We start from the raw sequence: 144,179 nt of genomic DNA, 5'->3' as shown, positions 1-144,179 counted from the left end.
GAATCTGTTCGGTCTTTTTAATGTCCTAAATAAAAATTTAGGACTTTAATTAGTTAATTAGGCCTAAAAGTTTAATAATATAAATATTTTGATATTTTTTATTTTTACCAATACTTATAATTTTATAATTCAAATTTTATAATTTATTTACTAGTAATTTTAAAAAATAAAAATTAAATTAAAAATTAAAATGGGGAAATGGGTAGGGGATGGGATTCCACCTCATCCTCGTCCCCTCCCCGAATAAGAAATTGGGTAAAAAAATTTCTCCGTCCCTTCCCCGAATAAAAAATTGGGTATGAAATTATCCCCATACCCTCCCCGAATGGAAAAAATCCCTGAAGGTACCCATCCCCGTGGGAATTTTTGCCATCCCTAGGCCCTCTTCCATCGAAGATGCTAACACACTACTACCAGCGCACTCCGCTAGTTGACTTGGCCACACTTGAGCCTCTACCATTATGACTCGGCCAAATCTAGTCTTTGTCATCCATGATGCTAACACACTACTGTCAACCCACTTCACTAGTTGACTTGATCACACCAAGGACTTCGGCATGGGATCTCACCCTATGATCCCTCATCAAATTCAGTGGACTTAACCCTAGCCCCTTTTTTATGACTTTTGCCACAGACAGAGCCTCCGCTATCTATGATGTTAGCACACCGCTAACTGGTTGATACGGTGCTACATAACTACTAGTATATGGTGGCAACCCACTTCACTAGTTGACTTGGTCATACTCGATCCTCCATTATTATGACTTGGACACACTTGGTCTCCACCATTAAGGATGGAAAAATTACCTATAGACTTGTACAAAACCCCCTTGTTATGGGTGATTTTGAGGGTTTTGGATGGGTTTCGTATTTCAAACTTAAACTTGTTGTTGTTTGTGGATAGATTTGGTATTGAAAAAAAATTCGGTTGATACTTATGTAGGTATTTGTCAAGCCACATTTTTAATTTTAATTATTTATGTTTTTAATTTTAATTATAAAAATTATATTAAAAAATTTTAATCATAAATATATGTAAGCTAAAATTCTTAATTCCTAAACCTAACTTATCTCAGTTACACACACACACACACATAGACACACACAAAGTAAGCTTTTGATAAGTAGAAATTTTATAATCTTCAAGTTTAATATATCTAATATTTTATTTTAATTTGATTTATTTGTTTGTTTTGCTTTAATGACTTGAACCTAATGATTGCTTACTAAAGTTAGGTTTTTATTTGTTTAATTTATTGTTAACACCAGCTATACAAAATTTACTTGTTAATATTGTTGACATTACTTATATATTGATTAAAAAATTGAGTACGACATTGATATTAGTGGTGATGATTTGCTTACAACAAAAATAATTTTGTGTTAGATTAAACATACTTTGTGTAATTGTTTCAGTGTTGAAATTTTAATTTCTTATTTGCACCAATAAAATCTAGAATTGAGTATTATATGCGAGTTTTTAGGTTATTATTATAAATTTATAGTTCAACTTATATAATTTAACTTTTTATGTATTATTAAAAGTATTTTTTTAATATTTTTGATTTTAAATAAGAAAACCCACAAAAAATCTGTTACGATTGCAGGTGTTTTTTTTTTAATAAAAACCCATGACAAGTTGTGGGTGGATTTAATAAATTTATTTATTTTGATGGTGTAGGCTTAGTAATAACAAACCTGCAGGGGTGGTAACTATTGCTATCCTTATTTGCCATTTACAATGTTAACACACTACTGCCAGCCCACTCCACTAGTTAACTTAATCACATTCGAGCCTCCGCCATCCACGAAGTTAGTACACCACTGATTGATTGATACGTGCTACATAACTAGTAATTGATATAGTGCTAGGGATGGCAATTTGCAGGGCTTGGGCCGGGTTTTTCGAAGCCTAGGCCCAAGCCCACATCATTCAAACAAAGTTCAGGCCCTTCAAAAGCCTATCCAATTGGCCGGGCTCGGGCGTTTTAAATTAATTATAAAAAAAATTTTAATTTAAGAAAAAATATTTAAATTAAAAATAATCATCTAATATTAGGGGTGTTCGCGGATCAGATTTTATGGATTGGATATCAATCCATATCCGATCCATGATTTTGCGGATTATAATTTTTCAATCTAATCCAATCCACGGATTGATAAAATTCAATCCAAATCCAATCCATACATCTGCGGATTGGATGCGGATTTGACTCAATCCATATCCAATCCATACGTCTGCGGATCTGATGCAGATTTGACTCAATCCATATGCAATCCACCATTTTGCGCATTAGTTTTCGAATTAAAATTTTTTAGATCTCTCCAACTAATGAAATAAAAAAATCTAACATAAAAATAATTTTGCTACCAATTAAATTTAAAATTTAATAAAATTTAAATAAATAAATTAATTGTTTAAATAAAACTAAAATAATACATTTAAAGTTTCAAAATATAACACATCGAGACTAATTATTCAAATAAAGCTACAATAATACGTTTAAAGTTTCAAAATATAACACATCAAGCTTAATTGTTCAAATAAAATTACAATAATACGTTAATATAACACCGAAATTAATTGTTCAAATAAAGCTACAATTAATTGAAATGACGAAGTTTCGGAAACCAAACACAGTCTGATCATTCACCAGGACTGCTACGCCTGTCGAAAAGTGGTGATTACAGAGCCATCCACGATGGGAATCAAGAGAAGTCGTACGGGTGGCGATCTTAAAGGTTGTAATAGTGAAATTGTTCAGCTGGAACCAGTGAATGTGAAGTGGTTCGATGGACTTGGAAAAGAAAATAGCTTGCTCTCGCCGGAATCGCGCAGCCGATGTCCTTTAAATCCGTGTCGAAAGTGTATCCAACCAGTATTGAGTGTTACTAGTGTGTGTGACAGTGAGGAAGCTTAGGATTTTTTGTTTGCAAATTGTTGGTGACTTGACGTTATATTACTTTGCTTTTGCTAGTGCGTGTGATTTTGCTTTTATTTTGTTTTACAATTTTTACAAGTTATATTTGTATATTTGATTATTTAATTATTTTTCATTTTATATTAGTATTGGGTAATAGCTAAGATATGCTATAGTGCTTAGTAACTATGTAATATCACATTTATAATTTTTTTAATTAAATTTATAATAATTTTAAAATTATATATATATATATATATATATATAAATTTCTGTAATTAATTTAAAGTTTTTAATTTTCATAAAACCTGCTATATTCCTCTAAGGCAAAGAGACCGGATCTCTGTCCTTAGTTGTATCTTCTTTTCTCCCTCTATTCAATCAGAATATTATTTCTGGGATTCAGATCTAGTATTATCTATGAGCCTTTGTGTTGTTTTGAATAAAGAAACCTTTTAAAATTATTTTGATATATCGGCCGGAAAACAGAACGTGCGAGATATTGATCTGTTCTAAGTCAGATCTGGTCTCAAAGGCAGATTAAGTTCTACATCGATCTGGTAACAACGCCAAGTACTGATTTAATTCTCATTAATTAAAAATTTGAAAATTGGCGGGAAAAGTTTTTGGTTTGTGGAGTTGGTCGTTCCACTGCTTTGGACTTAGGACTTTAAAAATGGTTGCCGTGGAATAGGCAGGCTCAGAATGAGATTCACTGAGGAAGAAATGTTTGAATTTTATAGACTCAGTGAATTCTAATATGTCTTGATAGAAAGACTGGGGTTTTGACAAATCCCATGGTTTGAAAAATCAGCCTTTCGGAAAAATCTTTGAAATTGCTTGAAATGGATCAGAGTGATAAAATCCATCTTCCATAGATAAAACCATTGCTTATCCTTTTCCTATTGGGATTATCAACAAGCCTGGTTTAACATCTTTTTTATTCAAAACCCAAAAAAGACCCATTCTTGGTTATTTTTCTTCAATTCAAAAATAATCGTCCAAAGTTTTCCAAACTGGTTTCAACAATGGTGGAACTATTTTGGGCCAAGCCCAGATATTCTTACCCCCAACGCCATGCATTGTTTAAATCTTTTTAAAGCACACTATGTCCCTTCTGAGTCTGAGAAAAGATTCCCTCCTTTTCTCTGTTTCTGTACAAACTTCTTTCTTCCTTGGGTTTGGATGTGGAACTTTAATTACCACACTCAAGATGCCCAGCGTATTTTACAGAGAACCTTTAAAGTTAAATGGTGGTCTAAGTTTGATGAGCAATCCAAACTTTCGGAAGCCATAGTCCAAGCTTGGCTTTCCTCAAAAGGCCTCATTGCACCAAGCATTCAAGATGTCAAAGCCCAAAACACTTTCCTCGCCTAAAGATCTAAGGCCCAATCTCTTTTGGCCAGTGCAAAGACTGAAGAGGAATATTTTAAAGTCATGCAACAGCTCCTTGCCTCGAGATAAGAACCATCAGTTGCGAGTTCTGGTTCAAGCTCTTCTGGTGAAGCTGAGCCGTTCATTTCCCTTGGAGATGAAAACGAAGATGACTAATTCAGAATATTTTCTCCATTAAAGCATTCTTAAAGCCTTTTGTAATCTTTAGCACTTTGTAATTATTTGAAAAAAAAAAGAGTAAAATCTATATTTTGCAATTTTAGCTATTTTGCAGTTTTAGCTGTAATTATTGTTGCCTTCTCCCTGTAAAAATTGTAATTTTCAGTTTTTCATTGTAATAATTTCTTTGTAAATCGACAAAGTCCTAACCATCACAAGAATATCTTTTGAAAACGTCTTTCGAGACACAAGTGTGGCCGCACATGTGCTATGTTTTCAAAAGATATAACTTTTACCTCGTGAAGCATCTTCAAAAGCAGACAACGCTGTCACCACTTTCTTCGCCTGTGAAGATACAACGAAAGCCATCAAAGCTAAAGTCATAAAGAAGACCCCTTTCACATGATGCTGTCCCCCACATGTCAAAAAGGACCTGCTCCACCAATCAAGCATGTGAATCAATAGTATCATATCGACCAAATTATCTATTTAAGAGGTCTAAAGGAAGGAAGAAGGCAGAGGTTGATTTGGCACAAGCTCTCGAAGACCAAAAAGACTCTCTCAAAAAGAAATTTTCTTTCTTTCTTCTTCTTGTAAAATTTTCTGGGAATCTTAAGACATCAAGGAAATTTTCATGTCTTAAATCTATATTCCCATTTATTTCCTTCTGTAATAAAGATTCGGGGATACAAGCAACTTAACTTGTAAGTTTTAAATTTCCATTTGTAATTTCAATTTAAAATCCAGTTGTATGTTTAAATTTCTGTAATTAATTTAAAGTTTTTAATTTTCATAAAACCTGCTACATTCCTCTAAGGCAAAGAGACCGGATCTCTGTCCTTAGTTGTATCTTCTTTTCTTCAATCAGAATATTATTTCTTGGATCCAGATCTAGTATTATCTATGAGCCTTTGTGTTGTTTTGAATAAAGAAACTTTTTAAAATTATTTTGGTATATCGGCTGGAAAACAGAATGTGCGAGATATTGATTTGTTCTAAGTCAGATATGGTCTTAAAGGCAGATTAAGTTCTGCATCGATCTGGTAACAACGCCACGTACTGATTTAATTCTCATTAATTAAAAATTTGATAAATCCTACTTAATTTACATACATCCTTCGGTCCTATTTCCTACTGGTATCAGAGCCACGGAGAGGATAGTGTAATATAGGATAGAGACTTTGTGTTTAAAGACTTGTGTTTTAGTTGAACATTGTTTGTGTGGTGAGTGTTTACCTCTAGGTGCCTAGGTAGCATTTGGTCGTAAGTCCCAATTTGGTTGAAGGGCAGTAAAACCAATTCTTAGCCTTGGATTGTAGCCATACAGACAAGACTAAAACTAGGATAATAGGTCTTAATCCATGGATTCTCTACTCTATAGAGCATCGTCCTTTTCTAGCTCTTCTTCTGGAAGAACTAGCGATTCAAACAATGTTGTGAATTCATAAGAATTTGTAATTGAAGATTTTAATAAAGCAATTGATAATTGGGAATTACCAAAGATCTCTAAGGAAATGATTTACAAAACAAAAAAGCTTGATTTTTTAAAGAATGATTATGTTATAAAAACTGAAGAACGAGACATAACCCTTTCAAAGCCATTTGAAACTATTCATTTATTTTCAGAACACTCTTTAAAGAAATTGAAAGATAAGAATTTTAATTATGTTCACATCGGCTTAATACAAGTTGGTATAAAACCTTTAACAAAAGAAGGCCTTAATACTTCTATTCTTGCTGTCCTAAGAGATGGACGATTAATCTCTTTTGATGATTCTTTACTAAGTAGTATAGAATCAAGTCTTTGTAAAGGTCCTATCTCATTTAGCTGTTACCCGAACATAACAATTTCTTTAAAAGATAAAAACATCCTAAAAAGCATGATTTTGCAAATCAAGACCCATAATTATCACATGATTGAGGGATCTGTTCCAATTGCCTTAATTTATAAAATTTCTTATAAAGCTATGATTTCTGCGTTCAGTACGCAACACAAATTTCAGTCAAAAAGAGATGAAACTCTTCTCTTGCAGACTGACCTGTCTAAAGCCAACACAGTAATCCCAAAACCAATCCAATGGAAGGACATCAATCTTCCAGACGAATGGATTCTGGAAGGAGCCACTGAACCAGTGATTCCAAAACAACTTGAGCCTAATACAGAGTTACAGAATGTGACTCAGTATTCTGATGGTAAAGTCAAACTATCCTTTAGGAGATCTATATCATCTAGATTCTCTGATAAAGATTCATGCTCAAGCATCCCTTCATTAGAAAGGAAATTCTAAAAAATCCCTTCTGTTATAAATCTCCCTTTCCAACCAGTAAAAAGTCAGCCTAGGTTTTCTACATAAGATATACCTAGTTCCTCTATACATTCTGTTGACTATACTACTAGTGTTCCACATCCCATCTACACTAGCCGTCAACATGAACAAAGCCAGGAAGAGAATGAACCTTCTCCTCCTACTTCTCTTACATTCTCCGCTGTCACGGAAAATGTAATCAATATTATTGAAAAAGATTTTGAATTGGATAAAGCTCTTCTTCATAATGATTTTTATTCAGACACTAATAAAGAAAAAAGACTTTGATTTTTCAAACATTTCTTAAACCAAAGAAAAGAAATTCAGGAAACTTATTATGAGTTTGTAAATTCACATCAAGTTCATATATTATTTTTTGATTGGTTTGAAATATATGCCTCGGATAATAAAATTACTTATGCTTTTAAAGAATCAAACCCCATCACTATTAGGAAAAAGGCTCCTGAATGGAATCTTACTGATAGTGACATAACCATAGAATCTGAACATCCACCTCTTAGAAGTCTCATTATTGATCACGGAGAACCTCATGTTCAGATTAAAGCTTCACCTTATAAAATCCATAAATCTAAAGACCCGGAAACAGATTTAGATAGCATTATTCAACAGAATAACTTCTGTAATGCCAATCTAAACACAATAGGAAAACAGTTGACTAGTATAGAAAACCAATTCCAAAAGTCAACCATAATTGTTTCTCATGTTACATCAAAATCGGATTCTGACAAAAAGCTTAAAGAGCCTATTTTTAAACCTTTTTAGGTTTAGAAAACTAGTCAAAAACTTATTCAAGAGTCAAAATCAGATTTTGATAAAGCCATTAGAGAACAACTAGATAGAATAGAAGCTTCTTCTTCCTCTTCTAGTAAAATCCAAATAGCCCCAGATAGTGCCCAATCTAGCAAAATTGGTGTACTAGAACAAGACAATGTTTCTATAGCCTCTTCAGATATAGAAGCATTTAAAGAAGAACCTGTTTTTAAAGCTAATAAAATCCATTGGGAATTAGCCCTACTTACTATCAAATCTCCACCTGACTTGGCCATAGACAACAGACCTAGTGCATTAAACCAATCACGATTTAATGCATCCTCTGTCTATGAGTGGAATATTGATGGTATGTCAGAATATAATATTCTAGGATTGTTGCAACAAATGACCATGGCAGCCAATGCATATAAAACCCAGTCAGGAACTTCTGACAAAGCCATTACAGAAATTCTCATTGCTGGTTTTACTGGTCAACTTAAAGGTTGATGGGATCATCTTCTCACAAAACAGTAACAATTAGATATCCTTAATGCCATTCAAACAGATGAGGATGGGACACCCATTCTTGATGAATTCAATAGCCCTATTCATGATGCAGTTGCTACCCTGATTCTGACCATATCCCTTCATTTCATAGGTGATCCTTCACACTTTAGAGATAAAAATGCTGAGTTACTACACAACCTAAAATGTAGGAAGCTTAGTGAATTCCAAAGCTATAAAACCACCTTATTAACCAGACTCTTCCTTAGAGATGATGCAAATCATATAACTTGGAAGGAAAAATTCCTTGCAGGTTTACCTACTCTATTAGGGGAAAAGGTTAGGAATTCTATTAAAGCCCTTTATGATAACCGTATTCCATATGATGAGCTCACCTACGGTGAACTTGTCAGTTTTATTAACAAAGAAGGATTAAAGATTTGCCAAGATTTGAACCTTCAGAAATGTCTAAAATGGGAACTTAAAAAGTCTAAACACGAATTAGGCAGTTTCTACAAACAATTCAATTATGATCCCTTTAAAGCCTCCACTTCTAAAGATTGTAATGGTAAATGTTCTTCAAAACCTTACAAGAAACATTACAATTCTAAAGGCCACAGGAAACCCTTCCATAACTTTAGAGAACCTTTCCATAAGAAACCTTCGAAACCTTATAGGAAACCTCATTTCTCTAAAAAGAAAACCTCTGAAGACACGGCAAAAACCCCCTTTAACTACAAAAAAAACCACATGTTATAAGTGTGGAAAGAAAGGCCACAGACCGTTATAAAAACCCCTTTGATATGAAGTCTGGATTTTTGCAAATTCAAATTCATCCCAAAGATCGTTATAAAACTGCTTTTATTGTTCTTTTTGGACAGTATGAATGGACTGTCATGCCATTCGGATTAAAGAATGCACCTTTAGAATTCCAAAGAATTATGAATGATATTTATAATCATTTTTCTGAATTTTGCATTGTCTATAATGATGATGTGTTGATTTTTTCCCAAACAATCGATCAACATTTCGAACATCTAAAGACTTTCTACCTTGCCACTAGGAAGGCTGGTTTAGCCATTTTTAATTCTAAAGTTTCTTTGTTTCAAACAAAGATTAGATTTCTAGGACATTACATTTCCAAAGGAACTATTACACCTATTGAGCGATCTCTTGTCTTCACTGACAAATTTCCTGATAAAATCCTTGACAAAACCCAATTGCAAAGATTTTTAGGCAGTTTAAATTATGTTCTTGATTTTTGTCCTAACATTAACAGAATGTCAAGACCGTTACATGACAGATTAAAAAAGAACCCTGTTGCATGGACTGATGAACACACTAAAGCTGTTAAACTAATAAAGAATTCTGTTAAAAATATTCCATGTTTGTTCCTCGCAAATCCTGCATTACCCAAAATTGTTGAAATAGATGCATCAGACTTAGGTGGCATTTGTTTTTTTATCTGAAATCTGAATAGACCTGAATTAGTTTGAATTCTGAATAGATCTGAATGTCTGAATCTGAATAATATGTTTGTTTTTTCGTCTGAATCTCGGAAAATAAGTATTAAGTTGTTTGTTTTTTTTCAACTTAAAAAGCTGAAAATATGTACTTTTACATTTGTATCCTTATTAAATTTGAATGTCAAATAAATAATATATTAAATACCACAATATTTTAACATTTATAAGTAAAACTATATTCGAGTGAATACATAATTATTTTGAAATTTTAATATATAAAATATTATAAATTTCAAATTTTATCGTATATAATATAAGAAAGAAAAAACATGGATATTTTTATGTGGGCTAAATATCTATGTGTGAGTTTTGGGATAGACATAAAAAATAAATTATAAAGCAGGGATATTTTTGACATTAGCAAGTAATGAACTTAATTCAGATTTCTCCATTAAGTAAAAAGCAAAAAAAATTAGCTTATTTTATTAAGTCAAAATTATCTAAAAACTCTCATTAAGTTATAAAAACAAACACCTCTAATTAACTTAATTAATTAAGTTAAGTCACTTTAAGTCATTAAGTTAAAAAACAAACGCCACCTTAGGATATGGAGGAATATTAAAACAAAAAGAGAATAATAAAGAACAAATAGTACAGTATATCTCTGCTCATTGGAATGAATGTCAAAGAAATTACTCTACTATTAAAAAGGAAATTCTTTCTATCGTATTATGCATTTCTAAATTCCAAAGCGATTTGTTAAACCAAAAATTTTTGCTTAGAATTGATTGCAAAGCTGCAAAACATGTTTTGGAAAAGGATGTTCAAAATATTGCTTCAAAACAGATTTTTGCAAGATGACAAGCCATTTTGAGCATTTTTTATTTTGATATTGAGTTTATTAAAGGTGATACAAATTCTATCCCTAATTTTCTAACCAGGGAATTTCTCCAAAATAGATAATGCCGCCTAAAATACGAGATAAGGGGAAGGGCGTTCTTAAAGAGCCTGAACCTCAAACTATCTCCAAAGCCTTGCCTGCAACCCCTCCTAAAGAAAAATTACTTTCCTCAGCCATGCCAATCAAATCCTGGATTGACATAGTTGAAGAACAAGAACATCAAGAAGCCCAATCTAAAGCCATTGCCTCCCAAGAACAGGTAAATGAATGGATGAAATCCATCTCTAAATCCCCTGAGCTTATGCTCACCTTACAAAGTTTTTCTCAATGTAAAGCTCTTTCTCAATTTCAAGAAGCCCAATCTAAAGCCATTTCATACAGGCTCTGATACCAATAGGAAATAGGACCGAAGGATGTATGTAAATTAAGTAGGATTTATCAAATTTTTAATTAATGAGAATTAAATCAGTACGTGGCGTTGTTACCAGATCGATGCAGAACTTAATATGCCTTTGAGACCATATCTGACTTAGAACATATCAATATCTCGCACGTTCTGTTTTTCAGCCGATATACCAAAATAATTTTAAAAGGTTTCTTTATTCAAAACAACACAAAGGCTCATAGATAATACTAGATCTGGATCCCAGAAATAGTATTCTGATTGAATAGAGGGAGAAAAGAAGATACAACTAAGGACAAAGATCCGGCCTCTTTGCCTTAGAGGAATGTAGCAGGTTTTATGAAAATTAAAATCTTTAAATTAATTACAGAAATTTAAGCATACAACTGGATTTTAAATTGAAATTACAAATGGAAATTTAAAACTTTCAAGTTAAGTTGCTTGTATCCCCGAGTCTTTATTACAGAAGGAAATAAATAGGAATATAGATTTAAGGCAGGAAAATTTCCTTGATGTCTTAAGATTCCCAGAAAATTTTACAAGAGAAGAAAGAAATAAAATTTCTTTTTGAGAGAGTCTTTTTGGTCTTCGAGAGCTTGTGCCAAATCAACCTCTGCCTTCTTCTTTCCTTTAGACCTCTTAAATAGATAATTTGGCCGACATGATACTATTGATTCACATGCTTGATTGGTGGAGCAGGTCCTTTTTGACATGTGGGGGACAGCATCATGTGAAAGGGGTCTTCTTTATGACTTTAGCTTTGATGGCTTTCGTTGTATCTTCACATGCGAAGAAAGTGGTGACAGCGTTGTCTGCTTTTGAAGATGCTTCACGAGGTAAAAGTTATATCTTTTAAAAACATAGCACATGTGCGGCCACACTTGTGTCTCGAAAGACGTTTTCAAAAGATATTCTTGTGATGGTTAGGACTTTGTCGATTTACAAAGAAATTATTACAATGAAAAACTGAAAATTACAATTTTTACAAGGAGAAGGCAACAATAATTACAGCTAAAACTGCAAAATAGCTAAAATTGTAAAATATAGATTTTACTTTTTTTTTCAAATAATTACAAAGTGCTAAAGATTACAAAAGGCTTTAAGAATGCTTTAATGGAGAAAATATTCCGAAGCAGTCATCTTCGTTTTCATCTCCAAGGGAAATGAACGGCTCAGCTTCACCAGAAGAACTTGAACCAGAACTCGCAACTGATGGTTTTGATCTCGAGGCAAGGAGCTGTTGCATGACTTTAAAATATTCCTCTTCAGTCTTTGCACTTGCCAAAAGAGATTGGGCCTTAGATCTTTGGTCGAGGAAAGTGTTTTGGGCTTTGACATCTTGAATGCTTGGTGCAAGGAGGCCTTTTGAGGAGGCCTTTTGAGGAAAGCCAAGCTTGGACTGTGGCTTCCGAAAGTTTGGATTGCTCATCAAACTTAGACCACCATTTGACTTTAAAGGTTCTCTGTAAAATAAGCTGGGCATCTTGAGTGTGGTAATTAAAGTTCCACATCCAAACCCAAGGAAGAAAGAAGTTTGTACAAAAACAGAGAAAATAAGGAAATCTTTTCTCAGACTCAAAAGGGACATAGTGGGCTTTAAAAAGATTTAAACAATGGATGGCGTTGGGGGTAAGAATATCTGGGCTTGGCCCAAAATAGTTCCACCATTGTTGAAACCAGTTTGGAAAACTTTGGACGGTTATTTTTTAATTGAAGAAAAATAACCAAGAATGGGTCTTTTTTGGGTTTTGAATAAAAAAGGTGTTAAACCAGGCTTGTTGATAATCCCAATAGGAAAATGATAAGCAATGGTTTAAGCTTCTTTGAAAATTGGCGAGAAAATTTTTTGGTTTGTGGAGTTGGTCGTTCCACTCCTTTGGACTTAGGACTTTAAGAATGGTTGCCGTGGAATAGGCAGGCTCAAAATGAGATTCACTGAGGAAGAAATGTTTAAATTTCACAGACTCGGTGAATTCTAATATGTCTTGATAGAAAGACTAGGGTTTTGATAAATCTCATGGTTTGAAAAACCAGTCTTTCGGGAAAATCTTTGAAATTGCTTGAAATGGATCAGAGTGATAAAATTCATCTTCCATAAATAAAACATTTTGAAAATGGGTTTTATTAATCCAATCCGAAAATTTTTTAGAAAGCTTTGATTGAGAAACAATAATTTGGGAAGATGAGCTTTCTCCAGAAATAACTTTAGAAGAAGAAGATTTTGAAATTTCTTTAGAAACAATTTTTTCCTTTGTAGGAAATTGAGAAAGAGCTTTACTTTGAGAAAAACTTTGTAAGGCGAGCATAAGCTCAGGGGATTTAGAGATGGATTTCATCCATTCATTTACCTGTTCTTGGGAGGCAATGGCTTTAGATTGGGCTTCTTAATGTTATTGTTCTTCAACTATGTCAATCCAGGATTTGATTGGCATGGCTGAGGAAAGTAATTTTTCTTTAGGAGGGGTTGCAGGCAAGGCTTTGGAGATAGTTTGAGGTTCAGGCTCTTTAAGAACGCCCTTCCCCTTATCTCGTATTTTAGGCGGCATTATCAATTTTGGAGAAATTCCCTGGTTAGAAAATTAGGGATAGAATTTGTATCACCTTTAATAAACTCAATATCAAAATAAAAAACGCTCAAAATGGCTTGTCATCTTGCAAAAATCTGTTTTGAAGCAATATTTTGAACATCCTTTTCCAAAACATGTTTTGCAGCTTTGCAATCAATTCTAAGCAAAAATTTTTGGTTTAACAAATCGCTTTGGAATTTAGAAATGCATAATACGATAGAAAGAATTTCCTTTTTAATAGTAGAGTAATTTCTTTGACATTCATTCCAATGAGCAGAGATATACTGTACTATTTGTTCTTTATTATTCTCTTTTTGTTTTAATATTCCTCCATATCCTAAGTCTGATGCATCTGTTTCAACAATTTTGGGTAATGCAGGATTTGCGAGGAACAAACATGGAATATTTTTAACAGAATTCTTTATTAGTTTAATAGCTTTAGTGCGTTCATTAGTCCATGCAACAGGGTTCTTTTTTAATCTGTCATGTAAAGGTCTTGACACTCTGTTAATGTTAGGACAAAAATCAAGAACATAATTTAAACTGTCTAGAAATCTTTGCAATTGGGTTTTGTCAAGGATTTTATCAGGAAATTTGTCAGGAAAGACAAGAGATCGCTCAATAGGTGTAATAGTTCCTTTGGAAATGTAATGTCCTAGAAATCTAATCTTTGTTTGAAACAAAGAAACTTTAGAATTAGAAATGGCTAAACCAGCCTTCCTAGTGGCAAGGTAGAAAGTCTTTAGATGTTCGAAATGTTGATCGATCGTTTGGGAAAAAATCAACACATCATCAATATAGACAATGCAAAATTCAGAAAAAGGATTATAAATATCATTCATAATTCTTTGGAATTCTGAAGGTGCATTCTTTAATCCGAATGGCATGACAGTCCATTCATACTGTCCAAAAAGAACAATAAAAGTAGTTTTATAACGGTCTTTGGGATGAATTTGAATTTGCCAAAATCCAGACTTCATATCAAATTTTGAAAAAATGAATGTAGAATGTAATTTCTGGAGCAAATCCTTTTTATTAGGTATAGGATACCTAATCCATTTTAATGCTTTATTTAAGGGTTTATAATTTATTACAAGTCTAGGTGTTCCTCTTTCTATTTCAGAGTTTTTGTTAACATAGAAAGCGGCGCAAGACCAGGGAGACCTATATTTTACAATGAGTCCTTTTGATTCTAAGTCTTTTATCTCATTTCTGCAATGTTGTTCCAATTCCATGTTCATCTGGATTGGACGGGCTTTGGTAGGTATTTGTTTTTCATCAAAAGAGTTCTCATAAGGTAAATTAACTAAATGTTGTTTTCTGTTCCAAAATGCAGATAGTAAATATGCACATATTTCTTTTTCAATGAGGTCTTTAAAATCAGAGATTTTTCTTTTTACAAATTCATTTTGTAATTGGTTTTCAATTCTTTGTAAACTCAAATCCTTTTTTAAACAAATCAAGTCATTTTGTTTAGATTTGAGAAGGGCATTGATTTGGTTCTGGTAAACAGAACAGGCTTTAACAATATTTAAATTTCTTGTTTTCGATTTTTTAATAAAAGGGAAAACAAGTTTTTTGGTTTTTACTTTAAAATAGATACTATCATAATTGACAGTATAAGGAGTGATAAGATTAATTAAAGGAGTTTCTAATATAACAGTATGATGAATATCATTTGTTAGAATAAAGGAAGTCCTAAATTCAAAACCATTATTATGCACTGAGGCATCAACTTTAGATTTGACTTTCAATTTTGAATTATTGGCGGCTGAGAGTCTTTCATTTGTTTTTTCATGAAATCTTTTAGGGACAATATCTTTTTTAATGAAGTTTAAATCGGCACCGGTATCAAAAAGGGCAATTGTGTCAATCTCAAAGTCTTTAGAAAGAATTTTGCAGTGTGGCCTTTCTTTCCACACTTATAACATGTGGTTTTTTTGTAGTTAAAAGGGTTTTTGACGTGTCTTTAGAGGTTTTCTTTTTAGAGAAATGAGGTTAGAAGTTCCTGACTGGGTTTTATATGCATTGGCTGCCATGGTCATTTGTTGCAACAATCCTAGAATATTGTATTCTGACATACCATCAATATTCCACTCATAGACAGAGGATGCATTAAATCGTGAATGGTTTAATGCACTAGGTCTGTTGTCTATGGCCAAGTCAGGTGGAGATTTGATAGTAGGTAGGGCTAATTCCCAATGAATTTTATTGGCTTTAGAAACAGGTTCTTCTTTAAATGCTTCTATGTCTGAAGAGGCTATAGAAACATTGTCTTGTTCTAGTCCACCAATTTTGCTAGATTGGGCACTATCTGGGGCTATTTGGATTTTACTAGAAGAGGAAGAAGAAGCTTATATTCTATCTAGTTGTTCTCTAATGGCTTTAGTAAAATCTGATTTTGACTCTTGAACAAGTTTTTGACTAGTTTTCGAAACCTAGAAAGGTTTGAAAATAGGCTCTTTAAGCTTTTTGTCAGAATCCGATTTTGATGTAACAGGAGAAACAATTATGGTTGACTTTTGGAATTGGTTTTCTATCCTAGTCAACTGTTTTCCTATTGTGTTTAGATTGGCATTACAGAAGTTATTCTGTTGAATAATGCTATCTAAATCTGTTTCCGGGTCTTTAGATTTATAGATTTTATAAGGTGAAGTTTTAATCTGAACAAGAGGTTCTCTGTGATCAATAATGAGACTTCTAAGAGGTGGATGTTCAGATTCTATGGTTCTGTCACTATCAATAAGATTCCATTCAGGAACCTTTTTCCTAATATTGATGGGGTTTGATTCTTTAAAAGGATAAGTAATTTTATTATCCGAGGCATATATTTCAAACCAATCAAAAAACAATATATGAACTTGATGTGAATTTACAAACTTATAGTAAGTTTCCTGAATTTCTTTTCTTTGGTTTAAGAAATGTTTGAAAAACCCAAGTCTTTTTTCTTTATTAGTGTCTGAATAAAAATCATTATGAAGAAGAGCTTTATCCAATTCAAAATCATTTTCAATAACATTGATTACATTTTCCGTGACAGCGGAGAATGTAAGAGAAGTATGAGGAGAAGGTTCATTCTCTTCCTGGCTTTGTTCATGTTGACGGCTAGTGTAGATGGGATGTGGAACACTAGTAGTATAGTCAACAGAATATATAGAGGAACTAGGTATATCTGATGTAGAAAACCTAGGCTGACTTTTTACTGGTTGGAAAGGGAGATTTATAACAGAAGGGATTTTTGAGAATTTCCTTTCTAATGAAGGGATCCTTGAGAATGAATCTTTATCAGAGAATCTAGATGATATAGATCTCCTAAAGGATGGTTTGACTTTACCATCAGAATACTGAGTCACATTCTGTAACTCTGTATTAGGCTCAAGTTGTTTTGGAATCACTGGTTCAGTGGCTCCTTCCAGAATCCATTCATCTGGAAGATTGACGTCCTTCCATTGGATTAGTTTTAGGATTACGGTGTTGGCTTTAGACAGGTCAGTCTGCAAGAGAAGAGTTTCATCTCTTTTTGACTGAAATTTGTGTTGCGTACTGAACGCAGAAATCATAGCTTTATAAGAAATTTTATAAATTAAGGCAATTGGAACAGATCCCTCAATCATGTGATAATTATGGGTCTTGATTTGCAAAATCATGCTTTTTAGGATGTTTTTGTCTTTTAAAGAAATTGTTATGTTCGGGTAACAGCTAAATGAGATAGGACCTTTACAAAGACTTGATTCTATACTACTTAGTAAAGAATCATCAAAAGAGATGAATCGTCCATCTCTTAGGACAGAAAGAATAGAAGTATTAAAGCCTTCTTTTGTTAAAGGTTTTATACCAACTTGTATTAAGCCGATGTGAACATAATTAAAATTCTTATCTTTTAATTTCTTTAAAGAGTGTTCTGAAAATAAATGAATAGTTTCAAATGGCTTTGAAAGGGTTATGTCTCGTTTTTCAGTTTTTATAACATAATCATTCTTTAAAAAATCAAGCTTTTTTGTTTTGTAAATCATTTCTTTAGGATCTTTGGTAATTCCCAATTATCAATTGCTTTATTAAAATCTTCAATTACAAATTCTTCTGAATTCACAACATTCTTTGAATCGCTAGTTCTTCCAGAAGAAGAGCTAGAAAATGACGATGCTCTACAGAGTAGAGAATCCATGGATTAAGACCTATTATCCTAGTTTTAGTCTTGTCGGTATGGCTACAATCCAAGGCTAAGAATTGGTTTTACTGCCCTTCAACCAAATTGGGACTTACGACCAAATACTACCTAGGCACCCGAGGTAAACACTCACCACACAAACAATGTTCAACTAAAACACAAGTCTTTAAACACAAAGTCTCTATCCTATATTACACTATCCTCTCCGTGGCTCTGATACCAGTAGGAAATAGGACCGAAGGATGTATGTAAATTAAGTAGGATTTATCAAATTTTTAATTAATGAGAATTAAATCAGTACGTGGCGTTGTTACCAGATCGATGCAGAACTTAATCTGTCTTTGAGACCAGATCTGACTTAGAATAGATCAATATCTCGCACGTTCTGTTTTCCAGCCGATATACCAAAATAATTTTAAAAATTTTCTTTATTCAAAACAACACAAAGGCTCATAGATAATACTAGGATCCTAGAAATAATATTCTGATTTAATAAAGGGAGAAAAGAAGATACAACTAAGGACAGAGATTCGGTCTCTTTGCCTTAAAGAAATGTTATATATATATATATATATATATATATATATATATATATTTTTTTTTTTTTTTTTTTTTGCGGATTCATGGATTTATGCGGATTTACAGAAGTAAATCCATATCCAATCCATCGACTGCGGATTTTTAAATTTTCAATCCATATCCAATCCGCCAATCCACGAATCGAATTTATACGGATCGGATTGGATACTGAACACCCCTATCTAATATATAATAGAATAATAGTCCAAATAATAGAATAATAATCCAATACATAAAATATTAGTAATACAACCTAATAAAATAACAAATACTAGTATAAAAAATTAAACTAATTTATTTTTTTGAATTTTTTCTTTTTTATTTAAATTAATTTTATTTTTTTATTCATAAATTTAAAAGGCCTGGGCCAAGTCCAGACTTTTTTGCTAAGCCCTTGTCCAGACCCAATATATGTGAACTTTACAATTTTTAGGCTCATATCCCAGCCCACCCATTGCTGAGCCTGGGCTGTGCTTGATCGGGCCTGAGCCGACCCATGCTTTTTTGCCACTCCTATATAGTGCTAGCCTACTTCACCAGTTGACTTGGTCACATCAAAGCCTCCATCACTACAACTTGGCCACACCCAGCCTCTAACGCCATTATGGCTTAGCCACACCTTGCTTCCGCCATTACGACTTGGCCATACCCGGCCTTTGCCGTTCACGATGCTGGCGCACTACTGACTAATTGATATGTGATGGGCATAATATATTGATATATTTTCCCTCAAATCATATAATAGTTGGTCTCTTTTATTTTTATTTTTATTTTTATTTTTAACAAGTTTATTTATTTTATTGAACAGGAAAATTAACTGGGGATTTGCGATTAAATGAGCATAAAAGAATCAAAATTGGATAGATTGAAGCTATCGGAATTGTTGCAAATGGGCTTGGGCAAACGAAATCTTATTTGGACCTTTTTAATGCTTTCCCGTGTAAAAGCATAAAGCAATAAGGAATATTATCTATGGGCATTATATTAGGCATGCGAATATCCATATGGGCTGCATGTGAAAGCCCATTGCAAGGTTTTTATTTCCTTGATTTGCAGGAGACGCTGGCTATAATCAAAATAATAAAAGAATTTGATTTGATTTGGGAAGTCGGTGGCCTAAGCCAAGTCTTCGGCTTTTGCACAGAAAGAGGGGTAGCAGCGCCCAAGAGGAATTGAAGCGGAGCAGCAGCGACGGCTTGGAGAAAGAGCCATCCGCTCGGATTGATTTCCCCTGACGGTATTTTCTATTCTTTTATCCGCAGTTTAATTATGTGTAACTAAATTTTCTATATTAGAATTATGGATAAAGACCTGTTTAATAAAATAAATTGACTTTTTATTCAATTAATTCCCTATATGTGTGTTTTGATATTTATGATTCTTGTTTCAGATGTTTAGTTGAATATTATTAAATTTTTTCACCAATTCTGTCATGCATTATTGATTATTAGAATTATTATTTGACTAAATCGATACTTGAATCCATAAAGCTTATAAGTAATTATCTTTGATTATGTGTCTTTTATTAAATTGTTTATATAGAGTTGATTTTGATTTTTTGCTACTGCATAATGTTTACATGATATGCTTAGATATCATGCTATTAAGTAAAAAAAAAAAAAAACTTACATAAGATTATTTCTAATTGGGCTTAATTGTTAAATTTATAAGTAGAGATAAATTGATTTCAAGTTGTTACTTCAACTTGAGAATTGATTGGAAATTAGATAATTGCTAAGTTAAATTGTAGTGGATTTTAAAACCCTAGTAGCTTCAATCTCTTGAATTATTTTGTTAGTCTATTTGCCTTTAATTTAATAGCATCTTTATTTTTAATTTTTTCAAACAAATATTCTCTTTTCTAAGTAGGGTAGAGTTATAGTTTAGTTAGATTAAATTTTGTTTTCTTAAATATTAACAACCCTTATGAGTTCGACCTCGTTATTCCTAATTTATACTCTAATAGACTCATTCACTTGCAAGCATATTAAAATTAGCACAATAATAAAATGCTATATAACTACTTGTTAGTAGGATGCCATCCATGATGCTAGCTTCCGCTGATTGGTTGATATGGTGTTAGCCCACCAATTTAATATGTGATCCTTCACCCATCCTTGAATTTCTCTAAACTTCATCATACTTAATTATGGAGTTTTGAATTAAAGATTGCCACATTCCTCTACAAATAAATTGTTCTCCCAGAATTAATATTAAACAATTTAAATTCATCCTGCATTGTGCTAAGGGCGGTTGCTAGCCCCAATAAAGCCAGCCATTCTTACAAGGAAAATGCTATTTTTCCCGGGTCAAATCCCGGGTCAAACCCCGAATTATTTCAAAACGGCGTCGTTTTGGCTTCTTTTTTTTTGCCCTTGGTTGCATGAAACGTGGTCGTTTCATCTAGTAAAGAGAAAACAAACTAAAGCATTTTCCTAAGGCAGAGAAACGAAGACACTATGCAGAGAAACAACTACGAAGACGCTGTGCAGAGAAACAACTCTTCCTCTTCGATTTTTCAGTCACCAGTGTTGAAGCTCTTCCTCTTCCTTTTCTCATTGTTGCGGTTTTTCTCATTTTAACTTCTTGCAGATGCAAGTTCTTGAATTTTGCAAAGAATACAAGATGTCGGCAATGCAAAGAGAACCCACCAAAGCGACAACTCAATCCGGGGGAATGGGAATGTAAATCGTGAGTATTTTTTCACGTCTAATGTTTATAACTTTCTAAAAATCAATATGTAGAGAGTTTCTCAGTCAAAAATGTGTTACAACGAAAAGTTTATTATTTTTTATAGGTGCAACTTCATCAATTTCAGAAGAAACATGGTATGTTTGAAATGTAATCATAAACGACCAAAGGCATTGAACCCTTCTTACACATCTGCTCAGCCAGAACAGAGACATAGAGGCAATTTTAATCACAGTAGATTGAAGCTTATGGCCAAAAAAGGAGCAAACTATTGTGAACCTGTGGGGCTGGATAGACAGAGTAAAAACAGAGACGCAGATATGTGGAGATTTGCGGAGGAAGGGAGTGAGGACGATAATTATCAATTAACTTCATGGGATGAAGTTCCTGAATCCAATTATTTTCCCAGTTCAAGAGATGAGGGTGATACGTCTCAGAGTTTTCTAGAAAAAGAACAATAGTTAAACTCACGATATAAAAAAGGAACTAAGAATACGGTGACGATAAGAGATTATGTTGACTTATTTAAATCTACCGCTGATGAAGAAACGAACCGGTGATTTGGGCAGAGATATAAAATCGAAAACCGATAAAAGAACAAGAATCTGTGCCCAAGATTTTTTATTATTTCTAAAGCTGTAGGTGGTTCCAGATTTGGCAGAAACTTCCAGATTTGGGTGGAAAAAGGAAGACGAGAAAACGAAGAGGGGAAGACGAAAACGAAGAAGACAAAACGAATGGCAAATTTCCCTGGTGAAACGAAAAGGAGAAAACAAAGAGGGGAAGATGAAAACGAAGAGGAGAAGACGAAAACGAAGAACGGAGAGGGGAAAACGAAGAGGAGAGCTTTTGCTAGGGTGAAACGGTAGCGTTTCAAATAGAAAAGAAAACGGCGTCGTTTTGCTTTAGTTTTCGGGGTTTGACCCGGGATTTGACCCGGGGCAAATAGCAGAACTCTTCTTACAATGACTTTTGATGCTAATGGAATAGGATTTTTTAAAAAAAAAGATTTTAAAAAAGTTGCAACTCTTTTAATATAACTATTTAATTTAGACTAACCTCAAATAAGTTCAAAATTGTGAGGAATAGAAGTTTCCAGATTACAGCTGCAGCTCAGCAGAAGATTTTGAGATTGCAGCTCAAATATAGTTAGTTATTAGCTTAGCCCGAGTTATTAGTAATTTCTTTTTGATGAAATTGAATGTTGACTAACGACGCAAGAAGTAAAAGTTGTCGGCTGTGCTTAATTTAGAATAATATATCTTTTTGTGTTGATGAACGCAATTCAAATCACCTTACCCTTTTACGATTGTCATTCGCATCCGATTCCAGCAACACTCTTTTTGCATTCATTTGCTCATTTCTACTGTTTCTTCGGGAAAGAGTTGTTGTTCATGATCATGAAAATGTTTTATTTTGATAAAGGGAAAATTGCACCTATACTCCCTATATTCAATGAAATGTATATGGATTTCGTCTTCCCCTCAGTTTTTTTCCCTCTCCTCTTTTCCTCCCCTCTTCTCTCTTTTTATTTCTTCAATCCAAACTTACTGTCACTTAAGTTTTTAAAAATGATCATACAGACACCCTTTTACCCTTTTACTCTATTAACTTAGAAAAATTGACTCTAAATTTTATAATATACAAAAATATAATATTAAAATGCCTGTGATGTGTGTGTGTGTGTATATATAATTTAATATGATTAATTTGAGATATGTTTTATTATTAATATTTGTAAAAGCAAGATTTATTTTAAATTTTTTAATAAATAAAAATATAATATTCAAATAAATACAAAAATATTTTTATTTTTTATTATTTTGAATATTATAAAAAATCTATATATTATTAATATGCCAATCAATTTTTTGTTAATAATAAAATTTATTTTACCCAAATATTTTTTACAAATATATTTATAATAGGTACAAGCGTAATACTATAAGTAAATATAATAATTTTTGTTTTGAAGATATTTCAATTATTAAAACACTTATTTTAATATCATAGGTATCTTAGAGAAAGATTTTATTATTAATGGTATATTTTCATTTATTAAAAGACATTAAAGTAAATTTTCTTAGTTATTATATTAAAAGAATATAATGGTTAAAAAGGATTATGTGTGACGATGTGAGCATTTATGAAACCTTAGAGGTCTACTTATTCATTTAAGCAAAGCATGAGGGCTTAGGTATCCTTTTTCCTTCAGTAAACTATCAAAATTTAGCTATAATATTATGAGCAAATAGTACAATATCAATATATTTATGGGAGATTAGATAAAGAATATTATTACCACCCTTTTTGGTTAAAACTTTTTCTAACGGATGTGAAAAAGCTTAATAATAAAGGCAAACAAAGTTTTTTATTTGCGGCCAGCAACGAGTGCAAAGGAACATATGATCTGGACTGATTTGAGCCATTATGAGTCCTTTTGAATAATATTGTTTTGCTGCGCTTGGGAGGACTTAAACTTACTTTACAACTTCATTGAATGTTCATCAAAAGGAAAATAAATAAATAAATAATCGATCTTGCATAGATTATTTTTCTTTTCTTTTTTTTTTTCCCCTGATTAGTTGGGAGGATATTTTGGTAATGGTTTTGATGGCTTTCTTAGGAGATTAATTATTTAATTTCCTCTTCACTTTTATGCTTTTGCAGCTAATTGACGTTCGCTATATAATTAGCAATGAATTAAACTACTTAAAAGAGAAGCATATAGTAGTGTACACATCTTCCTCAGAGATCAGAATAAATAAATTATGGTGGTGTAAAACTTCTACACAATTTCCATCCATCTTTTTCCCAATCGATAATCACAATCGACCATGCAAAGATTGAAAAGAAGGAACTAGCTTGAAGAATCTAGTGAAAAAACTTGGAACAAAATAACATAATAGTTACAAATATAAGAACTCTACATCCTTATTTATATCAAGAGTTTATAATATTAAATTACAATCTTTGTAATAGAAACACTTTATTAAATGAAGGAGGAATAACTTAAAAGCATCGATCGATCGAGACTGCAATAATACAACAAAGATTAAAGAGGCGTTCATACAAAGATTCATAAAACTAAACATGGGTTTCCTGGGGGCTCCTGGAAACTTTCAAAAGTTCTTTCCATCGCGTCTGACTTTTTTGAGAAATGACGCGAACACAGTACGATTGAGTTATTGTGTTCTTCCAACATCACTGACCCGCTGAGGATTTTTTGTGTTGGTTCATCAGCCGTCTGCTTAAGAGAACTAGTACTACTCATGATTTGCTCTTATTCAGTATAATGAGTATTTGCTCCTGAGAAGGCTTGCTAGCTCAGTGTTAATGAGGCTAGCTATATATGCTACAAAATGACTCAAAAACTTAACAGAGAAGCAAAACCATATTCATGAATCTCTCATGAATCAGAATCAGAATAAACAAAGGAATTGCATTCCACCTTTCTCATGACAAAAATAATGCCGATAAAGGTAAATTTGAGAATCGAATAATTCAATAATCAATCAAGAATAATTCGATGATCAGAATAACGGCAGATGGACGCGAAAATCAGAAACAAAGTGGCAGCGGTTTTGTGGCTTTCGTGTGGTTGTTCTGGGCGGTGATTGACGTCGATGACGCTGATGTGTGGTCATCGATGTCTGATGAATGTGAGGGTGGGTTTTATTGTAACATATGTACTTTTATTTTCTAGTTAAGTGTATTATTTTTTTCTTCAACATAAAATTTTTAAAATCATTAGATTTATTACAAATTGTCACTGGTAAATTTTTGACTTGACACGATGAATAATGAATGTAGGTTGTCAAATTTGGCACGGGTGTTAATGGATTGTGTTTAGAATAGTTTAAATTTGACGCCATATGAAATCAAGTCAGCTCAAACGCTATCCAACAGCAGTACAGTCAGATTTTATTTCAACACAAAGGTTTGGCATTAGCTTAATTGTTAACAATAATGATAGTTATAATAATAATAATTTTTTCCTCTTTTTTTTTATTATTATTTTATCTCTCTTCCTTTGTTCTCTCCTCTTCTTCTCTTTTTTTTTTTCTTTCTCTCTCCTGCAATTTCTTTTCAATTTCATCTTCTTAATCAACATCATCATCATCACAAATATCTTCTTCTTTCTCCTGTCAATTTCGTTTCTTCTTCTTCTTCATCAACATTAAAATTCAGTTTCATCTTCATCATCGTCATCACAATTACATCATCTTCATCATCATCACCACAGTTACATCATCAATTCATACTTTTCAATGGAAAGAGGGGTATTTTTGGAATATTAAAAAAATAATGGGGATGTCTTCTTCACGAGGGGAAATGGGATTCTGATTCCCAACTCTCTCCTGAAATCAGAAACTCAGTAATCACTTCATATTTTGTATGGAACCATATAAATTATTCTCATTCTTTTCTTTTTTAAAACGAAATTATCCCCATTCTTAATTTCAATTTAACAAATAAATAATTTTTTTATTATGATTCCGCTATTTCCATTCCGATTCCGAAAATGTAAACACACCATAAAAATAATATTATTCATTTTATCGGGCCCTGACTATTATAAAGCGGAACCTATCACTTGCGTTGGAACTACGGCCTGTAGGTTGAGCGTAGCTTCAAAAATTACCTTAAAAGAGGAAAATATCATTACACACAATCTCTCTCTCTCTCATAATTAAGTTCTTCTCGCGCCCTTTTTTTTTGGGGGGGCGTTTGCAAATATCTTGTAGAAAGATGAAAAATTCTTGTCCATTCTTAATTAATTTGGGATCATATTTCAGTTTAAGTACATGTATAGTCTCTATGTACTCAAAAGTACCTTAAAAATACTTACTATTAAATATATTACATTCATATTCTTATTCTTTTATTTGCTTTTAATGTAATACTCTTGCAATAATATTTTTGGGTATATTAATTGATATTAAAAAAAAGGTTAATTAACAAATTAACCATAAAAGTAAAATTCTTAAAAAACATTTTAATTCTTTTAAATTTTTAATCTTTATTCAATTTATCTTAAAAGATTAAAAGAAAAAAAAATCATTATACGGAATCTCTCTCTCATAATTATGTTCTCCTCTTTCATTTGCTTGGTGCCTTTTTTTTATTTTTTTTTTAAAGTTGGCAAATCACTTGAATATAAAATATATGAAAAGTTTTTGTGTATCCTTAAGTAATTAGGTCTTTATTTTTGGCGCTTAGGATTTGATTTATTAACGGTTTTTTCTGTTTTGAAAATTTTGCATGTTCTTATTAAGCCATGTCTATTTTCAATTTTTTTTCTTGATATAGCATTGCCTTAAAAACTAACAAAATATGTACATATTTTGTGTGTTTTTAGAAGAGAGCGATACTATAAATTGAAAATCGAAAGGGGAAGAAATTGGAGGGCAGTTTTGGAATCGTTGGGGTCTTATTGGGGTATCTTGAATATAGTGGTTTTATGAGGAATTTTTAGGGGTGTCAAAATCTCGAGTCCCCTTATGAACACTCAGGACACATACCTTTCAAATCTATTGGGCATAGACTAAGTTCAAGGCTAACACATAATCACGTACCCTTTAAAGGGGTCAATTGCTCAAAAGTGACTTCTCTGTGAAGCTAAGGATATTTCTTTGGCTAATTTGTACTTGAAGTTTGTAACTAGAACGACAGTAACCGCAGAATTTAAAGCTCTTTTAATTTAACTGATACTATAAGCATTGTTCTATAATTCTCCGAGAGAAATACAATACTGAATTCAATAAGCTACAACTGAGAGCTAAAATGCAGAATTTTATCTACTTATACGTTACAAGCTAGTAGCATGTGTAATATTTATAGTAGAAGTTAGTTACAATAATACAAATACTCTCTTACCTTGATTTTAGTTTCTCTGCTTTTCTCTGTATCCAAATACATCGTTATAAAGCTTCACAAAAATTAATCAAACCATTTAATATTTTATATCCTTCAAATTACATGCACCATTTCCGTTAGTGGTTGGTTCCTTTCTCTCCAACGTTCGAAGTTCTCCACAATTATTTATAGCAAGGTTGTAATGTCACAATCTTGGATCGAAACAGGACAAAAACACCTTATTAAACGAAAGTCGAACAAATTGAAAGCACATTTGTCAGACGAGGTTGTAATAAATATTTTCATTGAAAAATAAAGAATTTAGAGAGGCATTCATTCAAAGATTCATAAAATAAAAAAGTGAAATTACAAATCTATTTACTTGTAAAACTGAAATTTCAAGCTGCTCAAATAACACAGTTCTAGTAAAAGTAGAATAACAATTACAACTCAGAAACTTGTCTCCCGGGGGAGATTGGACGATAAATATTGATCACCACTCTTTTAGTTAAACTTTTTTAATAGATGTGAAAAAGTCTGATTTAAAATTTTTTATTTTTTTTAATTATTAACTCATGCATCATTCAAGTTAGAACTAATCGACGTAACAGGGTCCATGTATGTCTCTTTTCTACCTGCTCAGGATGGCCACATATGCCTGTGAACCGTAATAATTCATCCCCATTAGTAATAACAGTATTTATGTTATACTTGGAATATGAGAGGATCTTCATATCATTATCTTCATTCCATAAAAGAGCCAGACCACCTCCGAACCCATTCCTAGTTACTGAGAAAAGGTAAGAGAAGTGAAGTTTATATTTTATGACGTCTGAATGCTTCACTGTCAGCCTAGTCTCACTTAAAAATACTACATGAGGCTCATATTTGCGGAGAACTTCCTTAAGTGCTCGGACCGTTCGGGGGTTCCGCAGTCCCCGAAACGTTCCAACATATAATCTTCATTGTTCTCGACGAGGATGGAGGCCAGCACCCGCCATTTCCTGCTTAACTGAAGAGGGCTTAAATAACGAGTATGAGGAATGAACAATAAGAGTATTACTAGGCTCCTGCTCAATGCCGGTAGAAACATGATCTCTGGTTAATCGCTTCAGCTCGGGTTCCAAATCTATTGAATTGTCACTGACCCTTTGCCGTTTAAATTTGGAATTTGGACCGGATGAAGAGGTTGCCGTGAACCTAAAGTTTCGGGCCATACGCTTCCACCTCTTGCTGGGCTTGTCTCTTTAGATGGCTTAGTACTAGGCTCTTTAGTGAGGTGTTATGGGATGGATTGAGAAGCCTGTGATGTATTTTCATTTTGCTTCTCTAGTTGTAGGCTTGTTTGGTGAGAGCTCCACTGTTGGGTGTATAGATAAGAATTCGTGAGATGCATCTCGAGAATGTTCAGAGAGTGATGATGTTGTAATTAATGCGGCTGGATCTGCGGCTTGATTTTTCTATCGCGTGTCCATATCTCTAAAGTATTCTGCTAGCAGCACAGATGTTTTCTAATCTTCACGATTAGTTGCTGCTGACGTCATCCCTTCTACACTATTCGGTGAAGCGGTCGCCGTTATGCTCGTGTTCTGCACTGTAGCAGATGGCTTTTCCTACCTCTGGGCATCTCTTGGCTTCACTGATGAGTTAGGTAACTTAAGCAAATGGCTATACTTGAGATCTTGACCAGCTGGTGATCCACTAGTAGGAGGGATAGGACATTCTTGATAGAGATGTCTTATGTAGCCACACCTGAAGCAGAAATCAGGCAAGTGTTCATAGAATATTACAAACTGCGTAACTTTATTACATCCTCCCAATTTAGCTCTAATTCCTCGCTTCAGCGGTTTCGTTGCATCCATCAATATTCTAACTCGTATACAATTACCAAGGCATGTCCCAGTTGACCCTATGTCCACTTCTAAAACTTCCCCAATCCTCTTACCCAAAATTTCTTCGGTCTCTACGGTTATACAAACTATTGGAATGTTGTGAATTTGCACCCAAAAAGGGGCTATGCTAAAATTCAACTTTGAGAGCTCTCATGTCCCCTGAGGTTCTGTTAAGATTAAGAGAGCTCTGTCAAAAAGCCACGGCCCTTCAGTTAAGACTTGTTTCCTTTATGCTGGTGATTGAAACTGAAAAATAAAAGTATTGTTGCCAAGACTTTCCGTTTTCACCCCGTGAATGGTATGCTAAATTTGCTGAATGGTTGTTTTGAAACCTTCACAGCGAATGGACTTGTTGGTTAAAACTTTCCCTACCAGGCACTGTTTTAGTTTCTGTACTCCCGCATCTTTTGCACACCTCTCAATAGTAATCACCTCACCGTCCTCATTACAAAGAGAGAGTGCTTCACAGAACCGAGTTAATTCGTCAGAATCCATCTGAATGAAGTGAGTAATCAGAGAGCACTAAGCTGGAGAGACGAGGTTGAAAAGTGTGGATGGACAAAAAGAAGAACGAAAAGCACTCCTATTGAGTGATCAAAACACACCTGTAGTGTGAAGAAGCTCTTTGAATAAGAGATTAGTCCTACCGTATATTTAAATCTGTTGTTTTTGAACAGATGTATGGAAATCTGAGGGAGACAGCTATGTCTCGATTTAAAGTTTGAAAACAGATTAATGAAAGTCCTAAGGTTGAGCATTGATGATGACATTAACTTAACCTTTCTTGAGAAATCTCAAAGTCCATGAGCGTGGACCAGGGACGGCTTTAGAGATTTTAGGGCGTTAGACGAATTTTTTTTTTGTGGGTATTTTTTTATTTTGTAATATTAATACTCAAAGAAATATAAAAAAATTTAAAATTCATTCTATTTTTTATTCTTGAATTTTAATAATAATAAAAAAGATCCTAAAAGTTTCCAAAAGCAAACCTAAAAAAATAGGTAAGAAGATAGCTTTTACACTTTTGTTAGAACTATTACAAAAACAAACAAACAAATGAACATAAACAATTTTTTTCAAATAGAATATTTAAAATGGTAGCACATAGAATATTGAGATGATGAATTAATTATCATCTATAATATAGACTTTGTATTTCAAAAAACTATGTTTTTTAAATAAATCAATGAATGTGATAATTTTCTTTCTTTTAATAGAAAGAAGTAAAAAAAAATTATTTACTAGTTTTCAAATTATAAGATTTTTAATAAAAAATAAAATTAAAAGTAAAAGATTTTAATGTTAAATAATCAATTCTGTTAAGGAAACTAAAAAGGTAAAGAATTTATTTACTTTTTCCTCAGAAAGACTGACAATGAATGAATTAATAGTTAAAAAATATTTTTAATTATATCAATTTAGGAATAACGTTATCAAATATTGATTTTCTATTAAAAAATCTTAGTTGTGGGATACTTATTAATTATAAAGATATTTAATAGATTTTCCTACAATACGTGATTTAAAAAATCTTTATTAATTAAAAAATTATAAAGAAAATACTAAAATAAATAAGGCCTTTTCAAAATACTCAACCTTAGGTTATTGCTTTGTTCTTCTACATTTAAAGCCACCTGTAGTTCTTGGGAATCAAGTGAATAATTAGAAGTATTATTATTATTATTATCTTATTGTTGATATGATTGAGCATCTCTTATTTGATTAATTATTCTTGTTATTGCTCTCTAATTTCTTTATGAATGAAAAATGCAGTGCAAATGACTAGCTTTATTGGCCCTGGCGCCCGACATCGACTCTTCCACCACATACGAGACACCGTAGCTTTCACACATTTTACCGATCTCATCCTTAATCTCCTGTTTTCAGACAGATGTCTAGAAGTGCAAGGGAGACAGGTATGTCTTGATTTTTTTATCATTAATTGAACCTTACTTGAGTAATCTCAAAGTCCATGAGGGCGTACTCGGGAATCAAGGGAATAATTAGAAGTGTTATTTTTGGGTAATAATAGATATTTTAAATTTTATTTTAAAAGATATATTATTTATTAATAATTAATTATAAAATTTAAATTAATTAATTATATTATTCTTATCAATCAATTGATGAAAATCATATCATTTGAGATAATTTTTCTGTAATAAAAATTTTGAAATATATGGCAATCCTCATTATTTTTTATTTTATTGTTGCTATTATTGATTATTTCTTATTTGATTAATTGTTGTTAATATTGCTCCCCAATTTCTTTATGAATGAAAAAATCAGTGTGATGTGTGAATGACTTGCTTAATTGGCATTGGCACCTGACATGGAATCCTTCCACCACATGTGAGACACCATAGCTTTCACACATCTTACCTACCTTATCCTTAATCTCTTGTTTCTGAACAGATGTCTAGAAGTCTGAGAGAGACAGCTGGGTCTCGATTTAAAGTTTGAAAACGGATTAATGAAAATTCTAAGGTTGAATATTGAGAAATCTCAAAGTCCATGAGCGTGGTACTAGGGAAGCAGGTGAATAATTAGAAGTATTGTCTTTGTTTTTTTTTTTAATTTATTGTTGTTATTATTGATTGTTTCTCATTTGATTATTAGATTTTTTGTTATGTTATTATTAGTGTTAATTTTATTTCTTATAACTATTAATATTAGCACTCCTAATAATGGCCAACGGACCGCGTCAGCTCTCAAATTGAGATCTAATGGGGTCCATTGGCCAGCACAACATGGCCCTCTCACTTGATGGGTTGTGTTGTGCCGGCCCACACAAACCCACACGTGCTGTGCTCAAGTGGTGTCGTGCACCATACACTAAAAAAGTTCCACCAACATTTTTTTTCCCAAGCCCGCATGTTTGGCGTGATTTTTCAAGTCCGTGTATCTAGCATGTTTTTTTAGGCCCATCAACTAGGGGTGACAATATGGGTCAGGATTCGTTTATTCGATTCGATTCGATGCGAATTAAATGGGTTTGGGTTTGAAAAAATTGATTCATTTAATAAATGGGTGAATTCGATTCGATTAGCTAATTAAACGAATCGAATACAGGTTTAAAGATTTTGATTCGTTTATTCGTTTAGGATTCATTTAATAAACGGGTCATAAACAAATTGAATACATATCAATTCTTTAATATTCGTTTATTATTCGTTTAATTAAATTACTTTTGTATCCCTAAATTTATTTGAAAATGTTTTAAAATTTAGAGGTTAATATTGTAATTTTAAGCTAAAGCAAAGTCAAAGCAATTAAAGCAGCCGGCCCTAATCTTAATTCTTACATTTCACATCTCTTTACCTTCATCTCTTTCCCTTCATCTCTTAGCAATTCAGGGTTGATTTCACAGTTTATCAACGTCACTCAACCAGCAGCAGTCACCACCAAAGTAAGCTCCACTTCTTTTTCTCTTTTTTATTATTTTTGCATCCAAGTGCTAGCTTTTTCATTTCGAAAGATATGTTGTAAACTATGTATGCTTTTAGCTTTTTCCATCAAGACGAATTCAAAGAGTCCATTAGTGCCAGGCTGTTAGTTTTTTTTTTATTTTTTGCTCGTATTCTTCAATTATGTCATTGTTAAAAATTTTTTAAAATATATATATATATATATAATATTAGTGCAAGCTTTTTTATTTCTTGCTCATACTCTTCAATTATATCACTGTTAAAAAATTAAAAATTAATTAATTAATTTTAATATATATATATATGATCTTTTATTCTTCAATTAATTTGAATTATTTCGTTTATATATGTTAATAACATTTTATTTACTTTTTGGTGTAGGATTTTTGTTTCAAGGTGAAAAAGACAAATGAAGCGAATTAAAGAAATTACCTTACTTTATAATTTGAATTTGAATTATTGTTATTTGTATTATTAGGGATTTATAATTTGGTATTTGGATGACTGCATAATATGGTTTGAGTTATTTGTATTTTGTTCTGGAATGCTAAATTTGTGATTTTTTATATATTTTATTTTACTTAATTTTGTTTATTAATTATATTTTTCTAAATGAATTGTAACGAATCCTGATTCGATTCGATTCGGTTCGATTCGTTTATCAATTCTCTTAAACGAATTAAACGAATCGAACCGAATATTCGTTTAATAAACGAATCGAATCCGAATCCATAGAATTTTAATCCAATTCGTTTACGATTCAATTCGAATTCGATTCGTTTATTCGTTTTGCCACCCCTACCATCAACCCATGCACTTATAATAATAATAATAAGAAGAAGAAGAAGAAGATCTTAAAAGCCCAACACGACTGCTAAAATTGATTATTTTTCTTTTTCTTCTTAAAAAGTAAATGGGATTAAATTGATGTTTTAACCTTTTTAGATAGTGGATTAAAGACGATCTGTTAGTAAGAGACAAGTTGAAATTTTATCCTTTCTTAAATTTTATTTAGCGTTAAAAATGTCGGTAATTTGGAGAGTTAAGTGCAAAATAAAGTCAAAAAATAAATGAAAATATATTAAAATTTGAAGTTGAGGATCAGCCTCAGTTTTAAAGAAACCCAAAAATCTAAGACTTAAAATTACCCAGCACAGATATAGCATCGAGAACCTTATATGGCTTGGTCTTTTCTGAAGTATAAATTTAAACGGGAGCCTATGTAAAATTCCTAGCTAGAGCAAATCATGTAGACATCAAATTCAAAGTTGTTTTATGATTAATTAGTTAATGCTTCGTTGAACCTACTTTAAATATAAATCAAGGGGTCTAGATTACGTCAGTGAATTATCCTTTGGTGATTCACATCCTTGTCTTGCACTATTCTCGATTGTTCTTGCCCCAAACCTTCTAGAGGCTCTCGTTCATTTGCTGCAAATTTTCAATTTAGGCTTCCCCGTCAAAACCACTTCATCTGGGCATTCTGTCGAACACCTACGGACATACATATATCAAACACGATATTGTAACCGTTACTAAAGTTGTATATGATACAATAACATTGGCAACCCCAAATCTCAAATCGACATTTATAATTTTCTATCATTATTATTGAAACAGAGCCTGTCATTTATTTAAATAAGCAAGAACTGTAAAAAGATGTTTGTGCCGCAATTTTTTGGTTTGTATTGAGTAGGACCCCAGAAGCATGAAAAATGCAGCCAAAACGGAAATAAATGCACTTGTTCTGAAAGCCTTCTAAAGCATTTTTAGCGAGCAAAGGAAAATATTTTATTTATTGCAAAAGCATAAACAAATTGAAATATTAAATAGGCAATTTAAGAATTCATTGACAGGTGGTCGATTTCCTATTGGCAACTCAATTGCGGTTTGTGAATTCAATTTACACTCCTTTGGAGTGAGAATTTTTTCACACAGATTTTGCATAACACAGCCAGTCCCTACAACCGTATTTCAATTGCGCTTCGAATTAATACATGTCTCCAATACCACAATAACTACACCTGCTTTTATACTCAATGACTTGGCGCTTGTTGATAATAAGAAAGAACTGCAAACAGAGCTTGCAGCAACGTTAGGCTAAGAAGGACAACAGCACCAACAAAGGATATGATTGCCAATCCAGTGCTGAAATAATTGTGCCTCAACCAGGCCCTCAAGTTTTCAAGACGCCGCCTCAACACGGCCATCCACTGATTACGAGGCCTCCTGCAATGCAAAGCCATTTTGTGAAAAACGTCACCGTAATAGAACTGCTCATCACCGAATACAAGACCATCACCAAGCTTGTGCATTAAGGTCGCAATAACTTCATCATCTCCGAACGAACTATCAATTATTCCACGACGACGAAGTAATTCAGCATCCTTTGAAGAGTTGATGAGGCAGTGCAGGAATCGTACATAATCTATTACATGCTTCGGATTTGTGTCCTGGGACCAAATCTCATATGCAATGAGATTCTGAAAAATAGTTTCTGTAGCATCATCAATTTCCAAGTATGGGATCTCCATTACCCCATTTTTGAACTTAATATCCAACAAGGAATCTCTAAAGTTCTCACTCTCCCCGAACTGGATTCCAGCCTCTCGATACTCTGTGGCAGAACGAATGAAGCTCCAGTAACTATATTGTGTCCTATGTTTCCCATATGCTCCAATTCCTGCAGGTGACAGAAGCCAAATATCGTGTATCAAATGGACTAGATGTTTGATTTCATTTATGGGATAATCATTAACTCGATCAATAGCATCTCTTGGAAAGCCGTTTCCGGGTAATATGCCCTTGAAAAAACGCAGGATCATGACAAGAAAGCTTTCATTCCTTGGATCATTAGGCATCTCAGTCATGATAAACAACTTCCAAAGAACAAAAAATGGAAGTTGATTCTCAAGCAAAATCATATCTCGTGCTATGAGAAATAATATCCGACTCAGTTTAAAATTTGGGTCATCATCTTCTCTCAAGTGTCTTGGGTCATCATATCCCCTCAAGTGTCGAGAAAACTTGCGAATTAACTCAACAATAAAGCAGCCATCGAAAAGCATCATTGGCACAAACCCATCTCTATCTAAATTTATGGACCCTCCATAACAATTTCGAGCTCTTTCTTCCAATTCCCTCATGGCCATGACGTAGTCCGACAAAGGTATACTCGTACGCTCTAGAAGTTTTTTAAGATACCGCGTTTTGTGCTCTTCAAAGGCCAATAATTGTTCTTTGCCGTGATGATAAGGACCGATTGCTAGCATTTCTGGTTCATAAGCCTTTTCATTTAACTTTCGCAGTACATGAGGCACCTTGAAAATGTTGAACTGATCAGATGGCGTAGCAGTTAGACGACGAAGCTTTTCCCCGACAAGATCAAGCACGATGTCAGCTGGTTCACTTGCCATGTCTTGGTCTGCATTTAAGTCACAATCTCAAGCACTATAAAATTTCAACAATGTTGAAATCTGCATTTCCATAAATTATTGACATCCACAGAAAACACAAGTACTTAAATTTTCATAAAAGTTACCATGAATGTCAAGAATTATGTCTGAATTTCAAAAATTCAGATGTGTATTAGCTAACAACTAGTGATTGATAATAGTTTCAACATCTAAGAATTATAGTTACCGCACTACTTGTACAAGAAGAGGAAGTGGAACAAAATCAACAAAAATAACCAACTAATTGAATGACCGTAAACAACTTAAAAAATTGTTTCAATTTCAATTCTTGTTTCCTTAGTAATACCAAAATTCAATTAATGTTTCACCGCTATAAAATACATTATTTTAAACAATTTTGTGATAACTTACTTGTTTGAAGGCTGCCGTTCCTATTGCTTGATGAGATCGCAATCTTTCCAGTGCAATGATTCTTGCTTGACAAGATCCCAATCTTACCATTGCAAGGAATTCGATCCTCTGCTTTCTTTTGATAAAAGAAAGCAAAATGTTTACTAATAATACAAAGGAGACTGCATGTGGGTCCAGTCCCACAACTTTGGTCGAAATGTTTCTCATTCATTTTTTTTTTCTTTTAACACAAATAATGCAATAAATTTTGGGTAATGATATTCACATAGACAAGTTTGACAGAAATACTTTAAAACCAGTGCTAATTTACTCATAAATTTTACAGTGACGAGTATTTATTACTGAACTGAGTTTGTTTTGAGCATTGAATTAATAATTCTTAGATAAGAGAAATAAAAAATTAAAAATTAAAATAATTATAATAATTACTTCAGTATTTGATTGGATGTATATGTTAAGTTATTGGTGCAACTCTTAAGTAAAATGCAATATAACTTATCCACACCTTCTTAAGAGCTGATAAAATTACGTTGCCTGTTTATTGTGACTATTGATGCTTTTTCCTATTGTTTGTTGCAGAATGGTATTCTGCAAAATATTCGTAAAAAAAATATTCGTAAAAAAAATTATAACCATAATGTCTATAAAACAGGCTAAAATAAGATTTTCAATTTTTTTGGTTATCATATTATTTTTGAATACTCATATTAATCTATAGATGTTTATTTAAAATTTATTGAGATGAACATTCTATTATAGTACGACTCAAATTTTATATCTTGTACTAAGATATATCAATCCACTAATATTTAAAAGTTATATTTATTCTACCAATATTTATGAAAAAAATTAATTATTTGTCTCTATCAAAATAAGAGGGAAATAAAAGTCCCAACTTAAAGTTGGGACTTGAACCCACGCCCACAAGTTATTGCATTTTAAACTAATCATGTTATTTGATTTTATGGATTATTTAAAAATAAATAAAAAAATCCTATTTCAATTTCTTTTTTGTACAATATTCAGCCAAATGCTTCATTTTGATTATAATATAACTAACTTTTAATATTTTGTTTGGAGATAAAGAGCTTCACGTAATAATATATTTTGGTTGATTTAGATTTAAGATAAAACATTTTTTTTTCCATTTTCAGCATACGTATGGGATTGCATTAGTCTCTCGAGAGATCAATTCTTAATAATAAAGTAATATCATCATCAACAATCCGTCTTGGGATTTTCATTAATCCGTTTTCAAACTTTAGATTGAACAAAAATTTTACCCTCAGACTTCTAGAGATATTTGCAATAAAAAAAGTGAAAATTTTTTTGTAGGACAGTGTAATAATAGTGAATCCATCTACTTTGCAACAGTTGTACGGTACCCCAAATTTTGTCCTTTTTTTATTCAGCCAGTAGATCTAATGGTTAAAGTGGTCAAAGGTTGAAATGTGCTCAATTGGTTATTAACACTTAAGTGCTTACTGTTTATTATAAAATCATAAAAGTTAAAAGTTTCAAATATTCACTCATATAACTCTTGTTTTTTAAAATTTAATCCATTTAACCATAAAAATGATTGACAGTGTAAAGATTATGTCATATCACATAAAATTTTTTGAACACGTGAAAATTTGATAAATATAAATAATATTCTTTTTATATAAAATATATTTAATATATAATAAATAAATTAAATATATATTAAGATCGCATAATATAACACAGTATGTCAAACGCATCGTGAATTAATAGACCAGTAATTGAATTATTGAAGGAAATTTGTTTTAATTTCATCAAGGGATTGCGTCAGCATCACTGCTGAAACCGAGGTAGCATTCCCGTGTAATCATTAGCAGTTTACAATTCATGCTGTAAAAGGTAGAAGAAGAGAAAGTTGATGTCAAAGCGTTTAGAGATATTTTATCATTTATTTTTTTATATTTTTTATTATTTTTTTTTTTAAAGTTGCTGAGTGGGTAAAATTAAATTAATTTTTTTAACCTTTATCTACCTAAGCTGCTAATTAAATAGAATTATTTAAAAATCCACAATCATGCATTTTTCTGAGAAAATTGTTTAAATATTGAATTCACAACAATACTAATCATCTTCCGTACACACATTCTCGTCGTACAATTTTAATTAACGAAAATGGAATATCATATCACAAATCACACAATTTATATTGATATATGTTAGAAAATAGGATAATTCAAAAGGCAAAAGGCAATTCAACAACTATGTTAGGTAATACCATCACTGCTACTGATCACTAGAATAAATAAAAGCAATGTGTAACAAAAAAGTATACTTGAATTGATGGTAAAACTTACTTGTTAAAGAGCGGCTTTACTCGCTTTCTTAATCTTAAGTATATATCTTCTCTGCAATGCTAGCTAGCTTCTTAATGATTTTCTTATGGGATGAAAACTTCGGTAACCAATGGCCCTTACTTTTACGACTGTATAAATTGTCTTGTGACTGGTATGTGGTAATTGAATTACATAGTAAAATGGTTAATAATAAGATTTGTAAAATTACGGTAATAATTAAAAGATAAAAAGAAACCAAAACATAGCAATTGTGCTTCTATACAACTGTGTCTCAGCACATGCCTATCGCACCAAATACCCATACACACCATATTCGTGTGCTATGTCTAAGTGCCATGGGCCATCACACCAAAATAGGTAGACAAAAAAAAAAAAAAAAATCTTGGAACTGGCTCAATCAGAACAAAAATCATTCTATTCTCATGTGAGAATTGAAGAAATCATACTTTATGTTGTAGATTAGGAATCCTTATCCTATTTAGATTAGTTATCTTATTGTCTAAGATTTATTCTTCTTTTTCTAGTAGTTTAGGACTTTGTTTTTCTTTTCTTTGTGGTTTAGGATAATTACTAGTAGTATAAATAAGTCTTCACTTGTAGTCTTTGAAGCAAATTTGGGTTCAATAATATTTTCAGTTTTCAAAGATCTGTGTGAGTTTTTTAATTTAGTTAATCATCGGCATTTTGCAGAATCAATGAGTCTTAATTCCTATATTCACAGTATTATTACGAATCAATATGAATTTAAACTATTTGTTTATTCTGATTTTTTAAGAATCAATGACATATTAGAACATTAGACTCCCACTGCATTACTTTCATACAATACCTTATTTGAATTTTCCGTCGATAGACCAAAACAATGGTTCCTATGGTGCCTATCGCACCAAAACACATCCACACACAAAACACCACAAAATCATCATCATCATCATCATCATCATCATCTCGGTGGCTAGCCACCACCATCACCATTCTCATACCATATAACACAACAATAACACAACACACACCATACATACCATTTCAAACGCTCAAATAATGAAAAAAAAAAAATACTCTCACACACATTTCTTAAACACTTATGTGCAATAATTGACCTTAAACTATATTTACATATTTACCACAATTGTTCGTTCTTTTACTAATGCAAACCCAACATACTATTTTTTTCACTAATACAAATAGAATACACTATTTTTTCACCAATAATTTCTATAAAATTAGAGCAATTCAATTTCACATCAACAAAAAATTAGATTTTACTCGCCAAAACATGCTATCATTGTTAATTAGAGAAGCTACCGTCAAATGAAGTGCACAAGAAATAGAAAGCTGAAGCTGCCTTCGTCCCTGCCAACATGTCGTCACAGTACTGCTGACAATCTCAAGACTTTAGGATTTTGTTCGTTCATTGCGGGCTGAAGAGAGATGAGACTGAGTTTTCGATAAGGGTAAACGTGTTCAAGAAATCGTATTTCACTAGTTATGATAGAAAAAATTAGAGGGATCAATTTCAAAAATTTTCGGGCTCGTTATGTAAATTTCTCAAGATGTTAATGTTCACTAGAGTAAGAGAAATAATTAATGTTGAAATTAATAAGGATAAAATCATAACAGAAAAATGAAAGTCACGTGTTATGAAAAATTAAACTAGATTTTGTCTTAATAAACTAATGTGATCCTCGCCAAGTGGTTTTCGAACAAATTTATTTAATTTACCATTGGAGTTCAAATCTTGAAGACATAGGAGATTAAAAATTGATTTGAATTTTATCCAAAAATATTAAACTCAAATAAATCATCCTAAAATGTTCGACCTCTTTAACTTTTTTTTTTAATGCTAATTACAAAATAGCATAAAATGAGCAGCTCTAACTATTCTGACGCAGAGGCAATGAGATTTAGTGTAGGTGGCAAGGATACTCAAAAATCAAAAAGTCATGTAATCAACAAATGAAGCACACATCTGAATCTATATCTTTTTATATCATTTTATTCTATATTTAAAGGAACACAACATGCATAGGATCAATAAAATGTTACAAAAATTCAGATGTAAGTTTACCCAAATTTCAAAATCAGAGATAAAGTATCAATTAACATTGATCGCTAGCGCAAAGAATAAATATAAAGTAGTGAAACATGCTTGTTAAGGATCACCTTTATTGCTCTCTCACTGAGGTGATCAATCTATCTTCTTTAATTAATGAGACAATTTCTTTGTTGAATCTAGCTTCCAAATTTCTTTATCGAATGAGAAAATTTCGGTAATGGTTCATCCTTATATATATAATGGTTCATCCAAATTTCTTTATCGACTCACAGTAGGTTTTAAGCTAATGCGGCATCTGCACCTTACTTTTTTTTTGCCCTTTCGCGTTTCCAACTTTGCATTTGGTTTTGCTTTTACTTTGACTTTGACTTTTGCTTAACTTTAACTTTATTATTATTATTATTATTATTATTATAATAATAATAATAATAATAATAATAATATAATTTTTAATTTAATATAATATTATATAATTTTTTATTTTTACATTATAATTATTAATATAAATTAATAAATATGTAATTTATTATTCAATATTATTATATTATATTTTTATTTTTACATTATAATTTATTATAACTAATAATAAATATTTAAATATGAATAAATTTTAATAATATTAATTTAAAATTAATAATAGTATAAATAATAATATAAAATTACTTAATCTTAATTACTTTTTGCAGAAGAGGAATTATTGATTACTACTTAGACTGATTGAAAAAAAAAATTGCTTCTTCATTTTGTAAAAATTTCAATTTCTTTTTGATGAAATTGAATGTTGACTAACGACGCAAGAAGTAAAAGTTGTCGGCTGTGCTTAATTTAGAATAATATATCTTTTTGTGTTGATGAACGCAATTCAAATCACCTTTCCCTTTTACGATTGTCATTCGCATCCGATTCCAGCAACACTCTTTTTGCATTCATTCGCTTATTTCTACTTTTTCTTCGGGAAAGAGTTGTTGTTCATGATCATGAAAATGTTTTATCTTGATAAAGGGAAAATTGCACCTATACTCCCTATATTCAATGAAATGTATATGGATTTCGTCTTCCCCTCCTCAGTTTTTTTCCCTCTCCTCTTTTCCTCCCCTCTTCTCTCTTTTTATTTCTTCAATCCAAACTTACTGTCACTTAAGTTTTTAAAAATGATCATACAGACACCGTTTTACCCTTTTACTCTATTAACTTAGAAAAATTGACTCTAAATTTTATAATATACAAAAATATAATATTAAAATGCCTGTGATGTGTGTGTGTGTATATATATAATTTAATATGATTAATTTGAGTGTGACTTTTTGGAGATATAATAATTTATAAATAATATAATTTAATATGATTAATTTATAAATAATAATATAATTTAATATATTAATCAAATAATATGATTAATTTGATTAATATACAAAGATTCATAAAAATAAACATGGGTTTCCTGGGGCCTCCTGGAAACTTTCAAAAGTTCTTTCCATCTGGTCTGACTTTTTGGAGAAAGGGCGCGAACACGGTGCGATTATTGAGTTCTCATGTTTTTCCAAATCCACTGACTGAATGCGGATTTTTTGTGTTGGTTCATCAGCCTTCTGCTTAAGAGAAGGCTCTTTTTGACGACTAATACTACTCATGATTTGCTCTTACTCAGTATAATAAGTATTTGCTGCTGAGAAAGCTTGCTAGCTCAGTGTATGAGGCTAACTATATATGCTACAAAATGACTCAAAAACTTAATAGAGAAGCGAAACCATATTCATGAAACCTCTCATAAATCAGAATCAGAATAAACAAAGAAATTGCCTTCCATCTTTCTCATAACAAAATAATGTCGATAAAGGTAAATATGCGAATCGAATAATTCAATAATCAATCAAGAATAATTCGATGATCAGAATAACAACAGTTTGATGTGTGTTAAGTCTATTATTTATAGAGTTGGCATCTTATGGAAAATCTAATTACATTGGAAATTTATTTATTGCATATCTTTTAATATGTATTAATTTATTAATTCCATAATTTAGTGAGACTCAAATTTATTAGAAATATTTGTTTCCTAATTTAATTAGATATTTAATTTAGAAAGTCAATTAACGATGAGATTCTATAATTGGGGCATGAGATCTATTTAGAGCAAGAAGTTGATTCAAACAGGAAGTTCATTAAATGCTCTAGATATTTCTTGGGAGATAAGCAAGACAAGAAGATAAGATTTATTCCTATTCAGATTCATGAGAATTATAAGAGGAAAGAAACTCTTATTTGGAAAGAATCAAAGTCTTTTAAGACTTGCTATTTTGGCGAAACCCTAGTCCAAAATAAGGAGAGGTATTTCACAATTGAGGTATGCACAACACAAAGCATTAAGCAGACAAGCAAAACTAGGCCTCATCCCTAGTGAATTCGGATTTGGCGCATAATGTTGTGTTGATTTATTTATTTATCTTCTTTTCATCTCTGTAGAGAGTTTATGTGGATCTTGGATCACTAGACGTTGAAGAATTGAAGAATTTTTATTGATCACTTTGCGAAGTGCCTTGAGGATTGTGGATCAAGAGGGGTAGCAATTATTCAAGAGAAGCAAATTCAGTCTAAGGTTGAGCAAACTGTATAGTGATAAACTGTAAGTGAGATTTTTAGGTTTGATAAATTCATAGGTTGTAACATCTCAACTCAGTGAATTGCTTTTCATCTGGGTGTGGCCTCGTAGATGTAGGATTAATTAATCCGAACCACATAAAAATCTCCGTATCATTTATTTTCTGCATTTTATTGTGTTTTTTCAAAATTAATATTTTTTATGTGGATGAACAGTAACGCTGAACAATAACGGTGAACAATATTTTTGAAAATTAATTAAGTTGTTAATTTTTTATTTTTACTTACCTACATCTATTTGCGATAGATCTAAATTAATTTCAATTGGTATCAGAGCAGGACACTAACTATTTAGTGAAATTCTTGGAACTTAGATCTATTTTGTAGGTATGAGTTTGCAAATAGAGGGAGACTCTTTTGGCCCATCCACCTGTACTAGATGAGACGAATTATGCTTATTGGAAACATAGGATGGAAATTTATCTGACAACTATTGATGAAAGAGTTTAGCAATGCGTATTCACATGACACACCTATCAAAATTGATAAAGATAGTATAGAATCTCCCAAGCTAGTCAGGGAATGGACTAATGATGAACTTGATGCATTTGGATATAATACAAGAGGACTTAATGCCATTGTTAATGGAGTTGATGTGTTTCAACACCAACTAATTTCTACGTGCAAGACATCTAAAACTACTTGGGATATACTCCAAAGTACTTTTAAAGGCGACACTACGGCAAAACGTTCTAAACTTCAGAAACTTACATTTGATTTTGAAAACCTGAAAATGCATGAACATTACCATACATGAATTTAATTCAAGAATCCTTACTATGGTTAATGATTTTTTTGCTCTTGAAAAACCTATTTCTAAGGAAGAAATTTGTAGAAAAATCTTAAGATATGTCCATCCATATCATCCTAAAATTTTGGCCATTGAAGAATATGCTGATATGTCTGCTATGACTAGGGGTTCACTTATAGGAAAATTGATGGTCTATGAGACTAACTACTTGAATTTGAATCACAAGAAAGAAAAAGGTATTGCTTTTCAGTTTGAAACGGAGGCTTCCGTCACCAAATCAAGTGAGGATGATGATCCATATTTATACGTGGATAATTCACTTGCACTTATTGTAAAGAATTTCAAGAAGATGTTGAAAAAGAAGAATATTAACAAATAAAAGAAGACTTCTACATCAGTGCTTCCTACGGCTCAAAAATGTTCTTCTAACTCTAATTTTAAATTTTTTGATTTTAATAAACTTGAGGGTATTCGATGCAGAGAATGTGGAGGCATATGACACGTACAAGCACAATGTGCTAAGGCATATGACACATACAAGCACAATGTGCTAACACTCTTATGAAAAAGAAAGCAATGCAATCCACTTTGAGTGATGATGATTTTAATGATAGCATTGATGAAGAAGACCTCGTTGGAGAACTTGTTGTCCATAATGATGGCAGTAAACAGGAATCAAACATCAGAGATGCATCCACATCTGAAGCCTTGTACTTGGCTTCTTGCCAGGAAGACACTGATTTCTTTCTTGACACAATTGTGCAACATTTTAATAAGAATAATGATTCAGATAGCGACGTTAGTGACATTAATATAAATGATAAGAAAGCTTTTCATGAAAGCTACAAGATAATGTTCGTTAAATGGGAAGAAGTCTACAATGAGAATGTGAGCCTGATGAGTCAAGTATCCAATCTTTTGGATGATAAGGCAAAACTTGAAAGTGAGCTAATTCATTACAAGTCTTTACTTGCTGACAAAGATAATCAACTACTTGCAGTGACCACAGAATTAAAGAATACTAAAAAGTCACTCAAAATGATGAATTTTAGAACTCAAAAGTTAGATCATATTTTGTTAATTGGCAAGTATAGCTCAGATCATCATGGTCTTGGATATCAAGATAGTAAAGACTTAAATTCTGAAGGTATGTTTGTTAAAGCTTCTCAAGTTACAGCTTCTCCACCAATAATTAAAGTTCCATATTTTTAAAAAGGTAAAGCTATTGCACATTCTTCACCAATTCTTCAAGGTAAGAATAATATGTTTATTCCCACTTGTCATTTTTTTCATATGAAAGGACATATAAGACCTAATTACTTTAAGCTCATTAAATAAATGAAAAAGGCTATGTTCTTTAATTATTCTCATGGAAAACTTAGGATGACACCTAGACCTAAGGTTGAGATAAGGGAAAATAAACTTAGAACTACTTGGATGAGGAAGACTGATTATAAAGCTTACGTTTCCTTTATTTCCTTGAGAACTTGCACTATTGATTTTTGGTACTTCGATATTGGTTATTCTGGACACGATAAGTGATAGAAGTGTCTTGATCAATTATCAAAAACTTGATCGAGAAAATGTAACTTTTGTGGATAGTTTGAAAAGTTGAGTGCTTGGAAAAAGAACTTTGAATGTGGAAGGTTTTCCAAAACTTGACAATGTTTTGCATGTGGAGGATCTCAAAGCAAATTTACTCAGTATTAGTCAAATGTGATCAAAACTTGTTTGTCAACTTTGACAAAAACAAATGTCGCATTCTTCATGATGATGGAAATTACATTTTAGAAGGACTTCGTTCATCTGATCATTGTTATAAATTGACTAGCTCAATTATTTGTCATAAGACCATTCTTGATGACACAGAATTATGGCATCGAAAGTTAGGTCACTTGAACTATAGATTATTGACTAGAATTGTGAAAATAGGTGTTGTAAAAAGAGTTCTAATGCTTAATAAGAAACAACCTGGAATATGGTTCATGTCATTCTAGAAAACAACAAAGAGCGTCGCATAAAGCCATTCAGGATAGAGCAACATGAAAGGTGCTACAACTACTTCATATGGACCTTATGGGACCAATGCAAGTTGACAGTTTGGTTGAAGAAAGGTACGCATTTGTGTGTAGATGATTTTTATAGGTATACATGAGTTGACTTTATTAAAGAAAAATCAGATACATTTGATGTGTTCAGAAAACTATGTGAAAAGGTTAAAAATGAACAAAATTGCAATAATATTAGAATTAGAAGTAATCATGGAAGAGAAGTTTAAAACTGTTGTTTTGAAGAAGATGTAATTTACATAGACTTTCACATGAGTTTTCCTCACCCATTACTCTAGAACAAAATGGTGTTGTTGAAAGGAAAAATATGACCTTGCAGGAAATGGCACGAATGATGTTAAACTCAAAGAAACATTCAAAGAGATTATGGGCTGAAGCACTTAACATTGCTTACTACACCATTAATCGTGTTTATCTTCGTCCAAGAACTAAGAAAACTCGTTGTGAGTTATGGAAAGATAAAAAACCTGATCTAGATTACTTTCATATTTTTGGGAGTATGTGCTTTATATTGAATGATTGCGAACATCTTAGTAAATATGATTCAAAAAGTGATGAAGGTGTTTTTCTTGGTTACTCCAATAATATGAGAACTCAAAATATTGTTGAATCTGCAAATGTGGTTATTAATGATTATCAAGATTTTGCAGATTACTTAATTGAGGAAGAGATAACTAATCTTTTAGAAACACCAAATGTTGTTCCAACTACTCTTGAAGTTCGAGTTATTGAGGAAGGTAAATCTAGTGAACCTTCTTTAAAAGAAAAAGAACATGTTGAAGAAGACGCCTCTAAGGAAACACTAGAGAATGTGAAGGAGAAAGTTTCAAAACTCCAAGCAACCATTGACCTACAGGACCCAATTAGAAAGGAACTATCATCAAGAGTTAAGAAAAGTCACCCATTTGATCTTATTCTAGGTAATCTTGATGAACAAATGGTCACAAGGAAAAGGCATGCAAATCTAGTAAGATTTACTTGTTTTGTATCTTTAACTAAACCTAAGAATGTGAAGAAAGCGTTAGTTAATGAATTTTGGGTCAAAACTATACAAGAAGAATTAGAACAATTTGAGCGAACTGATGTATGAATGCTAGTACCTATACCAAGTCACACAAATGTTATAGGAACCAAATGGATTTTTAATAATAAAATTGATGAATTTGGTAACATAGTGAGAAATAAAGCTAGATTGGTTGCACAAGGCTACACACAAATTGAAGGTGTTGACTTTGATGAAACCTTTGTACCTATTGCTAGACTCGAATATGTTCGTTTTCTTTTTGCAGTTGCTTGTTTAATATGCTTTAAATTATTTCAAATGGATGTTAAGAGTGCCTTTTTGAATGATATCTTAAATGAAGAAACCTATGCTGAACAAATGGAGAATGAAATTTTTGTTAATCAAAGTAAGTATGCCAAGAGTTTAGTTAAGAGGTTTGGCTTACATTCTGCAAAACACATGAGAACCCTATGAGTACTAATACCAAGTTGACTATTGATGATAATGATTCTAGTGTTGATCCTAGTCTTTACAGCAGCATGATTGGTAGCTTACTTTATTTGGCTGCAAGTAGACCTGATATATGTTTCAGTGTTGGTGTATGTGCTAGGTACCAAGCAAATCCAAAGGAATTATACTTAACTGGTGTCAAACGAATCATTCGTTTTGTCAGTGGAACAGTTAATTATGGTATTTGGTACACTAATGACACTAATTCAATTCTTGTAGGATATAGTGATACAGATTAGGCTGGAAATACTGATGATAGAAAAAGCACTACTGGAGGATGTTTTTATCTTGGAAATAACTTAGTGTCGTGGCATAGTAAGAAACAAAATTCAATTTTTCTTTCCATGGTTGAAGCTGAATATATTGCAACTAGAAGTTGTTGCACCTAATTACTTTAGATGAAACAAATGCTTGCAAATTATGGTATGGTTCAGGATACTTTGACTGTGTTTTGTGATAACACGAGTGCTATCAATATTTCTAAAAATCTTGTTTAACACTCTAGGACTAAGAATATCGATATTCGTCATCGCTTCATTAGAGATTTAGTTGCGAGTAAGTTCATGTCCTTAGAATACATTGATACAGAAAAACAACTTGTATATATTTTCACAAAAGTTTTAGACTCCAAACGATTTGAAACTTTAAGGATAACTTTAGGTGTGTGTTCCATGTAAGTCAAAATGTTTATTTCTCATTTAGTTTTAAATCATGCATTTGTGCAATTAGATATAGGACTTACATTTATAATTTTAAGTTTAAATCATTGTTTTTGTGTTCTTTTTTTTTAAATGACAAGCAATTTTTCATGTTTCTAAAGATTTGAAAGTTTGAAAAAGTTTTAATTAGAGTTATTTAACCTTTCTTCAAAAGCACATGAATGACAATTCAATATTTACTTTGACTCAAGATTTTGATATTAACACTTGAGTTATGACTGTTTGCCTTAATTCTTATCTTGTCATAAGACCTCAAATATATACAGACACTATGGTAAAAAATAAATACCTATAACTCTTAAGAGTGAGGCTATCCTTGAGTAATCTGAGTCTGTGTATCACAAATATGACAGAGGACGAACTACCATGAGAAGAAGGCTACTTTAAGGGGTAGAGTGAAAGCTCTTGACCGCAGTTTTTTTAATTTAAAAAAAGGGGGCTTTGCTATTATTATAACAAAAAAAAGAAGTCTGTCAATTGAAATGGTCAAAAATTAGAAATCAAAATGATAAGATTAGTTTGACCAACTCTATATTTTATATTTAAGACTTTGACTGTGAAAATTGATGAATTTTTTGGAAAAAAGATTTAGATTGAGTTGTTTGCACACACACACACCCCCAAGCTTAAATTTCTCTAATCTTTACTTATTTGAGGAAATTAGAATCTTAATTTCATGAATTAATGCTTGTTGTGAAAAATTCCCAGACATTGTTTTTCTTGTTGTTGTTCAATTTCATTATTAATGCATTCTTTAAAAATAAAAAAATTTCATGATGCATGTGCATTCTCATGTTCTTACATGATGATATATTTTTAGATCTTAAGAGTCATATATTTTTTAAGTAAAACCCAAAATTTTATTTTCTAAGTCCATTGATAAGCTTTTACCAGTCACAACTGAGCACATTGCATTCTTTTGAGCATAACTTTGTCTACAGAACTCCAAATTCAGTTCTATAAAATCCTGTGAAAATCTGATTCAATAAGCTTTTCAATGGTATGTAGATAGAATTCTGGTTATATTTTATTCATTCTTAGTTGAATTTTGAAGTTCTCTACTCTGCACTATGTATCTGTTTCGTAAAATATCATGCATGGGATTTTGTTTTTGGTATTTTCCTTTATGTTTCTGGCTTGTTTGAGTTGGTTTATGTTTATTTATTAATCTGGAATGAAATCCATGATGGTTGGTGCATTAAATTGGAATAAAATCTTCTTTATTAATTCTTTCCTTATGGGAGGTGGAATTTCAAACCTTCCTTGAACAAGGCAAGTTCTTCTATATAAGGCAGCCCCTAGATCCTTGTTTTGCATTCAAATTTGTGGCTCCCTTCTTCTTTCTTTCGGTTGGTCCAGAATTTTTTATTCTTGTTGTTTAATTTTTCTTTTTTTTTAATATTCCTTTTCCATGGCTCCCACTCTTTCCAAGCTTAACAGAGGTAAGAGCTCTCATGTTCAACCTAATTCCAAGCGTTGTCACACTCTTATACTCTACCTTTATTCTAGATGTGGACGACCTCATGAGATTTATATGCTCGAGGATGATAAGGATTTTGGTCCCAAATTTAGACTAATACCTCTGTTGTGCAAATTTTATTGAACTCGCAAGTGCACGAATCTATTGTAGAATAGATTAATGGTGACGAGTGTCGATCCCACGAGGAGGTGAATTTTAATTGTGTGTAGAATTAATTTTGTATGAGGGTGGTAGGATTTGTGGTGAAAGTGACTTAGATTATCCTAAAATTGGAATTAAAATGACGAGAATAAATTGAAGAGAAATCTATTGAAATGACGTACTTGGGTATATGGATCCGTATCAACATGCACCATAGGCTGAATATTCCTTATTAGTGCCAATTAAATCATGAGGGTGGTTTCTACACCTCATGAACCACGCTCTAATCAATATGGTGCTAAGGGCTTATTGTGCCAAATAATAATAACCTTGTACTAGAGAGCCGGTGAAACCAGTGCGATATCTAGACAAGATTATTATTATTTGTCGACGAAAAGTCAAATCACCCATAAAAATTAGAGGGGAAAAGAAAATAAATTTACAAAATAAAGCCCATGACACATGTTGAGACTTCACCTTCAACCCAAGCTTGAAAGAAAATTAGCTACTCATAATTGAACTATGGGCAAAATGGGAATTTATTAAAATACATAGAAAATACAAGATAGAGAAGGGATTACAAAAAATGGAGTCCAAAAATGGATTCAGAGATATCAAATTAGGGGGGAGGCCCCCTTTTTATAGATACATTGAGTAAATCATGGCTATTGGATTAAAAATAGTTTGGACGCTCAGGATTGCGCCACGTCATCAGTCAACAGTACGTGGTTTGACCACGAGTTTTGAACAGTAACACGGTTTGACCCGGCTTGAACAGTAACGCGGTTTGGTTGAAAATAATCCTGTGTATATGCATGTACCGTACGCGTAATTTTTGGTCCACTAATGTGCTGCCACGTTACCATCAACAGTACATAAGAATTTCAGTCCAACAGAATCCTGACACCTCATCAGTCAATGCCACATCATCGATCCGTCTATGTGAATAGTATCGTGAACAGTAACGTAGACACTACCGTACATGTGAACAGTGGCATTTTTCCTTTTATACTCCTCATGAGGTTTTCGACATTCTTGAGTTCAAAAGTGATGTCTGTTTTGCGTCTGATCTCTCGTTCATTGTGAAATGACCATGATGCCCCTAAAATACATAAAATACTTAATTAAATAAAACACACATAATTAAATTACAAGAAGCTTAAATACATAAAAGTAAGTGTTGTTAGTAAGACTTGAAATGTAAAATGAATATTTTCTTCTTTATAATTATACATTTTCTAACACTCAACACACTACATTCCAATGCTGTTGATAGTCCATTAGGGCCTGGAGCCTTTGACAGATGCATTTGAAATATGATAGATTTGATTTCCTCTGGTGAAAACTCCTTATCTAACTCGAAATTCATCTCAGCTATAACTTTATGCTCAAGAGATTGAAGAGCCAGTTCCACGTTCTGCTGGGAAGGAGTACAAGATGTAAATAAGGTCGTAAAATAATTGGAGAACTCATTTTCTATGTCTAATATGTCTTCCCGCCACTGATTATTAGTGTCCAAGAGGCCATCGATAGTATTTCTTCTCTTCATGCTAGAAGCTTTGGCATGAAAATATCTAGCGTTGCGATCCCCTTCCCTAAGCCAAAGGGCTTTAGAGCGTTGCCTCCAGTATATTTCCTCATCCCTTAGGAAATCATCAATCTGCGTTTCCACAACTCGAATTCCATGATAATTCTGGTAAGGATCCGATTTTAAGCAAGTGAGCTTGGTGGTCAAAGCTTGCAATATACGCTTTCTATCCCTGAATTTCTTCCGACTCCACTCTTGTAGTTTGGCTTGCACAACATTGGCATTCTGTAGAAATATAGAGGCTGAATTACAATGGCCTTCACTATGGCTAGAAAGTCATTCGCACTGCACTATTTCGCGGCATTCATCATAATTATTCCAATAGTCTTCGAAAACAAACCTTCTTCCCCAATGACGTCTTTTTGTAGAGAGAGATGTGTTGCACTTCCAAAACTCTACTAGAATTGGAGAGTGATCAGAGCCTCAATGATCAATGTTTAGCACTGATATTGCTCTGTAAGTGTCCCGCCAAGAAGATAAGCCCACAAATCTATCAAGCCGTTCTTATACTAACCCATTTTCTCTTCTATTATCCCATGTGTAAGGGTATCCTGTGTATGCCAAATATGAGAGATCACACGCCCTAAGAGTTTCTTTGAACTCCCACATTGTGTCAGTGTACTGAATTGGACCGCTTTTTTTCGTTCATATGCAAGATTTGATTAAACTCCCTGCCACATATCTAGGGAGCTAAGGAGAGTTGGGCTAATCGACGTAACAGGGTCCATGTATGTCTCTTTTCTACCTGCTCAGGATGGCCACATATGCCTGTGAACCGTAATAATTTATCCCCATTAGTAATAACAGTATTTATGTTATACTTGGAATATGAGAGGATCTTCATATCATTATCTTCATTCCATAAAAGAGCCAGACCACCTCCGAACCCATTCCTAGTTACTGAGAAAAGGTAAGAGAAGTGAAGTTTATATTTTAGGACGTCTGAATGCTTCACTGTCAGCCTAGTCTCACTTAAAAATACTACATGAGGCTCATATTTGCGGAGAACTTCCTTAAGTGGTCGGACCGTTCGGGGGTTCCGCAGTCCCCGAACGTTCCAACATATAATCTTCATTGTTCTCGACGAGGATGGAGGCCAGCACCCGCCATTTCCTGCTTAACTGAAGAGGGCTTAAATAACGAGTATGAGGAATGAACAATAAGAGTATTACTAGGCTCCTGCTCAATGCCGGTAGAAACATGATCTCTGGTTAATCGCTTCAGCTCGGGTTCCAAATCTACTGAATTGTCACTGACCCTTTGCCGTTTAAATTTGGAATTTGGACCGGATGAAGAGGTTGCCGTGAACCTAAAGTTTCGGGCCATACGCTTCCACCTCTTGCTGGGCTTGTCTCTTTAGATGGCTTAGTACTAGGCTCTTTAGTGAGGTGTTACGGGCTGGATTGAGAAGCCTGTGATGTATTTTCATTTTGCTTCTCTAGTTGTAGGCTTGTTTGGTGAGAGCTCCAATGTTGGGTGTGTAGATAAGAATTCGTGAGATGCATCTCGAGAATGTTCAGAGAGTGATGATGTTGTAATTAATGCGGCTGGATCTGCGGCTTGATTTTTCTATCGCGTGTCCATATCTCTAAAGTATTCTGCTAGCAGCACAGATGTTTTCTGATCTTCATGATTAGTTGCTACTGACGTCATCCCTTCTACACTATTCGGTGAAGCGGTCGCCGTTATGCTCATGTTCTGCACTGTAGCAGATGGCTTTTCCTACCTCCGGGCATCTCTTGGCTTCACTGATGAGTTAGGTAACTTAAGCAAATGGCTATACTTGAGATCTTGACCAGCTGGTGATCCACTAGTAGGAGGGATAGGACATTCTTGATAGAGATGTCTTATGTAGCCACACCTGAAGCAGAAATCAGGCAAGTGTTCATAGAATATTACAAACTGCGTAACTTCATTACATCCTCCCAATTTAGCTCTAATTCCTCGCTTCAGCGGTTTCGTTGCATCCATCAATATTCTAACTCGTATACAATTACCAAGGCATGTCCCAGTTGACCCTATGTCCACTTCCAAAACTTCCCCAATCCTCTTACCCAAAATTTCTTCGGTCTCTACGGTCATACAAACTATTGGAATGTTGTGAATTTGCACCCAAAACGGGGCTATGCTAAAATTCAACTTTGAGAGCTCTCATGTCCCCTGAGGTTCTGTTAAGATTAAGAGAGCTCTGTCAAAAAGCCACGGCCCATCAGTTAAGACTTGTTTCCTTTATGCTGGTGATTGAAACTGAAAAATAAAAGTATTGTTGCCAAGACTTTCCGTTTTTACCCCGTGAATGGTATGCCAAATTTGCTGAATGGTTGTTTTGAAACCTTCACAGCGAATGGACTTGTTGGTTAAAACTTTCCCTACCAGGCACTGTTTTAGTTTCTGTACTCCCGCATCTTTTGCACGCCTCTCAATAGTAGTCACCTCACCGTCCTCATTACAAAGAGAGAGTGCTTCACATAACCGAGTTAATTCGTCAGAATCCATCTGAATGAAGTGAGTAATCAGAGAGCACTAAGCTGGAGAGACGAGGTTGAAAAGTGTGGATGGACAAAAAGAAGAACGAAAAGCACTCCTGTTGAGTGATCAAAACACACCTGTAGTGTGAAGAAGCTCTTTGAATAAGAGATTAGTCCTACCGTATATTTAAATCTGTTGTTTTTGAACAGATGTATGGAAATCTGAGGGAGATAGCTATGTCTCGATTTAAAGTTTGAAAACAGATTAATGAAAGTCCCAAGGTTGAGCATTGATGATGACATTAACTTAACCTTTCTTGAGAAATCTCAAAGTCCATGAGCGTGGACCAGGGACGGCTTTAGAGATTTTAGGGCGTTAGACGAATTTTTTTTTTGTGGGTATTTTTTTTATTTTGTAATATTAATACTCAAAGAAATATAAAAAAAATTTAAAATTCATTCTATTTTTTATTCTTAAATTTTAATAATAATAAAAAAGATCCTAAAAGTTTCCAAAAGCAAACCTAAAAAAATAGGTAAGAAGATAGCTTTTACACTTTTGTTAGAACTATTACAAAAACAAACAAACAAATGAACAGAAACAATTTTTTTCAAATAGAATATTTAAAATGGTAGCACATAGAATATTGAGATGATGAATTAATTATCATCTATAATATAGACTTTGTATTTCAAGAAACTATTTTTTTTAAATAAATCAATGAATGTGATAATTTTCTTTCTTTTAATAGAAAGAAGTAAAAAAAAATTATTTACTAGTTTTTAGATTATAAGATTTTTAATAAAAAATAAAATTAAAAGTAAAAGATTTTAATGTTAAATAATCAATTCTGTTAAGGAAACTAAAAAGGTAAAGAATTTATTTATTTTTTCCTCGGAAAGACTGACAATGAATGAATTAATAGTTAAAAAATATTTTTAATTATATCAATTTAGGAATAACGTTATCAAATATTGATTTTCTATTAAAAAATCTTAGTTGTGGGATACTTATTAATTATAAAGATATTTAATAGATTTTCCTACAATACGTGATTTAAAAAATCTTTATTAATTAAAAAATTATAAAGAAAATACTAAAATAAATAAGGCCTTTTCAAAATACTCAACCTTAGGTTATTGCTTTGTTCTTCTACATTTAAAGTCACCTGTAGTTCTTGGGAATCAAGTGAATAATTAGAAGTATTATTATTATTATCTTATTGTTGATATGATTGAGCATCTCTTATTTGATTAATTATTCTTGTTATTGCTCTCTAATTTCTTTATGAATGAAAAATGCAGTGCAAATGACTAGCTTTATTGGCCCTGGCGCCCGACATCGACTCTTCCACCACATACGAGACACCGTAGCTTTCACACATTTTACCGATCTTATCCTTAATCTCCTGTTTTCAGACAGATGTCTAGAAGTGCAAGGGAGACAGGTATGTCTTGATTTTTTTATCATTAATTGAACCTTACTTGAGTAATCTCAAAGTCCATGAGGGCGTACTCGGGAATCAAGGGAATAATTAGAAGTGTTATTTTTGGGTAATAATAGATATTTTAAATTTTATTTTAAAAGATATATTATTTATTAATAATTAATTATAAAATTTAAATTAATTAATTATATTATTCTTATCAATCAATTGATGAAAATCATATCATTTGAGATAATTTTTCTGTAATAAAAATTTTGAAATATATGGCAATCCTCATTATTTTTTATTTTATTGTTGCTATTATTGATTATTTCTTATTTGATTAATTGTTGTTAATATTGCTCCCCAATTTCTTTATGAATGAAAAAATCAGTGTGATGTGTGAATGACTTGCTTAATTGGCATTGGCACCTGACATGGAATCCTTCCACCACATGTGAGACACCATAGCTTTCACACATCTTACCTACCTTATCCTTAATCTCTTGTTTCTGAACAGATGTCTAGAAGTCTGAGAGAGACAGCTGGGTCTCGATTTAAAGTTTGAAAACGGATTAATGAAAATTCTAAGGTTGAATATTGAGAAATCTCAAAGTCCATGAGCGTGGTACTAGGGAAGCAGATGAATAATTAGAAGTATTGTCTTTGTTTTTTTTTTAATTTATTGTTGTTATTATTGATTGTTTCTCATTTGATTATTAGATTTTTTGTTATGTTATTATTAGTGTTAATTTTATTTCTTATAACTATTAATATTAGCACTCCTAATAATGGCCAACGGGCCGCGTTAGCTCTCAAATTGAGGTCTAATGGGGTCCATTGGCCAGCACAACATGGCCCTCTCACTTGATGGGTTGTGTTGTGCCGGCCCACACAAGTCCACACGTGCTGTGCTCAAGTGGTGTCGTGCGCCATACACTAAAAAAGTTCCACCAACATTTGTTTCCCAAGCCTGCATGTCTGGCGTGATTTTTCAAGTCCGCGTGTCTAGCATGTTTTTTTAGGCCCATCAACTAGGGGTGACAATATGGGTCAGGATTCGTTTATTTGATTCGATTCGATGCGAATTAAATGGGTTTGGGTTTGAAAAAATTGATTCATTTAATAAATTGGTGAATTCGATTCGATTCGCTAATTAAACGAATCGAATACAAGTTTAAAGATTTTGATTCGTTTATTCGTTTAGGATTCATTTAATAAACGGGTCATAAACAAATCGAATACAGATCAATTCTTTAATATTTGTTTATTATTCGTTTAATTAAATTACTTTTGTATCCCTAAATTTATTTGAAAACATTTTAAAATTTAGAGGTTAATATTGTAATTTTAAGCTAAAGCAAAGTCAAAGCAATTAAAGCAGCCGGCCCTAATCTTAATTCTTACATTTCACATCTCTTTACCTTCATCTCTTAGCAATTCAGGGTTGATTTCACAGTTTATCAACGTCACTCAACCAGCAGCAGTCACCACCAAAGTAAGCTCCACTTCTTTTTCGCTTTTTTATTATTTTTACATCCAAGTGCTAGCTTTTTCATTTCGAAAGATATGTTGTAAACTATGTATGCTTTTAGCTTTTTCCATCAAGACGAATTCAAAGAGTCCATTAGTGCCAGGCTGTTAGTTTTTTTTTATTTTTTGCTCGTATTCTTCAATTATGTCATTGTTAAAAGTTTTTAAAAATAAATATATATATGAGAAATGTTCCAGTCCGGAATTTTAAAGTGCGGGAAAGTTTTAAAACCGCATGGTTTTAAAGGTTTAAACTGTAAGCCTTTAAAGCCGTGCGGTTTTAAAGCTTTCCCGCACTTTAAAATCCCTGACCCGAAAACTACTATATATATATATATATATAATATTAGTGCAAGCTTTTTTATTTCTTGCTCATACTCTTCAATTATATCACTCTTAAAAAATTAAAATTAATTAATTAATTTTAATATATATATATATGATCTTTTATTCTTCAATTAATTTGAATTATTTCGTTTATATATGTTAATAACATTTTATTTACTTTTTGGTGTAGGATTTTTGTTTTCAAGGTGAAAAAGACAAATGAAGAGAATTAAAGAAATTACCTTACTTTATAATTTGAATTTGAATTATTGTTATTTGTATTATTAGGGATTTATAATTTGGTATTTGGATGACTGCATAATATGGTTTGAGTTATTTGTATTTTGTTCTGGAATGCTAAATTTGTGATTTTTTTATTTTTTATTTTACTTAATTTTTTTTATTAATTATATTTTTCTAAATGAATTGTAACGAATCCTGATTTGATTCGATTCGGTTCGATTCGTTTATCAATTCTCTTAAACGAATTTAACGAATCGAACTAAATATTCGTTTAATAAACGAATTGAATCCGAATCATGAAATTTCAATTTGTTTAATAAACGAATCGAATCCGAATCCATAGAATTTTAACCCAATTCGTTTACGATTCAATTCGAATTCGATTCGTTTATTCGTTTTGCCACCCCTACCATCAACCCATGCACTTATAATAATAATAAGAAGAAGATCTTAAAAGCCCAACACGGCTGCTAAAATTGATGATTTTTCTTTTTCTTCTCAAAAAGTAAATGGGATTAAATTGATGTTTTCACCTTTTTAGATAGTGGATTAAAGACGATCTGTAAGTAAGAGACAAGTTGAAATTTTATCCTTTCTTAAAATTTATTTAGCGGTAAAAATGTCGGTAATTTGGAGAGTTAAGTGCATAATAAAGTCAAAAAATAAATGAAAATATATTAAAATTTAAAGTTGAGGATCAGCCTAAATTTTAAAGAAACCCAAAAATCTAAGACTTAAAATTACACAGATATAGCATCGAGAACCTTATATGGCTTGGTCTTTTCTCAAGTATAAATTTAAACGGGAGCCTATGTAAAATTCCTAGCTAGAGCAAATCATGTAGACATCAAATTCAAAGTTGTTTTATGATTAATTAGTTAATGCTTCGTTGAACCTACTTTAAATGTCAATCAAGGGGTCTAGATTACGTCAGTGAATTATCATTTGGTGATTCACATCCTTGTCTTGCACTATTCTCGATTGTTCTTGCCCCAAACCTTCTAGAGGCTCTCGTATCAACCTCATTTGCAGCAAATTTTCAATTATGGCTTCCCCGTCAAAACCACTTCATCTGGGCATTCTGTCGAACACCTACGGACATACATGTATCAAACCCGTTATTTTAAATGTTACTAAAGTTGTGTATGATACAATAACATTGGCAACCCCAAATCTCAAATCGACATTTATAATTTTCTATCATTATTATTGAAACAGGGCCTGTCATTTATTTAAATAAGCAACAACTGTAAAAAGATGTTTGTGCCGCAATTTCTTGGTTTGTATTGAGTAGGACCCCAGAAGCATGAAAAATGCAGCCAAAACGGAAATAAATGCACTTGTTCTGAAAGCCTTCTAAAGCATTTTTAGCGAGCAAAGGAAAATATTTTATTTATTGCAAAAGCATAAACAAATTGAAATATTAAATAGGCAATTTAAGAATTCATTGACAGGTGGTCGATTTCCTATTGGCAACTCAATTGCGGTTTGTGAATTCAATTTACACTCCTTTGGAGTGAGAATTTTTTTACACAGATTTTGCATAACACAGCCAGTCCCTACAACCGTATTTCAATTGCGCTTCGAATTAATACATGTCTCCAATACCACAATCACTACACCTGCTTTCATACTCAATGACTTGGCGCTTGTTGATAATAAGAAAGAACTGCAAACAGAGCTTGCAGCAACGTTAGGCTAAGAAGGACAACAGCACCAACAAAGCATATGATTGCCAATCCAGTGCTGAAATAATTGTGCCTCAACCAGGCCCTCAAGTTTTCAAGACGCCGCCTCAACACGGCCATCCACTGATTACGAGGCCTCCTGCAATGCAAAGCCATTTTGTGAAAAACGTCACCGTAATAGAACTGCTCATCACCGAATACAAGACCATCACTAAGCTTGTGCATTAAGGTCGCAATAACTTCATCATCTCCGAAAGAACTATCAATTATTCCACGACGACGAAGTAATTCGGCATCCTTTGAAGAGTTGATGAGGCAGTGCAGGAATCGTACATAATCTATCCCATGCTTCGGATTTGTGTCCTGGGACCAAATCTCATATGCAATGAGATTCTGAAAAATAGTTTCTGTAGCGTCATCAATTTCCAAGTATGGGATCTCCATTACCCCATTTTTGAACTTAATATCGAACAAGGAATCTCTAAAGTTCTCACTCTCCCGGAACTGGACTCCAGCCTCTCGATACTCTGTGGCAGAACGAATGAAGCTCCAGTAACTATATTGTGTGCTATGTTTCCCATATGCTTCAATTCCTGCAGGTGATAGAAGCCAAATATCCTGTATCAAATGGGCTAGATGTTTGATTTCATTTATGGGATAATCATTAACTCGATCAATAGCATCTCTTGGAAAGCCGTTTCCGGGTAATATGCCATTGAAAAAACGCGGGATCATGACAAGAAAGCTTTCATTCCTTGGATCATTAGGCATCTCAGTCATGATAAACAACTTCCAAAGAACAAAAAATGGTAGTTGATTCTCAAGCAAAATCATATCTCGTGCTATGAGAAATAATATCCGACTCAGTTTAAAATTTGGGTCATCATCTTCTCTCAAGTGTCATGGGTCATCATATTCCCTCAAGTGTCGAGAAAACTTGCGAATAACCTGAACAATAAAGCAACCATCGAGAAGCATCATTTGCACAAACTCATCTCTGTTTAAACTTGTGGACCCTCCATAACACTTCCGAGCTCTTTCTTCCAATACCCTCATGGCCATGACATAGTCTGACAAAGGTATACGAGTACGCTCTAGAAGTTTTTTAAGATAGCGAGTTTTGTGCTCTTCAAAGGCCAATAATTGTTCTTTGCCGTGATGATAAGGACCGATCGCTAGCATTTCTGGTTCATAAGCCTTTTCATTTAACTTTCGCAGTACATGAGGCACCTTGAAAATGTTGAACTGATCAGATGGCGTAGCAGTTAGACGACGAAGCTTTTCCCCAACAAGATCAAGCACTATGTCAGCTGGTTCACTTGCCATGTCTTGGTCTGCATTTAAGTCACAATCTCAAGCACTATAAAATTTCATCAATGTTGAAATCTGCATTTCCATAAATTATTGACATCCACAGAAAACACAAGTACTTAAATTTTCATAAAAGTTACCATGAATGTCAAGAATTATGTCTGAATTTCAAAAATTCAGATGTGTGATAGCTAACAACTAGTGATTGATAATAGTTTCAACATCTAAGAATTATAGTTACCGCACTACTTGTACAAGAAGAGGAAGTGAAACAAAATCAACAAAAATAACCAACTAATTGAATGACCGTAAACAACTTAAAAAATTGTTTCAATTTCAATTCTTGTTTCCTTAGTAATACCAAAATTCAATTAATGTTTCACCGCTATAAAATACATTATTTTAAACAATTTTGTGATAACTTATTTGTTTGAAGGCTGCCGTTCCTATTGCTTGATGAGATCGCAATCTTTCCAGTGCAATGATTCTTGCTTGACAAGATCCCAATCTTACCATTGCAAGGAATTCGATCCTCTGCTTTCTTTTGATAAAAGAAAGCAAAATGTTTACTAATAATACAAAGGAGACTGCATGTGGGTCCAGTCCCACAACTTTGGTCGAAATGTTTCTCATTCATTTTTTTTTTTCTTTTAACACAAATAATGCAATAAATTTTGGGTAATGATATTCACATAGACAAGTTTGACAGAAATACTTTAAAACCAGTACTAATTTACTCATAAATTTTACAGTGACGAATATTTATTACTGAACTGAGTTTGTTCTGAGCATTGAATTAATAATTCTTAGATAAGAGAAATAAAAAATAAAAAATAAAAAATAAAAATAATTATAATAATTACTTCAGTATTTAATAAAATTCATCTCAAAATTTAAAATAATTGTTGTTTGATTGGATGTATATGTTAAGTTATTGGTGCAACTCTTTAAGTAAAATGTAATATAACTTATCCACACCTTCTTAAGAGCTGATAAATTTATGTTGACTGTTTATTGTGTTTGTAATTAGAGTAAACTAGCAGGAGCTAACTGTTTGAATATCGATGCTTTTTCCTTTTGTTTGTTGAAGAATGCCATTGTAATTTAATTATGCATTGTATTTTTTGTACATATCAAAATATTCATAAAAAAAAATTATATCTCAAAATTTAAAATAATTGTTGTTTGATTGGATGTATATGTTAAGTTATTGGTGCAACTCTTAAGTAAAATGTAATATAACTTATCCACACCTTCTTAAGAGCTGATAAAATTACGTTGACTGTTTATTGTGTTTGTAATTAGAGTAAACTAGCAGGAGCTAACTGTCTGAATATCGATGCTTTTTTCTATTGTTTGTTGCAGAATGGCATTCTGCAAAATATTCGTAAAAAAAATTATAACCATAATGTCTATAAAACAGGCTAAAATAAGATTTTCAATTTTTTTGGTTACCATATTATTTTTGAATACTCATATTAATCTATAGATGTTTATTTAAAATTTATTGAGATGAACATTCTATTATAGTACAACTCAAATTTTATATCTTGTACTAAGATATATCAATCCACTAATATTTAAAAGTTATATTTATTCTATCAATATTTATGAAAAAAATTAATTATTTGTCTCTATCAAAATAAGAGGGAAATAAAAGTCCCAACTTTAAGTTGGGACTTGAACCCTCGCCCTCAAGTTGTTGCATTTTAAACTAATCATGTTATTTGATTTTATGGATTATTTTTAAAAAATAAAAAAAAATCCTATTTCAATTTATTTTTTGTACAATATTCAGCCAAATGCTTCATTTTGATTATAATATAACTAACTTTTAATATTTTGTTTGGAGATAAAGAGCTTCACGTAATAATATATTTTGGTTGATTTAGATTTAAGATAAAACATTTTTTTTCCATTTTCAGCATACGTATGGGATTGCATTAGTCTCTCGAGAGATCAATTCTTAATAATAAAGTAATATCATCATCAACAATCCGTCTTGGGATTTTCATTAATCCGTTTTCAAACTTTAGATTGAACAAAAATTTTACCGTCAGATTTCTAGAGATATTTGCAACAAAAAAAGTGAAAAACTTTTTGTAGGACAGTGTAATAATAGTGGATCCATCTACTTTGCAACAATTGTACGGTACCCAAAATTTTGTCCTTTCTTTATTCAGCCAGTAGATCTAATGGTTAAAGTATTCAACGGTTGAAATGTGTTCAATTGGTTATTAACACTTAAGTGCTCACTGTTTATTATAAAATCATAAAAGTTGAAAGTTTTCAATATTCACTCATATAACTCTTGTATTTTTAAAATTTAATTCATTTGACCATAAAAATGATTGACAGTGTAAAGATAATGTCATATCACATAAATTTTTTTGAACACGTGAAAAATTGATAAATATAAATAATATATTTTTATATAATATATATTTAATATATAATAAATAAATTGAATATATATTAAGATTGCATAATACAGCACAGTATGTCAAACGCATCCTGAATTAATAGACCTGTAATTGAATTATTGAAGGAAATTTGTTTTAATTTCATCAAGGGATTGCGTCAGCATCACTGCTGAAACGGAGGTAGCATTCCCGTGTAATCATTAGCATTTTACAATTCATGCTGTAAAAGGTAGAAGAAGAGAAAGTTGATGTCAAAGTGTTTAGAGATATTTTATCATTTATTTTTTTATATTTTTTATTTGATTTTTAAAAAAAAAGTTGCTGAGTGGGTAAAATTAAATTAATTTTTTTAACCTTTATCTACCTAAGCTGCTAATTAAATAGAATTATTTAAAAATCCACAATCAGGCATTTCTCTCAAAAGATTGTTTAAATATTGAATCCACAACAATACTAATCATCAACTTCCATACACACGTTCTCGTCGTACAATTTTAATTATACGAAAATGGAATATCATATCACACATCACACATAATTTATATTGATATATGTTAGAAAATAGGATAATTCAAAAGGCAAAAGGCAATTCAACAACAATGTTAGATAATAGCATCACTATTACTGATCAGTAGAATGTATAAAAGCAATGTGTAACAACAAAAGTATACAAGAATTGATAGTAAAACTTATTTGTTAAAGATCGTCTTTACTCGCTTTCTTAATCTTAAGTATGTATCTTCTCTGCATGCTGCAATGCTAGCTAGCTTCTTAATGATTTTCTTATGGGATGAAAACTTCGGAAACCAATGGCCCTTACTTTTACGACTGTATAAATTGTCTTGTGACTGGTATGTGGTAATTGAATTATTGATTTTTTTTATATATAACTGAAGTTGACAGGGTCAAGCGAGGTTTATTGAAAAATAAAAGAGAAAAGAATTAGTTAAAACCTAAATTAAAGAAATTAAATCCCATTTTACCTAGGGCACTAAATAGGTTTTCCTTCTTAAAAGTCTTTTGTCTGACAATTATATTAATTTTTGTTTAACAAAATCGATGATGTCCTGAAAATGTAAACACAAAAATCACTTAAACAAACTACTTAAAAACCACTTAAATAAACTGTTCAAAGATAAATAATAAAAAATAAAAGCACATGACTGAATAGATATATCTGACACGTATAGGATCAGTAAATAATAAACAAAAATTACAAAATTCAGTTGTAAATTTACCCAAATTTCAAATCAAAGATGAAGTATCACTATTAATCACAAGAATGAGGGCAATTTTTTTAAGTATGAACTATGAGCTAGTTGTTGAATTTACTTGTTGAAGTTTGCCTGCCCTCCCTCGCTCACTTAATCTTATCTCCTTTGAAAGGATAGCTTCTAATTTCTTTATGAAATGAATATTTAAGCAACCAATGGCCGATACTTATATAGTTATACGACCAGTAGCGTAGCTGGCTGTACGTTTCACGTTGTAATTAATTGATCACTTATTAGCTGTACGCACGGCACCAACATAATTAAAGAAATTTCTTTGCTTTGCTGTAGCTCGTCACGTGACTGTTTGAAGTAGTAAAGTGAAACTTTGGTTTTTTTTTAAAAAAGGGGGCTGGCTAAGTTACAGATTCTGTAACTTACAGATCCTACTGTAGCCAACTCCTATTGTCTGCATTTGCACCGTTTTCTCTCTCCTCTGAACACGTGTGCTGCTTCCTATTGGGTGTGTACGTTACAGAATCTGTAACGTAGATTGGTCCATTTTAAAAGATAAGGAGCTGATAAGGTGTTGACAAAATAGTCAACAATATTTGTAATTATGTGAATAAATTGGAAGTTAACGCTTACGAGTCAATTTACCATCATTATTTCTGTCAACACGTTTGTCTGAATATCAACACCTTTTTTTTTTCCCTCCTATTGTTTGATTGTTTGTCATGTGCATGGCTCACATTTTAATTCAATTATGGGTTGTTATATTTGTACATCTCAAAATATTTGTTTCCAATTTTTTTTCCTTTTTGACATATTTTGTTAGTACTAATAACAGTCTATAGAGGTTTTCGATTTAAAAGCCGTTGAGACTAACTTAAATTAAATCAATTATAGTTCAACAGATTTATGATCTTATACTAAAATATATCCTCCTCTCTAATATCCACACTTGTGAGTAGTTTCAAAAAAATATATCCACATTTGTGGGTGAAATTATCTACCTCTATTCAAATAAGAGAGGAATAAGAGTCACATCATATAATTGATATCACTCAAACCTATGCCCTCAACTTGTTGCATTTAAACTAAATTTTTATCTGTATTTTTTATTAATAAGTGAAAGTTTATCTATAGCTTAAATAATAGTTTTAATTAAGACAAATATTTTCTTTAATTTATTGTTGATTATTATCTGATCACATTTATTCAAATTTAAGCCTACAATGCCCCTGCCAAGGCCCAACACTCCAAATTTGGATTGACTTTCAGAGGGCCTAGGCCTATTTCTCTTAAATATGAACTGAGGTTTGGGCTTGAAAAAACTATATTTGATGACTAGTTATGATATAATAAAGTAGAGGAACTAAGATCGAAAAGCTTAAAATGTCTTGGGCCCGTAATGTAAATTTCTCCTGATATTAATGTTCAGTAGAGTAAGAGCAATATATATGTTTATCCAGTCACTTCAAATCAGATCTAGATGAACTGAGGAAACATCACCACTACCGATCACTCGAATAAGAGCAATAAAACAAAGTATAGATGAACTGGTAGTAAAACAAACTTGTTAAGAAGCGCCCTTATTTCACTCTCTGAATCTTACATATATATCTTCATTGCAAACTCTGGAAACCAATGGCCCATACTAGTCTCGTGAGTGGTACTTAGTAATTGAATTATTCTATTTATTGTTTTAACGGAAGTTCGAAGTTGGCCTCGTCAAGCGAGATTTATTGAAAAATAAAGGGCAAAGAACTGGTTAAAACTTGAATTAAAGAAATTAAATCCCTTTTTACCTAAGACTCTAAGTAGGCTTTTCTGCCTACAAACCTATTATTTGACAATCATACCAAATTACCAACTTTTGTTTAATAGAATCAATGATGCCGAAGAAATGTAGACACAAAAATCACTTAAACAAATTGTTTGAAAAGTCAAATAATAAAAAATGAAAGCACATAACTGAATACATATATCTAAGGTACATGGGATCAGTAAATAATAAATAAATATTGCAAAATTCAGATGTAAATTCACCCAAATTTCAAATCAAAGATGAAGCATCACTATCGATCACTAGAATGAGAGCAATTTGTAAGAATGAACTATGAGCTAGTTGTAAAACTTACTTGTTGAAGGCGGCCGGCCTTTACTCGCTCACGGCTCACTTAATCTCATCTTCTTTGCAATGCTAGCTTTTTAATTTCCTCACGAAATGAAAATTTCAGCAACCAATGGCCAATACTTATATGACCAGTAGCGTAGCTGCATGTAGCCATGTACGTTTCACGTTGTAATCAATTGATTTATTAGCTGTACGTACGGCACCTACATGATTAAAGAAATTTATTGACTTTGCTGTAGCTCGTCACGTGACTGTCTGGAGTACTAAAGCGAAACTTTATTATTTTTAAAGTTTGGAAACATTACGAGCTGATAAAATGCTGACAAAATAGTCACAAGTTGGTGTCGGTTTACTGTATTTGTAATTATGTGAATAAACTGAAGTAAACCGGTACGAGTCAATTTATTATTATTTCTATCAACACGTTTGTCTGAATATGAGTACTTTTTTTTCTCTATTTTTGTCATGTGCGTGGCTCACATTTTAATTCAATTAACGGTTGTTATATTTGTACATCTCAAAATATTTGTTTCAAATTTTTTTTCTTTTTGGCATATTTTGTTTAGTACTAATAGTAGTCTATAGATGTTTCCAATTTAAAAGCTGTTGGGCTAACTTTGGTTAAATCTATTATAGTCCAACTTAGATTTATGATCTCATGTTAAAATATATCTTCCTCTCTAATATTTATATTTGTGGGTGAAATTATCTACCCCTATCCAATTAAGAGAGGAATAAAAGTCTCAACTTAAAATTGCTATCACTTGAATATATACGCTCAACTTGTTGCATTTAAACTAACGTATTTAATTTCTATTCTCCTTGATTTTATTGGATTAATAAGTGAAAGTTCATCTATAGCTTAAATAATGGTTTTAATTAATTTTTAATATTGGTTTTGCTGTTTATGTACGATGACAAAGAGACAGAGAAAGCCTCCATTTATATATATTTGAATTTTATTTGTTTGACAGTTAGTTCAATCCAAATGCTTCATTTTGATTAATAATATATTAACTTCCAATATTTTGTTTGGTTAAAACGAGCCTACACATAAAAATAAATTTGGTTGATTTACGTATTTTGGAGTTTTGTCCTCGCAAGAGAACTGCTCGTGGACTTTGAGATTTCTCAAGAAAGACTCGATTATTGATTTAATCGGATCATCAATATTCAATCTTGGGATTTCATTAGTCCGTCATCGAACATAGGTGTCTCCCTCAGACTTCTAGGGATCGAGGAAAGGGTATGTAAAATGTTTGGTAGCTATTCAATCTTGGGATTTTCATTAGTCCGTCATCGAACATAGGTGTCTCCCTCAGACTTCTCGGGATCGAGGAAAGGGTATGTAAAATGTTTGGTAGCTATATATGTTGTACAAGGGTCTAAGTAGCATTTGTGGCGGAAGGAGTTAGAGTACCACTACCAAAAAAAAATTTAATTTAATTTTTTTAAATATTTATTTATTTATGTAATAAGTAGAAGAATGAAAAGAATGAAAAAAAAAGGTCATATCTCATAAGACTATTTAAATAAAAATAAGTATATATTATTTTAATTAATTATTTTCTACAAAAGTAATAGTAATTACAACGCTTTTCTCTCCTCATAAATTATAAGATAAAAATAATATACTGCTAAATTAAAGGTTTCAAAAAATTTTCTAAATAAAATTCTTCAAATGAGATAATGTTTCTGTCTCTTCAACATTAAAGAGGGAAAATAATTATTTCCTTTGAAAAATCTCATTTGGAGAGTTTTTTTAAATTTTTTTAATTGATGTGGCATTTCAAATAAGTAATTAAATTTTATTTAAAGAGTTTTAGAATAATGCCCTTAGATCAAACTTGAAGTTAAAATCGATAGGCAATATCGGTCTTTACTCTTCTGATGTAAAACATGAAAATGCTGAGAACACTCGAGCTGTATGCCACTTAAGATTCACAAGAAAATGATCGTGATCCATGCATTATTTCAACTGATTTCTAATTTTCTAAATTTATGCCTTTGATGTAATTTTAATTTTTTTTAGGGATTAGGACTTTTATTCCCTCTTGTTTAGATGTTATTTTCTAATTTTTAATTATTTTCTAATTCTTTGAGTTTTTTCTAACTTCATTGAATTTAAAAAAAAAATGTAGTGTAGCCGAGTTGACTCGTTCATATACCAAAACTACAACTAAACCGTTATAATATTCATTAATAGATGGGGACTCATTTCCGTGCTTTACTTTCTGCTTCTCTAGCCGATCAATTAAAGAAAGCAAAATAGGGTATATAATTCAATACCGAAAAAGGAATTTAACATCTATAATATAAAAAAGTTGATGAGAGAAACAAATATGAAAGTTACAATAATGACCTAATTTATATTAGTGATATAGAGGAGATGATACTTGAACATGGCTTCACAATGTATGAAACTCTATTAGACCATTTACCTATATTCACAACTCACCAATATTATAAGCAAATACCCACCAAAATGTGCATGAACAAATTGAGAGAACTAGAACATTATATTCATCACCTTCATTCATTTTACTGCAAAGATTTAATGAGTTGGAGAATCATTTTGATGGAATAATTCCATGCTCTGCCTTCTTATTTGAGTAGTCCAAAGTCCAAGGTGCTTGACCGAAGGTGAATTGGGTCTCAAGACAACTACATCACAAACGAGTTTAGCTAATTACAGTTATAACCCTTTCAAGTCCGCAGCAAACCCTGTTCATGTAAAATTACAGTTATAGCTCTTATATTTAATTACACCCTGGTATGATTATAAGTGCATTTGGAATTGAGGTGTTGTATCTTTTAAACTACAGTTGCTATAAAAAAATTATAAATATAAAACAAAAGTTAATAATATGTAGTAAATATAAATTTTAAAAAATAATTTTGACAAAATTATTACATATATAATAGATTTTTCATTATACAAGTGAAAAATCATATCAATATAACTTTCAAGTTACAATAACTAGTGTTTACCAAACACTTTACTGTTGTAACTTTTAAGCTACAGCTATTCAACCTCAATCCCAAACGCACCATATATCATCGATCGCTTCCAATATTCGTTTTTCCAGTAAAGCTCCAGTATTTATTGATTTAAAATCAAACATAGTTGTTTTTTTTTTTTTTGGATGCCTTGTTATGTTAAAAAGCATCGGGTCCCAAATGTCAGATTTAAAACTAATAACAAACGAGAAGAAAGAAATATAGATATAGTTAAATAAATATTACAAAATAAAAGGGACTGAGATTTATAGATAAATAAGTATTAAAAAAAATTAAGAAAACCTATTCCCATCCCTTTTGGAGACTAGCTAGTAGATTAATAATCCATATGTGATAACTATTCGTATTAGTTATGTAAATATTTTGTATTAAGAGTCTCATTTCATTGTTCAACATGGGAAAATAATAATAATAAGAGGTCACATTTGGCAAAAAAAAAAAATGAATGCTTAGAAATTAGAAGTAATCCTTGTATATTTTAACGAGTGCATCCAATAGTGCGGTTTTACATGAATTTTAGATGGGTGCCAGTTGTCCTACTCAATATAAAATCCAACCTTTAGATGTTCAAAATGAAGAATGATAGTGCAATAACTTGCGTTATCTGAGAAGTAACATCGAAATCAATATGCTCCCCTGTTGTTGTTGGAACTCTTCCAAAGCCCTGATTTTCCTCATTACCTTCCCCACAATTGATGATTGATGCATGCTCTCTAACAAAGTGGGGATCGTTGATGAGCGAACCGAATGCTCTGCCTACGCACTTGAGTCGCTAAAGGGACTTTGACAGGCAGCCGCAGTAATATGTTCAAAGCAAACTTTTCTTGAAATTAATTGAACTCCAAGCTATTAATAAAACTTAATACAAGAACTACCCTGAGCTGATGTTGCATGTAGGCCAATCGTTTTGTCTAATCATTAAACTTTTCAAATTTCAACAAAAATATATTAAATAAAATGGAAAAGGATGTTTATAAAGCATAAATGTAATTAAACATTTACATCCATTGCAGTTATGCCTGAGGTTGGCAATCCATCTGTTCCAATGCCTGTCACAGTAGTCATTCACATTGTGGAATATGTCTCCGTAAAAGTTGAAAAGGGGCAGCGAGACAGAATCTCCAAGCCTATTGAACATGTTGGCAACCACTTCATCGTCACCTAAACAATTATGGAGAATTTTGTTCTTACAAAGCAATTCCACATCCATTGCAGTGTTGATGAGACAGTCCATGAATTTCAAATAATTGATGAAAGGAGCATACGCATCAAATGGGAAAAACTGCTCATAAACAGAGATGTTTCGGAAAAATGATTCGGTGTCATCATCAATTGTCAATGCAGGGATTTTCATTATTCCAGCATCCTTGTCAAAATCAATTGAAAACAAGCTATCTCCCTCAATCTTCTCGAACTTGACTCCAGCCTCTTCGAGATTTGTAGCACTTATTATGAAATTCCAATTTTCCTCATAAGGCGGAGGTGCAAAACGAGGAACCCTCTCCCAGTAATAATCGTACATGAAGCCCAGTAAATGTGTGATTTTGGGATCGACCTCTAAAAATGGTCCAATTTTTGAGACTTTCAAAAGTTGGACAGGAAGTACTTTACTGAAGAAACCCAAAATCAAGTCCTGGAAATTTGTTTCTTCATCCTCATGCATCTTAGTAATGGCGTAAAATTCCTGGAGAACAAACAAAGGAAGCTGATTGTCGGCTACCAACAAATCACGACCCAGTTTCTTGCGGATCCAACTTGTCCTGAAAACATTGTTATCATCGTCCCATAGATCTAGCTTGAACCTGCGAAATAGCTCAACAATAAAGCAAGCATCAAGAACCAACATTTCCACAAATTCACTTCCGGAGATTTCTATAGGCTCTGCATAACAACAACGAGCTCTTGCTTCTAATTTGCCCATGCGATGGCAAAAACATGAAAATAAGTATCCAGGATCTTTCGATCTTCGGAGAAGGTTTTTCAGATAGAGGACTTTGTGCCTTTCCATCTCTGCTAAGTGAGTTTTCTCGCGAGCAAGGTGGTGGTTTAAAGGACCGATTGCTATTATTTGTGGTTCGTAGGCTTTTACATTCTCAGTACGCAGATGCTCCGGTACTTTTCTTATTTTAAAACCAGCTGAGGATTCTTCTGATACTCCATCAAGTCGCGCCCTCAAATTGGGTAGCGCAGTCCAATGACTCATGCTGAAATTAACAAGGCTAAAATCATAAAAAAAAAAAAGGAAAGTCGTGTGTTTTGAAAAATTAAACCAGATTTTGTTCTAATGAACTAAAAATTAAGTTACTATTAGCTAGGGGAAAAAAAAAGAAAAAGAAGAAAACTACATATTGAACTCAAATAAATCATCCTAAAATATTCGACCTTAATTTTGTTTTTAATACTATTTACACGTGACAACAGCATAAAATGAGAAGCTCTGACTATGCTCCATATTAGCTGGAAAGGCAATGAGATGGCCAAGGATACTAAAAAATCACTTGAACTTAAAAGTCGTGTAATCAACAAAAGGGGCGCAAAGCTGAATCTATATCTTTTTTATTTTAGTTTATTTTTTAAGGAACATGGCATCCATAGGATCAATAAAGATATAATTAAAATTTACGAGAATTCAGATATAAGTTTACCCAAATTTCAAATCAGAGACGAAGTATATCACTATTGACTGCTAGAATAAGGGCAATGATGAACAAAAAGAAGTAGTGAAACTTACTTGTTAAAGATGAAGTATTACTCGCCGACTGATCAACCGAATATATCTTCTTTGCAGCGCTAATCAGTCAATGTCTCTTTTTCTTGAATCTATCTTCTTTGCAGTGCTAATTATTTGATTTAGGCCAAGTGAAGTCACCATCATATGCAAGTTCGCGATAGACTTTAAAATGACCCAGTCTTCGTTTAATGATTTAGGTTCGGTGAATAAGTCACCATCATATGTCTCGTTACAGCTGTGTGAATGAATCATTGATGGTTCTTTATAGGAGTGGGCATTTGGTTCGGTTCAGTCCGAACCGAACCGAACCAAACCATATTATGACAATTTGGTTCGGAGTAAAAAATCAAATGATCCAGAAATTCTGAATTATTTGGTTTTTTATTTGGTTCGGTTCAAAACCGAACCAAATTACCGAACCAAATGGTTCAAGAAAAAATTAAAATTAAAATTAAAAAATAGTTCATAATTTATCTTTTTTATTTTTGTTTGTTAATTAATACATGATATTATATATATCATAGCATACACTTTATTTTATTATTGAACTTTATTATTTTAATTTATTATTGTTAGATTTAATTATATTGGTTATTATTTATGGATTTCTAGATTGTTTTTGGAATTTATTATGTTAATTTACTATTGTTAAATTTTATTATATTGTTTATTGTTTGCTAATTTATAGACTCAAGATTATTATTGTATTAATAGTGTATTATTATATTATATTTTTTTATTGAATAATGAATATATAGGATAAAATCAAACCGAACTGAACCGAACCGAACCAAATTATAGAACCGAACCGAATCGAACCAAATTAATTTGGTTTGGTTCGGTTCGATTCTATAATTTGGTTCGCATTTGGTTCATAAATTCAAGAACCATTTGGTTTCAGTTTGGTTCGGTTCAGGGGCTGAATCGAACCAAACTAAATAGTGCCCACCCCTAATTCTTTAGTTGCAGCTGTACGCAGCTAAGTTTTTTGGGTGGGGAGGGGTTGGGGGGCGCAGTGATGGATGATTGAGCATAAGATTTTTCATTAGGCCCTTCAGAAATTCAATCTCTAATTTGGTCAATCGCCTTCTTTTTTTAAAAATAAAATTTTAAAAATATTTTATTTTAAAAAATAAATAACAAAGTTATCTTGATTATGTAGATAAGGCCGTGTACATTAAAAAAAAAATACCATATCTGAAATTTTTTTATTTTTCCAAGCTTTCAAAAAATAATAAAGAAAAAAAAGAAATTGATGAAAAAATTAAGGAGGAAGTTGCAGTCGCCAGGTGTAAAAGAATAAAAAAAACTTGGAGAGAGGAAGAGACTGAGGATATTAATGTAAATTTAGTTAGCATAAAATAATAATATTAAAATAAAATTACAGGTTATCAAATATTTTATATTGATTCAAAATTACACAGAAATCAAAATAATGAGACACGTGGTGAGAGAAGAATCTAGCTACTGTCGTTAGCACTACTTTTATTATTATTAAAGTATATTTTCTCCAATGTGTTCGTTGACTATGGTCAAGGACATCACAACATAAATACCATTTTTTTTGTTTTTTTTATAGGTCAGTAGGTATAAATCACGTGGTATAAAAAGAACAATCAAATAAAAGCATTAAGACCCATAGAATTATTTTCATGATCACTGATATTTGATATTTTGATCTCTTTAATTTATCTTATTGGCTTTAAATTATTTTTTATATAACTCCTACTTTAAAAGGGCATGAAAATACTAATTAAAATTGTTAAAATAGACATAAATTTAAATTACTTTTTATTAATATATTAGGTTATTATTAATAGATTAGGATTTATAGAAAATAAGATATAATTATTTTTTATTAAAATATTAAGAGTATAATAGGAAGTTTAAAAAGGTATGGTAACTTATTTAATAAACTAGTTATAAAAAGCAACCCAATCTACTTTTAAATGTTGTTGTTAAAACATAAAAACTTATGAAGTAAATAGTTTTTTAAAATTTTACCAAGTACTGATTTTATCAAAAATTATAAAATAAGTGGTTTATAGTGCTTCAACCTCAATCCCAAATCAGTCCTTAATTTGTGTTGAGTTATATATAATTCATCTTTTTGAGATTTATCTTGAAATTTTTAAACTAAAAGTTATTATCTTGAGTGCATAGGTTCGAGTCCACCCACTGTTGACACTCGATTCTTCCGCTAATGTTAAAAAATTGGTGGAGATAAGATCATTCACACCAAGTGAAATAGATTTCTCTCCAAAATTTTATGAGGGTAAAAATTGGAATTGCACTTCAGCAGGCTTCATTTTAAATTGTCCCAATATATTTCAGATTATAAATAATAGTGAGCTATAATATACATTATAAAAAATATATTATATTGATGTTTCTTTTTATATGACTAGTTAAAGTTAGTGAGAGAAGTAATCATAAGAGCGAGAAACCAACATATGAGCGTTAACTAAGTAATGTAAATATGAAAACCTATTGAACATTAAACGTTATAGGTATATCACTAAAAGAAAATTGAAAGTTAACTTGGTTTTACTTCTAATTAGTAAAAAGAAAAAGAAAATTGAAATGCCTGCCATGTGTCATATATTTATAGAAAACAGGAACATGTGTGTGACTTATTTATTAACCAACAGCACCACCTCCGCATCACTAATTAATTACAAGTTGTGTTGGCAACCAACACAGCAGGAAAACTTTCTCATCTTTCTGAAACTTTCATTTGTAATTTATTTTAATTCATCAGGTGATTGCGTCAGCATCACTGCTATAACTGGGGTAGCATTCTTGTGTAGTCATTAGCATTTTACAATTCATGTTCCAAAAGGTAGAAGAAGAGAGAGTTCGTTCAAAGCCTGCAAATGTTTGCCACCGGCCAGGCTTGCCCAGAACAAAAGACTGGTTGAGGGAGTAGTTCGAGTCCTACAATTTCTTATTGTAAATATAATTTTAAAAAAGAAAAAAGATGTGTTTAGAAATATTTTATCATTATTTTTTTAAATATATTTGTTTTCACTTTATTTTAAAGGTTAGTGAGTAAGCAAAGTTAAACTAATTTTTTTATCCCCTACCTTCTTAAGAATCTACTCACTTAAATAAAATTACTTGAAAACTACTCAATTAAGCATTCTCGTGGATATATTGTTTAAGAATTCAATTCACAGCAGTACTAGCCATTAAGTTCCATATGCACAATCTACTCATCCAATTTTAATTATACAAAAATGGAGTTTCATATCACATATCACACATAATAATGCATGTCATTATTTTAAGATTTTAGAATTTTATTATTTTAGTTCTTTAATATTTTTTATTTAATTAGAGTCAATTATGGTATGTATTTTAGTCTATTATTTCTATTATAATTGTAATTTAATTTTTTTAAAGTTAATTTAGAGAAGTAGGTTTATTCTGTTATAAATAGAGACGTTTTGTTATTTTTCATAATTTCAATTATTCAATAAAATCCTTCTTTTAAAATTTCCTTTGAGATTATTTATGAAAATCTCTCTTGTAAATTTGTTTGGATTAGAGTATCAGCTAATCTTGCTTAACCCGATATTAGAATCTCATTGAATCGTTTGGATTAAAATGAGATCTGATTACGTTTCAATTAAAGCGTAATGTAATCGAGTTTGTTTAGTTAGATATTAGAACAATATCTAATGTTTATCTACCTTATCGTTCTGCTTCCACTACCCCGCTCTATCAGTTAGTATTAGAGCAGTTCTATGCGAATTGTGAAACATTCTTGGCTATACACATCCATCCTTGCGAGATCTATCACTGAAAAAAATAGAAAAATAAAAAATCCCAAATTATCAAAACTAACCACTGCCCACCACCACCACCATCTCCACTACCCGCCCATCATTGCAACCATCTGACTCGTCAGCCACCAACTATCAAATCCCAGCCAACCCCACCCCCAACCACCTCCAGAGCCTCTGCGAAACACCAAAACCTGCGAGCTCTCCAACCACTTGCCACTGCCAAACCACCACTATTTTCCATCAATTTACACCACCATAATGTCTATCAATCAGCGCATAAGCCCAGCCATCCATGGCCAAAAAGCCGTTGAATCTCCACTACAAAACCGTAAGCCACATCACTATAAAGTACTGCCACTTCAAGCTAGATTTTGTGAAAACCATCGCGAGTCTGACTAATCGCGGCTACCATCGTGCTCCTCACGATCACAGCTTGTAGATCTAACTGCTTCTCACAAAATCACGGACACTGGCCACTGACAACTCCTAACCTTGAAAGTCAGGTTATCTACAATTTTTCCATTGATTTTTTTTTAATTTGAGGAAAAAATGATAAAGATAGAGCATCAAAACTCATATTATTTCAATGAGTTTGAAAATATCCTAGATTTTGACAGTAATCTTGATAATATTTTTGATTGGATATACAAAATGGATGATTTTCTTCAAACTGTCTCATCAAAAGTTACTGTTTATCATGCATCATTTAAATTCGTTTGTATTAGAGCATAATCTAATCTCGTTTAATGCATTATTAAAATCTCGTTGAGTCATTTGAATTACAATGAGATCTAAACACTCTTCGGTTAAAGTGTAACTTAATCAAGGTGGTCAGATCCAGTACTAGAATAATATCTACTGTTTATCTATCCTATCACTTTGCTTTTGCTATCCCGCTCTATCATGTAATTTATACTGATATAGGACAATTCAACAGGGAAAAAGCAATTCATCTACTATGAAAGAGTTGATGACAGGAATACATGCAAGCACAATGACATAGCCAGTGATATGTGTGTCTATATATATATAACGGATATGAAATGCTCCGCAACACAATGCATGAAACTCCCTGGATTTGATTTCCTTTCAAATCAAAAGCCTTTTCACTCTGGCTGAGGCCACCATGATGATGATGACTACTTGAAATAAGCTAAAACAGAAAACACGGTTGTTAAGCAGAAAAAGCAGCCAAAACGGGAATGAGTCCCCACCGACTGTTGAAATAATTTTGCCGAAACGGGTTCGCCATCACTCTGTTCCGAGGCCTGTCACAGTACTCGTTCATATTGTGGATTATGTCTCTGTAAATGCTGTTGGCGGGGAGCAAGACAGACTTTCCAAGCCTCTCAGTTAAAATTGTTTTAGTGACTGTTTGGTTGATGAGAAAGTGAAAGAAAATCTAAGGAAAATAAAACTGAAGTTCAGAGAATTCTGGAATTCATTTATTCATGCTGAATCAATCTTTACAAAATGATTACATTATTGTTTATATACAAAGCTGAAGGTAACAGCACGAAATGCATTGTTAACACTGACTAACTAAATCAAAATGAATCTTCACGTGTGCTGGTAATTACATAACCTCCTGGTGCCACCTGGACAGCCATGTCATCAACCTTCAACTGAATGCTGCAGCTGCTGCAATCCTCTGCTTTATCTTTTGTTTTGCTTATTGTACAGCTAACCAGATGAGCTTCCTTAACATCCTTAACATCCCCCCTCAAGCTCAATGGTCTGTTGATGACATTGAGCTTGGATCGAAGATAGCTGAACTGAGAGAAAGATAAAGGTTTGGTGAGAATGTCAGCTACTTGCTCCTCAGTAGGAATATATCGAACTTCTAAGTCTTTGCTGAGAACCTTATCTCTAATGTAATGCACATCTAACTCGATATGCTTGGACTTAGAATGAAACACAAGATTTCTAGCTAGTGCCCCTGCACTTTGGTTATCACACCAAAGCACTGAAGTAGGCAACTGAGCTATGTTTAATTCTGAAAACAAAGACTGAAGCCAGGAGAGTTCTGAACATGCTGATGATAAGGCCCTGTATTCACTTTCAGTACTGGACTTAGCAACAACCCCTTGCTTTTTGGATGACCAAGAAATTAAATTGTTGCCGAGATAAATGCAGTAAGCTCCAATGGATTTTCTATCATCAATGTCACAAGCCCAATCTGCATCTGAATAACCATTTAAACCAGCAACTTCAAGTGATTCCCCTTGCTGTAGATAGAGACCATGAGTAATGGTAGCTTGAAGATATCTGAGGACCTTTTTACAAGCTAACCAATGCTGGATTGTAGGAGAACTAAGATACTGACTAAGTTTATGTACAGAGTATGCAATATCAGGTCTTGTCAATACTAAGTACTGAAGACCTCCAACAAGACTTCTATAAAGGGTTGGGTTTTCAAACTCCTGCCCCAAGGGTCCCCTAGCATGCCTTTCCAGCTTGAGACCTGTGCTGAAAGGTGTGTCAGTACCTTTACAGTCTTGCATTGAAGCTCTACTTAACAGATCCTTAATATATTTGGTTTGTGAAAGATGCATCCCATGATCTGTATAGCAGACTTCCACACCCAGAAAGTAAGCAAGTAACCCCAAATCCTTTAAAGCAAAAACTTTGCTCAGTTTAGTAATAAACTCTTCCAAAGCAGCAGAATCAGGTCCTGTGACTAAGATATCATCAACATAAATAAGAACTATGATCAGTCCTTTGATGTCATGTTCGATGAACAATGATGTATCTACTTTGGAGTTGAAGAAGTTCCAGGTGGTGAGACAAAGTTTAAGCTTGTCATACCAGGCTCTTGGAGCTTGTTTCAGCCCATAAAGAGCTTTGTTGAGCTTGCATACATAACCTTCTGTAACTGTAAATCCCTCTGGTTGTGTCATGTATACATCTTCTGTCAAATCTCCATTAAGAAAGGCATTATTAATGTCGATTTGCCTAACTTTCCAGCCTTGCATCACAACTAAGCTCAAGATAACTCTAACTGTAGAGGATTTAATCACAGGGCTGAAAGTTTCTGAGTAGTCAACCCCTGCAGTTTGATGGAATCCTTTTGCAACCAGTCGAGCCTTATGCTTGGAAACTGATCCATCAGTGTTATATTTTGTTCTGAAAACCCACTTGCAGCCAACAACTTTGAAATCTGAACATATTGGTACAAGACTCCAGGTGTTGTTTTTGATGAGTGCATCATATTCAGTTTGCATAGTAGCTTTCCAATTTGGATCAGACAATGCTTCAGAAGGTGTATTTGGTTCAAGACTGTTGTGTGAAGTAAGAAAGGCTTTGGGTTTAAAAATACCAGCTTTTGCTCTGGTTATCATGTGATGAGTTGAGGTTATAGTGTTGGGCTGAGAATTTGAAACTGGAGTAAGTGAAGATGGGGACATTTGAGCTTCAGATGATGATGGACAGTGAGAAGTATGGTTATTTTGTGTAGTTGAAGATGAAGAGATAGGTGAAGTATTAGGTGAATTGAAAGAAGCATTTGTATTTAGACAAGGAGAAATGAGATCATTACCTAGTGCATCAGCTGCAAAGGTGTTAAGATTGCTGTTTGATACTGGCAAAGAGTATGTCTGGAAAGGATTGTATTGAGAAACTGAAGTATTTAGTTGAGAAGAAGAGTGATTGAAAAGTGATGGATATGGAAAAGAATTTTCATCAAATAAAACATGACTTGATATATACACTTTTCCAGAAGGATGCAAACATTTATATCCTTTATGGAGAGGACTGTAACCTAAGAAGACACACTTAGAAGTATGAAAAGAGAATTTGTGTTTATTGTAATCCCTGAGAAAAGGAAAACAGGAACACCCAAAACTTCTAAGAAAGTTGTAATCTGGTTTCAAATGGAAAATTGTTTCATATGGTGATTTCATAGATAATGCAGGAGTAGGTAGTCTATTAATGATGTAAGTGGCTGTGTGAAATGATTCCCATCAGAATTTTATAGGTAAAATAGCTTGTGCAAGTAAGGTTAAGCCAAGTTCTGTGATATGTCTATGCTTCCTCTCTACTGTTCCATTTTGGTTATGTGTGTAAGGACAAGAATGCCTGAACAAAATGCCTTCTTGATGGAGATAAGGAACAAAAGATCTGAACTCACCACTCCAATCAGATTGTAAGCACTTGATAGATCTATTAAGCTGTTTTTCAATCTGAGTTTTGAAGATTTTGAAAACAGAGAGAGTTTCACTTTTGGTTTTTAATGGAAATATCCAGGTAAACCTTGTAAAATCATTAACAAAGCTTACATAGTATCTATAGCCTTGTGAGGAAAGTACAGGAGCTGGCCCCCATAAATCTATGTGTAAAAGTTCTAAGGGACTGTTGGTTTTGATGAAACTAGCTGGAAAATGTAATCTATGTAACTTTCCCATCATACAAGCATCACAAGATTCAACAAATTTACTTCCATTTATTACCTTCAAGGCTGGATAAGTTTTGAGTACATGATCTAATATTTTTGAACTTGGATGTCCTAGCCTCTGATGTAAAACAGCAGTACTCAACAAACACCTAGAATTCATACATGGAACTGAAGTAGTGTATGGACAAGAGAGTTTATCTTGCAAATAAGAAGAAACAGCAGAAAACATTGAAAGAGGAGCAGCTGGAACAGCAGACTCAATACTTTTGACATGAGTTCGAGAATGAGAATGTGTTTTATTGGGTGACACCAATAGCAATCTGTATAAACCTTTATCAGCCTTGCCCTGCAGTATGATCAAATTCTTCACCTTGTCCTTCACAAAACAAAATTTGTCAGTGAACTCAACTATCACATTATTGTCTTTGGTTAGCTGAGATATGCTAATGAGATTTTTGGTGATTTGAGGCACCAGCAATATGTTGGTAAGATTGAGTGTAAATGAAGCATTGGTATTACCATCAAGCATTTTTAAAGTAGCATGACCAAGGTGAGTAATGCTCAGACCAGCACCATTACCAACTACAAGTTTAGATATACCTGCAAAAAGGCTCAGCAGAATGCATGTTGTTCATGTCATTAGTAAGGTGATGTGTTGCCCCACTGTCAAGATACCAGTTGGTATCTGAAGCTCCATCCATATTTGCTAGATAGGCTGACTTAGGATTCCTATTTGGTGGTGGCTTATAAGCACTTGAAGCAATGAACTCCTCAAGTTTCCAGCAAATATTAGCAGTGTGACCTGCTTTGAAGCAAATTTAACAGGTAGGTTTAGAGGCATTCCATTGAGGTTTGACATTTCCAGATGGCTTATTACTGAAGTTGCCATATCCTCCAGTATTCTGATTCCAGTTCCCTCCATTTCTTTGATTGTCACCAGAATATCCTCTTTGCTGGAAATTAACACCAGACATATTTCCTCCATTTGCTCCAGCACCTCCAGAATTTCCTTTATAACCACCATATCCATAATTTCCAGCATTTCCAAAGCCAAGATTATATCCATAACCACCAAAATTCTTTCCTCCAGATGTAAAACCTTTCTTAAATCCTCTATTCTGAACTAAATTTGCTTCAAAGTTTTGTTTCACATCCATACCAGCAAGCATATGTGCTTGTTGTTCTATCCTAGCTTCTTGAGTTAACAACATTGCATAAGCCTCATTTACATTCATTTTTCCAACACCAATTTAACCAGTTATGTATGTGGCTACAGAGTTATATTCAGGTCCTAAACCAGAAAGTATGTGCAAAATCAAATCATCATCACTTAATGCACTTCCAGCAGCTGCCATATTATCAGCTATATTCTTCATCTTAATGAAATAATCAGTAACTTTCAAATCATCTTTCCTAGTTGAATTCATCATGTACCTTAGATGCAACAATTTACATTTTGACTGTGAGCCGAATTGTACCTTAATAGCCTTCCAAACCTCAAGAGAAGTTTCTAGACTGAAGACTAGACTGATGATGCCTTCACTCATTGAAGAAAGCAGCCATCCAAGAAGCATCTGATCTTGTGATTTCCAGGTGATGTACTCTGGATTCTCAACAGATCTGAGATCATCACCAACTCTTTGAGCAGTATGTGAAGGTGGAGGAGTTACTGATTCATCAATGAATTTTTCCAGTCTATTGCCACGAATCGAAGCAAGAACTTGAGATTTCCAAATCAAGTAATTCGATTGATCCAGCTTAACAGGAGTGTTAAATGAAAAGGTAACTGTGCTTGAATTAATGGCAGCATTATGAACTGTATTAGAAGTTGAGGCTAGATGTACTGAAGTCATACTGGCTCTGATACCAAGTTAAAATTGTTTTAGTGACTGTTTGGTTGATGAGAAAGTGAAAGAAAATCTGAGGAAAATAAAACTGAAGTTCAGAGAATTCTGGAATTCATTTATTCATGCTGAATCAATCTTTACAAAATGATTACATTATTGTTTATATACAAAGCTGAAGGTAACAGCACGAAATGCATTGTTAACACTGACTAACTAAATCAAAACGAATCTTCACGTGTGCTGGTAATTACATAACCTCCTGGTGCCACCTGGACAGCCATGTCATCAACCTTCAACTGAATGCTGCAGCTGCTGCAATCCTCTGCTTTATCTTTTGTTTTGCTTATTGTACAGCTAACCAGATGAGCTTCCTTAACATCCTTAACACTCTCGAAAAACTTGGCATCTTAATCTTGTCATAGAAATCCTGAAGAACGAAGAATTGAAGTTGATTGCCAGCTAACAGAAAATCACGACCCAGTTTATTGCGGATCTAACTTGGTCGCGAAAACTTGTTCATCACTGCTGTCCGATTATCGCAGCTTAAACTTGCGAAACATCTCACGATGAAGCAAGCATGAAGCAGCTTCATTTCCAGAAAATAATGGCCTGCTGAATCACGATATGAAGATGCATAAATAACAACTAAGAGTTCTTTCTTGTAATTCTCCCATGGCCTTCACATATCTTCTTACGTTATGATGATCATCTTCCCCTCTTCGCTGGCGAAGCTTTTTTCAGAAAGCCCATTTTGTGTTCTTTCATCTCTTGCCAATTTCGAAAATGGCGGCCCTTAATAGGACCGATTGCTATCATTTGTGGTTCGTAGGCTTCTGGATGCCTCGGTAGTTTTCTCATTTTAAAATCGGATGATTCTTCTGCAGACAATGAATTAGAAAGGTTGTATGAAATAAGAGTACATACTCTTTCTTAAGCATCTGCAGCCATCCCTTTATCAGGCACTGTTAATCGAATAATTAACATTGGAATAGAAAATTGATATTCATTAAAAAAAAAAATTCGAATGTCAGTCGGAATAAGTTAACACTATATGGTATTTGAGTCAGTTGAAAAAAATAATGAAAGAACATGTTAACATCCTATAGTTTTATGGTTAATTGAAAAAATAATGAAAAAACACTTTAACGTCATATATGGCTTAATAAGGCGGCTTTGTAACCAGCTATGAATAAATATCATTTTTCTTTTGATTAACAAGGCTAGCTAATTTAAGGCCTATAGAGCTACATAATTAAATAAGGAAAATTAAATATATTATCGAGAAATTTGGGAGGGCCAAGAGTGACAATGTGACATGACAATGAGAAAGAAGAAATTACAAAGGAAAGAAATTAGAGAAAAGGAAAGGAGAGTGAAACAGTGAAAGAGAAAGAAAAAATAAGAATATAAGACAGAGAAAAGAAAAGAGAAAAAGGAAAGTAATAAAAGAAGAGTTATGCTATTCGAATTCTGCGACGACAAAAATGTGGGTTCCTTTATCTGTTGCTTCAACACCACTCACCATCTTAACTCTTGTCTATTACTTTTTTTTATTTACTTTTTTGTCTATTACTTTTTTCATTTAAAAATAAAATAATTAAAAGAAAGCCACAAAAGTAACGGATGATTTTTTTTCTCAAGGAGTTTGTGTTGTTGTTCCCTCTCTCTCCATCTCTCACCTCTCATTTACTCAACGTGACCCATTTGCATTTTGGAAGGAAAAACCAGCTCCCTCTCTGTATTATTCTTGTATCTGATTCGCTTGTCCAGTTATGCTGTACACTAAGTATGGGACATATATTTGGACATATAAACTTCAAGTTCAAAGGCCTTGTATCTTCAAAAATTAACTCCCGATGTTAATCCTGCATCACTGCAAAATTTTGGACTAACCTCTCTTTGTAGGTACATATAGAGGGGAATCCAAATAAGCAGAATTATACATCATCATCACTACATATAATCTCATCCAAGATAAATCTGAATGCAAAATGATAGGCAAGGATTCTAATGCTATTACCAGTTATCACTCAGTGCTATGCCACCAATACTTGTTGGCATTCAAGTCAGATACTATCTCACCATCCACGGATATGCGCACTCAACTTTTTCTGGAGCAATTTCATCCTCACCACCTGAGGTGGCATCATCTACCATTTCCTTGTCATTGTCATCCTTAACTGATCCAACAACAGCATCTTCAAGCTGCTCTGAAGCATTATCCTCATGGATGAAACTCCATCCAGGAATATGCTTTTCGCCTTGTCTGATAACACTGCCATTTTCACAGAAACCTTGAGTGAACACATTTCTTCCGCAGCTTTCAGGAGTGATGTCAGACGACCAGTTCTGGAAACTCCCATTAGCTGTAGTTCCTGTATGTGTAACCAAAGACCCTTTACCATTGGTTGATTTATCTTGCTCGGAAAGAATTGAAAATGCGGTTTTTGAGTCATCGGCATTGTCAAGAATTTGGATTCTGGGATTTTCCTGATGAACTTGATTGTTTAATGTAGACTTCATCATATCGTTTCGATGACTTCCAAATTACCGCAATTCTTGGTGATTAGATTCGAGATCTTTTCATCATTTTCTGGCTGTTGTGTAATGGCAAGGGAATGACAAGCTTTTTCTTTATCTTCGACTTTGTTGAGGATGACCTTCTCAAAAGTAAGTGTTCTAGCTTCAGATGATTGAACCTTACATGTTGCAGCAGGCTTTCTACCTCGAGCTCGAGGACAAGATTCATTAGGAGTGGGTAATACATCAACCAAAACAGCTGATTTCCTCGGTCTGCCTCTCTTTGCTGGTTGTCCGGTTAAAGGAGTCCCATGAACTTGAACAACAGGCTCTTCCACTGCTGGTTTCCGAGATGAAATTTCAGCTTCAAGTTTATTTAGGCGACTCTTGTAATCAGCTAGTTCTGATTGCAACTGACCAATAATAGTCCAAAGCTGCATATTCTCCGCTGACTGCATCAATGCCAAATTAATGCAAATTTTTATACTAGTAAGCATGGGACAATAAGCTCACACTAATAATAAAATAACGGTTGAAGATAAGAACACATACTTGAGCTTCCCAAAGTTGTTGATGCTTCTGAGTGAGTTTTGCCATTGGTCTGATAATTCCTCTTTGAAAGGGTAGATGAAGAAGAGTCGATCGTGTCCGTTGTAGATCTGGGCTGGGCAAGAACAAGAAGCGGTCGTCGTCCGGTAACGAAGCAAATGGGGCTGGGCGAGAAAAAAAAAAAAGAAGGGGCTTGGCGAGAACAAGAAGCAGCTGCCGTCCAGGGGGAGTCTGGTAACGAAGCAAATGGAGGGGGAGTAAAAATGAGTGGAGGGGAAGTAAACTAAGGAAATGAAAATGAGTAGTTGGGGAGGGGGAGAAATGACCAGCTTTCCATTCTTTTTTTTTATTTTATTATTTCTTGTGGGTCCACGCAAGACTAAAAGAAGCAGAACTTAACGCGTAAAACGGCAATTGAACGCTGCGTTTCTGTCATCTTTTTGTCTTCTTTGAGTTTGTTTATCATTTTCCATAAAAAAAAGATAAAAGGGAGTGAAACTATGAAAGGGACGAGACATAAGAAAATAAGAAAAAGAAAAGAAGAAAGAATTAGAAGGTAGATTGGAAGTCTTGGAATTGGAATGGTTTGAATTAAATTTCAAGAATAGTAATAAGTATATAAAGTTCGAGTAGTTATATTGAAGTTTTAATAAGGCATTAGTAACCTTATTAAGAATTACGTCCTGTTTTCGAGTTTCATACATTGTACCTTTGTGTTTAACTAATAAAATTTATAAAAGTATAGCAAGTTTAATTATACATATCATTCTAACAAATTATTTGTGAAATCTTGTATTTTAGAAGACCCAAGAATCCACAAGAGCCCTAAAAAAATTGTAAGTAAATAGAACTAATTAGCAAATTACTTTTATTACAATTTAATTTAATAACATGATATGATTATTTTTATGCATATCATATGATTAATTATGTCACATATATAGTAGCGAACCACAAGGATGGTAACCTTACCGTTAAATTCACTTTGATTCCACATGATGTTTTTCACCCAGCGTTGCAGGTAATTCTCCATGTACTATTTGGCGTAGTTCAAATATGAATGTTATGTATAATATCCATTTTGTTTTAATAAGAAAACTGGGAATATATTAATAAATAATGGACATATTGCACAAGTAGTGGACCAGGTATTCACCCAAAAGGTTCTATACAAAAATAAATATGTAAATAAACAAGATGCATTCTAATTAAATCCCTAAAACAACCATTCAATTAACATGAATGAAGAAAAAGGAAGTGTCTTGGAAATCCTTAGTGACCGACACTGGAAAGGTGAACACTATCCAGCAGCCGTCAATATTGTCTCCTTTGACTCTTTGAACATTCTAATGTTTCTTTCATTCCGAGTCACGCACAAGAGGGCTGACTGCACTTCTTTGAAGATTAGTGATAGATCCAATTTCAGTAGGCTTATTAACTAAAAGTTAATTAAATAAATTAGTGAAAATAAAGTGCATAAAAGTAAAAACTTACAAAAGATTTTCATGTGGTTTGGAGTCCAAATCCCTATGTCTACGGCTCATGCTCAATTATTAAGTAATTTACTAGATTTAAAAGATTACAAGCTGTTGGGACCTTACGCATATGAGACTTCTTATTTGTAATTTCTGCCACCTTGTTATCATCTTCCTCTTCCTCCTCCTATTCCTCTTCTTAAACCTCCTCTTCTGTCTGGTAATAGGGTTTCACCCCGAAACTGAGAATAGAAGGATTTCTCGTGAGCAAATCGACTCATTGGAGAACTTGTTATAGGCGCAATCCGCTGGCTAGAATCCCTACACCTCACCCAGTATAGAGTGAGGCTTGCAGTGAAACCGATATCAAGGTTCACCACTAAGAGTGGTGGAACTAGCAATTTGCTATTGTAGTTTCCCTGTCGAGACCTACTACTAAACGAACCAATGGTCGAACCGAACTCCCCTTGTGAGTAGCCACAAGGATCTTCTATAGGCATGCCTTAGCGGAGAAACCAAAAGGAACTCTCTGGCAAAGACAGCCCTTTTCTAATTTTTTGCATGTTCCTGCAGTAGTATTCAAGTAATGACCTTTGATTTCACCTGTTTCAGCTTGCGCTTTAGAAATAGCTTCCGCACAAAATAAGAAAGGGCCCCTCCAACGCATAAATGGTTGGGAGTTCACGTTCTCATCATCTTTGGTAAAGTCAAGTCCACCACGTAGACATTCTTAGCGGATAACCCGTTTAATAGTACATCTCAACAAGGGACGGCCATACTTGTTCCGTGCTACGCGGCCAGCCTGAGGGAATGCAGGGATACCGCATAGACGGGCTCCATCGAGGGGGTAAAGCTATGAGCTGTCCATCTTGCGAGAGGTATAGGTTGCAAAGAGGGGTTGCTATTGAATCGTCTTTGAACGAATCTGCTGCACATGAATGCACAGACTAAACTGTTGGAGGAAGAGAAGTTGACAACTCCGCTCTTACAAATGCAATTGAATCAGCTCTGAGGGATTAACCGGATTGCACTGAATAGGCAGAAAGATGCCATTCACCTATGTTATATTAGGCAGAAAGATGCCATTTAGGATTTAAGATTAGGAATAGGCGTAATCGGACCTGCTTTTTATATCTCTCTCGTGGGACCCTATTCACCTCTTTGGGCTTCTATTGAATCGAAAAATAGGTTTGATTGTCTATCTTTTTTTATATAATATTAATATATATAAGGCATCCTCCAGATAATTCAAATCGAAGCAATTGGATGTCCGATTGGGGCTTATATCATTATATGACACGACCGATCACTAGAAATGCTCCACTCCACCCTTATTATATATTCCATACATCACACTAGATAGATATCACCTTCATAGAATACGATTCACTTTCAAGATGCCTTGGTGGTGAAATGGTAGACATGCGAGACTCAAAATCTCGTGCTCAAGAGCGTGGAGCTTCGAGTCCTCTTCAAGGCAGAATATTGAGAATTCTCATTGAATGAGCAATTCAATAAGAGATTTCGGATCGAATCGATATTGAATTATGAATAATTAATACTTAGCAATCAAGTGAGTAATTCTTAATATTATTTTGATTCTATTGTTGTTATTATTGGTATTTGTTAATCGGTCTTATTATTATTGTTATTGTTATTTGTTGCTACCATTATTAGTATTAGGGTGGGGCTATTTGCACTCTAAATATTTCTTTGAACACTCTATTACTTTACACACTCATGCACAAATTATAAAAGATTAAGTTTTACTTTGTACACTCTTTAAAATTTCAAAAATATCCTTACTTAAACTATTTAAATTATTTAACTTTATTTACTTAAAACACTAATAAAAATATTCAACACACCAATTTTAAGAGATTTAACATGTACTTACAACAATATAATTAACTCAAGTTGTAAAAAAAAAATTAATATAAAATTAGTTATTAATTTTTTTGTTATTTATGTTCAATATTGAATTTTACACCCAAAATAACTTGCAATGAGAATATAATAAAAAGAATTATATTCCATAGATACTAACCAAAAAAAGAAAGAAGTCATAAAGATGAAGGTGATGAGAAGAAGGGACGAAGCAGAAAAAAGAGAGGAGGAAGATGTAGAGATGAAGAATATGAGAAGAATGGTGAAAGTAAAAAAGAAAGTTCATTCATAGTACTTTTTTATTTTATTTTTAAAAAAAAATGTATCACACATACTGTATAATTAAATTTTTTTAATATTGATTTCCTTATTATTCATCTAAATGTTAAATTCAGATATTGAAAATAAAAGTTTTAGGGTTTAAAGTATGATAATTAAAAATGAATAATGAGCATGTTATATGTATGTTCAAAACAATTGTATAATATTAACTTATAAAAAAATGTCCTTAATAGTAATTTATAGTATGGGTATTTTTGTAATATATATTTTTATTAAAATTATAGTGTCTAAAATAATTTTTTGAGTGCAAATAGCCCCACCCTTAGTATTAATAATGTATTAGCGTTGGACTTATTGAGTTTGGGCTTAGGATTGTTATTGGGCCAAAGTTCTTTTTTTATGGCCAGCCCATCCAAACCCACTACCCTAGATATAAATGGGAAAAAATTTTGGATCGAGCGCTATCTCCCCTGTATGGTTGCGTTGTCGGCTAGGAGATGTTAGAGAGAGAGTAGCCAAAGTTTTTATAGATTTTTTGTCATAGAATTGCAAAAATTGTTGCGTTATTTATATCATTTCTTTGAAATTTGTGTTCTTTATTTCTTGTATAAACTTAGAATTATTGTGTTTGATCTCTATGATTAAGATTTAGGAGTTTTGAGTCTTTAGGTTAGTATATGATTTTCATGGGTATTATATGTTGAGGAATTATTGATTAAGTGAAAGCCATGATGATTAATTAAATGTGCACAATTATTTTTACAATCACTCACTTTAAAAATTATTTAAAATTATCTATTTTATGCCTTGATAAGTTATTCATATCTAGTAAAAATAGACATATTGAGGGTTGCATATAATTTTGATCCACTAGAAGATGAATTAAATTCTATTTTTAATAAATTTTTGAATTAGGCATTGAGATTCTGAAAATTTGACATTTCTACCATGTTCTAAGAAGGAAAAAAATGTTTAGACTGACCAAACTTTCTCAAAAAAATATGAAACATAAATGTACTCTTTTAAATGTCTAGTTTATCATATCTAAAGTTGGAGCCCTAATTCCTTATACTTTAATTGTTTTAAATTGATGAGTAAAGGGTCCTCAATGCTAGATTCTATATTTTAGGATTTGATAATCTTGAATTTAATTTGAAATAGATTTTAAATGAATTTGGCATTGAAATTTTTACTACCTATGTGCTTATGAGTCCATTTAAGCCCTAAAAAATGTCATCATTTTTGAGTTAGTATTTTATTTAATAAAAAAAAGTAAGGGCTAATCAGTAACTTTCTACTATTGTGAAAAAAGGAATATCAAGATATAGATGGTTATAAGATATGACTCCTTGATGAGAATGGAGTCTGTAATTATATATGCACATGATGATGTTGGCGTGAGTTCAAAATCGATGTTAAGTTACACTGATTAGTTTACGAGATTAAGCTTATTAATGTAACCTTCAAGAGGTAAGTAAACTAGACTTAACTAAGACTACAATGAACATATATATTTGTCTGATTTTTAGAAAGATCATTTTGATATATACTTTATGGAAGTTTTTGTCAAGTGTATTTGAGAATGTGTTTGAGGTAGGTTTTGGAGTAAGTATGAACATATAAATGTTTCTTATAAGTCTTCATATGAAAAAAGAAAATTATGTTTTTTAATCATAATTATAGTTTATGATTCATAAAGTTTGTTATTATGTTAAATTTTATGGATTGATGTACGAAGACCACATATGGAGCCGTAAAGTGTCATGCATGGTGTAAAGTGCCACATTTAGGATATGTACCTATGAAAATGATAGGTGAAGTTGTAACGTAATACCCAACGTTCTTAGGGAAAAAAAAAAGAAATATGAGAGGAAAATAATTCTTAAAGAATTACGAGACGAAAATAATTCTTACATGTAGAAACTTTCTTTCCTTATTAATAAAGATTGTTTTATCTCTAATTAGGATTCATAAGATAATTTTGGAAAACATTTATTCTTTCCAAAATAAATACGGTTTCCAATAATTTCCTATAAATTCATAGCTTTTGTTCCTCTTTCATAACTCTAAATTCACAACAACCTTTTTTCATAGTTGGTCATCACTCTGCTCATATCTTAGGATTCAAATTGTTGCTTAGGAGATGATTTTAATGGTTGTTAACTCTTACCCTTCCTGTGCTCTATTAGATTTCTTACCTTTGTGTTCTATTAGGAGTCTAGTTTTTTTTCATGATTTTAGAATGTTATAGGCCTTTGTGGGTGATTTATGATGTGTTTAAGTTTTATTTAGTGCATTAGTTTATTATTAAGTCTTTTTAGTTAACTCATGACACAATAAACACACTGAACAATTTTTTAACAGGATAAAGATCTTATAATAAAACGTATATTTTAAAAATGATTCTTGAGAAAAATCTTAACTTTCTATAAACTAGACATGTAGGGCTCTTTGAATAAATTTTATTTCATAAGTTTTGACCTTATTTATGATTTTATATGGATTTTCGAGACAAACACTGTTGCACTAGAAAACTATGATTAGCAGAATGACCAAATTCACAAAATTATTTGTAGTTTCAAATGAACTCAGAAAATTTTGAAATTTTAAATAGAGGATAGTAAATGTATCTAATTTCCTAGTTTTAATTTCATAATTTTTTTATTAATATAAAACTTTATGAAATATCAGAACCTATACTATTTAGTTAAGACATTGTCAGACAATTTTGAACTTGTCAAGAAACAAATAGTTTTGGAAATGTTTTTGCCATCGGATCGTCTTAAAAATTTTGGGAGAGACACCCATGGATGTTTAGAATAACTCTATATAATTTTGTGTCGTTCTGGTTAATAATTCACAAAATCAAACTTGTACGGGTATGAGTTAGAAAATTAGGATATCGGAATAAGTTGTTAATAGTTATATCTTGTATTTGTTTAAGGTATTTGAGGCTGCTGGAGGCTTAGAGATCTATTTAGATTATTGTTTTTATAAAGATAAGTAACTTCATTCCTAATATGTTGAATATGTATGATTATTTTGATTCTATTATAAGTACATGTGTTTTATAATTTTTAAAAATTAATTGATTTTCATAACAAAATTAGTTAATTTAAATGTTCTCAAATCTGAAAATTATATTATTTTATGGTTTTAACAAAATATTATAAATGTCTTTAAATGTGTGATTTGTTTTGTTAAATTATTATCTTTTATGAAATTATCCATAAAATGCTTGCAAGCCTAAATCATTATTATGATATTTATGAATCCGATATGAATGCTTTGTTCACATATTCGATTAAGATTATTTAAGAAAATTTATGTGGGGGTCGCCTCTTGAGGCTGTATAAGGCCCACCTCTCAAGGGTTAAAATGCCACGAAGCGACACATACTGTACAAAATGCCACGTGCAAGTCGTTGCATATGAAAAATAAATTTAAATATTTTGGCACATTGTCCATAACCATTCTGATTATGATTCTAATCGTATTATACAATATATATGTCCTAGACCAATGCTAGGTTTTTGTTCTAAATGTGCAAATGTTATTGTGGCTCTTATTCTTTTTTTGGCTAGGTCATTAGGAGTATAGGTAACATTGTGTGACATGAACTAACCTTTTTTTTTTATATGTATACATGTTATAAGATTTGTTTTCATGGTTAATTGTGCTTTTGATATTTTGAATCACTTATGAATTGTGTCCTTCTGTTATAATATATAATTTTTTAAAACTTATGTTTTTCAGATATGTTTCGATAAGAAAAGTAAAACTTGCAATACATTTGGTACCTAATAACTCTAGTTCATTGGGAATAGTTTTACTTTTCGAGTTGACAACTTCTCTCTCATCATTACTTTTTGCTATTGAGTAATTTGTTGAGAGGCGTGCTTATCTTTAGAGATAGAGATTTACTTTTGCTAGTTGAATATGAGAAGAATGAATTTCTATTTCCTTTAATTTTGTTTATCTTATGAACTTGTATTTGGAGAGTTTTGGAACTTTTGTTATATTTATGTTTTCGCAAGAAAATGTTTACTATTAGACTTGTGGATTTGTCGATTTGATTAATAAAATTTGAGATATTTCAGTTTGAGATTTTTGTGTAACGAATTCAAATTTGTGAGTAACCTCTTTTTTTACGTGCTCCATACATGTTAGATTTTGGGTGTTATAGTAATGAGCTTGTTACTTGCACAATAGACACTTATATTGTTACATGGAGCCTTCTGGTATATGTGGCATTTCCTTCGAGATTGATATATGTATTATGTAGAATAGGTCGCCAACAAGTGATTTAGGCTCATTATGTGATGTGATATGTGAAGTTTTACTAAGTGATGATAAAGAAGGTGCATTCCTATAATAAGAACATGAGTATTTGTAATTGATTTGCGAAATATGAAACCTTTAAATGCAAATAAGCTTGTACTCATGTCTATTTCTCTATATGAAAAAGTTAGTTTGTTTATTGAGTTTTTAGTTTGTTTATTGAGTTTTATAGTCATTATAATTTATTGCAATTTCCAAAAAATTAATAGATCTAACTCGTAATGGATTTTGGCAAAGCTGCTCTTATCACTTGGTGTCCTTAGTCTTAGAAGGACTATTGACATGTATATTTGGGACATGAAACTTTTGTGATTTATTAAGCTTAATAGATCTTTTGCTTTTGGGAGTTATTTTGTTGAACTCTAAGCTTAACAACTTTATAACAGTTTAACTTCTCTCATTATTAATATATTTGTTGCATTTTTAAGATATTCGTAGATAAAAACATGATCCTTCCATCCACAAACATATAATACATTAAACCCTAATTTGCATGTATCTGTTATTGTTCTCAGGCACTGTTGCAACACTTGATATCATCTAAGTAATTAGAAAATTACAGTACTAAAGAAAACTCAATGATATGTCGAATGAAGATGCTGACATACAAATATATAAATTGATGTTGTCATAGAATTATCAATATCCATGCAATGAAATTCCTAACAAGTAGGTTTCCTCCCTTTCCCAAAAGCAAATGCACTCGATTAACAAAGCTTCAGAATAAATAGCCTAACATAACTTTGCTTCTTTGCATAATATTCCCCACAATTTAGAAGCAACATCACAATGGCGAAACAAGTGATTTAAAATCTCCTTAGTACTTCTCCCACACGTCACACACCTTGAAGGCAAGATATGAATAAACTGTCATGGTTACTCATGCATTATGTACATTATGAAGTTTATATGTTTATATCTATATGCAAGCAGTAATTTATAATTATAAAATTCTAAGGCACGCGCAAGCTTATTATTTTCAGATTAATTACCCTGTTACTCTCAGGTTTAGGTCAGATTTTGTACAACTCAGATTACGATCATTTGAGTAAGGGGCCACAACACGTTGCTGCATATTTTACGTTTTCAGCATATGTTTATGCTTATTTGTATATATTTCATATGTATACATTTACTGTTTCGATGTGAAAAATAAAGTGACAATCCATGACAAACATCAACATCGAATGATTACAAGTCTTCTACCATATTAAGCAAAAAAAAATTACTAATGAATTGCAAAATATTTTTAAGTAGCTTATTCAAGCATCAAATATAAATCAACCAAATTTTTTTTAAAATAAATTATAGTATTTTCTTTTTTTTTTAAGCGAACTAATTCATTAAATTGAAGTATATTAAATAAATTTTATTACGTTTGATTATAACATTTGTGTATAGCGCTAATAATTATAAGAAAATGTCAGGAAAAAACATTACAATAAATAATATTATAAATTCAATTCAGATTTAAATAATAACTTTTAATTAATTTATAATTTAAAATAATATAAAATTAATTAATAATACAAATCAAATTCAATTGAAATTGAACAAAAGCATTATTAGATTTAATGTTATTCAATTCAATTTCATTTATTAATAGGATGTTGTAGTATAATTAAATTAAAATTAAGTCTTAAATTTTAAATGAACTTTTCCACGTTTCATGCTTAAACCTGTCTCTAATCCTCCTATGTTTTATTAGCCTGCGTGTCCAGAGGCGGAAAAATCATAAATATAGGATGATTTTTTTTTCAGCAATTTATAATTTTCTTTACGAGGGAAAGAGGGAGGGAAAAATCATTAGTTAGTTTGCAGTTATGCCCGCGTTATTTTAAGCAAAGTCTCCCTCTCTCCTACCTCCCTCCCTCTGTCTGTCTGTCTTCACCAAATTCACAAAACAAAACCAAATTTTAACTCTACTTTTCTTTTGGGTTTATTTGCTTTGATCCCAAACACTTGATGTCTAAAAGCACCAACCTTTCATTTTTAATTAAACGACGAATTTCGAAAAACTAACAGGTACCCATTTCATCATTCTTTTTCTTTGTCCAATTTTATCCATTTTGATCCCTTTTTTTATTGGATGCAAAATAAGTATAATGTGCCCTTCGAATGTTGTGTCATAATGTTTGTTTTTCTAATTTAATTATTTGCATATAGTTTTAACGTACTATCATTTGTCAATAATGATGGTTTATTCGGTTGCTCTGACTGTTTCTTCCATGCAAATTCTTGAATAATTAACGAACTTCTTATGTTTCCACAAGGAATTTCTTGAAATGGATGTTTAATATTTGACGAATATGTGGACAGTGCAGGAATATGGTTAGTTGTGTATTTATTTCGTTTCATTTTGCTAAAATAAAGGAGGATTGAGCAAAGAAAAGAACTATTTTTTTTTGGTCTATATAAATAATTTGATTTTCGAAGAGAGTTGGTGTTGTTAGGCATGATAATTGTAGAGCCTTTGTGAGTCAATAGCTCAAGGTTTTATAAGAAACAAACCAGCAACTTTGTATATGTAGTGAGGATTTTACTGTTCTTGGTGCATCTTGAACCGGGTATCATAAGTTATGCATTTGATGCCATCAATTAGTTTAGTTTTTTATGGCAATTAAGGAAGTACGGCTTATCATTTTGCCGTTCTTGCTAATATGAAGCTATAAAGAAAATAATATCTCTTTTGATACCATGACAAGAGAGGATCCAAGCACTTCAGGCCAGCCGTTGTGCAGCAATAGAAGAAACGTTGTGTCAAGCAACAGAGTTGATGCGGAAAGAAGCGTAAACAATGTTTGTCTGCGGACAGGTGAGGAATTTTCTTCAGAGTTTCTAAGGGATCGTGTTGCTGTAAGAAGAATAACGGTCATGAATGATGGAAAGTATCTCCAGACAATCCAAGCGGGTGTTAATATCAACCAGAACCATCAGGTAGTTTGCGGGGATCTTAATGGCATTGTCGGGTTAAGGAGGATGGACAACAAAGGCAATGCAAATGCCTCGGATTTTGCTGGCACTTTTGGATATGCGGTTGAAGCAAAGAAAAATAATTATCCTGATAATCTAAGCAGATGCCAGCTGCAATATGGTGCTGTTGGACAAAATTCAGGTATATTTTTTTTATGAAAATCATTGTGATCAAGTTGCAACAGAATTGTCCGGTTCCCCTGTTTATGTTGTGGAGTCTCCTCAGTCTTATCATCCTTGCGGACCAGGTTATGCAGAAAGTCCTTTTACTAGAAAAATGAAATTTCTTTGCAGCTTTGGGGGAAGAATATTTCCCAGGCCCAGTAATGGGAAGCTTAGATATGTAGGTGGGGAGACACGAATTATATCCGTAAGGAAAAGTCTTACTTGGGAGGAATTAATGAGGAAAACATCAGCAATTTGTAATCAACCTCATACAATCAAGTATCAGCTCCCTGGTGAGGATCTCGATGCACTTATATCTGTTTGCCCTGATGAGGATCTCCATCATATGATAGAAGAATATCAAGAGCTGGAAAGAATTGGGGGTTCTCAAAGACTGCGGATATTTCTCGTATCTTTAGGTGAACCTGACAGTCCAAATTCTTTAGGAGGAAAGACCACACAACAGACTGATGCTGATAATCAGTATGTTTCTGCTGTTAACGGCATGCTAGATGCGATTCCTCAAAGAAGTTCTAGTGGGCAGACTTTGGCCAGTCACACAACACAAATGGGCAGAGACTCTCCCACATTTGCTTACATCTCTGAAATTAAGGATCATAGTCCAAACTCCTCAAATCTGGGTGGGATGTTTTCAAATAATGCTAATAGATTACCTCCAATCCGTGTGGCAGGCAAGTCATTGATTCCATCCGTTCCTGTAACTACTTTTTCTTCTCAGCGTATAGATCCTTTCAATTCTAATGCACATTTTTATGTGGACTGGCCATGTGATGGCAATGGAAATGATAATCCTTGTGTTATGGACAAATTTCTTTGCGACCATGTGAATTCCCTAAGTCATTATGATAATCTTTCTCATTACTTAGGGAATCTAATTGATGAGAAACACCAAGGAACCACTTGTCAGAATCAGCCCTTGTTCAAGATGCTGGAATCCTGCAATGATAATTTTAAAACTATTCAGGAAATCAAGGCTATGAATGGGAACCCCGCTTCCTCTGATCCACATTGGAAACACCTTATAGGAAATAAAGAGGTTACACCAAATAATAAAGCCATTGAAAATAAGATAACTACCAACCCAGCAGTAATCTTCCCGTACGAGATTCAGCGAACTCAGGAAGCTCACTTTTCTCTTTACAAATAGCTACTGCAGAAAGTTCTGCAGGTTTTATAATAGAGCACCTTTATGGTTACCAGTTGGATATAACAACTATGCCTGAGTTTCAGGTCAAAAACTCAAATGCTACAAAGGATGAGAAGTGTGCTCTGACTGAGATAAGTCAACCAGTTTCCCCAGGATCCTCTGTAAAACTATCTTCAAAGGACGAGAAGTCTACAATGACTGAGATAAGTCAACCGGTTACCCCAGGATCCTCTGTAAAATTATCTGTTTCAGCTCAAGCAGTTGCTAATCAAGAATGGATAAACCCCAGTTCTGTAAGTATATTTCAGTATAATCATTATACATTCTTAAATTAGACATATATTTCAGTCATTTCTGTATGCTGTCTTCAGAAATTGATGAATCCTGCTTCAAGTAGAGAGGGTACAATCAATGACAAAGACCACAAATATTACTATGGGGCTGACAAGGTATTTATCAGGAGAGTATCATCTGAGGGGCGAAAGCCTAGAATTGCATTGTGTGCCCAAACTGAACCATACAAGATGCTTGCTAATCAAGAATGCATAAACCCATGTTCTGTAAGTATTTTCCTTTTAATTTTTATATATTATAAGCTTAAACTGGCTTATATATGAGCCATTTCGGTTGTCCTCAGAAATTGACAAGTACTGCTTCAAGTAGACAGGCTACTATCAATGATGAAGACCCCAGAATTTATTATACCTACGGGGCTGAAATGATATTTATAAGACGATCAAATGAGGGACAAAATCCTAGAATTGCCGTCCGTGCACAAGTTGTACAGTCAGAAAATGATTATGAACACAATGTGCTCATTGTGGAAGATCTAACTGATAGTATACCTCCAGGAATTCCCTCCTCCTCATCGGTTGTGCCATTTGAACAAGATGATGTAAGTGATGATTATCCATCTCCTATGGTAACTGAAACTGAGAGTGCCCATTCAGATTCTGGCCTTGAGGTAGCACTTGACATTTTCCCTATTGTTTGTTGATTTGTTCCATTATTAAAATGGCTTTGCTGATTGATATGAGCTGAAATCCTATCTTTCCTAGGATGTCAGAGGTGATGGCAGAGACGTGGATGAATCTATTAGTGATGCCACAATGGCTGAAATGGAAGCTGGCATTTACGGTTTGAAGGTTTATGACAACCATTTTAATTAATTTATGATAAACTTTTGTGAAAATCTGTATATGTTGAATTAAATGCATTATTCATATTCTTATCTGCAGATAATCAAGGACGGTGACCTTGAAGAATTGGAAGAGTTAGGTTCCGGTACATTTGGAACTGTCTATCGTGGAAAATGGAGGGGAACAGATATTGCCATTAAGAGAATCAAAAAGAGTTGTTTTTTGGGCAGATCATCAGAGCAAGAACGGTTGGTGGGTCTTCTCTTTCCTTCTACTCAAGATACTCTTATCAAGATATTCATATTTGTACAATTTAATTTTGTTAATATGCATTACACATTTCAGTTGTGGAAAATCAGAAACAAGTTATAGAAAATTTTTGCTCTAAAATGCTTAAACACTTTTTTTTTTCGTTTAATAAAAGCATGCATGTAAGATGACACTTCAAGATTATATCCTACCTTTTGGACTTTTTAAGATCAGAATAGTTAAAATCCCACTCTTTAGTATATATCTTCATTATATATAGAGAGAGGCATAATCTAGTGCAGATGTGCGTTGGAGTTTGCAATGTTCCTTCTTCCAGTAACTCTTTGCACAAAGAGTTGCATGCCCATCCACACTAGATAAAATACATAGTACTTTGCTTGTGTTGACATCCTTATTTTTCTAAATATGGACTAGTTAAAAATACAAAATTTCACACAACCTTTTGTACAAAGAGATGGGAAGTCGATGCACGGGAGCTCACAAATTGGTCGTTACCAATCACAATTTTTTTTTTTTGGGACGTAAATATATAGATTAAAGACTTCTGGAGAGAGGCGCATATCATATCAAATCTTTACCATCCAAATGTAGTAGCATTTTTTGGTGTCGTTTCCAATGGATCTGGAGGAACAATGGCCACTGTAACTGAATATATGGTGAATGGATCACTGAGGCATGTCCTTGCAAGGAAGGACAGGTGAGTCGACTAGCATATCTTATTTTCCCTTGTATCTCAAACAGGGAGTAGATTCACAGTCTTTAAAACTATTCCTGCAGAATACTTGATCGCTGGAAAAAGGTAATGCTCATGATGGATGCTGCTTTTGGCATCGAATATTTACATATGAAGAATATCGTGCATTTTGATTTGAAGTGTGACTATTTTCTTGTAAATTTGCGGTATCCCCAACGACCGATTTTCAAGATGGCAAAAACTTAGATAATATTGAATATGGCCTTCTTCTATTTTGTGTCAACACTTGCAAACACCCTTGCTCTTGACATGTGATTAATTAAATGCTGTTACTAAAAGCATACATAGACTAATGTCTTGGGATCTTTTAATCTGCGAGCATAAAATGATTGGAAGAATAGCATATTTCACTCAGAATTAACTTACCTGCTTTTGCAGGTTGGAGATTTTGGTTTGCCAAGAATTAAATGCAATACACTTGTATCCGGTGGCGTGCGTGGAACCCTTCTGTGGATGGCACCAGCGCTATTGAATGGCAGCAACAATAGGGTCTCTGAAAAGGTGAGGCTTTGTTTTCTCTTTTTTTCGAATAATCATAATAGAAGCAAATATAAGTGTGGAAGCCTATATGGTGATAACATCATTTAAGCTTTCTTTTCTTTGTCTAGGTTGATGTTTACTCATTTGGTATGGCAATGTGGGAAATCATCACCGGCGAAGAGCCATATGCCAACATGCAATGTGGTGCTATCATAGGTACAATTTGCACTTGGTCATTCAAACTATTTCAAACTTTTCTGGATCAATTTTATCATCAAATCTTCTCAAGAGATTCCATGCTGGAATTGATTATATGTCCCTTAAATAAGTATTTGTGTATTTTTATAAAATAATTTAAGCTGTTGAATAATGTAGTATACAACTGTGTTTTACATGTCTGTTGAATAATTATTATATATATATATATATAATTGGCCATGTGAACCAAATCTCAAACTTGCACATTAGGTCTATTCGGATAGATATTTTTTTTTATTTATTGCAATATCAATCTAATTATTAGGTTCTTTCTTTATCATGGCATATCGGCATTGCTAGTTGTAGATAGGATTTCCTGCTGCTCTTCACCATAGCCTACAGGCCTCTGTTTTTATGTTCATGTATTTTTGTCACTTTAAGCTGCACTCATTTGCTGCTTTTGCTGCTTTTAACTGTTTCTACTGTTATTTGATACAGTACATCACAAAGCATCTTAATACAATACACTACAATATTGTTCCACATTCATGAAACGGAGCTTATTCATAAGACAAGGCCCTCCCCCAAGCATGATTACTGGAAATAAGCTAGAACTGAGAACACAGATTGTACAGCGGTAAGTATAAGCAGTACAAGTGCAGCGAAGAAAGAAATGATTGCCCATGGAGTGTTGAAATAATTGTGCCATAAGTTCGCCATCCACTTGTTCCATTTTCTGTCACAGTACTTGTTCACATTCTTGAGCATTTCTTTGTAATTGTTCTCAGGTGGGAGACGGACAGAAACTCCAAGCCTATTCGACATCTGGGCGACCACTTCTTCGTCACCTAAATAGTTAGTAAGAATCCTGCTCTCACAAAGTATTTTCACATCCTTTGCAGTATTGATGAGACCGTCCATGACATCTAAAAAACTAACGAGAGGACCATACCGTGCATTTTGGTACTGCTCATAAACAGTCAGATTTCGGAGTAAGGACCCGGTCTCATTATGAATAGTCAATTCTGATATTTTCATTATTCCCTTAGCCTCTTCAAACAAGATTGGTGCCTTTGGCAACTTGTGCATTTCTGTCTCCGGCATCTTCTACAACTTGATTCCAGCCTCTTGGAGCTCTGTGGCACATCGTATCCGTATGAACTCCTCATTTTCTACTTGCTTAGTGTTTCGACGAGCTGTTCGTGTGAACTCCCCATTTTGTACTTGCTTAATGTTTGGACGAGCTATCCATAATTTGTTGTATATGAAGTCCAGTAGATGCTCTATTTCTTCGCCGGCATTTAGTGCGCCGCCCGTAGGTGCTGGTGCCTGCTCAAATACACAAATGAAGAATTTGAAAATCACATCATGGAAATCTTCTTCGCCAGGTGTCGTAGTCTTGTCATAAACCTTCTGAAGAACGAACAAGGGAAATTGATTCTGAGCTAACAACAAATCACGGCCCAGTTTCCTAGAGATCCAAATTATCCTGAAAATAGGGTCATTACGGTCGTCCCCGTTGTTTAGCGATGTGTAGCGAAATAGCTCAACGATAAAGCAAGCATCAAGGAGCATCATTTGCACGAACTTGTGTGAAGACTTACTCGTTCTGAATAACATGTACGAGCTTCCTCTTCTAAGTTTCTCGTGTCCGAGACAAGGGTTCCTGCAAGCTCTTTCCCTCTTCGCTCGAGAAGCTTCTTCAGATATCGCTTTTTGTGCTCTTCCATCCCTTTCAAGTGATCTTGAGAGCGGAGATCTCAGGTAAAAGGACCGATTGCTATCATTTCTGGTTCATAGGCTTTTACATTCACACGACGTAGATTCTCAGGTACTTTCGGGATTGTAGGAAGATATAATTCATCAGGTACTTTATCAAGTATGTCATCAACATTAATCGATACTTGATCGCCATCGTGACCAATCTGCTTGTCTGCCACTGTTAATCAATAATTAATGTTGGAACTACCAATACTCATTACAAGAAAAATAACATTTTATTACAAAAAATTTAGTCATTAAAGATAATAAATTAGTCACCTTTTATTTTTTATGACAAAAAATAAATTGTCACATGATAGTCGTGGAAAGACCGTCTTAAAAGGTTCTAGCGACTAAAATTATTTCTGTCATGTTAAAAATATGTTTTTGTGACAAAAATAATTGTTTTAAAATTAAGTTAAAATTGTCACAAATGGTATTTTAAATGGTCAAACTGGAGACTTAAAAAAGCAATTAATGACACTTCACATTTGTCATAACATGTGATTTATGGTGACAATAATTTTGTCTCAAGAGTATGTAAATATAGTCGCAACAATTACTAAAAATCATCATTTTAGAGGTTTGAAAATACAATTAGCAACGCTATTTTTCTGTCGTTGAAATTTACATATCACGATGTTACATAATCGTCCCAAGTAGTTGCCATTTGTGACAATTTTTTCAAATACAATTGGTAATTAATTTAGTCTCAAATTTATTTGAAGGACAATTCATTTTACTATTTCATGACTAATTATATTGTATCAAAAAATTTTAAGTAACCATTATCTCTTGTCATAAAATGTAAGCATTCGCAACTATAAAATTTAGTTAGAAAAATTAACATGTTGCAACGGATTCTTTCATTGCAAAATATATGTAATATAGTCTCAAATTATTTTTAATCATAATATAGTTTATTATTTAATGACTATTTATATTGTATTTAAAAAGTTAAAATGAATACTTCCAATTGTCGTTAAAAGAAAGCATCAACAACGATATATTGTAGTCACATAGATTGATATCTAGCGACCAAAAAATTTTGATTCAAAAAATCCATGAAAATTACTTTTGTTTCAAATGAAAACCAATATAGTCTCACATTATTTTTAAGGACAATGTATTTTATTATGTTACAACTAGTTACATCGTAATAGAAAAATTGGTGTGACTATTAAATATGAGTGTAGTCAGTAATAAACAAACCAACAAGAATGGGACTAACATAAAAAAAAAAGACTTTAAAATATTTATTTATAATCCAAAAGATTCAAACACAAAGCATGACATTGAAATAATGTAGGATCAAAAGAATGTGTAAGTGAAAAACGATGGTTGCTCTTTCATGAATCTCATGAAATCTTCAACTATTTGTAGTCTATTATCTTGTTCATCAATCTTTTTTGCTTGCTCTTTAATTGTCTTTGCAATCTCTTGATTTTGTTGGGACAATGCTATGGTGGATGCTAACTTTTAAGGACCTGTCATTAATACACCTTTAAAAATAATACTAAACACATCTACAGAAGAAAGATAAACCCATAATAAATAAATAGTAAATAGTAAGACCGATAGCGCTTGTAAAAATATGAGTGAAAAAATAACACAAAGCTAAAATGAAACATTAACTAAAATTTTCAAGCAAACACATCCTCAATCCCAAATATACTTTGCATTCAAAATAAATATGTAAATTTAATTTCTACAAGTAAATGTAAATAAATTGGAATAACTTACATATTAAGCTTTTGCTTCCATACTACTCCACCCTTTGGCCTCATTCTATAACATATTTTGAAGCAAAGCAATCAATCCAGTAGATTCTTCAAGTATTTCAGTCTTCCCAATACAAAAGAAGAAAAACATTTTAATATTTATAAACATGATACAAGCATGTGATAGAAAAAGTTAAAACAAAGTCTCCATTGTTTCAAGTACCATTTCATTCAGATATTGCACATGAGACTTCGATCCACCACGATATACAAAAGACACTTCACTATTATTCTGCTTTTTTTTTTTTCTGAATTTAGTTTAGTGGATCTAAAGAATAAATTACAATAAAAGCTTGTTTCTACAAAATATTAAAGTACACCAATTTTTCAAGCAATACCATATACAATGATATATGAGGCCCCGTAGATAAAAGAAAAATAAAAAATATAACACTTGAACCACATATAAAAGCATAAGAAAAAAGCAAAAGGAAAAAAAAAAAAAAGATGCTTATGTATCATCTTCTTCTAGTTAAACAATATAAATTGAATAAAAATATTAGTGAATATACTAAAACCTTCAAAATTCTCTGAACATTCAAGTGGCTTCAAATTAGAAAAATAAATAAATTCACAAGAAAATCAAGTAAGTGTATTCGTTGCGGAATTTTATCAAACAATTGGCATGCAGCAACATAAATGACAATTAAAACATGCAAAGCTTTGTACTTTGAAACCTCACCTCCATTGTTCATCCAATATAGGGCATGCACGTTGCTTCTTTGATATGTGTCCCCATTGTTCTATTATTTTCATGCTATCCATCCACACCATCAAACGCACAAAGAGTAAATTAAAAAAAAAAAAGAATTCAAGGGAAAAAGCATTTAACTTTGACTCTTAAAAAATCAAGTGAATACCAGAAAAAAAAAAGTTAATTGACCAGGGATTGATGCGGAATAAAAGCAAAATAAGAGTATGGCCTATCAAAAAAATGATCAATAGGGAGCAGTATACTAGGAAATAAACAAAGAAACAGGCCACCCATATAGCAAAACGTTTCTTCACCTTCCCTATGGATTCTCATAGAGTTATTTGCAGTTCTTCCAAACAAGGGAAGTAAGTGGAAAGTAAATAAATAAAACTATGAAGTAGAAGAAATTTATAATACTATAATTGAATGCATTGAATATTATGATACAAGCCTGGAGCTAATCGTCTTGGCTTTAACTTGAACTACTTACATATTGGGTGATCTTCTTGCAATGGTACGCTCTCAGGGAGGACAAATAATGCACATAACATCCATTTTCCTGGAACTACAAGATGTACCTCAGCAACCTCAGCAAGAGCGATTCTTATGCACTGCAGTGAAACCAAAAAAGAATACATATAAACCAACATTCCTTTAGGGGAAAAATTCAGTAATATACCTCGTGAAAATGAAACTCCGGATCTCGGGCTTTAGAGAATCCATAAACATGAATTTTTAGAAAGGTGAATTTTGCATCTTCGGCCCTATCTCTGTAGATTCCTCTGAATACATCTACCCATGAAATGCGAGGTCAAAGTTTCGCACAAAATAGTCCAATATCAGATTTAACAATAGTTAATTGACCAATGAACTTGCAGCCTAAGGCTGCCTTGATTGAAAGCAAGCACTCCATGGCAGCCTCCGCAAGATTTGTTTTGATTAACTGATTTTAAGTAATAAGAGGAAGGACATGAAAAAAAAAAGGGATTTTGGGAGATTAGCAGAGACAAAAAAGTAGGGATTTAGGAATTTTTTTAATCAAAGTAAAATATTTTGGGCAAAATATAAGACAAGCGCTTGTTTTCTTTTTTGGCGGTTTATTAAAAAAAATTAATTTTCTAATTTTTTTTGGGGTAACATTTGTATACTGTCACCAAATTAATGTTTCTTTTTTTGGTGCTATGTGGCTTGTGCAACAGTACTTAGTAGGATACGTAGCATTTAACATACACTACTAATTGAATAATAACTATAACAAAAATAATTATATTAAAAAAACTATAACAAAAATAAAATTGCATAATTGGGATATTTAATTGTAACATTTTTTTAAGGAAATGTTATCATAGTTGACATTTAATAGCATTGTGAAAAAAAAAATGCTACCAAAATAAGTGATATTTGTTGTAGTGTTTAAATATTAGGGACTGCTATAATATTATATTAAATATTAGTATTGTAGTTGTGACAATATCCCATATCAGTATTAGTTGGATCATTGCCTCGAGCAACTTAATTAATAGTCTGATTATTATATAATTTGACCAAAACATCTCAGTGGTTATTTTATATTTTCTACTAACATACATGAATTTACATTATTAAGGTAATAATTCTACATATTAAAAATGTTTAAAAGACTATGGCATCCTTAATTTAAAGATAAAATATATTAGTTCGAGTTATGTTAAAATAAATAAATCTTACAAAAAAAGGAAAATAAATCAATACTTAATAAAGTAAAGGGTAAAGTTCCATTCATCCCTTAGATGAAATAATTTCCTAAAATCATAATAGCTTTGGAGACTAATATTTTATGTCATGGATGATTTGACCAAATTTACACCTCGTTTTTAGATACAAAGTAAATTTATAAAAAAATAAATATATTTTGCCACTATATACTTTGTCATAAAAGATGATATATTGTCCCAAAATAGTTAATTTTAGAGAGACTTTTTTATGCTATACAAATATGTTTTTTTGTGGCAATTATAAAATCCGTCACAAAAAAATTGAATCAGGTACTAAATAATGTGTATTAGAAAAAAAAATTTGGTCATAAATATAAAATTATTCACGAAAACATTTTCAACTACTATTTTTTAGTTTTGTCACTATATGAAATTATCTATGACAAAAAAATATGGTCTTAAAATCAATCAAAACCATAATAGCTTCAGAGACTAATATTTTGTGTCACAAATTGTTTGACCAACTTCGAACCCCTCTTTTAGTTACAAAATAGTTTTGCCACCTATAATTATATCTTGCAACCATTATTTTTGTCATAAATGACGAAAATTTGTTCCAAAATTTTCAATCTCAAAGGAAAATTTTTGTGCCAAAAAATATATGCCTTTTTGCGATTAAAATAATGTTTGTTATAAAAAGGTCGAATCAGTGACCAGTTAATGAGTCTCAAAATAAAACCTATTGCTTACAAAATATAACACAAATCAAGATGAGACTATTAGTAACAATTTCAAAAGTTCATCATAATAAGTACCATTGAGTGACCAAATTTAAAATCTCTTGTTATGACTTTAGCACAAAAGTCATAACAAGAGAGCAATTAAATTATTACAGGAGAAATAAAAGTCGTATATTAACAAGGAATTGCTGTTAATTCTATTAAGGCTCACCCTTTTTTTCCGCCATTTTCCTAACTGAAACTTGTTGACTAGATTTTGTTCTTAAAACCATCGAATTATCAATGAATACAAGTTATTTAAATTACAAGTTTTAGTCTAATAAACTAGTGCAATACTAACAATTGAAGCGCTGTGTTGTTTTATTTATATTTTTTTTTTGGTGTCTCACATACACTTATCTCACGGAAAAAAAAAAGGAAAAAACACCGATTCCAATGTAATGTGTTTTGTCTCATAGTACATCGGAGTCTGTATTTTCCACCCTCTTATTTTTATAAATCCACCCCATTTTCAAGGAATAATTACAACGAGTTCACAATATTTTTAATAAATACACATTAATAAAAGTTTTGTATAGTTAATCAATTAATCCTTTCATTAATTTTTTTCTTAAGAATCTTTAACTATCTTTAATGATAAATTTTAATATAAATTTTATTTTATTTGCCCCAATAAATATGAGTTATTGTATCTAATAATTTAGATATTTAATTTTGTAACTAAGAATCTAATATTTTAAAATGAAATCTAATTATTCTTTTCACTACCCTTACACGTAAATGACGTAAATTTGATAGCCTAATAATTTACATGAGCAGTGTGATATAAAGACAAAATGTTAGTTTAATTAAAGATTAATAATTTTTCTAATAAAGTAGGATTAGAAATAATGAGTTTAGTATAAAATTAAAAAATATTGAAGTTAAAGTAAATTATTGGTAGTTTTACCTTATAAGGGCAAAATAGTCAATTCAAACTTATGCCAAAGCAATCTTTGTAATCAAGTATAATAAAAAAATTTAAGTTACAGAAAAGTAAATTAAGATAGATTTAATTAATTAATTCTCCGAAGTTTTCAATTTAAAAATTTTTAAAAATAATGTGCACTCTGTGCATATATTTTCTAAAAATGAGGTGAAATTACAAAAAACTATGGATTAGAAATATCATCACACTTTTCTATTTTTTAACTTGAACATCATTTTATTTTATTTTAAATGAGGGATCTAGGGGCTCATATGAGGGAAATCTACAAAAATAGCACAAAAACTTTCCGATTTTACAAAACAATTTGTTTACCAAACTGGCCCCTTTAAATTTTTCTATCATATATAGTTAGCCAAATATCTAATTTTTGGGTGAAAATACCCACCACCCTCAACAATTCACCAAACCGATACTACTCTCAACAAATCATGAAACTTCACCATTCTCAACAAATTGATGTCAGTGTCATTATTATTATTATTAACATTCTGGGTTCATACAATACTAAGTTTGAGTAGACATATTAAAAAAAAAACTGTTCAAAACAAATAAATTTTGAGTAAAAATGAAGCAGAAGACGACACACAAGTGCGAGATGTAACTGTACCACTTGAGCTCGGGCGACAAGGACCTGTGCGTTTTGCACTACTACGCCACTTTATCTGTCTATTATTTAGCCGCCAATGATTTCTCAGTTGGAGAAGCCCCATGTATCTATGATAAATCACATAGTAAATTGGTTAATAATAACATTTGTAAAATTAAGGTAATAATTAAAAGATTAAAAAAAAACCAAAACACAACAATTGTGCTTCTATACAACTGCGTCTCAGCACATGCCTATCACACCAAATACCCATACACACCATATTAGTGTGCTATTTCTATGTGGGATGGGCCATCTCACCAAAATAGGTAGACCAAAAAAAAAAAAATTCTTGGAACCGACTCAATCAGAACAAAAAACCTTCTATTCTCATGGGTTTCACAGTTAACGTCGGAATGTGTTCAGTCCTCTCGGCTGAGCTTTGGGGTTTGTTGCATAGCTTGAGAATGGCTTGGGATCATGGCTTTAGACGTCTTCAAGTTGGAGTGGATAATAAGAGCATAGTGCATCTTTTGGAGAGGGCTCAGCCTCCAGCAAATGAAAATGCAATTCTTGTCAATGCTATTTGAGGATTATTAGCGCTTGATTGGATCGTCCAAATGGAGCATGTGTACAGAGAGGCAAATTGTGCTGTGGATTTCCTTTCTTCCTATAGCTTAACTACCCCCATAGGCTTGCATGTTCTTCTTTCTCCTCCTCCGGCTATTTTTGGTTTACTTTGTAATGATGCTTATGGGATTGCACACTCTCGATTAGTGTTGCATTAGCTCTTCGTGAGCCCTTCTTTAATTAAAAAAGAAATCCTTCTATTCTCATGTGAGAATTGAAGAAATCATACTTTATATTGTAGATTAAGAATCCTTGTCATATTTAGATTAGTTACCTTATTGTCTAAGATTTATTCTTCTTTTTGTAGTAGTTTAGGACCTTGTTTTCCTTTTCTTTCTGGTTTAGGATAATTACTAGTAGCATAAATAAGTCCTCACTTGTAGTCTTTGAAGCAAATTTGGGTTCAATAATATTTTCAATTTTCAAATATCTGCATGAGTTTTTTAATTTAGTTAATTATCAACATTTTGCAGAATCAATGAGTCTTATTTTCTATATTCATAGTATTATTATGAATCAACATGAATTTAAACTATTTTTTTCCGATATTCTTAAGAATCAACGACATATTAAAACACTAGACTCCCACTGCATCACTTTCATAAAATACCTTATTTGAATTTTCCGTCAATGCGATAGACCAAAACAATGGTTCCTATGGTGCCTATAGCACGAAAACACACCCACATACAAAACACCACAAAATCATCATCATCATCTCGGTGGTTAGCCACCACCATCACCATTTTCATACCATATAACACACCACACATATCATTTCAAACACTCAAATAATAAATAAAAAAACTCTTACACGCATTTCTTAAACACTTATGTGCAATGAGTCTCTCTTCACATTGGATGCCTAGACCAATTACTTTCAAACTGATTTCATTACCAACTCTCCCAAGTGAAACTACAGTCTCTGAGCTAATAAACAATGATAACCGATGGAAAGAAGCCTTGCTTTATGCACAATTTGTGAAGGAAGATGCAGATGCAATTATGAATATTCCCCTACCCAGAAATCACAGCAGAGACCAAGTAATCTGGCATTATGACAAGAAGGGAGAATACTCTGTCAAAAGCGGATAACAAATAGCCCTCAAATTGAAAGTTCCAGACATCCCAAGCAGCTCAGTCAATAGCAGCAGCCAGTGGAAAGTAATTTGGACTCTCAACATTCTAGAAAAAATCAATATCTTTTTATGGAGAGCTACTTAAAATTTACTTCCAACAGTTGTGAACTTATAGAGGAAAAAGGTATTGCATGAGCCTTTTTACTAGATTTGCGGTAACCAGTCTGAGAACATTTTTCACGGCCTGATGGAATGTAAGCCAGCCAGGAAAACTTGGAAACACACCAAATTTGTAGAAAGCTTTCAGGACGTGGTAGGCCCAGTTATGCTTACTATTTTCCAAGACCTGGCAAGGACAATGAGCAAAGCAGATTTCGAGCTGATGGTTATCACTTGCTAGACTATTTGGAAAGCATGGAATATATTCTTGTTTGAAGCAAAGAAACCTAATTATCAAATGTCAGTAGTAAAGGCAGAAGCATTATTGGAAGCTTATTAGAGAGTAAAGCATTCAGGATTGACTTGTGGAGTGGATAAAGAGAAGAAAACAGCCAAAGCATGGATACCTCCACCGCAAAGCTGGTTCAAGGTGAATGTTGATGTAGCCATAAGGAAAAACATCTATCAGGCTTGGGAGCAGTGATTAGAGATTCAAGGGGAATGCCATAGCTGTTGCTGTTAAGACTTCAAGATTTCATGGGGATGTATCGTATGCAGAAGCTGAAGCAGTAAGATGGGGTTTACAGGCAGCTGAGGATGCAGGATTATCTTCATTAATTATCGAAACTGATTCTCAAATGGTGGCCGATTTAATTAACAATAGAAAGGGCAGCAAGAATGAGATTTATTGGGTTATTTTAGAGATTCAAGACAAGCTTAAGGATCTCTGAAATGTCAAATATCACTATACCCCGAAATCTTGTATGCCATTGCCCACTCATTGGCTATATTAGCCTTTGATCACTTAGGAGCTGTTGTTTGGTTGGGTTCTTTTCCAATCGAAATTATGAATGTATTCAACTCTTTTGTTTGAACGAAAGTTATTATTCCTTTAAAAAAAAAACACTTATGTGCAATAATTGACCTTAAACTATATTTACCACAATTGTTCGTTCTTTTACTAACGCAAACCTAACATACTATTTTTTTCACTAATACAAATAGAATACACTATTTTTCACTAATAATTTCTATAAAATTAGAGCAATTCAATTTCACATCAACAACAAATTAGATTTTACTCGCCAAAACATGCTATCATTGTTAATTAGAGAAGCTACTGTCAAATGAAGTGCACAAGAAATAGAAAGCCGAAACCGCCTTCGCCCTTGCCGACGTGTCGCCACAGTGCTGCTAACAATCTCAAGACTTTAGGATTTTGTTCGTTCATTGGGGGCTTAAGAGAGATGAGAGTGAGTTTTCGATAAGGGTAAATGTGTTCAAGAAATCATATTTGACTAGTTATGATAGAAAAAATTAGAGGGATCAATGTCAAAAAATTTAAAAATTTTGGGGTTTGTTACGTAAATTTCTCCAGATGTTAATGTTCACTAGAGTAAGAGCAATAATTAATGTTGAAATTAATAAGGATAAAATCATAACAAAAAAATGAAAGTCATGTGTTATGAAAAATTAAACTAGATGTCTTAATAAACTAATGTGATCCTCACCAAGTGGTTTTCGAACAGATTTATTTAATTTACCATTGGAGTTCAAATCTTGAAGACATAAGAGATTAAAAATTAATTTGAGTTTTATCCACACCTACTTTCTAAAGAATAAAGAAAAATACTGTGATTTTGAAAATTGTAGAATTGTGTTTTTTTTTCTTTTTTTAGTGGCTTTTTCTTAATTATATTTTGTTCCCGAAATTTTTGACACCTCAAGCCACTCCACCCTAATTAATAAATTCCTCGTCTAAGATCGGTGCGAAGAGAATCGATTCCTTGACCTATTGCACGCATCGCTATCGCCAAATCAATCAACCAACTTACTATTTTCTTAGAGATGTGTTGTATATATTGCTTGTTAATTAATTAATTTATTATTTATTAAAACTTTGGGGGGCGGAGAAATCTACATATTAAACTCAAATAAATCATCCTAAAATGTTCGACCTTAACCTTTTTTTTTTTAATACTACTTACAAAAGAGCATAAAATGAGTAGCTCTAACTATTTTGACGCGGAGTCAATGAGATTCAGGGTAGGTGGCAATGATACTCAAAACTCAAAAAGTCATGTAATCAACAAATGACACATCTGAATCTATATCTTTTTATATAATTTTATTCTATATTTGAAGGAACACATCATGCATAGGATCAATACGGACATAATAAAATGTTACAAAAATTCAGATGTAAGTTTACCCAAATTTCAAAATCAGAGATAAAGTATCAATTAACATTGATCGCTAGAATAAGAGCGCAAAGAATAAATATAAAGTAGTGAAACATGCTTGTTAAGGATCACCTTTATTACTCTCTCACTGAGGTGATCGATCTATCTTCTTTAATTAATGAGAAAATTTCTTTGTTGAATCTAGCTTCCAAATTTCTTTATTGAATGAGAAATTTTCAGTAATGGTTTATCCTTATATATATAATGGTTCATCCAATTTTCTTTATCGACTCACAGTCGGGTTTAAGCTAATGCGGCAACCGCACTTTGCCTTTTTTTTTTTTTGCCCTTTTGCGTTTCCAACTTTGCATTTGCTTTATAATTATAATAAAATTAATATAATTTTTTAATTTAATATAATATTATATAATTTTTCATTTTTACATTATAATTATTAATATAAATTAATAAATATATAATTTATTATTCAATATTATTATATTATATTTTTATTTTTACATTATAATTTATTATAACCAATAATAAATACTTAAATATGAATAAATTTCAATAATATTAATTTAAAATTAATAATAGTATAAATAATAATATAAAATATTATTACAATTTAAATTTATTAATATAATATTTAATTTAAATTAATCATAAAAGAATTAATATAATACAGTGTAGTACCAAACATTATAGGGTGCGTTTAGCACACTATATTATATATTTATATTATGCCATATGGGTGTGTTTAGTGCATGGTATTATGGTGTATTAAAATAATGTTCACATTAAATTAATGCTAGTATCATGTTTGGAAGAACATAGGAATGGGTTAAAGGAATTGTGCTAATGTGGTAACTACCGAATTAGCTTGTGGTTTTTTTTTTCTTTTCCTTATTTTGCTTTTCCTTTTTCCTTTTGCTTTTGCTTATTAATAATAATAATAATAATAATAATAATAATAATAATAAATAAATAAATATTTTTAATTTAATATAATAGTATATAATATTTTTATTTTTACATTATAATTTATTAATAAATTTATAATATAATATAACTAATAAAAAATACTTAAATTTGAATAATATTAATTTAAAATTAATAAGAATATAAATAATAATGTAAAATATTAATATAATATAATAAATAATTTAAATCAATCACAAAAAAATTAATACAATATAGTGTCGTACCAAACATTGTATAACATTGTTATAATACAGTACTAATATAATACAATATAATACAATACACAAATATTAAAATAATGCAAAGTATAATATTATTATAATATAGTACTAATGTAATACAGTATAATATAATACACTAACATTAAAATAATGTAATATAACATAATATAATACAATGTGCCAAGTGCACCCTGAATTAATAGACCCGTAATTGAATTATTGAAGGAAATTTGTTTTAATTTTATCAAGGGATTGCGTCAGCATCACTGCTGAAACCGAGGTAGCATTCCAGTGTAATCATTAGCATTTTACAATTCATGCTGTCAAATGTAGAAGAAGAGAAAGTTGATGTCAAAGTGTTTAGAGATATTTTATCATTTTTTTATTCTGATTATTTTTTTAAAAGGTTACTGAGTGGGGCAAAATTAAATTAATTTTTTAACCTTTATCTACCTAAGTTGCTAATTAAATAAAATTATTTAAAAATCACACGATCAGCATTTTTCTGAGAAAATTGTTTAAATATTGAATTCACAACAATACTAATCATCAACTTCCATACACACAGAAAAATGGAATATCACATCACACAACGACGAGAATGTGTGTTTCAAAAATACACAATTTTTGTTGTTTTGTGCTGGAATCCACCTAAAGTTACATTTTGTTTCACTTTTCCACTTCCGTTTGGAATCCGTTAAGAAAACTAACGGAAAATTAAAAAAATGACCATTTTACCCCCCAAAACGAAAATTATAATTTCACCCTAAAATTAAAACTATTAATAATCAGATTAAATCTAATTATTTTCCCCATTGGTCAATAAAAAAATTAATTCCACAACCATCAAATGCAGGGTGTAGAGTTTTATTATTCATTGAGATATAATCTCTAGTAGTTAAGTTTTTTTTGTACTTCATTAACGTACCAATAATGATATTCATCATTAAATCTTATTATTTTTGACATTTTTAGGGTGAAATTGTAATTTTTGTTTTGGGGGTAAAATAGTCATTTTTTAAAGTTTCCGTTAGTTTTCTTAATGGATTCCAAACAAAAATGGAGAAGTGAAACAAAATGTAATTTTAGGTAGATTCCGGTAAAAAAATAAAAGGAATTGTGTATTTTTGAAAAAGTTAGAAAAACGGGTGGACGGTGGATATTTTTTCATTTCTTTATGGAATGAAAATTTTAGTAACCAATGGCTCATACTTATATGATCCGTAGCGTAGTGGGCTATACGTTTCACGTTGTAATCAATTGACTTATTAGTTGTACGTACAACACCTAATATTTAAAGAAATTTCTTTACTTTACTTTAGCTCGTCACGTGACTGTTTGAAGTACTAAAGTGAAACATTGTTATTTTTAAAAGAGGCTATGGCTATGTTGGAGCAGATTTACGGTGAAACACGAATCTCAACCACACACACAAAGTGATAAATAGTGAAAAATTCATTATAACTTTGATCGTATGGTTATGAAGGAGTGCTCCACCTTAGAGCAACTCCAACATAGCTAAATCCTTTAAAAAATAAGGAGCTAATAAGATGTTGACAAAATAGTCACAGGTGTCAGTTTATTGTATTTGTAATTATGTGAATAAACGGTTACGAGTCAATTTACCATCATTGTTTCTGTCAACATATTTGTCTGAATATCAATACTTTTTTTTCCTATTGTTTGTCATGTGCGTGGCTCGCATTTTACCCTTTTACTCTATTAACTTAGAAAAATTGATTCTAAATTTTATAATATACAAAAATATAATATTAAAATGCCTGTGATGTGTGTGTGTTTGTACATATATATATTTAATTTAATATGATTAATTTGAGATATGTTTTATTATTAATCTTTGTAAAAGCAAGATTTATTTTAAATTTTTAATAAATAAAAATATAATATTCAAATAAATACAAAAATATTTTTATTTTTTATTATTTTGAATATTATAAAAAATCTATATATTATTAATATGCCAATCAATTTTTTGTTAATAATAAAATTTATTTTACCCAAATAATTTTTACAAATATATTTATAATAGGTACAAGCGTAATACTATAAGTAAATATAATAATTTTTATTTTGAAGATATTTCAAATATTAAAACACTTATTTTAATATCATAGGTATCTTGGAGAAAGATTTTATTATTAATGGTATATTTTCATTTATTAAAAGACATTAAAGTAAATTTTCTTAGTTATTATATTAAAAGAATATAATGGTTAAAAAGGATTATGCGTGACAATGTGAGCATTTATGAAACCTTAGAGGTCTACTTATTCATTTAGGTATCCTTTTTCCTTCGGTAAACTATCAAAATTTAGCTATAATATTATGAGCAAATAGTACAATATCAATATATTTATGAGAGATTAGATAAAGAATATTATTACCACCCTTTTTGGTTAAAACTTTTTCTAACGGATGTGAAAAAGCTTAATAATAAAGGCAAACAAAGTTTTTTTATTTGCGGCCAGCAACGAGTGCAAAGGAACATATGATCTGGACTGATTTGAGCCATTATGAGTCCTTTTGAATAATATTGTTTTTCTGCGCTTGGGAGGACTTAAACTTACTTTACAACTTCATTGAATGTTCATCAAAAGGAAAATAAATAAATAAATAATCGATCTTGCATAGATTAATTTTCTTTTCTTTTTTTTTCCCCTGATTAGTTGGGAGGATATTTTGGTAATGGTTTTGATGGCTTTCTTAGGAGATTAATTATTTAATTTCCTCTTCAGTTTTATGCTTTTGCAGCTAATTGACGTTCGCTATATAATTAGCAATGAATTAAACTACTTAAAAGAGAAGCATATAGTAGTGTACACATCTTCCTCAGAAATCAGAATAAATAAATTATGGTGGTGTAAAACTTCTACACAATTTCCATCCATCTTTTTCCCAATCGATAATCACAATCGACCATGCAAAGATTGAAAAGAAGGAACTAGCTTGAAGAATCTAGTGAAAAAACTTAGGAACAAAATAACATAATAGTTACAAATATAAGAACTCTACATCCTTATTTATATCAAGAGTTTATAATATTAAATTACAATCTTTGTAATAGAAACACTTTATTAAATGAAGGAGGAATAACTTAAAAGCATCGATCGATCGAGACTGCAGTAATACAACAAAGATTAAAGAGGCGTTCATACAAAGATTCATAAAACTAAACATGGGTTTCCTGGGGGCTCCTGGAAACTTTCAAAAGTTCTTTCCCGGAAACTTTCAAAAGTTCTTTCCATCGCGTCTGACTTTTTTGAGAAATGACGCGAACACAGTACGATTGAGTTCTCGTGTTTTTCCAACATCACTGACCCGCTGAGGATTTTTTGTGTTGGTTCATCAGCCTTCTGCTTAAGAGAACTAGTACTACTCATGATTTGCTCTTATTCAGTATAATGAGTATTTGCTCCTGAGAAAGCTTGCTAGTTCAGTGTTAATGAGGCTAGCTATATATGATACAAAATGACTCAAAAAACTTAACAGAGAAGCAAAACCATATTCATGAACCTCTCATGAATCAGAATCAGAATAAACAAAGGAATTGCCTTCCACCTTTCTCATGACAAAATAATGCCGATAAAGGTAAATTTGAGAATCGAATAATTCAATAATCAATCAAGAATAATTCGATGATCAGAATAATAGCAGATTGACGCGAAAATCAGAAACAAAGTGGCAGCGGCTTTGTGGCGTTCGTGTGGTTGTTCTGGGCGGTGATTGACGTCGATGACGCTGATGTGTGGTCATCGATGTCTGATGAATGTGAGGGTGGGTTTTAATGGATTGTGTTTAGAATAATTTAAATTTGACGCCATATGAAATCAAGTCAGCTCAAACGCTATCCAACAGCAGTGCAGTCAGATTTTATTTCAACACAAAGGTTTGGCATTAGCTTAATTGTTAACAATAATAATAGTTATAATAATAATAATTTTTTCCTCTTTTGTTTTTTATTATTATTTTATCTCTCTTCCTTTGTTCTCTCCTCTTCTTCTTCTCTCTTTTTTTCTTTCTCTCTCCTGTCAATTTCGTTTCTTCTTCTTCTTCATCAACATTAAAATTCAGTTTCATCTTCATCATCGTCATCACAATTACATCATCTTCATCATCATCACCACAGTTACATCATCAATTCATACTTTTCAATGGAAAGAGGGGTATTTTTGGAATATTAAAAAAATAATGGGGATGTCTTCTTCACGAGGGGAAATGGGATTCTGATTCCCAACTCTCTCCTGAAATCAGAAACTCAGTAATCACTTCATATTTTGGATGGAACCATATAAGTTATTCTCATTCTTTTTTTTTTTAAACGAAATTATCCCCATTCTTAATTTCAATTTAACGAATAAATAAATTTTTTATTATGATTCCGCTATTTCCATTCCGATTCCGAAAATGTAAACACGCCATAAAATTAATATTATTCATTTTATCGGGCCCTGACTATTATAAAGCGGAACCTATCACTTGCGTTGGAACTACGGCCTGTAGGTTGAGCGTAGCTTCAAAAATTACCTTAAAGAGGAAAATATCATTACACACAATCTCTCTCTCTATCTCATAATTAAGTTCTTCTCGCGCCCTTTTTTTTGGGGGGGGGGGGGGGGGTGCAAATATCTTGTAGAAAGATGAAAAATTCTTGTCCATTCTTAATTAATTTGGGGTCATATTTCAGTTTAAGTATATGTATAGTCTCTATGTACTGAAAAGTACCTTAAAAATACTTGCTATTAAATATATTACATTCATATTCTTATTCTTTTATTTGCTTTTAATGTAATACTCTTGCAATAATATTTTTGGGTATATTAATTGATATTAAAAAAAGGTTAATTAACAAATTAACCATAAAAGTAAATTTCTTATAAAACATTTTAATTCTTTTAAATTTTTAATCTTTATTCAAATTATCTTAAAAGATAAAAAGAAAAAAAATATTATACGGAATCTCTCTCTCATAATTATGTTCTCCTCTTTCATTTGCTTGGTGCCATTTTTTTTTTTAAGTTGGCAAATCACTTGAATATAAAAATATGAAAAGTTTTTGTGTATCCTTAAGTAATTAGGTCTTTGTTTTTGGAGCTTAGGATTTGATTTATTAAAGGTTTTTTCTGTTTTGAAAATTTTGCATGTTCTTATTAAGCCATGTCTATTTTCAATTTTTTTTCTTGATATAGCATTGCCTTAAAAACTAATAAAATATGTACATATTTTGTGTGTTTTTAGAAGAGAGCGATACTATAAATTGAAAATTGAAAGGGGAAGAAATTGGAGGGCAGTTTTGGAATCATTGGGGTCTTATTGGGGTATCTTGAATAGAGTGGTTTTATGAGGAATTTTTAGGGGTGTCAAAATCTCGAGTCCCCTTATGAACACTCAGGACACATACCTTTCAAATCCATTGGGCATAGACTAGGTTCAAGGCTAACACATAGTCACGTACCCTTTAAAGGGTCAATTGCTCAAAAGTGACTTCTCTGTGAAGCTAAGGATATTTCTTTGGATAATTTATACTTGAAGTTTGTAACTAGAAAGACAGTAACCGCAGAATTTAAAGCACTCTTGATTTAACTGATACTATAAGCATAGTTCTATAATTCTCCAAGAGAAATACAATACTGAATTCAATATGCTACAACTGAGAGCTAAAATACAGAATTTTATCTATTTATAGGTTACAAGCTAGTAGCATGTGTAATATTTATAGTAGAAGTTAGTTACAATAATACAAATACTCTCTTACCTTGATTTTAGTTTCTCTGCTTTTCTCTGTATCCAAATACATCGTTATAAAGCTTCACAAAAATTAATTAAACCATTTAATATTTTATATCCTTCAAATTACATGCACCATGTCCGTTAGTGGTTGGTTCCTTTCTCTCCAACGTTCGAAGTTCTCCGCAATTATTTATAGCAAGGTTGTAATGTCACAATCTTGGATCGAAACAGGACAAAAACACCTTATTAAATGAAAGTCGAACAAATTGAAAGAACATTTGTCAGACGAGGATGTAATAAATATTTTCATTGAAAAGTAAAGATTTTAGAGAGGCATTCATTCAAAGACTCATAAAATTAAAAAGTGAAATTACAAATCTATTTACTTGTAAAACTGAAATTTCGAACTGCTCAAATAACACAGTTTTAGTAAAAGTAAAATAACAATTACAACTCAGAAACTTGTCTCCCGGGGGTGATTGGATGATAAATATTGATCACCACTCTTTTAGTCAAACTTTTTTAATAGATGTGAAAAAGTCTGATTTTTGTTAATTATTAACTCATGCATCATTCAAGTTAGAACTTAAGACCTCAACTTTAATAAATCTGCTATTTACCACTGGAGCGCAGGACCTCTCTTGACTAGGCACGGATCTGATCCGGGCCGATTTGGATTTGTAGTACTGGATCTGATCCGGGCTCATTTGGGTTTTGACCCATTAGCGTTAGCAGGAGCCGTTTGAGTATCCTTTTGCGGATTTTGTTGTGATTGAGGGTAGTTTCGGTAGGATTTATACATCTTTTCCGTCCTCTCTGAGTTTTGCTCAAAGGACCTACGTGAAAGCTCAACGTCCATGTGATTGGTTGTAATTGATGTTTGCTATATATGCTCAAAGGCTTAGCAAAGGATCAAACATATTCACGATGAAACCTCTCAGGAATCACAATGAAGGTCGTTTTCTTCTCTATTTCCGTGAGACTTCTTTTCCACCGAAATTAAAACTCGAAAGAATTCTGATTTGCAATAATGAATGATCAGAATTCAGAAAATTCTTTTTGCAGAAGAGGAATTATTAATTACTACTTAGACTGATTAAAAAAAAAATTGCTTCTTCATTTTGTAAAAATTTCAATTTCTTTTTGATGAAATTCAATGTTGACTAACGACACAAGAAGTAAAAGTTGTCGGCTGTGCTTAATTTAGAATAATAGATCTTCTTGTGTTGATGAACGCAATTCAAATCACCTTTCCCTTTTACGATTGTCATTCGCATCCGATTCCAGCAACACTCTTTTTGCATTCATTCGCTTATTTCTACTGTTTCTTCGGGAAAGAGTTGTTGTTCATGATCATGAAAATTTTTTATTTTGATAAAGGGAAAATTGCACCTATACTCCCTATATTCAATGAAATATATATGGATTTCGTCTTCCTCTCCTTAGTTTTTTTCCCTATCCTGTTCTCTCTTTTTATTCGTTCAATCCAAACTTACTGTAACTTAAGTTTTCAAAAATGATCATAGAGACACCCTTTTACCCTTTTACTCTACTAACTTAGAAAAATTGACTCTAAATTTTATAATATACAAAAATATAATATTAAAATGCATGTGATGTGTGTGTGTATTTAATTTAATATGATTAATTTGAGATAGGTTTTATTATTAATATTTGTAAAAGCAAGATTTATTTTAAATTTTTTAATAAATAAAAATATAATATTCAAATAAATACAAAAATATTTTTATTTTTTATTATTTTGAATATTATAAAAAATCTATGTATTATTAATATGCCAATCAATTTTTTGTTAATAATAAAATTTATTTTACCCAAATAGTTTTTACAAATATATTTATAATAGGTACAAGCGTAATACTATAAGTAAATATAATAATTTTTATTTTGAAGATATTTCAAATATTAAAACACTTATTTTAATATCATAGGTATCTTAGAGAGATTTTATTATTAATGATATATTTTCATTTATTAAAAGACATTAAAGTAAATTTTCTTAGTTATTATATTAAAAGAATATAATGGTTAAAAAGGATTATGCGTGACGATGTGAGCATTTATGAAACCTTCGAGGTCTACTTATTTATTTAAGCAAAGCATGAGGGCTTAGGTATCCTTTTTCCTTCAGTAAACTATAAAAAATTTAGCTATAATATTATGAGCAAATAGTACAATATCAATATATTTATGGGAGATTAGATCAAGAATATTATTACCACCCTTTTTGGTTAAAACGTTTTCTAACGGATGTGAAAAGCCTTAATAATAAAGGCAAACAAAGTTTTTTATTTGCGGCCAGCAACCAGTGCAAAGGAACATATGATCTGGATTGATTTGAGCCATTATGAGTCCTTTTGAATAATATTGTTTTGCTGCGCTTGGGAGGACTTAAACTTACTTTACAACTTCATTGAATGTTCATCAAAAGGAAAAAAAAATCGATCTTGCATAGATTAATTTTCTTTTCTTCTTTTTTTCCCTGATTAGCTGGGAGGATATTTTGGTCATCGTTTTGATGGCTTTCTTAGGAGATTAATTAGTTAATTTCCTCTCCAGTTTTATGCTTTTGCAGCTAATTGACGTTCGCTATATAATTAGCAATAAATTAAACTACTTAAAAGAGAAGCATATAGTAGTGTACATATCTTCCTCAGAAATCAGAATAAATAAATTATGGTGGTGTAAAACTTCTACACAATTTCCATCCATCTTTTTCCCAATCAATAATCACAATCGACCATGCAAAGATTGAAAAGAAGGAACTGGCTTGAAGAATCTAGTGAAAAAACTTGGGACAAAATAACATAATAGTTACAAATATAAGAATTCTTCATCGTTATTTATATAAAGAGTTTATAATATTAAATTACAATCTTTATAATATAAACACACTATTAAATGAAGGAGGAATAACTTAAAAGCATCGATCGATCGAGACTGCAGTAATACAACAACGATTAAAGAGGCGTTCATACAAAGATTCATAAAAATAAACATGGGTTTCCTGGGGCCTCCTGGAAACTTTCAAAAGTTCTTTCCATCTGGTCTGACTTTTTGGAGAAAGGGCGCGAACACGGTGCAATTATTGGGTTCTCGTGTTTTTCCAAATCCACTGACTGAATGAGGATTTTTTGTGTTGGTTCATCAGCCTTCTGCTTAAGAGAGGGCTCTTTTTGACGACTAATGCTACTCATGATTTGCTCTTATTCAGTATAATAAGTATTTGCTGCTGAGAAAGCTTGCTAGCTCAGTGTAAATGAGGCTAACTATATATGCTGCAAAATGACTCAAAAACTTAACAGAGAAGCGAAACCATATTAATGAATCCTCTCATAATCAGAATCAGAATAAACAAAGAAATTGCCTTCCATCTTTCTCATATCAAAATAATGCCGATAAAGGTAAATTTGCGAATCGAATAATTCAATAATCAATCAACAATAATTCGATGATCAGAATAACAACAGACTGATGCGTGTTAAGTCTATTATTTATAGAGTTGGCATCTTATGGCAAATCTAATTAAATTGGAAATTTAATAATTGCATATCTTTTAATAGGTATTAATTTATTAATTCCCTAATTTAGTGAGACTCAAATTTATTAGAAATATTTGTTTCCTAATTTAATTAGATATTTAATTTAAAAAGTCAATTAACGATGAGATTCTATAATTGGGGCATGAGATCTATTTAGAGCAAGAAGTTGATTCAAATAGGAAGTTCATTAAATGCTCTAGATATTTCTTGGGAGATAAGCAAGACAAGAAGATAAGATTTATTCCTATTCAGATTCATGGGAATTATAAGAGGAAAGAAACTCTTATTTGAAAAGAATCAAAGTCTTTTAAGACTTGCTATTTTGTCGAAACCTTAGTCCAAAATAAGGAGAGGTATTTCACAATTGATGTATGCACAACACAAAGCATTAAGCAGACAAGCAAAACTAGGCCTCATCCCTAGTGAATTCGGATTTGGCGCATAATGTTGTGTTGATTTATTTATTTATCTTCTTTTCATCTCTGTAGAGAGTTTATGTGGATCTTGGATCACTAGACGTTGAAGAATTGAAGAATTGTTATTGATCACTTTGCAAAGTGCCTTGAGGATTGTGGATCAAGAGGGGTAGCAATTATTCAAGAGAAGCAGATTCAGTCTAAGGATGAGCAAACTGTATAGTGATAAACTGTGAGTGAGATTTTTAGGTTTGATAAATTCATAAGTTGTAACATCTCAACTCAGTGAATTGCTTTTCATCTGGGTGTGGCCTCGTAGATGTAGGGTTAATTAATCCAAACCACATAAAAATCTCCGTATCATTTATTTTCTGCATTTTATTGTGTTTTTTCAAAATTAATATTTTTTATGTGGATAAACAGTAACGATGAACAATAACGGTGAACAATATTTTCAAAAATTAATTAAGTTGTTAATTTTTTATTTTTAATTACCTACATCTATTTGCGATAGATCTAAATTAATTTCAATTGGTATTAGAGCAGGACACTAACTATTTAGTGAAATTCTTGGAACTTAGATCTATTTTGTAGGTATGAGTTTGCAAATAGAGGGAGACTCTTTGGGCCGTCCACTTGTACTAGATGAGACGAATTATGCTTATTGGAAACATAAGATGGAAATTTATCTGACAGCTATTGATGAAAGAGTTTAGCAATGCGTACTCACATGACAAACCTATCAAAATTGATAAAGATAGTGTAGAATCTCCCAACCCAGTCAGGGAATGGACTAATGATGAACTTGATGCATTTGGATATAATACAAGAGTGAAATATAAGTGTGCAACCCAAGAGGGGGGTGAATTGAAAATTTAAAAATTAACCTAGCAAATCCACACAACAAGCAATTTAATAAAAATTGAAAGCAATAAGTTTAATAAAGGCACAATAATTAAAAAGTAAGGGAGAAGAGAAACAAACACACAAATTTTTACGTGGTTCGGCAATCCCCGCCTACGTCCACGCCTCCAAGCAATCCAAACTTGAGGATTTCACTATCCAAGTCTTTCCGAGGCTTCAACCGATTACAATTGAGTTGGAGGTGTCAATAAACCTTTACAACAAAGAGATTATCTCCCAATCTCTTCACTCAAGTGTCTCACACACTCAAACTCTTACAAATGAAATGAAGAAATGAAAGTTACAATCAAACTCACTCAATGAGTAGATATTTAAAGATGAAGAATAATGAATGATTCAATGTTTTGTGTTTTGCAAGTTGAAGGCTCAAGATATCACGTGTGCTTTTTGTTTTTGCTTGTTGGAGAGCTTCAAAATGAGTTGGATTTGAGTTCTTATAGTTTGAGCTCGAAAACTAGACGTTACTCACATTCTGGGCTATCCGATTTGTCGTTTATGGAATCCGGTAAGCTGGATTTTTGTTACCGTTAAGGCAAAATTTTGAATTTTGCCTAACCGGCTTGCCGGATTCGGAATCCGGTAAGCCGTTTGCATTCTGGATGCATTCTGCCCCGTATCCAGTTTTCTGATTTTTGCATTCGGTAAGCCGGATGCTACAATAAGCTGCTACAGTAACGGTTTTTGTAACCGATTTTCCTAAATTTTTAATTTGACCCCAAAACTTTATAAAACTGTAGTATGACCCAAAACGGTATAAAGGTTTGCAAATAGGTCCAATTTCATAATTTTAAATAATGCTTTGTCAATCCCAAAACTTTCTGAAATTATGATTTCGCCCAAACTTTGTAAAATTATATAATGGCCTAAAAATATTTAAATAGTTTCAAATAGGTCCAAATCCGAAATTTAAAAACTCTATCAAAGATTTTAACAATGCTTTCTTTTTAGTCCAAAATGCTTTAATTCCATAACATCATTTTCTTATTATAAAAGCATAATTCATAAATCTTTGCTTAATAAATACATGTGGTTTGTTATCATCAAAATCAATATTTATAGCCATATAGGCTAACAAAGAGGACTTAATGCCATTGTTAATGGAGTTGATGTGTTTCAACACCAACTAATTCTACATGCAAGACATCTAAAACTACTTAGGATATACTCCAAAGTACTTTTAAAGGCGACACTACGGCAAAACGTTCTAAACTTCAGAAACTTCCATTTGATTTTAAAAACCTGAAAATGCATGAACATTACCATACATGAATTTAATTCAAGAATCCTTACTATGGTTAATGATTTTTTTGCTCTTGAAAAACCTATTTCTAAGGAAGAAATTTGTAGAAAAATCTTAAGATATGTCCATCCATATCATCCTAAAATTTTGGCCATTGAAGAATATGCTGATATGTCTGCTATGACTAGAGGTTCACTTATAGGAAAATTGATGGTCTATGAGACTAACTACTTGAATTTGAATCACAAGAAAGAAAAAGGTATTGCTTTTCAGTTTGAAACGGAGGCTTCCGTCACCAAATCAAGTGAGGATGATGATCCATATTTATACGTGGATAATTCACTTGCACTTATTGTAAAGAATTTCAAGAAGATGTTGAAAAAGAAGAATATTAACAAATAAAAGAAGACTTCTACATCAGTGCTTCCTACGGCTCAAAAATGTTCTTCTAACTCTAATTCTAAATTTTTTGATTTTAACAAACTTGAGGGTATTCGATGCAGAGAATGTGGAGGCATATGACACATACAAGCACAATGTGCTAACACTCTTATGAAAAAGAAAGCAATGCAATCCACTTTGAGTGATGATGATTTTAATGATAGCATTGATGAAGAAGACCTCATTGGAGAACTTGTTGTCCATAATGATGGCAGTAAATAGGAATCAAACATCAGAGATGCATCCACATCTGAAGCCTTGTACTTGGCTTCTTGCTAGGAAGACATTGATTTCCGTCTTGACACAATTGTGCAACATTTTAATAAGAATAATGATTCAGATAGCGACGTTAGTGACATTAATATAAATGATAAGAAAGCTTTTCATGAAAGCTACAAGATGATGTTCGTTAAATGGGAAGAAGTCTACAATGAGAATGTGACCCTGATGAGTCAAGTATCCAATCTTTTGGATGATAAGGCAAAACTTGAAAGTGAGGTAATTCATTACAAGTCTTTACTTGCTGACAAAGATAATCAACTACTTGCAGTGACCACAAAATTAAAGAACACTAAAAAGTCACTCAAAATGATGAATTTTAGAACTCAAAAGTTAGATCATATTTTGTTAATTGGCAAGTATAGCTCAGATCATCATGGTCTTGGATATCAAGATGGTAAAGACTTAAATTCTGAAGGTATGTTTGTTAAAGCTTCTCAAGTTACAGCTTCTCTACCAATAATTAAAGTTCCATATTTTTAAAAAGGTAAAACTATTGCACATTCTTCACCAATTCTTCAAGGTAAGAATAATATGTTTATTCCCACTTGTCATTTTTGTCATATGAAAGGACATATATGAAAAAGGCTATGTTCTTTAATTATTCTCATGGAAAACTTAGGATGACACCTAGACCTGAGTTTGAGACAAGTGAAAATAAACTTAGAACTACTTGGATGAGGAAGACTGATTATAAAGCTTACGTTTTCTTTATTTCCTTGAGAACTTGCACTATTGATTTTTAGTACTTCGATATTGGTTATTCTGGACACGATAAGTGATAGAAGTATCTTGATCAATTATCAAAAATTTGATCAAGAAAATGTAACTTTTGTGGATAGTTTGAAAAGTTGAGTGCTTGGAAAAAGAACTTTGAATATGGAAGGTTTTCCAAAACTTGACAATGTTTTGCATGTGGAGGATCGCAAAGCAAATTTACTCAGTATTAGTCAAATGTGATCAAAACTTGTTTGTTAACTTTGACAAAAACAAATGTCACGTTCTTGATGTTGATGGAAATTACATTTTAGAAGGACATTGTTCATCTTATCATTGTTATAAATTGACTAGCTCAATTATTTGTCATAAGACCATTCTTGATGACACAGAATTATGGCATCGAAAGTTGGGTCACTTGAACTATAGATTACTGACTAGAATTGTGAAAATAGGTGTTGTAAAAAGAGTTCTAATGCTTAATAAGAAACAATTTGGAATATGGTTCATGTCATTCTAGAAAACAACAAAGAGCGTCGCATAAAGCCATTCGGGATAGAGCAACATAAAAGGTGCTACAATTACTTCATATGGACCTTATGGGACCAATGCAAGTTGAACATTTGGTTGAAGAAAGGTATGCATTTGTGTGTAGATGATTTCTATAGGTATACATGGGTTGACTTTATTAAAGAAAAATCAGATACATTTGATGTGTTCAGAAAACTATGTGAAAAGGTTAAAAATGAACAAAATTGCAATAATATTAGAATTAGAAGTAATCATGGAAGAGAAGTTTAAAACTGTTGTTTTGAAGATGTAATTTACGTAGACTTTCACATGAGTTTTCCTCACCCATTACTTTAGAACAAAATGGTGTTGTTGAAAAGAAAAATATGACCTTGCAGGAAATGACACGAATGATGTTAAACTCAAAGAAACTTTCAAAGAGATTATGGGCTGAAGCACTTAACATTGCTTACTACACCATTAATCGTGTTTATCTTCGTCCAAGTATTAAGAAAACTCATTGTGAGTTATGGAAAGATAAAAAACCTGATCTAGATTACTTTCATATTTTTGGGAGTATGTGCTTTATATTGAATGATTGCGAACATCTTAGTAAATATGATTCAAAAAGTGATGAAGGTGTTTTTCTTGGTTACTCTAATAATATGAGAACTCAAAATATTGTTGAATCTGCAAATGTGGTTATTAATAATTATCAAGATTTTGCAGATTACTTAATTGAGGAAGAGATAATCAATCTTTTAGAAACACCAAATGTTGTTCCAACTACTCCTGAAGTTCGAGTTATTGAGGAAGGTCAATCTAGTGAACCTTCTTTAAAAGAAAAAGAACATGTTGAAGAAGACGCCTCTAAGGAAACACCAAAGAATGTGAAGGAGAAAGTTTCAAAACTCCAGGCAACCATTGACCTACATGACCCAATTAGAAAGGAACTATCATCAAGAGTTAAGAAAAGTCACCCATTTGATCTTATTCTAGGTAATCTTGATGAACAAATGGTCACAAGGAAAAGGTATGCAAATCTAGTAAGATTTACTTGTTTTGTATCTTTAACTAAACCTAAGAATGTGAAGAAAGCTTTAGTTGATGAATTTTGGGTCAAAGCTATGCAAGAAGAATTAGAACAATTTGAGCGAACTGATGTATGGATGCTAGTACCTATACCAAGTCACACAAATGTTATAGAAACCAAATGGATTTTTAATAACAAAATTGATGAATTTGGTAACATAGTGAGATATAAAGTTAGATTGGTTGCACAACGCTACACGCAAATTGAAGGTGTTGACTTTGATGAAACCTTTGTACCTATTGCTAGACTCGAATATGTTCGTTTTCTTTATGCAATTGCTTGTTTAATAGGCTTTAAATTATTTCAAATGGATGTTAAGAGTGCCTTTTTGAATGATATCTTAAATGAAGAAACCTATGCTGAACAAATGGAGAATGAAATTTTTGTTAATCAAAGTAAGTATGCCAAGAGTTTAGTTAAGAGGTTTGGCTTACATTCTGCAAAACACTTGAGAACCCCTATGAGTACTAATACCAAGTTGACTATTGATGATAATGATTCTAGTGTTGATCCTAGTCTTTATAGCAGCATGATTGGTAGCTTACTTTATTTGGCTGCAAGTAGACCTGATATATGTTTCAGTGTTGGTGTATGTGCTAGGTACCAAGCAAATCCAAAGGAATTATACTTAACTGGTGTCAAACGAATCATTCGTTTTGTCAGTGGAACAGTTAAGTATGGTATTTGGTACACTAATGACACCAATTCAATTCTTGTAGGATATAGTGATACAGATTAGGCTGGAAATACTGATGATAGAAAAAGCACTACTGGAAGATGTTTTTATCTTGGAAATAACTTAGTGTCATGGCATAGTAAGAAACAAAATTCAATTTTTCTTTCCACGGTTGAAGCTGAATATATTGCAACTAGAAGTTGTTGCACCTAATTACTTTAGATGAAATAAATGCTTGCAAATTATGGTATGGTTCAGGATACTTTGACTGTGTTTTGTGATAACACAAGTGTTCTCAATATTTCTAAAAATCTTGTTTAACTTGCATATATTTTCACAAAAGTTTTAGACTCCAAACAATTTGAAACTTTAAGGAAAACTTTAGGTGTGTGTTCCATGTAAGTCAAAATGTTTATTTCTCATTTAGTTTTAAATCATGCATTTGTGCATTTAGATATAGGACTTACATTTATAATTTTAAGTTTAAATCATTGTTTTTGTGTTTTTTTTTTAAATGACAAGCAATTTTTCATGTTTCTAAAGATTTGAAAGTTTGAAAAAGTTTTAATTAGAGTCATTTAACCTTTCTTCAAAAGCACAAGAATGACAATTTAGTATTTACTTTGACTCAAGATTTTGAGATTAACATGGTCTTCGTTGAGAATATTTAACTTGAGTTATGACTGTTTGCCTTAATTCTTATCTTGTCACAAGACCTCAAATATATACAGACACTATGGTAAAAAATAAATACCTATAACTCTTAAGAGTGAGGCTATCCTTGAGTAATCTGAGTCTGTGTATCACAAATATGACAGAGGACGAACTACCATGAGAAGAATGCTACTTTAAAGGGTAGAATGAAAGCTCTTGACCGTAGTTTTTTTAATTTAAAAAAAGGGGGCTTTGCTATTATTATAACAAAAAAAAGAAGTCTGTTAATTGAAATGGTCAAAAATTAGAAATCAAAATGATAAGATTAGTTTGACCAACTCTATATTTTATATTTAAGACTTTGACTGTGAAAATTGATGAATTTTTTGGAAAAAAAGATTTAGATTGAGTTGTTTGCGCACACACACAACCCCAAGCTTAAATTTTTCTAATCTTTACTTATTTGAGGAAATTAGAGTCTTGATTTCATGAATTAATGCTTGTTGTGAAAAATTCCCAGACATTGTTTTTCTTCTTCTTGTTCAATTTCATTATTAATGCATTCTTTAAAAATAAAATAAAAATTTCATGATGCATGTGCATTCTCATGTTCTTACATGATGATATATTTTTAGATCTTAAGAGTCATATATTTTTTAAGTAAAACCCAAAATTTTATTTTCTAAGTGCGTTGATAAGCTTTTACCAGTCACAACCGAGCATGTTGCATTCTTTTGAGCATAACTTTGTCTACAGAACTCCAAATTCAGTTATGTAAAATCCTGTGAAAATCTGATTCAATAAGCGTTTCAATGGTATGTAGATAGAATTCTGGTTATATTTTATTCGTTCTTAGTTGAATTTTGAAGTTCTCTACTCTGCACTATGTGTCTGTTTCGTAAAATATCATGCATGGGATTTTGTTTTTGGTATTTTCCTTTATGTTTCTGGCTTGTTTGAGTTGGTTTATGTTTATTTATTAATCTGGAATGAAATCTATGATGGTTGGTTCATTAAATTGGAATAAAATCTTCTTTATTAATTATTTCCTTATGGGAGGTGGAATTTCAAACCTTCCTTGAACAAGGCAAGTTCTTCTATATAAGGCAGCCCCTAGATCCTTGTTTTGGATTCAAATTTGTGGCTTCCTTCTTCTTTCTTTCGGTTGGTCCAGAATTGTTTATTCTTGTTGTTTAATTTTTCTTTTTTTTTTAATCTTCCTTTTCCATGTCTCCCACTCTTTCTAAGCTTAACAGAGGTAAGAGCTCTCATGTTCAACCTAATTCCAAGTGTTGTCACACTCTTATACTCTACCTTTATTCTAGTTGTGGACTACCTCATGAGATTTATATGCTTGAGGATGATAAGGATTTTGGTCCCAAATTTGGACTAATACCTCTGTTGTGCAAATTTTATTGAACTCGTAAGTGCACGAATCTATTGTAGAATAGATTAATGGTGACGAGTGTCGATTCCACGAGGAGGTGAATTTTAATTCTGTGTAAAATTAATTTTGTATGAGGGTGGTAGGATTTGTGGTGAAAGTGACTTAGATTATCCTAAAATTGGAATTGAAATGACGAGAATAAATTGAAGAGAAATCTATTGAAATGACGTACTTGGGTATCTGGATCCGTATCAACATGCACCATGGGCTGAATATTCCTTATTAGTGCCAATTAAATCATGAGGGGGGTTTCTATACCTCATGAACAACGCTCTAATCAATATGGTGCTAAAGGCTTATCGTGCCAAATAATAATAACCTTGTACTAGGGAGCCGGTGAAACCAGTGCGGTATCTAGACAAGATTATTATTATTTGTCAACGAAAAGTCAAATCATCCATAAAAATTAGAGGGGAAAAGAAAATAAATTTACCAAATAAAGCCCATGACACATGTTGAGACTTCACCTTCAACCCAAGCTTGAAAGAAAATTAGCTACTCATAATTGAACTAGGGACAAAAAAGGAGGGAGACCCTCTTTTTATAGATACATTGAGTAAATCATGGCCATCAGATTAAAAATAGTTTGGACGCTCAGGATTGCGCCACGTTATCAGTCAATAGTACGCGGTTTGACCACGCGTTTTGAACAGTAACACGGTTTGACCCGGCTTGAACAGTAACGCAATTTGTTTGAAAATAATCATGTGTATATGCATGTACCGTACGCGTAATTTTTGGTCCACTAATGTGCTGCCACGTCACCATCAACTGTACATAAGAATTTCAGTCCAACAGAATCCTGACACCTCATCAGTCAATGCCACATCATCGGTCAATGCCACGTCATCGATCCGTCTATGTGAACAGTAACATAGACACTACCGTACATGTGAACAGTGGCATTTTTCCTTTTATGCTCCTCCTGAGGTTTTCGACCATCTTGAGTTCAAAAGTGATGTCTGTTTTGCCGTCTGATCTCTCATTCATTGTAAAATGATCATGATGCCCCTAAAATACATAAAATACTTAATTAAAATAAAACACACATAATTAAATTACAAGAAGCTTAAATACATAAAAGTAAGCATTGTTAGTAAGACTTGAAATGTAAAATGACGATTTTCTTTTTTATAATTATACATTTTCTAACACTCAACCACTACATTCCAATGCTGTTGATAGTCCATTAGGGCCTGGAGTCTTTGACGGAAGCATTTGAAATATGATAGATTTGATTTCCTCTGGTGAAAACTCCTTATCTAACTCGAAATTCATCTCAGCTGTAACTTTATGCTCAAGAGATTGAAAAGCCAGTTCCACATTCTGCTGGGAAGGAGTACAAGATGTAAATAAGGTCGTAAAATAATTGGAGAACTCATTTTCTATGTCTAATATGTCTTCCCGCCACTGATTATTAGTGTCCAAGAGGCCATCGATAGTATTTCTTCTCTTCATGCTGGAAGCTTTGGCATGAAAATATCTAGTGTTGCGATCCCTTTCCTTAAGCCAAAGGGCTTTAGAGCGTTGCCTCCAGTATATTTCCTCATCCCTTAGGAAATCATCAATTTGCGTTTCCACAATTCAAATTCCATGATAATTCTGGTAAGGATCCGATTTTAAGCAAGTGAGCTTGGTGGTCAAAGCTTGCAATATACGCTTTCTATCCCTGAATTTCTTCTGACTCCACTCTTGTAGTTTGGCTCGCACAACATTGGCATTCTGTAGAAATATAGAGGCTGAATTACAATGGCCTTCACTATGGCTAGAAAGTCATTCGCACTGCACTATTTCGCGGCATTCATCATAATTATTCCAATAGTCTTCGAAAACAAACCTTCTTCCCCAATGACGTCTTTTTGTAGAGAGAGATGTGTTGCACTTCCAAAACTCTACTAGAATTGGAGAGTGATCAGAGCCTCAATGATCAATGTTTAGCATTGATATTGCTATGTAAGTGTCCCGCCAAGAAGATAAGCCCACAAATCTATCAAGCCGTTCTTATACTAACCCATTTTCTCTTCTATTATCCCATGTGTAAGGGTATCATGTGTAGCCCAAATCTGAGAGATCACACTCCCTAAGAGTTTCTTTGAACTCCCACATTGTGTCTGTGTACTGAATTGGACCACCTTTTTTTGTTCATATGCAAGATTTGATTAAACTCCCTGCCACATATCTAGGGAGCTAAGGAGAGTTGGGCTAATCGACGTAACAGGGTCCATGTATGTCTCTTTTCTACCTGCTCAGGATGGCCACATATGCCTGTGAACCGTAATAATTCATCCCCATTAGTAATAACAGTATCTATGTTATACTTGGAATATGAAAGGATCTTCATATCATTATCTTCATTCCATAAAAAGAGCCAAACCACCTCCGAACCCATTCCTAGTTACTGAGAAAAGGTAAGAGAAGTGAAGTTTATATTTTAGGACGTCTGAATGCTTCACTGTCAGCCTAGTCTCGCTTAAAAATACTACATGAGGCTCATATTTGCGGAGAACTTCCTTAAGTGCTCGGACCGTTCGGGGGTTCCCCAGTCCCCGAACGTTCCAACATATGATCTTCATTGTTCTCGACGAGGATGAAGGCCAGCACCCGCCATTTCCTGCTTAACTGAAGAGGGCTTAAATAACGAGTATGGGGAATGAACAATAAGAGTATTACTAGGCTCCTGCTCAATGCCGGTAGAAATATGATCTCTGGTTAATCGCTTCAGCTCGGGTTCCAAATCCACTGAATTGTCACTGACCCTTTGCCGTTTAAATTTGGAATTTGGACCGGATGAAGAGGTTGCCGTGAACCTAAAGTTTCGAGCCATACGCTTCCACCTTCTTGCTGGGCTTGTCTCTTTAGATGGCTTAGTACTAGGCTCTTTAGTGAGGTGTTATGGGCTGGATTGAGAAGCCTGTGATGTATTTTCATTTTGCTTCTCTAGTTGTAGCCTTGTAGGCTTGTTTGGTGAGAGCTCCACTGTTGGGTGTGTAGATAAGAATTCGTGAGATGCATCTCAAGAATGTTCAGAGAGTGATGATGTTGTAATTAATGCGGCTGGATCTGCGGCTTGATTTTTCTATCGCGTGTCCATATCTCTAAAGTATTCTGCTAGCAGCACAGATGTTTTCTGATCTTCACAATTAGTTGCTGCTGACGTCATCCCTTCTACACTATTCGGTGAAGCGGTCGCCGTTATGCTCGTGTTCTGCACTGTAGCAGATGGCTTTTCCTACCTCCGGGCATCTCTTGGCTTCACTGATGAGTTAGGTAACTTAAGCAAATGGCTATACTTGAGATCTTGACCAGCTGGTGATCCACTAGTAGGAGGGATAGGACATTCTCGATAGAGATGTCTTATGTAGCTACACCTGAAGCAGAAATCAGGCAAGCGTTCATAGAATATTACAAACTGCGTAACTTCATTACATCCTCCTAATTTAGCTCTAATTCCTCGCTTCAGCGGTTTAGTTGCATCCATCAATATTCTAACTCGTATACAATTACCAAGGCATGTCCCAGTTGACCCTATGTCCACTTCTAAAACTTCCCCAATCCTCTTACCCAAAATTTCTCCGGTCTCTACGGTCATACAAACTATTGGAATGTTGTGAATTTGCACCCAAAAAGGGGCTATGCTAAAATTCAACTTTGAGAGCTCTCCTGTCCCCTGAGGTTCTGTTAAGATTAAGAGAGCTCTGTCAAAAAGCCACGGCCCATCAGTTAAGACTCGTTTCCTTTCTGCTGGTGATTGAAACTGAAAAATAAAAGTATTGTTGCCAAGACTTTCCGTTTTCACCCCATGAATGTTACGCCAAATTTGCTGAATGGTTGTTTTGAAACCTTCACAGCGAATGGACTTGTTGGTTCAAACTTTCCTTACCAGGCACTGTTTTAGTTTCTGTACTCCCGCATCTTTTGCACGCCTCTCAATAGTAATCACCTCACCGTCCTCATCACAAAGGGAGAGTGCTTCACAGAACCGAGTTAATTCATCAGAATCCATCTGAATGAAGTGAGTAATCAGAGAGCACTAAGCTGGAGAGACGAGGTTGAAAAGTGTGGATGGAAAAAAAGAAGAACGAAAAGCACTCTTGTTGAGTGATCAAAACACACCAGTAGTGTGAAGAAGCTCTTCGAATAAGAGATTAGTCCTACCGTATATTTAAATCTCTTGTTTTTTAACAGATGTATGGAAATCTAAGGGAGACAGCTATGTCTCGATTTAAAGTTTGAAAACAGATTAATGAAAGTCCCAAGGTTGAGCATTGATGATGACATTAACTTAACCTTTCTTGAGAAATCTCAAAGTCCATGAGCGTGGACCAGGGACGGCTTTAGAGATTTTAGGGTGTTAGACGAATTTTTTTTTTGTGGGTCTTTTTTTATTTTGTAATAGTAATACTCAAAGAAATAAAAAAAATTTAAAATTCATTGTATTTTTTGTTCTTGAATTTTAATAATAATAAAAAAGATCCTAAAAGTTTCCAAAAGCAAACCTAAAAAAATACGTAAGAATATAGTTTTTACACTTTTGTTAGAACTATTACAAAAACAAACAAACAAATGAGCATAAACAATTTTTTTTTAAATAAAATATTTAAAATGGTAACACATAGAATATTGAGATGATGAATTGATTATTATCTATAATATAGACTTTGTATTTCAAGAAACTATTTTTTTAAAATAAATTAATGAATGTGATAATTTTCTTTCTTTTAACAGAAAGAAGTAAAAATAAAATTATTTACTAGTTTTCAGATTATAAGATTTTTAATAAAAAATAAAATTAAAAGTAAAAAATTTTAATGTTAAATAATCAATTCTGTTAAGGAAACTAAAAAGGTAAAGAATGTATTTTTTTTTCCTTGGAAAGACTCACAATGAATGAATTAATAATTAAAAAATATTTTTAATTATATCAATTTATGAATAACGTTATCAAATATTGATTTTCTATTAAAAAATCTTAGTTGTGGGATACTTATTAATTATAAAGATATTTAATAGATTTTTCTACAATACGTGATTTAAAAAATCTTTATTAATTAGAAAATTATAAAGAAAATACTAAAATAAATAAGTCCTTTTCAAAATACTCAACCTTAGGTTATTGCTTTGTTCTTCTACATTTAAAGCCACCTGTAGTGCTTGGGAATCAAGTGAATAATTAGAAGTATTATTATTTTAATCTTATTGTTGATATTATTAACCATCTCTTATTTGATTAATTATTCTTGTTATTGCTCTCTAATTTCTTAATGAATTTTTATGACTAGCTTTATTGGCCCTGGCGCCCGACATCGACTCTTCCACCGCATACGAGACACCGTAGCTTTCACACATTTTACCGATCTTATCCTTAATCTCCTGTTTTCAGACAGATGTCTAGAAGTGCAAGGGAGACACGCATGTCTTGATTTTTTTATCATTAATTAAACCTTGCTTGAGTAATCTCAAAGTCCATGAGGGCGTACTCGGGAATCAAGGGAATAATTAGAAGTGTTATTTTTGAGTAATAATAGATATGTTAAATTTTATTTTAAAAGATATATTATTTATTAAATTATTAATAATTAATTATAAAATTTATTTTAATTAATTATATTATTCTTATTAATCAATTGATGAAAATTATATCATTTGAGATAATTTTTCTGTAATAAAAATTTTGAAATATATAGCAATCCTCATTATTTTTTATTTTATTGTTGCTATTATTGATTATTTCTTATTTGATTAATTGTTGTTAATATTGCTCCCCAATTTCTTTATGAATGAAAAAATCAGTGTGATGTGTGAATGACTTGCTTAATTGGCATTGGCACCCGACATGGAATCCTTCCACCACATGTGAGACACCATAGCTTTCACACATCTTACCTACCTTATCCTTAATCTCTTGTTTCTGAACAGATGTCTAGAAGTCTGAGAGAGACAGCTGGGTCTCGATTTAAAGTTTGAAAACGGATTAATGAAAATTCCAAGGTTGAATATTGAGAAATCTCAAAGTCCATGAGCGTGGTACTAGGGAAGCAGGTGAATAATAAGAAGTATTGTCTTTGTTTTTTTTTTTAATTTATTGTTGTTATTATTGATTGTTTCTCATTTGATTATTAGATTTTTTGTTATGTTATCATTAGTGTTAATTTTATTTCTTATAACTATTAATATTAGCACTCCTAATGATGGCCAACGGGCCGCGTCAACTCTCAAATTGAGGTCTAATGGGGCCCACTGGCCAGCACAACATGGCCCTCTCACTTGGTGGGTTGTGCTGTGCCGGTCCACATAAGCCCACACGTGCTGTGCTCAAGTGGTGTCGTGTACCATACACTTAAAAAGTTCCACCAACATTTTTTTCCCAAGCCCACATGTTTGGCGTGATTTTTCAAGTCCGCGTATCTAGCATGTTTTTTTAGGCCCATCAACTAAGGGTGACAATATGGGTCAGGATTTGTTTATTTGATTCGATTCGATGCGAATTAAATGGGTTTGAGTTTGAAAAAATTGATTCATTTAATAAATTGGTGAATTTAATTCGATTCGCTAATTAAACGAATCGAATACAGGAATAAAGATTTTGATTCGTTTATTCGTTTAGAATTCATTTAATAAACGAGTCATAAACAAATCGAATACAGATCAATTCTTTTATATTAGTTTATTATTCGTTTAATTAAATTATTTTTGTATCCCTAAATTTATTTGAAAACTTTTTAAAATTTAGAGGTTAATATTGTAACTTTAAGCTAAAGCAAAGTCAAAGCAATTAAAGCAGCCGGCCCTAATCTTAATTCTTACATTTCACATCTCTTTACCTTCATCTCTTAGCAATTCAGGGTTGATTTCACAGTTTATCAACGTCACTCAACCAGCAGCAGTCACCACCAAAGTAAGCTCCACTTCTTTTTCTCTTTTTTATTATTTTTGCATCCAAGTGCTAGCTTTTTCATTTCGAAAGATATGTTATAAACTATGTATGCTTTTAGCTTTTTCCATCAAGACGAATTCAAAGAGTCCATTAGTGCTAGGCTGTTATTTTTTTATTTTTTGCTCATATTCTTCAATTATGTCATTGTTAAAAATTTAAAAAAATAAATTTATATATATAAAAAATATTAGTGCAAGCTTTTTTATTTCTTGCTAATACTCTTCAATTATATCACTGTTAAAAAATTAAAAATTAATTAATTAATTTTAATATATATATGATCTTTTATTCTTCAATTAATTTGAATTATTTCGTTTATATATGTTAATAACATTTTATTTACTTTTTGGTGTAGGAATTTTTGTTTTCAAGGTGAAAAAGACAAATGAAGAGAATTAAAGAAATTACCTTACTTTATAATTTGAATTTGAATTATTGTTATTTGTATTATTAGGGATTTATAATTTGGTATTTGGATGACTGCATAATATGGTTTGAGTTATTTGTATTTTGTTCTGGGATGCTAAATTTGTGATTTTTTTATATTTTATTTTACTTAATTTTGTTTATTAATTATATTTTTCTAAATGAATTGTAACGAATCCTGATTCGATTCGATTCTTTTATCAATTCTCTTAAACGAATTAAACGAATCGAACCGAATATTCGTTTAATAAACGAATCGAATCCGAATCATGAAATTTCAATTGGTTTAATAAACGAATTGAATCCGGATCCATAGAATTTTAACCCAATTCGTTTACGATTCAATTCGAATTCGATTCGTTTATTCGTTTTGCCACCCCTACCATCAACCCATGCACTTATACTAATAATAATAATAAGAAGAAGAAGATCTTAAAAGCCCAACACGGCTGCTAAAATTGATGATTTTTCTTTTTCTTCTTAAAAAGTAAATGGGATTAAATTGATGTTTTCACCTTTTTAGATAGTGGATTAAAGACGATCTGTAAGTAAGAGACAAGTTGAAATTTTATCCGTTCTTAAAATTTATTTAGCGTTAAAAATGTCAGTAATTTGGAGAGTTAAGTGCATAATAAAGTAAAAAAATAAACGAAAATATATTAAAATTTGAAGTTGAGGATCTAAGACTTAAAATTACACAGCACAGATATAGCATCGAGAACCTTATATGGCTTGGTCTTTTCTCAAGTATAAATTTAAACGGGAGCCTATGTAAAATTCCTAGCTAGAGCAAATCATGTAGACATCAAATTCAAAGTTCTTTTATGATTAATTATTTAATGCTTCGTTGAACCTACTTTAAATATAAATCAAGGGGTCTAGATTACGTCAGTGAATTATCCTTTGGTGATTCACATCCTTGTATTGCACTATTCTCGATTGTTCTTGCCCCAAACCTTCTAGAGGCTCTCGTATCAACCTCATTTGCTGCAAATTTTCAATTTTGGCTTCCCCGTCAAAACCACTTCATCTGGGCATTCTGTCGAACACCTACGGACATACATTTATCAAACACGTTATTGTGACCTTTACTAAAGTTCTATATGATACAATAACATTGGCAACCCCAAATCTCAAATCGACATTTATAATTTTCTATCATTATTATTGAAAAAGAGCCTGTCATTTATTTAAATAAGCAACAACTGTAAAAAGATGTTTGCGCCGCAATTTTTTGGTTTGTATTGAGTAGGACCCCAGAAGCATGAAAAATGCAGCCAAAACGGAAATAAATGCACTTGTTCTGAAAGCCTTCTAAAGCATTTTTAGCGAGCAAAGGAAAATATTTTATTTATTGCAAAAGCATAAACAAATTGAAATATTAAATAGGCAATTTAAGAATTCATTGACAGGTGGTCGATTTCCTATTGGCAACTCAATTGCGGTTTGTGAATTCAATTTACACTCCTTTGGAGTGAGAATTTTTTCACAGATTTTGCATAACACAGCCAGTCCCTACAACCGTATTTCAATTGCGCTTCGAATTAATACATGCCTCCAATACGACAATCACTACACCTGCTTTTATACTCAATGACTTGGCGCTTGTTGATAATAAGAAAGAACTGCAAACAGAGCTTGCAGCAACGTTAGGAGAAGAAGGACAACAGCACCAACAAAGGATATGATTGCCAATCCAGTGCTGAAATAATTGTGCCTCAACCAGGCCCTCAAGTTTTCAAGACGCCGCCTCAACGCGGCCATCCACTGATTACGAGGCCTGCTGCAATGCAAAGCCATTTTGTGAAAAACGTCACCGTAATAGAACTGCTCATCACTGAATACAAGACCATCACCAAGCTTGTGCATTAAGGTCGCAATAACTTCATCATCTCCGAACGAACTATCAATTATTCCACGACGACGAAGTAATTCAGCATCCTTTGAAGAGTTGATGAGGCAGTGCAGGAATCGTACATAATCTATTACATGCTTCGGATTTGTGTCCCGGGACCAAATCTCATATGCAAAGAGATTCTGAAAAATAGTTTCTGTAGCATCATCAATTTCCAAGTATGGGATCTCCATTACCCGATTTTTGAACTTAATATCGAACAAGGAATCTCCAAGGTTCTCTCTCTCCCGGAACTGGATTCCAGCCTCTCGATACTCTGTGGCAGAACGAATGAAGCTCCCGTAGCTATATTGTGTGCTATGTTTCCCATATGCTTTAATTCCTGCAGGTGATGGAAGCCAAATATCGTGTATCAAATGGACTAGATGTTTGATTTCATTTATGGGATAATCATTAACTCGATCAATAGCATCTCTTGGAAAGCCGTTTCCGGGTAATATGACATTGAAAAAACGCGGGATCATGACAAGAAAGCTTTCATTCCTTGGATCATTAGGCATCTCAGTCATGATAAAGAACTTCCAAAGAACAAAAAATGGAAGTTGATTCTCAAGCAAAATCATATCACGGGCTATGAGAAATAATATCCGACTCAGTTTAAAATTTGGGTCATCATCTTCTCTCAAGTGTTTTGGGTCATCATATTCCCTCAAGTGTCGAGAAAACTTGCGAATAACCTCAAAAATAAAGCAACCATCGAGAAGCATCATTTGCACAAACTCATCTCTGTTTAAACTTGTGGACCCTCCATAACGCTTTCGAGCTCTTTCTTCCAATGCCCTCATGGCCATGACATAGTCTGACAAAGGTATACGAGTACACTCTAGAAGTTTTTTAAGATAGCGAGTCTTGTGCTCTTCAAAGGCCAATAATTGTTCTTTACTGCGATGATAAGGACCAATTGCTAGCATTTCTGGTTCATAAGCCTTTTCATTTAACTTACGCAGTACATCGGGCACCTTGAAAATGTTGAACTGATCAGATGGCGTAGCAGTTAGACGACGAAGCTTTTCCCCGACAAGATCAAGCACTATGTCAGCTGGTTCACTTGCCATGTCTTGGTCTGCATTTAAGTCACAATCTCAAGCACTATAAAATTTCAACAATGTTGAAATCTGCATTTCCATAAATTATTGACATCCACAGAAAACACAAGTACTTAAATTTTCATAAAAGTTACCATGAATGTCAAGAATTATGTCTGAATTTCAAAAATTCAGATGTGTATTAGCTAACAACTAGTGATTGATAATAGTTTCGACATCTAAGAATTATAGTTACCGCACTACTTGTACAAGAAGAGGAAGTGAAACAAAATCAACAAAAATAACCAACTAATTGAATGACCGTAAACAACTTAAAAAATTGTTTCAATTTCAATTCTTGTTTCCTTAGTAATTCCAAAATTCAATTAATGTTTCACCGCTATAAAATACATTATTTTAAACAATTTTGTGATAACTTATTTGTTTGAAGGCTGCCGTTCCTATTGCTTGATGAGATCGCAATCTTTCCAGTGCAATGATTCTTGCTTGACAAGATCCCAATCTTACCATTGCAAGGAATTCGATCCTCTGCTTTCTTTTGATAAAAGAAAGCAAAATGTTTACTAATAATACAAAGGAGACTGCATGTGGGTCCAGTCCCAACACTTTGGTCGAAATGTTTCTCATTCATTTTTTTTTTCTTTTCACACAAATAATGCAATAAATTTTGGGTAATAATATTCACATAGACAAGTTTGACAGAAATACTTTAAAACCAGTACTAATTTACTCATAAATTTTACAGTGACGAATATTTATTACTGAACTGAGTTTGTTCTGAGCATTGAATTAATAATTCTTAGATAAGAGAAATAAAAAATAAAAAATAAAAAATAAAAAATAAAAATAATTATAATAATTACTTCAGTATTTAATAAAATTCATCTCAAAATTTAAAATAATTGTTGTTTGATTGGATGTATATGTTAAGTTATTGGTGCAACTCTTAAGTAAAATGTAATATAACTTATCCACACCTTCTTAAGAGCTAATAAATTTACGTTGACTGTTTATTGTGTTTGTAATTAGAGTAAACTAGCAGGAGCTAACTGTCTGAATATCGATGCTTTTTTCTATTGTTTGTTGCAGAATGGCATTCTGCAAAATATTCGTAAAAAAATTTATAACCATAATGTCTATAAAACAAGCTAAAATAAGATTTTTCAATTTTTTTGGTTATCATTTTATTTTTGAATACTCATATTAATCTATAGATGTTTATTTAAAATTTATTGAGATGAACATTCTATTATAGTACAACTCAAATTTTATATCTTGTACTAAGATATATCAATCAACTAATATTTAAAAGTTATATTTATTCTACCAATATTTATGAAAAAAATTAATTATTTGTCTCTATCAAAATAAGAGGGAAATAAAAGTCCCAACTTAAAGTCGGGACTTGAACCCACGCCCTCAAGTTATTGCATTTTAAACTAATCATGTTATTTAATTTTATGGATTATTTTAAAAAAATAAAAAAAATCCTATTTCAATTTATTTTTTGTACAATATTCAGCCAAATGCTTCATTTTGATTATAATATAACTAACTTTTAATATTTTGTTTGGAGATAAAGAGCTTCACGTAATAATATATTTTGGTTGATTTAGATTTAAGATAAAACATTTTTTTTTCCATTTTCAGCATACGTATGGGATTGAATTAGTCTCTCGAGAGATCAATTCTTAATAATAAATTAATATCATCATCAACAATCCGTCTTGGGATTTTCATTAATCCGTTTTCAAACTTTAGATTGAACAAAAATTTCACCCTCAGACTTCTAGAGATATTTGCAATAAAAAAAGTGAAATTTTTTTTTGTAGGACAGTGTAATAATAGTGGATCCATCTATTTTGCAACAGTTGTACGGTACCCTAAATTTTGTCCTTTCTTTATTGAGCCAGTAGATCAAATGGTTAAAATGTTCAACGGTTGAAATGTGTTCAATTGGTTATTAACACTTAAGTGCTTATTGTTTATTATAAAATTATAAAAGTTAAAAGTTTTAAATATTCACTCATATAACTCTTGTTTTTTTAAAATTTAATCCATTTAACCATAAAAATGATTGACAGCGTAAAGATAATGTCATATCACATAAAATTTTTTGAACACGTGAAAAATTGATAAATATGAATAATATTTTTTATATAATATATATTTAATATATAATAAATAAATTAAATATATATTAAGATTGCATAATACAACACAATATGTCGAACGCATCATGAATTAATAGACCTGTAATTGAATTATTGAAGGAAATTTGTTTTAATTTCATCAAGGGATTGCGTCAGCATCACTGCTGCAACCGAGGTAGCATTCCCGTGTAATCATTAGCATTTAACAATTCATGCTGTAAAAGGTCGAAGAAGAGAAAGTTGATGTCAAAGTGTTTAAAGATATTTTATCATTTATTTTTTTATATTTTTCTTTTGATTTTTTTTTAAAGGTTACTGAGTGGGCAAAATTAAATTAATTTTTTAACCTTTATCTACCTAAGCTGCTAATTAAATAGAATTATTTAAAAATCCACGCATTTCTCTCAGAAAATTGTTTAAATATTGAATCCGCAACAATACTAATCATCAACTTCCGTACACACATTCTCGTCGTACAATTTTAATTATACGAAAATGGAATATCACATCACACATCACACATAATTTATATTGACATATGTTAGAAAATAGGATAATTTAAAAGGCAAAAGGCAATTCAACAACTATGTTAGG

General features: G+C 32.2%; 6 protein-coding genes, 5 long non-coding RNA genes, 1 other non-coding gene and 1 pseudogene across 13 annotated transcripts; 5 read left to right on the top strand and 8 right to left on the bottom strand.

The window, feature by feature from the left end:
* The first annotated feature begins 19,184 nt into the window (after positions 1-19,184).
* On the top strand, positions 19,185-22,124 carry LOC127899987 (uncharacterized). The gene is made up of 3 exons (XR_008051861.1): positions 19,185-19,377; positions 20,733-20,831; positions 20,938-22,124. It is a non-coding gene; the product is annotated as an uncharacterized LOC127899987 (long non-coding RNA).
* Positions 22,125-31,724: 9,600 nt separating this feature from the next.
* LOC127899986 (uncharacterized) lies at positions 31,725-32,595 on the top strand. The gene is made up of 2 exons (XR_008051860.1): positions 31,725-31,991; positions 32,392-32,595. It is a non-coding gene; the product is annotated as an uncharacterized LOC127899986 (long non-coding RNA).
* A 1,268-nt stretch (positions 32,596-33,863) lies between these two features.
* LOC127899984 (UPF0481 protein At3g47200-like) lies at positions 33,864-65,999 on the bottom strand. Of its 2 annotated transcripts, XM_052434192.1 has the most exons (3): positions 65,924-65,999; positions 60,065-60,168; positions 33,864-35,330 (listed from the first exon to the last, which is right to left on the bottom strand). In XM_052434192.1, the coding sequence occupies exons 2-3, from the start codon at positions 60,158-60,160 to the stop codon at positions 34,047-34,049; spliced, it is 1,380 nt and encodes a 459-aa protein (XP_052290152.1). In that variant the 5' UTR covers positions 60,161-60,168; positions 65,924-65,999; the 3' UTR covers positions 33,864-34,046. The 2 variants fall into 2 exon arrangements, with proteins under 2 accessions (XP_052290152.1, XP_052290151.1); XM_052434191.1 differs by lacking the exons at positions 60,065-60,168; positions 65,924-65,999 and adding an exon at positions 35,838-37,394 and having other exon boundaries at positions 33,864-35,434.
* LOC127899988 (uncharacterized) lies at positions 56,418-57,278 on the top strand. The gene is made up of 2 exons (XR_008051862.1): positions 56,418-56,541; positions 57,094-57,278. It is a non-coding gene; the product is annotated as an uncharacterized LOC127899988 (long non-coding RNA).
* Positions 66,000-69,822: 3,823 nt separating the features above from the next.
* LOC102608384 (UPF0481 protein At3g47200-like) lies at positions 69,823-71,838 on the bottom strand. Its single transcript, XM_006489741.4, has 2 exons — positions 71,672-71,838; positions 69,823-71,144 (listed from the first exon to the last, which is right to left on the bottom strand). Exon 2 carries the CDS (start codon positions 71,141-71,143, stop codon positions 69,875-69,877), a length of 1,269 nt encoding a protein of 422 aa, XP_006489804.3. The 5' UTR covers position 71,144; positions 71,672-71,838; the 3' UTR covers positions 69,823-69,874.
* A 9,217-nt stretch (positions 71,839-81,055) lies between these two features.
* LOC127900194 (small nucleolar RNA Z247) lies at positions 81,056-81,192 on the bottom strand. The gene has a single exon (XR_008052207.1). It is a non-coding gene; the product is annotated as a small nucleolar RNA Z247 (small nucleolar RNA).
* A 3,032-nt stretch (positions 81,193-84,224) lies between these two features.
* LOC127899918 (uncharacterized) lies at positions 84,225-84,840 on the bottom strand. The gene is made up of 2 exons (XM_052434065.1): positions 84,775-84,840; positions 84,225-84,674 (listed from the first exon to the last, which is right to left on the bottom strand). The coding sequence occupies exons 1-2, from the start codon at positions 84,817-84,819 to the stop codon at positions 84,225-84,227; spliced, it is 495 nt and encodes a 164-aa protein (XP_052290025.1). The 5' UTR covers positions 84,820-84,840.
* Positions 84,841-95,453: 10,613 nt separating this feature from the next.
* LOC127898675 (uncharacterized) lies at positions 95,454-100,421 on the top strand (annotated as a pseudogene).
* Positions 100,422-100,497: 76 nt separating this feature from the next.
* On the bottom strand, positions 100,498-101,007 carry LOC127899917 (putative UPF0481 protein At3g02645). Its single transcript, XM_052434064.1, has one exon. It carries the CDS (start codon positions 101,005-101,007, stop codon positions 100,498-100,500), a length of 510 nt encoding a protein of 169 aa, XP_052290024.1.
* Positions 101,008-102,898: 1,891 nt separating this feature from the next.
* On the bottom strand, positions 102,899-105,186 carry LOC127899668 (uncharacterized). Its single transcript, XR_008051583.1, has 5 exons — positions 104,819-105,186; positions 104,630-104,750; positions 104,128-104,202; positions 103,408-103,509; positions 102,899-103,151 (listed from the first exon to the last, which is right to left on the bottom strand). It is a non-coding gene; the product is annotated as an uncharacterized LOC127899668 (long non-coding RNA).
* Positions 105,187-134,340: 29,154 nt separating this feature from the next.
* LOC127899916 (uncharacterized) lies at positions 134,341-135,114 on the bottom strand. Its single transcript, XM_052434063.1, has 2 exons — positions 134,992-135,114; positions 134,341-134,865 (listed from the first exon to the last, which is right to left on the bottom strand). The coding sequence occupies exons 1-2, from the start codon at positions 135,112-135,114 to the stop codon at positions 134,341-134,343; spliced, it is 648 nt and encodes a 215-aa protein (XP_052290023.1).
* Positions 135,115-137,858: 2,744 nt separating this feature from the next.
* On the top strand, positions 137,859-138,624 carry LOC127900021 (uncharacterized). Its single transcript, XR_008051971.1, has 2 exons — positions 137,859-138,006; positions 138,401-138,624. It is a non-coding gene; the product is annotated as an uncharacterized LOC127900021 (long non-coding RNA).
* Positions 138,625-139,814: 1,190 nt separating this feature from the next.
* On the bottom strand, positions 139,815-141,185 carry LOC127900024 (UPF0481 protein At3g47200-like). Its single transcript, XM_052434340.1, has one exon. It carries the CDS (start codon positions 141,175-141,177, stop codon positions 140,062-140,064), a length of 1,116 nt encoding a protein of 371 aa, XP_052290300.1. The 5' UTR covers positions 141,178-141,185; the 3' UTR covers positions 139,815-140,061.
* Positions 141,186-144,179: the final 2,994 nt, after the last annotated feature.

Source organism: Citrus sinensis, chromosome 9 (assembly GCF_022201045.2).
Source record: "Citrus sinensis cultivar Valencia sweet orange chromosome 9, DVS_A1.0, whole genome shotgun sequence".
Classification (NCBI taxonomy): domain Eukaryota; kingdom Viridiplantae; phylum Streptophyta; class Magnoliopsida; order Sapindales; family Rutaceae; genus Citrus; species Citrus sinensis.
This window is presented reverse-complemented; position numbering and strand designations above follow the sequence as displayed.

Bases quoted from the DNA above. Each gene is read 5' to 3' on its own strand.
- LOC127899984 (XM_052434191.1), bottom strand. From the start codon at position 36,048: ATGAATGAGAAACATTTCGACCAAAGTTGTGGGACTGGACCCACATGC. The intron at 35,435-35,837 runs GTAAGTTATCAC...ACTTAAATGCAG, and splicing joins GAACGGCAGCCTTCAAACAA to ACCAAGACATGGCAAGTGAA.
- LOC102608384 (XM_006489741.4), bottom strand. From the start codon at position 71,143: ATGAGTCATTGGACTGCGCTACCCAATTTGAGGGCGCGACTTGATGGA.
- LOC127899918 (XM_052434065.1), bottom strand. From the start codon at position 84,819: ATGGCAAAACTCACTCAGAAGCATCAACAACTTTGGGAAGCTCAA. The intron at 84,675-84,774 runs GTATGTGTTCTT...GCATTGATGCAG, and splicing joins AACAACTTTGGGAAGCTCAA to TCAGCGGAGAATATGCAGCT.
- LOC127899917 (XM_052434064.1), bottom strand. From the start codon at position 101,007: ATGCCGGAGACAGAAATGCACAAGTTGCCAAAGGCACCAATCTTGTTT.
- LOC127899916 (XM_052434063.1), bottom strand. From the start codon at position 135,114: ATGGATTCTGATGAATTAACTCGGTTCTGTGAAGCACTCTCCCTTTGT. The intron at 134,866-134,991 runs GTAAGGAAAGTT...TTTATTTTTCAG, and splicing joins AGAAACTAAAACAGTGCCTG to TTTCAATCACCAGCAGAAAG.
- LOC127900024 (XM_052434340.1), bottom strand. From the start codon at position 141,177: ATGGCCATGAGGGCATTGGAAGAAAGAGCTCGAAAGCGTTATGGAGGG.